The 134672-nt window shown below is 38.2% G+C and overlaps 3 protein-coding genes across 8 annotated transcripts; all 3 read right to left on the reverse strand.

The window, feature by feature from the left end:
* Positions 1-26958: 26958 nt before the first annotated feature.
* On the reverse strand, positions 26959-59406 carry LOC113641776 (protein phosphatase 1 regulatory subunit 12B). Of its 3 annotated transcripts, none has more exons than XM_027144759.2 (8): positions 59251-59406; positions 59018-59123; positions 55720-55733; positions 55511-55631; positions 46177-46281; positions 44552-44602; positions 42647-42697; positions 28437-28588 (listed from the first exon to the last, which is right to left on the reverse strand). In XM_027144759.2, the coding sequence occupies exons 2-8, from the start codon at positions 59117-59119 to the stop codon at positions 28502-28504; spliced, it is 531 nt and encodes a 176-aa protein (XP_027000560.1). In that variant the 5' UTR covers positions 59120-59123; positions 59251-59406; the 3' UTR covers positions 28437-28501. The 3 variants fall into 3 exon arrangements, with proteins under 3 accessions (XP_027000561.1, XP_027000560.1, XP_027000558.1); XM_027144757.2 differs by having other exon boundaries at positions 59231-59360; XM_027144760.2 differs by lacking the exon at positions 46177-46281 and having other exon boundaries at positions 26959-28588; positions 59231-59370.
* A 3976-nt stretch (positions 59407-63382) lies between these two features.
* spo11 (SPO11 initiator of meiotic double stranded breaks) lies at positions 63383-107759 on the reverse strand. Of its 3 annotated transcripts, XM_027144751.2 has the most exons (13): positions 107378-107755; positions 107157-107270; positions 104934-105022; positions 97659-97725; positions 96956-97064; positions 92885-92965; positions 87694-87730; positions 87506-87615; positions 84944-85043; positions 84582-84619; positions 69457-69533; positions 65169-65280; positions 63383-63920 (listed from the first exon to the last, which is right to left on the reverse strand). In XM_027144751.2, the coding sequence occupies exons 1-13, from the start codon at positions 107476-107478 to the stop codon at positions 63801-63803; spliced, it is 1155 nt and encodes a 384-aa protein (XP_027000552.1). In that variant the 5' UTR covers positions 107479-107755; the 3' UTR covers positions 63383-63800. The 3 variants fall into 3 exon arrangements, with proteins under 3 accessions (XP_027000552.1, XP_047663541.1, XP_027000553.1); XM_047807585.1 differs by lacking the exons at positions 84582-84619; positions 84944-85043 and having other exon boundaries at positions 107378-107759; XM_027144752.2 differs by lacking the exons at positions 87506-87615; positions 87694-87730.
* Positions 107760-122437: 14678 nt separating this feature from the next.
* LOC113642004 (aquaporin-4) lies at positions 122438-129201 on the reverse strand. 2 transcript variants are annotated; one of them, XM_047806835.1, is made up of 7 exons: positions 129010-129201; positions 128592-128699; positions 125294-125488; positions 125022-125183; positions 123396-123560; positions 122999-123079; positions 122438-122884 (listed from the first exon to the last, which is right to left on the reverse strand). In XM_047806835.1, the coding sequence occupies exons 1-7, from the start codon at positions 129073-129075 to the stop codon at positions 122669-122671; spliced, it is 993 nt and encodes a 330-aa protein (XP_047662791.1). In that variant the 5' UTR covers positions 129076-129201; the 3' UTR covers positions 122438-122668. The 2 variants fall into 2 exon arrangements, with proteins under 2 accessions (XP_047662791.1, XP_027001054.2); XM_027145253.2 differs by lacking the exon at positions 129010-129201 and having other exon boundaries at positions 128592-128810.
* Between the last annotated feature and the right edge of the window lie 5471 nt (positions 129202-134672).

Raw genomic sequence — 134672 nt, forward strand, 5'->3', positions numbered from 1 at the left:
TTGTCAGATGTGTGCTTATATAAGGTATATATTTCCACTAAGGTTTCATGAGAAAGCATGAAAGAAAGGCGCTGAGACTGCGGCAAACGGCTTTTCAGCTCCTGAGAAGCACTTTTGTACATGCATGCAGAGATTCACGCAAAACAAATGCTGATACCTAAGATTGCATGAAATTGATCCTACGACACACAAATCATCAGACTTTCGAGTGTAAATCATATTTTTATCAACATAATATGAATATAAAACTTTAATCGGAATTGTTATATCCTTTAGCAAAAAATAATGTAAAAAAGCTTTTTCCCCGAGTTTTCTGACATAAACACACTGTGTCCTATCATGTTTCTTGGAAACAAAGTGAAACAGCCCATTTCAAGCTTGTCAGATGTGTGCTTATATGAGGTATATATTTCCACTAAGGTTTCATGAGAAAGCATGACAGAAAGGCGCTGAGACTGCGGCAAACGGCTTTTCAGCTCCTGAGAAGCACTTTTGTACATGCATGCAGAGATTCACGCAAAACACATGCTGATACCTAAGATTGCATGAAAATGATCCTACGACACACAAATCATCAGATTTTCGAGTGTAAATCATATTTTTATCAGCATAATATGAACTTTTATATCCTTTAGCAAAAAATAATGTAAAAAAGCTTTTTCCCCGAGTTTTCTGTCATAAACACACTGTGTCCTATCATGTTTCTTGGAAACAAAGTGAAACAGCCCATTTCAAGCTTGTCAGATGTGTGCTTATATAAGGTATATATTTCCACTAAGGTTTCATGAGAAAGCATGAAAGAAAGGCGCTGAGACTGCAGCAAACGGCTTTTCAGCTCCTGAGAAGCACTTTTGTACATGCATGCAGAGATTCACGCAAAACAAATGCTGATACCTAAGATTGCATGAAAATGATCCTACGACACACAAATCATCAGATTTTCGAGTGTAAATCATATTTTTATCAACATAATATGAATATAAAACTTTAATCGGAATTGTTATATCCTTTAGCAAAAAATAATGTAAAAAAGCTTTTTCCCCGAGTTCTCTGACATAAACACACTGTGTCCTATCATGTTTCATGGAACAAGGTGAAACAGGCTATTTCAAGCTTGTCAGAAGTGCGCTTATATAAGGTTTCACGAGAAAGCATGAAAGAAAGGCGCTAGAGCGCTGAGACTGCGGCAAACGGCTTTTCAGCGCCTGAGAAGCACTTTTGTACATGCATGCAGAGATTCACGCAAAACAAATGCTGATACCTAAGATTGCATGAAATTGATCCTACGACACACAAATCATCAGATTTTCGAGTGTAAATCATATTTTTATCAACATAATATGAATATAAAACTTTAATCGGAATTGTTATATCCTTTAGCAAAAAATAATGTAAAAAAGCTTTTTCCCCGAGTTTTCTGACATAAACACACTGTGTCCTATCATGTTTCTTGGAAACAAAGTGAAACAGCCCATTTCAAGCTTGTCAGATGTGTGCTTATATGAGGTATATATTTCCACTAAGGTTTCATGAGAAAGCATGACAGAAAGGCGCTGAGACTGCGGCAAACGGCTTTTCAGCTCCGCAGAAGCACTTTTGTACATGCATGCAGGGATTCACTCAAAACACATGGTGATACCTAAGATTGCATGAAAATGATCATACCACACAAATCATCAGATTTTCGAGTGTATATCAAATTTTTATCAACTTTTTGGCCTATAATATGACCTATTACATTACATAGTTTTTTAGCATAAAATAATGTAAAAAAGGTTTTTTCCGAGCATTCTGACATAAACACACGGTGTCCTATCAAATTTCATCGAAACAATGTGAAAGAGCCCATTTCAAGCTTGTCAGATGTGTGCTTATATTAGGTTTCACGAAAAAGCATTAAAGAAAGGCGCTAGAGCACTGAGACTGCGGCAAACGGCTTTTCAGCTCCGCAGAAGCACTTTTGTACATGCATGCAGGGATTCACTAAAAACACATGCTGATACCTAAGATTGCATGAAAATGATCCTACGACACACAAATCATCAGACTTTCGAGTGTAAATCATATTTTTATCAACATAATATGAATATAAAACTTTAATCGGAATTGTTATATCCTTTAGCAAAAAATAATGTAAAAAAGCTTTTTCCCCGAGTTTTCTGACATAAACACACTGTGTCCTATCATGTTTCTTGGAAACAAAGTGAAACAGCCCATTTCAAGCTTGTCAGATGTGTGCTTATATGAGGTATATATTTCCACTAAGGTTTCATGAGAAAGCATGACAGAAAGGCGCTGAGACTGCGGCAAACGGCTTTTCAGCTCCTGAGAAGCACTTTTGTACATGCATGCAGAGATTCACGCAAAACACATGCTGATACCTAAGATTGCATGAAAATGATCCTACGACACACAAATCATCAGATTTTCGAGTGTAAATCATATTTTTATCAACATAATATGAATATAAAACTTTAATCGGAATTGTTATATCCTTTAGCAAAAAATAATGTAAAAAAGCTTTTTCCCCGAGTTCTCTGACATAAACACACTGTGTCCTATCATGTTTCATGGAACAAGGTGAAACAGGCTATTTCAAGCTTGTCAGAAGTGCGCTTATATAAGGTTTCACGAGAAAGCATGAAAGAAAGGCGCTAGAGCGCTGAGACTGCGGCAAACGGCTTTTCAGCGCCTGAGAAGCACTTTTGTACATGCATGCAGGGATTCACTCAAAACACATGCTGATACCTAAGATTGCATGAAAATGATCCTACGACACACAAATCATCAGATTTTCGAGTGTAAATCATATTTTTATCAGCATAATATGAACTTTTATATCCTTTAGCAAAAAATAATGTAAAAAAGCTTTTTCCCCGAGTTTTCTGTCATAAACACACTGTGTCCTATCATGTTTCTTGGAAACAAAGTGAAACAGCCCATTTCAAGCTTGTCAGATGTGTGCTTATATAAGGTATATATTTCCACTAAGGTTTCATGAGAAAGCATGAAAGAAAGGCGCTGAGACTGCGGCAAACGGCTTTTCAGCTCCTGAGAAGCACTTTTGTACATGCATGCAGAGATTCACGCAAAACAAATGCTGATACCTAAGATTGCATGAAATTGATCCTACGACACACAAATCATCAGATTTTCGAGTGTAAATCATATTTTTATCAACATAATATGAATATAAAACTTTAATCGGAATTGTTATATCCTTTAGCAAAAAATAATGTAAAAAAGCTTTTTCCCCGAGTTCTCTGACATAAACACACTGTGTCCTATCATGTTTCTTGGAAACAAAGTGAAACAGCCCATTTCAAGCTTGTCAGATGTGTGCTTATATAAGGTTTCACGAGAAAGCATGAAAGAAAGGCGCTAGAGCGCTGAGACTGCGGCAAACGGCTTTTCAGCGCCTGAGAAGCACTTTTGTACATGCATGCAGGGATTCACTCAAAACACATGCTGATACCTAAGATTGCATGAAAATGATCCTACGACACACAAATCATGAGATTTTCGAGTGTAAATCATATTTTTATCAGCATAATATGAACTTTTATATCCTTTAGCAAAAAATAATGTAAAAAAGCTTTTTCCCCGAGTTTTCTGACATAAACACACTGTGTCCGATCATGTTTCTTGGAAACAAAGTGAAACAGCCCATTTCAAGCTTGTCAGATGTGTGCTTATATGAGGTATATATTTCCACTAAGGTTTCATGAGAAAGCATGACAGAAAGGCGCTGATACTGCGGCAAACGGCTTTTCAGCTCCTGAGAAGCACTTTTGTACATGCATGCAGAGATTAACGCAAAACACATGCTGATACCTAAGATTGCATGAAAATGATCCTACGACACACAAATCATCAGATTTTCGAGTGTAAATCATATTTTTATCAACATAATATGAATATAAAACTTTAATCGGAATTGTTATATCCTTTAGCAAAAAATAATGTAAAAAAGCTTTTTCCCCGAGTTCTCTGACATAAACACACTGTGTCCTATCATGTTTCATGGAACAAGGTGAAACAGGCTATTTCAAGCTTGTCAGAAGTGCGCTTATATAAGGTTTCACGAGAAAGCATGAAAGAAAGGCGCTAGAGCGCTGAGACTGCGGCAAACGGCTTTTCAGCGCCTGAGAAGCACTTTTGTACATGCATGCAGGGATTCACTCAAAACACATGCTGATACCTAAGATTGCATGAAATTGATCCTACGACACACAAATCATCAGATTTTCGAGTGTAAATCATATTTTTATCAACATAATATGAATATAAAACTTTAATCGGAATTGTTATATCCTTTAGCAAAAAATAATGTAAAAAAGCTTTTTCGCCGAGTTTTCTGACATAAACACACTGTGTCCTATCATGTTTCTTGGAAACAAAGTGAAACAGCCCATTTCAAGCTTGTCAGATGTGTGCTTATATAAGGTATATATTTCCACTAAGGTTTCATGAGAAAGCATGAAAGAAAGGCGCTGAGACTGCGGCAAACGGCTTTTCAGCTCCTGAGAAGCACTTTTGTACATGCATGCAGGGATTCACACAAAACACATGCTGATACCTAAGATTGCATGAAAATGATCCTACGACACACAAATCATCAAATTTTCGAGCGTAAATCATATTTTTATCAACATAATATGAATATAAAACTTTAAAATAAACTTTTATATCCTTTAGCAAAAAATAATGTAAAAAAGCTTTTTCCCCGAGTTTTCTGACATAAACACACTGTGTCCTATCATGTTTCATGGAAACAATGTGAAACAGGCCATTTCAAGCTTGTCAGATGTGCGCTTATATAAGGATTCACGGGAAAGCATGAAAGAAAGGTGCTAGAGCGCTGAGACTGCGGCAAACGGCTTTTCAGCTCCTGAGAAGCACTTTTGTACATGCATGCAGAGATTCACGCAAAACAAATGCTGATACCTAAGATTGCATGAAATTGATCCTACGACACACAAATCATCAGATTTTCGAGTGTAAATCATATTTTTATCAACATAATATGAATATAAAACTTTAATCGGAATTGTTATATCCTTTAGCAAAAAATAATGTAAAAAAGCTTTTTCCCCGAGTTTTCTGACATAAACACACTGTGTCCTATCATGTTTCTTGGAAACAAAGTGAAACAGCCCATTTCAAGCTTGTCAGATGTGTGCTTATATGAGGTATATATTTCCACTAAGGTTTCATGAGAAAGCATGACAGAAAGGCGCTGAGACTGCGGCAAACGGCTTTTCAGCTCCTGAGAAGCACTTTTGTACATGCATGCAGAGATTCACGCAAAACACATGCTGATACCTAAGATTGCATGAAAATGATCCTACGACACACAAATCATCAGATTTTCGAGTGTAAATCATATTTTTATCAGCATAATATGAACTTTTATATCCTTTAGCAAAAAATAATGTAAAAAAGCTTTTTCCCCGAGTTTTCTGTCATAAACACACTGTGTCCTATCATGTTTCTTGGAAACAAAGTGAAACAGCCCATTTCAAGCTTGTCAGATGTGTGCTTATATAAGGTATATATTTCCACTAAGGTTTCATGAGAAAGCATGAAAGAAAGGCGCTGAGACTGCGGCAAACGGCTTTTCAGCTCCTGAGAAGCACTTTTGTACATGCATGCAGAGATTCACGCAAAACAAATGCTGATACCTAAGATTGCATGAAATTGATCCTACGACACACAAATCATCAGACTTTCGAGTGTAAATCATATTTTTATCAACATAATATGAATATAAAACTTTAATCGGAATTGTTATATCCTTTAGCAAAAAATAATGTAAAAAAGCTTTTTCCCCGAGTTTTCTGACATAAACACACTGTGTCCTATCATGTTTCTTGGAAACAAAGTGAAACAGCCCATTTCAAGCTTGTCAGATGTGTGCTTATATGAGGTATATATTTCCACTAAGGTTTCATGAGAAAGCATGACAGAAAGGCGCTGAGACTGCGGCAAACGGCTTTTCAGCTCCTGAGAAGCACTTTTGTACATGCATGCAGAGATTCACGCAAAACACATGCTGATACCTAAGATTGCATGAAAATGATCCTACGACACACAAATCATCAGATTTTCGAGTGTAAATCATATTTTTATCAACATAATATGAATATAAAACTTTAATCGGAATTGTTATATCCTTTAGCAAAAAATAATGTAAAAAAGCTTTTTCCCCCGAGTTCTCTGACATAAACACACTGTGTCCTATCATGTTTCATGGAACAAGGTGAAACAGGCTATTTCAAGCTTGTCAGAAGTGCGCTTATATAAGGTTTCACGAGAAAGCATGAAAGAAAGGCGCTAGAGCGCTGAGACTGCGGCAAACGGCTTTTCAGCGCCTGAGAAGCACTTTTGTACATGCATGCAGGGATTCACTCAAAACACATGCTGATACCTAAGATTGCATGAAAATGATCCTACGACACACAAATCATCAGATTTTCGAGTGTAAATCATATTTTTATCAGCATAATATGAACTTTTATATCCTTTAGCAAAAAATAATGTAAAAAAGCTTTTTCCCCGAGTTTTCTGTCATAAACACACTGTGTCCTATCATGTTTCTTGGAAACAAAGTGAAACAGCCCATTTCAAGCTTGTCAGATGTGTGCTTATATAAGGTATATATTTCCACTAAGGTTTCATGAGAAAGCATGAAAGAAAGGCGCTGAGACTGCGGCAAACGGCTTTTCAGCTCCTGAGAAGCACTTTTGTACATGCATGCAGAGATTCACGCAAAACAAATGCTGATACCTAAGATTGCATGAAATTGATCCTACGACACACAAATCATCAGATTTTCGAGTGTAAATCATATTTTTATCAACATAATATGAATATAAAACTTTAATCGGAATTGTTATATCCTTTAGCAAAAAATAATGTAAAAAAGCTTTTTCCCCGAGTTTTCTGACATAAACACACTGTGTCCTATCATGTTTCTTGGAAACAAAGTGAAACAGCCCATTTCAAGCTTGTCAGATGTGTGCTTATATGAGGTATATATTTCCACTAAGGTTTCATGAAGAAAGCATGACAGAAAGGCGCTGAGACTGCGGCAAACGGCTTTTCAGCTCCTGAGAAGCACTTTTGTACATGCATGCAGAGATTCACGCAAAACACATGCTGATACCTAAGATTGCATGAAAATGATCCTACGACACACAAATCATCAGATTTTCGAGTGTAAATCATATTTTTATCAGCATAATATGAACTTTTATATCCTTTAGCAAAAAATAATGTAAAAAAGCTTTTTCCCCGAGTTTTCTGTCATAAACACACTGTGTCCTATCATGTTTCTTGGAAACAAAGTGAAACAGCCCATTTCAAGCTTGTCAGATGTGTGCTTATATAAGGTATATATTTCCACTAAGGTTTCATGAGAAAGCATGAAAGAAAGGCGCTGAGACTGCGGCAAACGGCTTTTCAGCTCCTGAGAAGCACTTTTGTACATGCATGCAGAGATTCACGCAAAACAAATGCTGATACCTAAGATTGCATGAAATTGATCCTACGACACACAAATCATCAGACTTTCGAGTGTAAATCATATTTTTATCAACATAATATGAATATAAAACTTTAATCGGAATTGTTATATCCTTTAGCAAAAAATAATGTAAAAAAGCTTTTTCCCCGAGTTTTCTGACATAAACACACTGTGTCCTATCATGTTTCTTGGAAACAAAGTGAAACAGCCCATTTCAAGCTTGTCAGATGTGTGCTTATATGAGGTATATATTTCCACTAAGGTTTCATGAGAAAGCATGACAGAAAGGCGCTGAGACTGCGGCAAACGGCTTTTCAGCTCCTGAGAAGCACTTTTGTACATGCATGCAGAGATTCACGCAAAACACATGCTGATACCTAAGATTGCATGAAAATGATCCTACGACACACAAATCATCAGATTTTCGAGTGTAAATCATATTTTTATCAACATAATATGAATATAAAACTTTAATCGGAATTGTTATATCCTTTAGCAAAAAATAATGTAAAAAAGCTTTTTCCCCGAGTTCTCTGACATAAACACACTGTGTCCTATCATGTTTCATGGAACAAGGTGAAACAGGCTATTTCAAGCTTGTCAGAAGTGCGCTTATATAAGGTTTCACGAGAAAGCATGAAAGAAAGGCGCTAGAGCGCTGAGACTGCGGCAAACGGCTTTTCAGCGCCTGAGAAGCACTTTTGTACATGCATGCAGGGATTCACTCAAAACACATGCTGATACCTAAGATTGCATGAAAATGATCCTACGACACACAAATCATCAGATTTTCGAGTGTAAATCATATTTTTATCAGCATAATATGAACTTTTATATCCTTTAGCAAAAAATAATGTAAAAAAGCTTTTTCCCCGAGTTTTCTGTCATAAACACACTGTGTCCTATCATGTTTCTTGGAAACAAAGTGAAACAGCCCATTTCAAGCTTGTCAGATGTGTGCTTATATAAGGTATATATTTCCACTAAGGTTTCATGAGAAAGCATGAAAGAAAGGCGCTGAGACTGCGGCAAACGGCTTTTCAGCTCCTGAGAAGCACTTTTGTACATGCATGCAGAGATTCACGCAAAACAAATGCTGATACCTAAGATTGCATGAAATTGATCCTACGACACACAAATCATCAGATTTTCGAGTGTAAATCATATTTTTATCAACATAATATGAATATAAAACTTTAATCGGAATTGTTATATCCTTTAGCAAAAAATAATGTAAAAAAGCTTTTTCGCCGAGTTTTCTGACATAAACACACTGTGTCCTATCATGTTTCTTGGAAACAAAGTGAAACAGCCCATTTCAAGCTTGTCAGATGTGTGCTTATATAAGGTATATATTTCCACTAAGGTTTCATGAGAAAGCATGAAAGAAAGGCGCTGAGACTGCGGCAAACGGCTTTTCAGCTCCTGAGAAGCACTTTTGTACATGCATGCAGGGATTCACACAAAACACATGCTGATACCTAAGATTGCATGAAAATGATCCTACGACACACAAATCATCAAATTTTCGAGCGTAAATCATATTTTTATCAACATAATATGAATATAAAACTTTAAAATAAACTTTTATATCCTTTAGCAAAAAATAATGTAAAAAAGCTTTTTTCCCGAGTTTTCTGACATAAACACACTGTGTCCTATCATGTTTCATGGAAACAATGTGAAACAGGCCATTTCAAGCTTGTCAGATGTGCGCTTATATAAGGATTCACGGGAAAGCATGAAAGAAAGGTGCTAGAGCGCTGAGACTGCGGCAAACGGCTTTTCAGCTCCTGAGAAGCACTTTTGTACATGCATGCAGAGATTCACGCAAAACAAATGCTGATACCTAAGATTGCATGAAATTGATCCTACGACACACAAATCATCAGATTTTCGAGTGTAAATCATATTTTTATCAACATAATATGAATATAAAACTTTAATCGGAATTGTTATATCCTTTAGCAAAAAATAATGTAAAAAAGCTTTTTCCCCGAGTTTTCTGACATAAACACACTGTGTCCGATCATGTTTCTTGGAAACAAAGTGAAACAGCCCATTTCAAGCTTGTCAGATGTGTGCTTATATGAGGTATATATTTCCACTAAGGTTTCATGAGAAAGCATGACAGAAAGGCGCTGATACTGCGGCAAACGGCTTTTCAGCTCCTGAGAAGCACTTTTGTACATGCATGCAGAGATTAACGCAAAACACATGCTGATACCTAAGATTGCATGAAAATGATCCTACGACACACAAATCATCAGATTTTCGAGTGTAAATCATATTTTTATCAACATAATATGAATATAAAACTTTAATCGGAATTGTTATATCCTTTAGCAAAAAATAATGTAAAAAAGCTTTTTCCCCGAGTTCTCTGACATAAACACACTGTGTCCTATCATGTTTCATGGAACAAGGTGAAACAGGCTATTTCAAGCTTGTCAGAAGTGCGCTTATATAAGGTTTCACGAGAAAGCATGAAAGAAAGGCGCTAGAGCGCTGAGACTGCGGCAAACGGCTTTTCAGCGCCTGAGAAGCACTTTTGTACATGCATGCAGGGATTCACTCAAAACACATGCTGATACCTAAGATTGCATGAAATTGATCCTACGACACACAAATCATCAGATTTTCGAGTGTAAATCATATTTTTATCAACATAATATGAATATAAAACTTTAATCGGAATTGTTATATCCTTTAGCAAAAAATAATGTAAAAAAGCTTTTTCGCCGAGTTTTCTGACATAAACACACTGTGTCCTATCATGTTTCTTGGAAACAAAGTGAAACAGCCCATTTCAAGCTTGTCAGATGTGTGCTTATATAAGGTATATATTTCCACTAAGGTTTCATGAGAAAGCATGAAAGAAAGGCGCTGAGACTGCGGCAAACGGCTTTTCAGCTCCTGAGAAGCACTTTTGTACATGCATGCAGGGATTCACACAAAACACATGCTGATACCTAAGATTGCATGAAAATGATCCTACGACACACAAATCAATCAAATTTTCGAGCGTAAATCATATTTTTATCAACATAATATGAATATAAAACTTTAAAATAAACTTTTATATCCTTTAGCAAAAAATAATGTAAAAAAGCTTTTTCCCCGAGTTTTCTGACATAAACACACTGTGTCCTATCATGTTTCATGGAAACAATGTGAAACAGGCCATTTCAAGCTTGTCAGATGTGCGCTTATATAAGGATTCACGGGAAAGCATGAAAGAAAGGTGCTAGAGCGCTGAGACTGCGGCAAACGGCTTTTCAGCTCCTGAGAAGCACTTTTGTACATGCATGCAGAGATTCACGCAAAACAAATGCTGATACCTAAGATTGCATGAAATTGATCCTACGACACACAAATCATCAGATTTTCGAGTGTAAATCATATTTTTATCAACATAATATGAATATAAAACTTTAATCGGAATTGTTATATCCTTTAGCAAAAAATAATGTAAAAAAGCTTTTTCCCCGAGTTTTCTGACATAAACACACTGTGTCCTATCATGTTTCTTGGAAACAAAGTGAAACAGCCCATTTCAAGCTTGTCAGATGTGTGCTTATATGAGGTATATATTTCCACTAAGGTTTCATGAGAAAGCATGACAGAAAGGCGCTGAGACTGCGGCAAACGGCTTTTCAGCTCCTGAGAAGCACTTTTGTACATGCATGCAGAGATTCACGCAAAACACATGCTGATACCTAAGATTGCATGAAAATGATCCTACGACACACAAATCATCAGATTTTCGAGTGTAAATCATATTTTTATCAACATAATATGAATATAAAACTTTAATCGGAATTGTTATATCCTTTAGCAAAAAATAATGTAAAAAAGCTTTTTCCCCGAGTTCTCTGACATAAACACACTGTGTCCTATCATGTTTCATGGAACAAGGTGAAACAGGCTATTTCAAGCTTGTCAGAAGTGCGCTTATATAAGGTTTCACGAGAAAGCATGAAAGAAAGGCGCTAGAGCGCTGAGACTGCGGCAAACGGCTTTTCAGCGCCTGAGAAGCACTTTTGTACATGCATGCAGGGATTCACTCAAAACACATGCTGATACCTAAGATTGCATGAAAATGATCCTACGACACACAAATCATCAGATTTTCGAGTGTAAATCATATTTTTATCAGCATAATATGAACTTTTATATCCTTTAGCAAAAAATAATGTAAAAAAGCTTTTTCCCCGAGTTTTCTGTCATAAACACACTGTGTCCTATCATGTTTCTTGGAAACAAAGTGAAACAGCCCATTTCAAGCTTGTCAGATGTGTGCTTATATAAGGTATATATTTCCACTAAGGTTTCATGAGAAAGCATGAAAGAAAGGCGCTGAGACTGCGGCAAACGGCTTTTCAGCTCCTGAGAAGCACTTTTGTACATGCATGCAGAGATTCACGCAAAACAAATGCTGATACCTAAGATTGCATGAAATTGATCCTACGACACACAAATCATCAGACTTTCGAGTGTAAATCATATTTTTATCAACATAATATGAATATAAAACTTTAATCGGAATTGTTATATCCTTTAGCAAAAAATAATGTAAAAAAGCTTTTTCCCCGAGTTTTCTGACATAAACACACTGTGTCCTATCATGTTTCTTGGAAACAAAGTGAAACAGCCCATTTCAAGCTTGTCAGATGTGTGCTTATATGAGGTATATATTTCCACTAAGGTTTCATGAGAAAGCATGACAGAAAGGCGCTGAGACTGCGGCAAACGGCTTTTCAGCTCCTGAGAAGCACTTTTGTACATGCATGCAGAGATTCACGCAAAACACATGCTGATACCTAAGATTGCATGAAAATGATCCTACGACACACAAATCATCAGATTTTCGAGTGTAAATCATATTTTTATCAGCATAATATGAACTTTTATATCCTTTAGCAAAAAATAATGTAAAAAAGCTTTTTCCCCGAGTTTTCTGTCATAAACACACTGTGTCCTATCATGTTTCTTGGAAACAAAGTGAAACAGCCCATTTCAAGCTTGTCAGATGTGTGCTTATATAAGGTATATATTTCCACTAAGGTTTCATGAGAAAGCATGAAAGAAAGGCGCTGAGACTGCAGCAAACGGCTTTTCAGCTCCTGAGAAGCACTTTTGTACATGCATGCAGAGATTCACGCAAAACAAATGCTGATACCTAAGATTGCATGAAAATGATCCTACGACACACAAATCATCAGATTTTCGAGTGTAAATCATATTTTTATCAACATAATATGAATATAAAACTTTAATCGGAATTGTTATATCCTTTAGCAAAAAATAATGTAAAAAAGCTTTTTCCCCGAGTTCTCTGACATAAACACACTGTGTCCTATCATGTTTCATGGAACAAGGTGAAACAGGCTATTTCAAGCTTGTCAGAAGTGCGCTTATATAAGGTTTCACGAGAAAGCATGAAAGAAAGGCGCTAGAGCGCTGAGACTGCGGCAAACGGCTTTTCAGCGCCTGAGAAGCACTTTTGTACATGCATGCAGAGATTCACGCAAAACAAATGCTGATACCTAAGATTGCATGAAATTGATCCTACGACACACAAATCATCAGATTTTCGAGTGTAAATCATATTTTTATCAACATAATATGAATATAAAACTTTAATCGGAATTGTTATATCCTTTAGCAAAAAATAATGTAAAAAAGCTTTTTCCCCGAGTTTTCTGACATAAACACACTGTGTCCTATCATGTTTCTTGGAAACAAAGTGAAACAGCCCATTTCAAGCTTGTCAGATGTGTGCTTATATGAGGTATATATTTCCACTAAGGTTTCATGAGAAAGCATGACAGAAAGGCGCTGAGACTGCGGCAAACGGCTTTTCAGCTCCTGAGAAGCACTTTTGTACATGCATGCAGAGATTCACGCAAAACACATGCTGATACCTAAGATTGCATGAAAATGATCCTACGACACACAAATCATCAGATTTTCGAGTGTAAATCATATTTTTATCAGCATAATATGAACTTTTATATCCTTTAGCAAAAAATAATGTAAAAAAGCTTTTTCCCCGAGTTTTCTGACATAAACACACTGTGTCCTATCATGTTTCTTGGAAACAAAGTGAAACAGCCCATTTCAAGCTTGTCAGATGTGTGCTTATATAAGGTATATATTTCCACTAAGGTTTCATGAGAAAGCATGAAAGAAAGGCGCTGAGACTGCGGCAAACGGCTTTTCAGCTCCTGAGAAGCACTTTTGTAGGGATGCAGGGATTCACACAAAACACATGCTGATACCTAAGATTGCATGAAAATGATCCTACGACACACAAATCATCAGATTTTCGAGTGTAAATCATATTTTTATCAACATAATATGAATATAAAACTTTAATCGGAATTGTTATATCCTTTAGCAAAAAATAATGTAAAAAAGCTTTTTCCCCGAGTTTTCTGACATAAACACACTGTGTCCTATCATGTTTCTTGGAAACAAAGTGAAACAGCCCATTTCAAGCTTGTCAGATGTGTGCTTATATGAGGTATATATTTCCACTAAGGTTTCATGAGAAAGCATGACAGAAAGGCGCTGAGACTGCGGCAAACGGCTTTTCAGCTCCTGAGAAGCACTTTTGTACATGCATGCAGAGATTCACGCAAAACACATGCTGATACCTAAGATTGCATGAAAATGATCCTACGACACACAAATCATCAGATTTTCGAGTGTAAATCATATTTTTATCAGCATAATATGAACTTTTATATCCTTTAGCAAAAAATAATGTAAAAAAGCTTTTTCCCCGAGTTTTCTGACATAAACACACTGTGTCCTATCATGTTTCTTGGAAACAAAGTGAAACAGCCCATTTCAAGCTTGTCAGATGTGTGCTTATATAAGGTATATATTTCCACTAAGGTTTCATGAGAAAGCATGAAAGAAAGGCGCTGAGACTGCGGCAAACGGCTTTTCAGCTCCTGAGAAGCACTTTTGTAGGGATGCAGGGATTCACACAAAACACATGCTGATACCTAAGATTGCATGAAAATGATCCTACGACACACAAATCATCAGATTTTCGAGTGTAAATCATATTTTTATCAACATAATATGAATATAAAACTTTAATCGGAATTGTTATATCCTTTAGCAAAAAATAATGTAAAAAAGCTTTTTCCCCGAGTTCTCTGACATAAACACACTGTGTCCTATCATGTTTCATGGAACAAGGTGAAACAGGCTATTTCAAGCTTGTCAGAAGTGCGCTTATATAAGGTTTCACGAGAAAGCATGAAAGAAAGGCGCTAGAGCGCTGAGACTGCGGCAAACGGCTTTTCAGCGCCTGAGAAGCACTTTTGTACATGCATGCAGGGATTCACTCAAAACACATGCTGATACCTAAGATTGCATGAAAATGATCCTACGACACACAAATCATCAGATTTTCGAGTGTAAATCATATTTTTATCAGCATAATATGAACTTTTATATCCTTTAGCAAAAAATAATGTAAAAAAGCTTTTTCCCCGAGTTTTCTGTCATAAACACACTGTGTCCTATCATGTTTCTTGGAAACAAAGTGAAACAGCCCATTTCAAGCTTGTCAGATGTGTGCTTATATAAGGTATATATTTCCACTAAGGTTTCATGAGAAAGCATGAAAGAAAGGCGCTGAGACTGCGGCAAACGGCTTTTCAGCTCCTGAGAAGCACTTTTGTACATGCATGCAGAGATTCACGCAAAACAAATGCTGATACCTAAGATTGCATGAAATTGATCCTACGACACACAAATCATCAGACTTTCGAGTGTAAATCATATTTTTATCAACATAATATGAATATAAAACTTTAATCGGAATTGTTATATCCTTTAGCAAAAAATAATGTAAAAAAGCTTTTTCCCCGAGTTTTCTGACATAAACACACTGTGTCCTATCATGTTTCTTGGAAACAAAGTGAAACAGCCCATTTCAAGCTTGTCAGATGTGTGCTTATATGAGGTATATATTTCCACTAAGGTTTCATGAGAAAGCATGACAGAAAGGCGCTGAGACTGCGGCAAACGGCTTTTCAGCTCCTGAGAAGCACTTTTGTACATGCATGCAGAGATTCACGCAAAACACATGCTGATACCTAAGATTGCATGAAAATGATCCTACGACACACAAATCATCAGATTTTCGAGTGTAAATCATATTTTTATCAGCATAATATGAACTTTTATATCCTTTAGCAAAAAATAATGTAAAAAAGCTTTTTCCCCGAGTTTTCTGTCATAAACACACTGTGTCCTATCATGTTTCTTGGAAACAAAGTGAAACAGCCCATTTCAAGCTTGTCAGATGTGTGCTTATATAAGGTATATATTTCCACTAAGGTTTCATGAGAAAGCATGAAAGAAAGGCGCTGAGACTGCAGCAAACGGCTTTTCAGCTCCTGAGAAGCACTTTTGTACATGCATGCAGAGATTCACGCAAAACAAATGCTGATACCTAAGATTGCATGAAAATGATCCTACGACACACAAATCATCAGATTTTCGAGTGTAAATCATATTTTTATCAACATAATATGAATATAAAACTTTAATCGGAATTGTTATATCCTTTAGCAAAAAATAATGTAAAAAAGCTTTTTCCCCGAGTTCTCTGACATAAACACACTGTGTCCTATCATGTTTCATGGAACAAGGTGAAACAGGCTATTTCAAGCTTGTCAGAAGTGCGCTTATATAAGGTTTCACGAGAAAGCATGAAAGAAAGGCGCTAGAGCGCTGAGACTGCGGCAAACGGCTTTTCAGCGCCTGAGAAGCACTTTTGTACATGCATGCAGAGATTCACGCAAAACAAATGCTGATACCTAAGATTGCATGAAATTGATCCTACGACACACAAATCATCAGATTTTCGAGTGTAAATCATATTTTTATCAACATAATATGAATATAAAACTTTAATCGGAATTGTTATATCCTTTAGCAAAAAATAATGTAAAAAAGCTTTTTCCCCGAGTTTTCTGACATAAACACACTGTGTCCTATCATGTTTCTTGGAAACAAAGTGAAACAGCCCATTTCAAGCTTGTCAGATGTGTGCTTATATGAGGTATATATTTCCACTAAGGTTTCATGAGAAAGCATGACAGAAAGGCGCTGAGACTGCGGCAAACGGCTTTTCAGCTCCTGAGAAGCACTTTTGTACATGCATGCAGAGATTCACGCAAAACACATGCTGATACCTAAGATTGCATGAAAATGATCCTACGACACACAAATCATCAGATTTTCGAGTGTAAATCATATTTTTATCAGCATAATATGAACTTTTATATCCTTTAGCAAAAAATAATGTAAAAAAGCTTTTTCCCCGAGTTTTCTGACATAAACACACTGTGTCCTATCATGTTTCTTGGAAACAAAGTGAAACAGCCCATTTCAAGCTTGTCAGATGTGTGCTTATATAAGGTATATATTTCCACTAAGGTTTCATGAGAAAGCATGAAAGAAAGGCGCTGAGACTGCGGCAAACGGCTTTTCAGCTCCTGAGAAGCACTTTTGTAGGGATGCAGGGATTCACACAAAACACATGCTGATACCTAAGATTGCATGAAAATGATCCTACGACACACAAATCATCAGATTTTCGAGTGTAAATCATATTTTTATCAACATAATATGAATATAAAACTTTAATCGGAATTGTTATATCCTTTAGCAAAAAATAATGTAAAAAAGCTTTTTCCCCGAGTTTTCTGACATAAACACACTGTGTCCTATCATGTTTCTTGGAAACAAAGTGAAACAGCCCATTTCAAGCTTGTCAGATGTGTGCTTATATGAGGTATATATTTCCACTAAGGTTTCATGAGAAAGCATGACAGAAAGGCGCTGAGACTGCGGCAAACGGCTTTTCAGCTCCTGAGAAGCACTTTTGTACATGCATGCAGAGATTCACGCAAAACACATGCTGATACCTAAGATTGCATGAAAATGATCCTACGACACACAAATCATCAGATTTTCGAGTGTAAATCATATTTTTATCAGCATAATATGAACTTTTATATCCTTTAGCAAAAAATAATGTAAAAAAGCTTTTTCCCCGAGTTTTCTGACATAAACACACTGTGTCCTATCATGTTTCTTGGAAACAAAGTGAAACAGCCCATTTCAAGCTTGTCAGATGTGTGCTTATATAAGGTATATATTTCCACTAAGGTTTCATGAGAAAGCATGAAAGAAAGGCGCTGAGACTGCGGCAAACGGCTTTTCAGCTCCTGAGAAGCACTTTTGTAGGGATGCAGGGATTCACACAAAACACATGCTGATACCTAAGATTGCATGAAAATGATCCTACGACACACAAATCATCAGATTTTCGAGTGTAAATCATATTTTTATCAACATAATATGAATATAAAACTTTAATCGGAATTGTTATATCCTTTAGCAAAAAATAATGTAAAAAAGCTTTTTCCCCGAGTTCTCTGACATAAACACACTGTGTCCTATCATGTTTCATGGAACAAGGTGAAACAGGCTATTTCAAGCTTGTCAGAAGTGCGCTTATATAAGGTTTCACGAGAAAGCATGAAAGAAAGGCGCTAGAGCGCTGAGACTGCGGCAAACGGCTTTTCAGCGCCTGAGAAGCACTTTTGTACATGCATGCAGGGATTCACTCAAAACACATGCTGATACCTAAGATTGCATGAAAATGATCCTACGACACACAAATCATCAGATTTTCGAGTGTAAATCATATTTTTATCAGCATAATATGAACTTTTATATCCTTTAGCAAAAAATAATGTAAAAAAGCTTTTTCCCCGAGTTTTCTGTCATAAACACACTGTGTCCTATCATGTTTCTTGGAAACAAAGTGAAACAGCCCATTTCAAGCTTGTCAGATGTGTGCTTATATAAGGTATATATTTCCACTAAGGTTTCATGAGAAAGCATGAAAGAAAGGCGCTGAGACTGCGGCAAACGGCTTTTCAGCTCCTGAGAAGCACTTTTGTAGGGATGCAGGGATTCACACAAAACACATGCTTATACCTAAGATTGCATGAAAATGATCCTACGACACACAAATCATCAAATTTTCGAGCGTAAATCATATTTTTATCAACATAATATGAATATAAAACTTTAAAATAAACTTTTATATCCTTTAGCAAAAAATAATGTAAAAAAGCTTTTTCCCCGAGTTTTCTGACATAAACAGACTGTGTCCTATCATGTTTCATGGAAACAAAGTGAAACAGCCCATTTCAAGCTTGTCAGATGTGTGCTTATATAAGGTATATATTTCCACTAAGGCGTGAGACTGCGGCAAACGGCTTTTCAGCTCCTGAGAAGCACTTTTGTAGGGATGCAGGGATTCACACAAAACACATGCTGATACCTATATAAAATAATGTAAAAAAGCTTTTCCCCCGAGTTTTCTGACATAAACACACTGTGTCCTATCATGTTTCATGGAAACAAGGTGAAACAGGCCATTTCAAGCTTGTCAGACGTGCGCTTATATAAGGTTTCACGAGAAAGCATGAAAGAAAGGCGCTAGAGCGCTGAGACTGCGGCAAACGGCTTTTCAGCGCCTGAGAAGCAGTTTTGTACATGCATGCAGGGATTCACTCAAAACACATGCTGTTCTGCCTTTGTTAGAGGCTGTGTGTAATTTGTGATGGATAGTTGAATTTTTATCTCTCTTTCTTTTTTCTTTGTGGTTGTTTGATGTTCAATGTGCTTATTTGCAGTTTTACTCGGTTCATTGACCTGTAACTACAAGCTATCATTAAAGGAGCAAGGCGCTCATTTCCTGGCTCTTGAACAGAGTTTGGCTTGCTGTTTATTTATATTAACGCTTGATAGTAAAACATATAAAGAGAACAGTACAGTAAAAAAACCGTAGTAGAAACAGAAAAGTCATGGATCAACAGACACCAGAAGGATATACAGATGCAAGCATGGCAACTGATGCAAGCAGTGTTATTGAAAAAGGCACCTTCAGAGGTCAGATCAAAATGCACATCATCCAGCTCTCAATCTTCAGTCGTTTGCGCTGCCGTTAAAGCTAGAGCCTCAGCAGAAGCTGCTCGTGCTAAGATGGCATTTGCACAAAAACAACTAGAAATGAGAAAAGTAAAAGCCAGGCTGGAACAGGAAAGAGCTATGGTGGAAGCAAATCTTGAAGCATTGGAAATGGAAAAAGAAGCTGCTGCTGCTATAGCAGAAGCTGATACGTTGGAATCAGCTGCAGCAGCGATGGAAAGTGATGATAGTCGTAGTAGAAAGATCACACTCTCATCAAACGTGATTTCAAGACGAACAAGGGAATATGTGGAACATCAGACCCTAGTGAGCTCTGAGTTTACCACTTTACCTCTGAATTTGTCATCCTGTTTAAAAGAATCGACTCCAAATTTGATCAAAAGGTCTCAGAACGTGAGCGCTGAAGGTGACAGCGACCCTAATGCAGTTCAAGAATGGAGTCAAATAAGTGATCGTGAACGTCTGCAGAACACAAGACGTCCAGATTATCAATACGCTCTATCTCAATCCATTCCAAATGCAGCATCTCTAGGCCAAAATCGTGATCCACATGAGTGTACGGTTTATTCAGATGTGCAGCATTCCTCTCAAAGCCAAGCAACGCCCTTGTTGGACTTTGCAAGATTCTTAGCACGTAGAGAACTAGTTGCAACAGGGCTTACCAAGTTTGCTGACAATCCAGAAAACTTTAGGGCTTGGGAAAAGAATACGAGCCGTTTATGTTACAGATCCTCAAGCTGCTCTTCAGGTGTCTTGGATGAGACTTCAAGAATGTTACGCTACACCAGAGGTAATTGAAAGTGCCTTATTTAAGCGATTGGACAACTTTCCACGTTTATCTCCAAAAGGTAATGTGAAACTCAGGGAGCTTGCAGATTTGCTCACAGAAATACTTGTCGCAAAAGGAGATGCATATTTACCTGGACTGGTTTATGTTGATATCTTGGTATTTTGTCGTGGTATTAATCCTATTGTAGATAAGTTGCCAGCAAATTTACAAGAAAAGTGGTTATATGCAGGTTCACGATTCAAAGATAAAAACCGGTTCAGTTTCCCCCATTCTCATTCTTTACCCATTTCATTTGTAGTGAAGCTAAAGCTAGACCCTAGTTTCAAGCTCTCGACTAGTGCCCATACTGTCATTAAAAATGAAAGACCCCTGTATAGACATGGTGATAGCAGAGTCCCTGTTTCAGTGCATAAAACAGATGTATACACAGAACCTGGAGAAGACTCTACAAATGTGAAGGAGACAAGTAAGAGAGACCTGACAAAGAGCTGCCCTCTCCATAACAAACCCCATCCTCTGGCAAAATGTAGAGCCTTTAGAAAAATGATGTTGACTGAGCGCAGGAATCTTCTAAAGGAACACAGATGTTGTTTCAGTTGTTGCTCTCCAAGTCATATGGCCAGAGACTGTCTTGTGAGCTTAATGTGTAGACTGCGATTCCGATAAACATTGTACTGCCATGCATCCTGATCTAGCTCTGCCTTTCTCCACACCTGCAAAGCAAGAACTGCATACAACAGGACAAAGTTACAACAGAGGTAACTTCAAGGTGTAGAAAAGTTTGTGGAGAAAATGCGATCCTGTGCGAAAATTTGTCTGGTGCGTGTATTTCCTCATGAGCAACGGGAACAAGCAATCCTGATGTATGTCATAATTGATGACCAGAGCAACCGCTCGTTGGCTAAAGGAGAGTTCTTTCAGCTTTTCGGTATCCAAGGTAACCCCTTTCCTTATTTACTAAGAACATGTGCTGGCTTCACAGAAATGTCTGGAAGAAAAGCAGTAGGCTTCCAAATAGAGACACTGGACGGTAAGACATGTCTTGAGCTCCCACCACTGATTGAGTGTAACGAGATAATGAGCAGCAGAACCGAAATTCCCACACCAGAGGTGGCTCTCATCCCAAAGCTGGACCCCAATGCTCAGATCCTGATATTGCTAGGCAGAGACATGATTCGTGTACACAAAGTGAGACAACAAATCAATGGACCTCAAAAAGCACCCTTTGCACAACGGCTGGACTTAGGCTGGGTGATTATAGGTGATGTTTGCATCGACAAAGCCCATATGTCAACGGTGAATGTTTTTAAAACTAACATCTTGGAAAATGGACGCCCCTCTCTTTTTACTCCACGCCACGTCAAAGTAAAAGAGAAATTGTGTTATAGCGGGGAGAACAAGTCTGTTGGTTTTCTTCATTCATTCAGTCACGTAACTCATCACGTCCAAGCTGAGGACAAACTTGGACTCAATGTGTTTGAGAGAACCAAAAACGGTGATAGACCAGCCATGTCCTTTGAGGATGAAAACTTCATGGAGATTATGCAAACAGAGTTTCACCAAGACAAAGAGAAAAACTGGATTGCTCCTTGCCATTCAGGTCACCCCGTCCATTACTCGCAAATAACCATGACCAAGCATTGTCTCGCCTCAGCTCTTTGTGATGGACATTGGAAAGAAATCCTGTGATGAAGGAACAGTTTTCTACCTTCATGGAAAAACTTCCAGAACCATCATGCAGAAAGGGCACCACTTGTCCATAAAGATGAAGAATGTTGGTACTTACCCAGCTTCGGAGTATACCATCCGCAAAAACCGGGACAGATACGGGTTGTATTTGATTCCAGCGCTCACCACCAGCTTTGTTACTCGAATTGACAGAAGCCTCTTCTCAGAAAGGTGTCATCGCTTTTCTACATGGGAGTCTTTGTTAAAAGCTGTTTCCTTCTTTATTCATCAAGTGCGTTTTTACACGTCCAGTTCCATACAGCTCATACATGCAAGGGATGGCATCAGTGCAACAAAGGACGCACACCCGAAGAGCAGATAGCAGCAAAAAGACTAATACTTTTACATGTCCAGAAAGATGCGTATCCAGAAGAGTATGCTGCTCTGCAGAGGAACGAACCAGTTCCACATTTAAGTGTGCTGCGGAATCTCGACCCCTACATCAATGATGGTCTTTTGAGGGTTGGAGGACGTTTGAGGCATGCTTCTTTTGAGGCCGAAGTAAAGAATCCAGTCATCCTCTCTAAACAAAGCCACATCACCAAACTGCTTGTGAGTTACTACCACTCCAAAGTGCACCATCAAGGACGACAATTCACAGAAGGAGCAATTAGATCGGCTGGCTTGTGGATTGCAGGAGCAAAAAGGTTGATAAACTCCACCCTTCACTTTTGTGTGACATGCCGCAGACTCAGAGGAAAGTTGGAAGTCCAAAAGATGGCGGACCTTCCACCTGAGCGGCTTCGTATGGCTCCTCCATTCACGTACGTAGGGTTAGATGTTTTCGGTCCATGGACAGTGGTCACTCGACGCACCAGGGGCAATACTCATTACATATACGAGCAGTCTACATTGAGGTCATAGAATCTATGACCTCTGCCAGTTGCATCAATGCTTTGCGAAGGTTTTTTTGCGGTCAGAGGACCAGCTAAGCAGCTCAGATCAGACCGAGGAACCATCTTTATTGGAGCTAGCCAAGAACTAGGCATGCAGCCAACAAAAGAGCATGAGACCAGTCTTCTGAAATATCTTCATGAGAGTGGCTGTACGTGGGAATTCAATCCTCCACATGCCTCTCATATGGGAGGAGCGTGGGAACGCATGATCGGCATAACCCGTAATACGATGTAATGCTAGATGGTATGCTATTGCAGGAAAAACATACTCACTTGACTCATGAGGTACTTTGTACCTTGTTGGCAGATGTATCAGCAATCATAAATGCTAGACCTCTGGTTCCTGTTTCATCAGATCCTAATGCTCCATGCGTGCTCACTCCGGCAATGCTTTTAACTCAGAAACCAGGAGTATTTGCCCCAAATGAGAATTACACTGGAAAAGACCTGCTGAAATGCCAATGGAAACGAGTCCAAGCGCTAGCTAACGAGTTCTGGAGCCGATGGCGAAAAGAATACATTAGTCCAACCTCGACGCAAGTGGCATGAGGCTCACAGGAACATGCGAGTTGGCGATGTGCTGTTGAAGCAAACTCAGTTGCCAAGGAATGACTGGCCTTTAGGCTTAATCACATCTGTCTTCCCGAGCAGTGATGGGAAAGGTTCGCAAAGTAGAAGTCAAGACATCCGAAAATAGTAACATGAAAACATTCTTAAGGCCTATTTCTGAAGTGGTCTTACTGCTAGCCAAAGATGACTAAGCAGAAACAATGATGGAACTGTTACAGTGGCATTAATAATGCCAAGCGGGGAGTGTTCTGCCTCTGATAGAGGCTGTGTGTAATTTGTGATGGATATTTGAATTTATATTTCTTTTTTTTTTTCTTTTGTGGTTGTTGGATGTTCAATGTGCTTTTCGTGTTCTATTCACCTCTGCCTGCCGCTTGTCTGTAATATGTATAGGAGGACTTTCATTTTGACGCGTCTCTGCGAGTGCGGCATGTTTGGTAACCAGGTAGCAACGAGCATGGTGTAGTGTACGCTGGGTGTATGTTTGTGTTGCATCCGCATTGATCCTTCTTCAACATGTTACAGAAGCACCGGTTGTGAGTTTATCTTGAATGGTTTCTCTATTGCACATAATATTAAAGTGTATGTTTACATTAATCACTTTATGATCGGAGATGTTTGCTGTTGCTGATTTTTGCTGGCGTGCTGCATTGGCAACTCATTTAATTTGAGATAGCTGCTGTGTAGATTCTGTTCGCTCCACTGTTGAGTATAATGCTATTTTGCATTTTAATAAGTTTATTTCTCTCATTTATTTGCAGTTTTACTCGGTTCATTGACCTGTGAGTTTGCCTGTAACTACAAGCTATCATTAAAGGAGCAAGGCGCTCATTTCCTGGCTCTTGAACAGAGTTTGGCTTGCTGTTTATTTATATTAACGCTTGATAGCAAAACATATAAAGAGAACAGTACACACGAGTTTCACGAAAGAAAGGCGCTAGAGCGCTGAGACTGCGGCAAACGGCTTTTCAGCTCCTGAGAAGCACTTTTTGTACATGCATGCAGGGATTCACTCAAAACACATGCTGATAAGGAGATTGCATGAAATCTAGGAGATTGCATGAAAATGATCCTACCACACACAAATCATCAGATTTTCGAGTGTAAATCATATTTTTATCAACATATTGGCCTTTAATATGAACTATTATATTTTATATCATTTAGCATAAAATAATGTAAAACAGCTTTTTTCCTGAGATTTCTGACATAAACACACTTGAATGCAAACAAGTGGTGAGAGTCCGGGTGCACTGGAACACTAAAAAATGCTTAACAAAGATCAATTACTGTATATTATTTTGTTCCCTCTGGAGTATTTGATAAAGTTTGTGGATCCGGGACCACTGGGGTCACAGCCACCACTATTTGACTGGTCTTATAACATGTACCAATATCCATTTATCTGAGTTTGGCTTTCTGATCGGAAAAATCAGTGTGGCACTGACTTTTTCTGGGGGTTAAAACTCCTGCTTCCACTAGCCCTTTAATAGTTGGTCCTATCCCTTCCTCTGCTTGTTTAGACTGATACTGTCTCTGATAAAGTAATGGTGCCTTGGGTCTAACCTGTATTTTTGCTAATCCAGCTGACTTAACTAGTCCTACATCTGTTGCATGTTTAGTCCACAGTTACTCTGGGACTTGACTTAGTGCTTCGTCTACTTCTTTCTCTGTTGAATTTATGTTTGCTGACTTACTAACATGGTTGTGTATGATTACATGATAACATGATTGTCCCCTAAGCTATCCTTAAAATCTCTATCTTCTGACATATGTACTCTAGGGTCTTTAGCCATGTTCCACTTCAATACTAGCTGATTGCGTAGAATTTCAGCTAATGGGATCCATGTAAACAAAACAAAAAAAATAAAATAAAAAACATCTTGTTCATTCTCATCCAGGTCTGAGGCGTTTTCTCAGTGTTTTGTTTGTAGTAATTATAAAGTTATCAGTTAAGTCTAACTAACAGTCTTCATTGACCAAAAGTCTAAGTGTGGGGATTTTGCGATGTGTCCACTTGGAGGCGGGCTCTGAGTTCCGACATTTATTCTTATCTCAAATCAAGGACATTTTTGGTGGCTATAGGTCAGTATTATTCTTTATGTGGTATTCCTCAGGGGTCTATTTTGGCATCACTACTTTTCAACCTATACATGCTCCCACTTGGAAATAATTTCCTTCATCTTAACAATATATTATAAATACATATTGATAAAAACTTCTATAACTTCTATATATATAATAACTTCTATTCTATTCTATTGATTACTTCTAATCGGGATTAATCCTTTTGTATCAGTCTTTGCCAATCCTCAATAGCACATCTGCAGATGACCCAGAAAGCAGCCACAAGGCTGTAAACTGGTACACATTCCCTTTAGAATGCAGTTATATATTCGTTTAATTGACTTTAAAGAATTAATGAGACAGGCACCTGCTTACATTACAGGCCTAATTTTTTCATACTCAGTACCCAGGTTAAGAAGACCTTGGGGACAAGCTGTCCTACATGTCCCTAGATCTCACCTTAAATTAAAAGGGCATATAGCATTTGCAGTAGTTGTTCCTCACCTATGGATTCAGCTCCCTCCAGACCTCAAAAATGCTATTTCTGTTTGTTTTTAAATCTAGGGTAAAAACAAAATTTTATTCGCTGGCTTTCCCAGCCTCATTTCCTGGCATTATGGTTTATTGTTTAACTATATCTTCTTTTACATCTTTGTTTTGTTATACTCATAGATGGATAATGTAATTTTAGTATGTGTTGTAATTGTATTTGTTTTGTACAGCACTTTGGTCAATTTGAGTTTAATTTGCGTTGCTCTATAAAAAAATACTTATTTACTTTCTACATCTAAAGAAAAAAGGATATGAATGTGACCTAATAAAGGGCTTGATTTGAGAACATGGGGGATTTTCATATGCTTGCTCATCCACACACGAGAGAACCAAATATTGTGAAATGTAAAAAGACTGGTTCCATACAATCTGGAATGGACTGGGATAGATTATATATAGTTATATATTATATATAGTTATAACACCAGTTAAGTGCTTCCAGTTTAAAATTAGTAGATTAAAACATTAAATAAGCATAGGGTTAGTAACCTAATGCCCACCAAATATCTAAAGAATCACAACAGCATCATTCATGTTCTGAATATAGTAAACTAGATTTGATCTGGGTATCAAACAGCAAAATGACTGAGAATACATGCAAAAAGGCTTTCATGAATAGGAGATGATCAAACAGGGCTTTATAGAACATTAGAATAGCTTTCAATTGTGTCATTCAGGTTACAATTAATAGCACATTTTAAACAAAACAAAAAAAAAAGGGTCTTGCTTTATTGTCCAAAAAAATGGGAGTCTTCATGGATTAAATTCAGACCCAAATGCAGGGATCACTAAAAATACATGGTTTATTACACAAAAACTGGAAAACACTTGGAATAAGAAGAAAAAAAAACACGAACCTTGACAGACAAGTAAAAAAGTCTGGGTGTGATCCAGACATCAATCTCAAATCTGTTAGTGATAATTAACTGAAACCTACATTTTAAAAGATAGAAATTTAAAATAAAGTCTGAACACTTAGCTTTTAGAGGAAATTAGTCTTATTGCATTAGACCCTTGTTTTCATAAATTTATTTTATAAGATCTTGCCCTTTTTCATCTCCTTACTGTGCTGGACAAATGAGGAGTGTTTTATCCCCACATGGCCTCAGGTGGAATCACTCACGTTCACTAAACCACACTTTCACTTCGACACATTTTAACTCCAACCCATCTGAACTGAGTTGGAGTTAAAATGTGCCAAAGGCTAGACATTATTGTCATTTTACTCATGCTCAGATCAGATCAGATGCTGATCTTGTTTCACTAAAGATGATCTCAACTGATGATCTGTTTCTTTCTTTATTAATTGCTTTATTTCAAAGTAAAGAATTATTTCAAAAATTAAATCGAGTATATTTTTCAGACAGACTCAAAGGATACATGACAATACGTCTCATGCAAAATATACAGAAAAAATGTGTATCAGTCAAAATCATTAACCTCTTAAATGCAATATTTCAAAGGACAAAATAACATTACACATTTATTAGAAGAATATTAATTATATAGTTCTTTGTTATCTTTAATCAGGAAATATTCCATCATATTTATTAATGTGAATACTAATTGTATTAAACACATTGTACCAAGTGTTCTATGAGATGCAAAGGTTAGGTGCATTTATATAATTGTGGCACATAAATTGTATATTCAAAAGAGAGCAAGGAGAATGGCATTGGCTTGCATAACATTTAAGTGTGGTTTTTAAAGGTATTGCCACAAGAGAGGTAACAGTGGCACTTAGAAACATTCCTCTTATTACATCTGCCAAAAAGATTTATAATCAACTTTAATCGCATGGAAGATGAGTAAATGGATGTTGTGGTAATGTCTGTGTTTAGGGGTTGCCAGACTGTGGGGGCTTTTATGCAGTAGTTTTCCTACAGGCTCACTTCAAATTCCACACTCATAAATAGACTACTTTTTATGGAAGCAATTACCTAATCCCTGTGCCTAGTCTTTTTAAAACCAAGGAAAAAAGTATTTTTAGTTTTTATAAAAACTTTTTAAAATTGATATTTTCACTTGCTTAGTTTTTGGTTATTTGCTGTTGTGGTTAAACAATTTATATCTACATATCTACATGTAAGCCATATGTAAGTGAAATGGTACCTTGATTCCACATTACAATATGTTCTGCCAACCCATAATGTATTAAAATAAGTTAGTTAAGGAGCAGTTGCTTATCTTGTGCAACAAGGCAGTTCATTTATGTCTTTATCTTTGTAACAGCAACCATCAAAAGGCAATTTAGACAAAGAAATAAGAGAGCATAATTTATTGAGTGGCTGGCCATTAATGCTCAGAAACCTATTGAGCTCATTTTTCTCATTTGGAAAGCTTGCTGATCACTCTGATTAAAGCCCCATTCTCATCCTTTAGATGCTGGTTATCTGACTTCAGCTCTGCCAAAACCTAAGAAAATAAAGAAATTTATTAAAGTACAGAAATAAAAATTGTCAAAAAATATGAATAAGATGGCTTTATTGACAGTATCAGTTATACAACCGCTAAGGTCAGTAAAAAGAAATGCAAAGACAAATCACTGTACCTCTAAAGGCACCTCATGACTTCAATTCAAATAAAAAGTTTTATTTCAAAGTCACCTTATGAATTGTGTAATGCACACTGCAGGCACTGCTTTACGAAGATGTAGGTATTGCTAAAAATGCTTTAAAAGTTCCTGTAAGCACCACCAAAGAAACAAATAACCTAAGATGACCACAAAAAACAGATTTCAATTGTGAGGATAATTGTATAAAACAATCTTTTCTGGTAATGTTGCAGACTTTCTGTACAGAGCACATTGTTCTTTCTCTCTCTCTCTCTCTCTCTCTCTCTCTCTCTCTCTCTCTCTCTCTCTCTCACAAACCATACCCCACAAAACACACTCTTGTCCTCTTTTACTCCAGCCCTCCTTGTCACATGTCCTTCTGATCCTAACATTTTTTTACATCACCGATTTGTTTATATGTCAGAGTGTCCTTTTAATCTTTTAGGGAGGGATCTCATGAGCAGGCTACACATTTCTATTAACTTCTCTGGCTCTAAACTTGTCGTTTCTGTTCCTAAGTCTGCTCCACTGTCACATTTATCTGATATGACGTTTAACAAAATCACCATCCCCATCTTTTGCTTTACTAGACACACTACCGCACTCATTGTGGGCTAATCATAAGAATGACTTGAGTCTCGTGCAGTGTACACCCTACGAGGCTAAGGTAAAACATTTAGACCCCGTGTTTGTTGAACAATATCCTTTGTCTGAAGCTAAATTGCAGGGCATGGATGGAGTTTTACAATCTCTTCTACAACAGGGAGTAGTCAAACCATGTGTAAGTTCATACAACACTCCTGTCAATTTGGTCCCTAAACCGGATGGTTACTGGCGCTTCACACAAGATTTGAGGAAAACAAATGACATCATCCCTGTGGCACCTGTTGTGCCAGATGTGGCCTCAATTCTCACCTCAATTCCATGTGATCATACTTTATTTTCTGTTATTGACTTATTTTCTGGCTTTTTCAATGTTCCTGTCGAAGAGCAGACACAGCCTCTCTTTCCCTTCACATACAGGGGGCGGCAGTATACGTGGATACGCCTACCACAAGGGTATATTGATTCTCCTGCAGTGTTTTCTGCCGTTGTAAGGGATGCATTATGTGATCTTGTTCTCCCCACTGTTTCTATTGTCTTACAGTATGCAGATGACCTCTTAGTCTCCGCAGCCTCTGAATAACTCTGGGAACAAGCCTCCCTCTGCCTCCTGCTAATTGACTCCCTCTGCCTCCTTGCGTCTGCTAATTGACTCCTGAAATGCTCGAAGCGTATGAGGCTCTGTGGATGGAACTATGCGAAGAGTTCCATCTCTATGCCTGCGAGCATGAGGGCACTGCCTCTGCTGTCTTGGCCCAGGAGCATGGGGGGCATGAGGCCATGCGCATTCCTGTCTAAAACAATTGATACTGCTGCCCAGGGCTTACCAGCATGTCTCCGGGCTGTGGATGCCTGTGCTGTGATGATACAAGATGCTGAGAAAATTGTCCTGTCTCATCCCCTTATCTTACATTCACCACATCAGGTAAAACCAGTCCTTCAGAACTTATAGACTCAACACATGATGGCACAAAGAAGGTCAGGTTATGAAACTATTTTCTGTTCAACCAGTAATCTAGAAATTAAAGCCACCTTCTAATTAGATACGTTAGGTCACGCTCTTGCACGTCTAATTACAACTCAGGATGCCACACTGCACGACACATCGCATAATTGCTGTGCTGAAATCATTCACTCTACTGGCATTCGCCCTGATTTAGAATCCACTCCATTAAATACAGGCGATTCAATATTTGTTGATGGCTCTTGTTCAAAGCCACATGATGGTCACTTTCTCTGTGGGTATTCTGTGTGTGCTCTGCCTCATGTTGTTGTTGTTGTTGAAGCTTATTCTTTACCCTTTTATGTCTGCACAGGCAGCTGAACTTTTTGCTCTAACTCGCACGTGTATTCTCTCTGAGGGTAAGGATGTATCAATTTACACTGATTCACGTTATGCTTTTGGCGTCGCCCATGATTTCAGACGAATTTGGCAAACACGTGGTTTGTGCTCTGCAGAGGGAAACTTATTTCCCACCTTTCACTGGTGCAGGTCGTGCGCGAGTTTCACGGTGTTGTACATCACGCCCGAAGAGGGGTATGGGAAGAGATGAATAAACTCTTTTGTGTAGCTAATTTAAAAAGGTACAGTAGACTCAATCCTATCTATATGGCTGACCTGTGCTCAAAATAATCTTACTAAAAGCACAGCTAAACAGGAAAATCTTCAATACAACTGCACCATTTTCTGAATGACGAATTTTACACATATGCCAACACAGGGGCCTTTCAAACATCTCTTGGTGAACGTAGATAAGTTCTTAAGGTGGGTAGAGGCTTTCCCCTGTCAGCGAGAAAATTCCAAGGTTGTTACATGTATTCTGGCCAAAGAAATCTTGCCGAGGTATGGTGTCCCACATGCTATTTACTTCTAAAATAACACAAGATCTGTGTAAGTACCAGTTTCGGTCATGGTGCTTTCATATTACTTATCATCCCCAATCTTCAGGGATAGTGGAAAGAACTAATCGAACAATTAAGTATAAGTTGACTAAGGCTATGCAGGCGACGGGTAGCAAAAATTGGGTTGATTTGTTACCCTACTGTTCTATCAGAAATGATTGACACTATCAAAACATTATGAACAAATTTCACTATACCTGTCATTTTTAAGGCACCGACCCATCCCTTTTAAGTGGGAGATATGGTCCTAATTAAATCATTAAAACCTAAACCATTGGGCGAAAGTAAATATGATGGGCCAGCAGAAATAGTCACGACTACGTGCACAGGTGTACTAACTGATCTTTTTCCACAGTGGATCCATGCTAGCAGGGTGAAGAGATGTCCTTCTGGGGCCGACTCTGCTGTGAATGTATAAAAGTGTACTCTGTGTGACACCATTTTCTTTATGTTACAGAGATACAGCCTTTTAACCCTTCAATGAGTTTTCTAGAAGGTGCTTTCAATCTCCTGGCTTCTCCCATCAACACTCCATGACGCTCAGCAGTGACCCCATGGACCCTTCTGTGCCGGTTCTTCGGACATCATTAAAGCTGCAGGTGGTGACAGGAAAGGCTGCAGAGAACTGAACGACCACCTCTAGTTGAGCAGAGGACACACAACCAGTGACCAGTATGGTTGTCATCCTCCTCATCTTGATCATCTGCCTTGGGACAGCATTACCCATCCAAGCGCATCCTCATGACAATGAATTCTGAGAAGTGACTGAGGGTCTGGCCCAGGCCAGCCAACATACTAAAAATACATGATTACTCGTTTATCACTGCTTCCAGAGAAAGATAGATAATCATACGAGTTGTTTATCCATTATAAGTTTGAGCCCCCCCCCCCCCACACACACACACACACTCTTGTCCCTACCATAATTAGTCTTACAACAGATGGCCCTGCCATAATCATTCTTTGTGTTACCAGCCATGGGAACTAAGGGAAGTATAGGTTCACTTCCTTGATAAGATCTGACTTTATTGGAGTAACTGAGAGGTCACCTAAACACAGATGCACACACATACCAACACACGCACCCACTACACCCTCCCTCCTCTTGTACGACTATATATTCCTGCTTTTCCTAATAAACTTTGGAACTTCTCTTTGAAAGACTGACACTTGTGTGTTTCATTGAGATTTCCCCAAGTGCTTGTGGAGAACGGAAATCAAGCAGAGGTTCGAGAGGCTGAATTTAAGCACCATGAGCAGCATCTGCACCATGAGCAGATGAAAGAATGGGTATCCTGTCCAGGTGGATGAGAATTCCTTACATAAACATATACAGATTTCAATATATAGTACTTCTTTCCCCAAAAAGTAAACCAACATTTAGAAACAAGGTGGGAAAAAAATAAGAACACCTAAACCCAAACACGATAGCCATGATTTTTTCAAAAAAGATTTCCAAAACTGCTTTCTTGTCATCAGAGCACACGGGGATGCATGATACCAGACTACGTGCAGTTTTGTTACATTGTCTCGGTACAGATGGCCAGAGACTTTTCTATACACTGCCAAAAGGAGGTATGACTTGCGATGAGGCCATGGCGGCTCTTGATGCTCATTTCACACCAAGAGATAACGTTGTTGCTGCACAGCATAAATTCAGAAAAAATGACATTTGGCAAAGGTATGTAAATCTGCATCTGTCAAAGAAGTGAAAAACGTTATGAAGCCTGAACTGACTGTGCCTGAACTGACTGCTCATCAGTCTGCTGCCAAGTAGAGTTGGATCCACCGCAAGGGAAGAAAATACCAGGTGAATTAATTGTTGATACAGGATTGAGTGTTTCCATTCTGCCAGAGTCATTATTCATGAAACATTTTGCAAATTGTAAATTGAAGGAACCTCAAGAGAGGTTAGATACTTACTCATGTGAACTCTTACCAACCTTAGGTTGTTTCACTGCTTCTGTGTCACATGGTGGCTACTGCAAATTTCTATGTGGTCAAAATGGGATCACCACTGTTGGGCATGGACCTAATTAAAGCCCTAAACTGTCACATTGTGGAAGACAGGATTGTGACGCCATCAGCCTCTGCAGTTTCTCCCATGTTTGAAGTATGTGATACAGCAGCCAGCTCCATAGGGTGTGTCAAAGGATACGTGCACAAGGTATAAGGGAGGTGGTTTCCAAGGAAATTGATTGCTTACTGAAGGATGGAATAATTGAAAAGATTAATGCTTCGCTTTGGGTGTCACCAATCATTGAAACCAGAAAGGAGTTTGGAGAAATCCTATTATGCGTGGATTTGAGAGACCCTAATCGGGTTGAAATTACAGACGGCTACCCACTGCCTCATATGAAGAATCTTTTCAGTGCTCAAAGGTGCTACAGAGTGCATACCATCAGCTACCTTCACATTAGGAAAGTCAAAACTTGACCGCATTTATTAATCATGATGAATTATTTAGATTCAGGAAGGGCTCCCTCGGGTTGGCTTCGGCACCTGCCGCTTTTCAAAAAATGATGAGAACAGTACTTGAGGGTTTACCAGGAGTACAGAATTACTTAGATGATCTTATTGTGTACGGCCAAGAAAAAGCCTCTCATGACGCTACAGGAAGTCATGGCTCAGCAACACTGATCTAAAACCTAATTTAGAGAAAAGCAAATTAGGCTAGAGCAGAATTCCGTATCTAGGTCATGATGTTTCGTAAGAGTGACTCCATCCTAAGCCAGACTCAGTTGAATCCATTACGGTCCAACTTATGTCTTGGTTTAATAAGTTCATCCCAAACTATGCAATGGTACTGCTGACTGCATGATATCCTCAGATCATCTCAGAATGGATTTACATGGACAGACGCAGTAGAAGCAAGTTTTCGAGAGCTAAAGCAGCTGTTAGTCCACAGCCCAGTTCTGGCTTTGTTCAACCCATCTTTACCAACGGTTGTGTCCACCGATGCTTCAGATTATGGTATTGGAGGTATCCTCACTCAACTGCTCCCAGATACGTCAGGGCGTCCAATAGCTTTCGCGCCTTGTACATGGATGCCAGATGAAAGAAAATACAATAAAGTTTAGAAAGAAGCATTGGCATGCGTCTGGAGAGTAGAACGTTGGAGAACTTACCTTTGGGGCCAGAGGTTTGTGCTGAGGACAGATCAAGTTCTGACCACATTACTGGTCACCAGAGGGATGAACAGAGCGGGAATGAGGATAGCTCAATAGTCAGCCAAACTCCTCTGTTTTAATTACAATCTGGAGTACAGACCAGGTAAATAAAATTTTGTAGCTGATTGTTTATCATGCCTTCCAGTACCTGATTCAGATGTTGGCCAGGGAGACGGATTAGGCCTTATTGCAGAGATTTCGAAGGACCTTTCAAGACCTTTCTATGAAGGAGACATGTGAATATTGTCCTGAGTTGTCCAAGCTGAGTTGTCCAAGCTTGGTGTCATGAACTAAACAACAGCTAAGAGAATTGTACTGGTGGCCTCGTATGGACTATGAGGTACATTCCATTGTTGCTTCTTGTTCTGCCTGCCAGTCCTGTGAAAAAAACGCACAAACATGCCCAGTTCCATTGCAGTCAGAAAGTTGCAATTGACATTGTAGGAACCTTTGAGAGAGCCACACATGATTGTCGTTTTGCTATTATGATGGTGGATTATTATAGCAAGTGGCCAGAGGTTGTGTTCACCTCAAATGTTACAACAGATACAATTACAAAGTTTCTGGCATTTGTGTTTGTGTGGGAAGGTAACCCACTCACCTTAGTCAGTGATAATGGTCCTCAGATGACATCTACAGCATTCACTGAAAGAGGAATCAAACACATTCGTAGCAGTGTTTATTGGCCTCAAGTGAATGGTGCTGTGGAGAGATGGAATCGTATTCTAAAGGACTGTATCCAAGTAGCCTAAATGCAACAATGTCCCTGGAAGCAAGCGGCCACAGATTTCCTCAAAAATTACAGAGCGACGCCACACGCAATGACAAGAACATCACCATTCGAACTGTTAAGAGGGACGAAGAAGAACACACTGTCTGCCACAACTGCTTATGGAGAGGAATAACGGAGGTGCATACATGACCGTGTGCAGCGAGTTCAGCAAAAGATTATACAAGAGTATACAGATCAGAAACGTGGAACAAAAACAGCAATCTTCAAGTGTGGAGACCGTGTACGTGTACGGAAACCAAGCTTGTACCACAGGCTCAAAGGAAATTCACTGTTCCTTTGTCAGTAGATGAGAAACTGGGACAAACTGGGAAAAAAAATGGAACGCTGCTCATTTATTGCTGGTTTCAGAAAACACTTAAACTGTGCTAGAGGATTAGAACATGGGTTAGACAGCCACCCGGATGGTTAAAAGACTATGTAACAGAGTAAAGGGGAACAAATTGAAATCAATTGTTGAATGTGTTGATCAATTTGATGTTACCTATTCCCAGAAGTTCATTTATTGCCTAAAAAAAGACTTCAATGAATTCAATCATTCAATGAATTCAAAAAAATGAATTCAGTCTGATGATTCCCACAAACACATTGTTCAGCTAACCTAGAGTTTCTCATGGTTAAATGCAGACCGTTTTATCTACCGTGGGAGTTCACTTCCACCATTATAACTGCAGCTTACATTCCCCCCGATGCTGATGCTAAGCTTGCTATGAAAGAACTTTATGCGGCCATCAGTAAACAGCCGCACCGATAGCGCGCATGCGCAAAATATCATGATATCGGGCCGGGTTTAGGTGACGTCTGGAGCTGAGCGACTGCAAGCGGCAGTGGCGTTGTAGCTTTGGTAGAGAGAAGGTGTGTATCGCTCTTCTCTCTGTTCACCGGTACTTTCTCATGTTTAACGGCGCTTGGTGTACGTGTATATTGTGTTTGCTCAAATGTAACCCACAAATTAGCAAAAATGAGCACGAAACAGACGTCATTAGAAAGTTAGAAACTCTGCCGGTGTTCTGGATTAAAGTCATGGCAGAATACCCTGAGATTGCCACCACAGACAGCACTTAAATCCCTATTGCCATTTCCGACATGCTATCTGCATGAAACGGGGTTTTCTGCACTGACGGCAACCGAAAAAAAAACCAATGGAATATACTGAACATAAGCAACAATTTCGGGTGTCATTGTCTCCTATTACCCCAGATGGAACCGTCTCGTTGCAAAGAAACAAGCTCAGGGTTCTCATTGATTTAGCGTTGCATTTAGTTAAAAAGGCATGTTTAAATACAATTAAATAAAAATAATAAATTTTAATTTAATTGTATAGCCGCCACCCCTCCACCCCCCACTCCCAGCGGGCCGCGGTAAAGTGATCAAACATTGACCGGTCCGCGGCGAAAAAAAGGTTGGGGACCACTGCCTTAGGGTATTATACACTGTAATGAATATAATGATTTTTTTATTTGTTATAATGTGAGGGTACTTGTTTCTAGTAAGGACCATAAAACTGTTGATTGGTGCAACAGGGGAGAAGAATTACCCAGAAGAACTGGGAGGATGGGCCTAAGTGTAGGGTGCAGACTCAATTTTTTATGTTCTAATCACTCAGTAAATGTATTATTACTAGAATCCTGTGCTTGCATGTTAAATGCAGGTATTTTGAACCAACCATGCTACCTTCTGCAAAATTGGAAAAAAAAACTTACATTGTGTTTATTCATTTATTTACTTATTTTTTCTTTTGAAAGAGAGTGACCTCAAAAGTAGAATGTTTTTTTCTCTCAAAAGAAGGAACATTAAAAGTCAAGAGCTTGCCTACATTGACAAGGTGAAGCCAGCTTGGTGCAGAGGAAATGCTCTATTTCTCAGATTGACCAATAACAGCTGGCACAATAATGCACAGTGAATTGCAAGTTGCAGTGTATGGGCCTGACTAGCCACAAATTGGTCAGAATGTCCCCTGCTGAGTGTGCCAATAATTGGCACTTGAGGGTGGAGCAATTGAAGAAGGTGGCCTGAATTGCACTTTCTTTACATGTGGATTGCTGGCTCGTGTGCATCATTTCTTAGAAAAAGATGTCACCAGGAGACACTGTTCTGTGGAGAAACCTGAGGAAGGGCCTTAACCCACAATTGTTCTTTGTATCCAAAATGGCCGTGTGGCAGTAGTACGCAGCGGCCACTCCGGATCCAATACGGTGCTATTTATGTTTTTTAAGGTTTTATTTAAGTTTTTAGCCTGGCTATTGATAGGACATGGACAGCGGTGTTCATACATACAACCACCAGGAATTAATAGAGTACAGAAATCGTGCAACAACCAACCTGCACGATGATGTACTGGATAGGCTTCGTGACCTTGGCTTGCTGCGGAAACCAGGCCTCGAGTCCTCGGTGTCGCCTGATACCGGAGACCAGGAGAGGGGATGCCGAAAGCGATGCGCAAGGAAGCGGAAGCACGGTAAGCGGGCAAGTGTCTGTGCTAGGCTAAAAACAAACCCTAGCCGGCCGGCACTCCCGTCCATTCTACTAGCCAACGTTTGATCCCTGGACAATAAACTGGACTACATCCGACTCAAACGCTCTACACTGCGAGAGATTAGAAACTGCTACATGTTTGTTTTCACAGAGACGTGGCTCAGCGACAGAGTTGTGGACACCACCATTCAGCTGGATGTGCGGTAAGACTCACAGTGGTGGTGTGTGTGTTTATATCAACACGGAATGTTACAAGAACTCTGTGCTTATTTCTACTTACTACTCATCGTCAGTAGAGTTTGTGACTGTTGGATGCATGCCATTTTATTTACCATGGGAATTTAGTACTGTTTACATTGTCGGAGTTTACATTCCTCCTAGCGCTAATGCTAAAGAGGCATCATCGCCATAGATTTCAACCATGCAAATCTCAAGTCAGTGCTCCCTAAATTCCATCAACATGTGGACTTTGCTACGAGAGGTGAAAACACACTGGATCTTGTATCCACAATCATTCCCGGCACGTACCGTGCGGAGCCTTGCCCACACCTCGGCTGCTCAGACCACATCTCTGTTATGCTAATTTCAGCATACAGACCACTCATCAGATGCTCAAAACCGGTTCTGAAGCAGGTGAAAACCTGGCCAGCAGGAGCCACCTCTGCTCTTCGGGACTGCTTTGAGTGTACTGACTGGAACATCTTCAGTGAGGCTGCAATCAACGGCGACTCCGTCAACTTGGAGGAGTACCGGTCAACAGTCACCAGTTACATCGGCAAGTGCATTGATGACATGACTGTCTCCAAGACCTTCACCTCACACTCCAACCAGAAGCCGTGAATAACTGCTATCGTGCGTGCGCTGCTGTGGACTAGAGACCTAGCCTTCAGAACAGGGGACAGGGCAGCCCTAAGAACAGCAAGGACCAAACTGTCCCGAGCCATCAGAGAGGCAAAGCCCAGACATGCACATGCCCAGACAATCCACAGCCACTTCCAGGACAGTGGAGATACCAACAACCTGTCTCTCAATGTTGTAAAACTAAAGAAATGGTTGTTGACTTCAGAAGAGCACAGAGCGACCACTCTCCGCTGAACATCAACGGATCATCGGTAGAGATCGTCAAGACAGGAGAACCTCACCTGGTCACGCAACACCAGCTCCATCACCAAGAAAGCCCAGCAGCGTCTCTACTTCCTACGAAGGCTGAGAAAGGCACATCTCCCTCCCCCCATCCTGACGATGTTTTACAGAGCGAACATTGAGAGCATTCTGAGCAGCTGCATCACTGTCTGGTTTGGGAACATTGAGAAATGTACCATCTTGGATCGCAAGCCATCAGATTCTCAATAACTGACTGAATTGTACTGAGCACAACATACACACGCACACCATCTGTATGGACTGCACAGACCTACACCAAATACACACACTTCTAATATACATACATCAACTTGTTTACATACTGCTTACATTCATCAAACAGTTTACAGTTGAAACCAGATATTTACATACACTTCAGAAAAGGACACAAAAACTTTTATTTATTTACTGTCATACATTAAATCAGAGTAAACATTTTCTGTTTTAAATCAATAAATATTAACAAGGGAGAATTTTTATGTATTTTTATTATCACTTTCATCAAAGTCATACACTAAGTTTATCATAAAAAAAAAAAACTCCAGATGATTCCGTTCTGAGCCTTCTGATAAGTTCATTGATTCCATTTGAGTTAATTGGTGGCGCACCTGTGGATGCATATAAAGGCATACCTTAAACACAGAGCCTCTTTCTTTGACATCATGGGAAAATCAAGAGAAATCCACCAAGACATCAGAAAAAGAATTGTTGACCTCCACAAGTGTGGCTCATCCTTAGGTGCAATTTCCAGTTGCCTGAAGGTCCCACCTTCATCCGTTCAGACAATAATACGCAAGTATAAAAAACATGGGAATGTAACACCATCATACCGCTCAGGAAGGAGACAGATTCTGAGTCCCACAGAGGAACGTTTTTTGGTGCGAAATGTGCAAATCAACCCCAGGACAACAGCAAAAGATCTTGTGAAGATGCTGGCTGAAACTGGTAAGACAGTATTATTATCAACAGTAAAACAAATATTGTACCGCCATGAGCTGAACGATTACGCTGGGAGGAGAAAGCCATTACTTCAAAACCACCATAAAAAAGCCAGACTACAGTTTGAACTGCACATGGGGGAAAAAATCTTAATTTCTGGAGATATGTCTTGTGGTCTGACGAAACAAAAATTTAACTGTTTGGCCATAATGATAAACGGTATATTTGGAGGAAAAAGGGCGAAGCTTTGAAGCCTCAGAACACCATCCAAACTGTCAAGTATGGGGGTGGTAGTATAATGTTGTGGGGCTGCTTTGCTGCAGAAGGGACTGGTGCACATTACAAAGTAGATGGCATCATGAAAAAAGAAAATGATGTGGATATATTAAAGCAACATCTGAAGACATCAGCCAGGAAGATAAAGCTTGGGCACAAATTGGTCTTTCAAATGGACAATGACCCCAAGCATACCTCCAAATTAGTTACAAAGTGGCTTAAGGACAACAAAGTCAAGGTATTGGAATTGAATTTGTGGGCGGCACTGAAAAGGCGAGCGCAAGCAAGAAGGCCTACAAACCTGATCCAGTTACACCAGTTCTGTCAAGAGGAGTGGGCCAAAATTCCAGCAAACTATTGTAGAAAGCTTGGAGACCCAAAACGTTTGGCCCAAGTGAAACAGTTTCGGTGCAATTCCAACAAATAATAAGGAAGTGTATACAGTATACTTCTGACTTTGATGAAAGTAAATAAAAATACATAAAAATTCTCCCTCACTTGATTCTGACATTTAACAAATGCAAAAAATATGTTAATATTTAATGATTTAAAACAGAAAAGGTTTACTCTGATTTAATGTATGACAGTAAAGAAATAAAAGTTTGTGTTTTTTTCTGAAGTGTATGTAAATATCTGGTTTCAACTGTACATGCTGTTTTGCACACTTTTTTTTTTTTTTTTTTTACTTTTTTGCTCTTTGCACACACTAACATTTCGTTCGTTTTTGCACATACTGTGCAATATTTCAGTCATTTTGTCACATACTGTACAATATCTCAGTTGTTTGCTCACAATCCTTTTTACACAATCCTATACATTATCTCAGGGACCCTGCTGCTAAGAAACTGTGTTCATTCTAGTATTACTGCATGCAATATTGTCTGAACATACAGTATTTACACTGGTCGGCACTGTTTCTGTTTTGTCTTTTGTGTATTGTCTTTTTTGTATTGTCTTGTAACTTTTCGTCTGCACTGTCTTTTGTTTTGCACTGTCTACACCAGGTTTCACAGTTGCACTTTATGTGGCTAGGACTACTTACTCAGTCCTTAGCCCTGTCTTTGTTTTATGTAGCACCATGATCCTGGAGAAACGTTGTCTCATTTCACTATGTACTGCAACAGCTATATATGGTTGAAATGACAATAAAAGCTTTTTGACTTGAATTGCTCATTTCTTAAAAATTGGATAAAATATAAGTTGCCCAGGATTAGACAAATGCCATAAATGTAAATGTCTTCAGGAAGCTGTGTCAATTTTGTTATCTGTCTTATCTATTTTGTGGCGTCTCTTCCTGATATGGAAAGCAAATTAATTTAAAATATGTGTTCTTCCCCAGATCTTCCAGAGGTGACACTTTTTGAGTTGTTTGCTTGGTAGTGGAGCAAATTTAATCAGCTATAGAGGGAGCATAGTGAGAGGTATTTCTTTTAAGAAGCTCCACTCTTGCCTAGCTTTATTTTCATGAAATTGAAAGAAGCGGAGCATGAGACAGGGAATCCTCTTTGAAGGTCACAGTTTGGACTCAAATGCTCGCTGCATGTAGAAGTGTGCACATAATTATGTGCATATTACACAAACTGAGAATATTTGTTTTCATTTTAAATGGGTTGATTTAAAAGTATAAATGGCAAGCTTTTTACAGACATATTTCTTGTGTCAGCAACAATGATATGCTACAATGACACACTACATAAAAATTTAAAGAGGTGGAGGCAGCAGAAAGCACATCCTGTTGTGCTTCTAGCTTGAAATGCCCTTCTTGAAAAGCTTCAATGAAACAGAGTACTTCGTTGAAGAATCTTGTTAAAACCTCGGGTCCCACATGTGGAGCTTGTTGTGAAATCAGTATACTTCTCACAAACACCTTCTTCAGAGGCTGAATCTGAGGGCTGCAGGCACTTTTAAGCACTGCAGCCCTTAGTTTCGGCCTCTGAAAAGATTCTAACCCTAAAGTGGCTCTTATGTCAGCCTTGTTCTCTTTCAAAGAGTAGAAAATTTGCAGGCCCTATCAGAATCCTCCTCCTGCCTATAGTTCATGATTGAGAAGTTTGAGTTATACTATATAGGTTCTCACCTTACATGCCTGCTCTCTGTCCCATGAATCTTTGTAACAGGGAAGGCTATGCCTGCTGTGCTCAGGTTAGGCCAACTCTGGCCTGTAGTGTAAGCACTCAACCCTTTGGGGCCACAGTCAAATTTGAGCACCAGATTTTGCACAGAACTGAAGCATTTAGAGGTTCATGAAATGAATATACAGGCAGATAGTCAGATGAAAATACTAACTACTTTATTATTATTATTATTATTATTATTATTATTATTATTATTATTATTATTATTATGATTAACACTACATAATGTTTTTATGGTCCAAGCACCCAGATTTGGTGAGTTATATATAAACAGATGGGTTTCAAGAATGACTTTCAATTTCACTCATTATTTGTATGTTTTAACCAGTGGTATAATTCTTAGATTGTAGGATATAAGGCCTAGATGAACAGATGTGCAGCAGGGTGGCATTGTTGCTGCAAAATTTGAAGAAGAAATACAAAGTGGTATTAGGAAGTATCCTAACTTCCTGTTTGGCAAACATCAAATTGTGGTATACCTCTTACCTTAATATCTTCTTCCATCTCAGTCACCCTCTTCTCAAGCACCTGCTTTCCCTACAAAAGAAAGAAAGAAAGAAAGAAAGAAAGAAATATGTATGTCCATGTGAGGTTCCAAACAAATTCCAAACACCCCAAAGACAGTTACAGTAAATACAGTTGTGCTCAAACGTTTGCATACCTTGGGAGAATTACTTAATTTATTATTTATTTATTTATTTATTAAAAAAACAAAACAAAAAAAAAACATTTCACAAATTTTATTTTTTTTAATATGGCTCAGGTTAATATGTAAGGCATAAGAATGGCACAATCATCAAACAAAACATTACAAAAAAATAAGAAAGTAATCCCTGTTCAAAGGTTGCATACCTTTAGATCTTATCATGTATTTCCTTCTTTAGCATCAGTGATGGCATGCAGTCTTTTTTAATAATTGTGCATGATGTCCTTAATTCTCTCAGGTAGTATAGCTGACTACTCTTCTTGGCAAAATGCCTCCAGTTCCTGTAAATATTTTGGTTGTCTTGCACAGATTGCATATTTCAAATCTCCCCATAGTGGTTCAATGAAATCGACCCTCCAATCTTGCCTTGTGCTTTGAATCATTATCATGTTCGAACATCCAAGAGGTTCCCACGCGCAGTTTTCATGCTGTAGGATGCAAATTGTCTGCCAGAATTTTCTGATAACATGCTACATTCATATTGACATCAATTTTTTACTAACTTCCCTGTGCCACTTGAGCTCCCAGAGCCCAAACACATAAGAGATCCACCACCATGCTAATATTGTGGGGATGGTCAAGTTTTCACCGTATGCCTTGTTGACTGTTTTTCAAACATAGCGTTTATGGTTGTGATTATAACGTTAATTTTGGTCTCATCACTCCAAATGACTCCAGGCTTGTCTAGGTACTGTCTGGCATACTGAAGATGGCCACAGTAAGGGCTTTATCCTTGCAACTCGACCATGCAGGTAATTTGTGTTCAAGTACCTCCTTACTGTGCTTCTTGAGACAAAAACAACATTTTTCCAGAGCAGCCTGTATTTTCTCAAAGTTGTTTATAGGGTTTTCTTCATGTCCCAAACAATTCTACTGACAGTAGTTTTTGGACTTCCTAAGCATGACTTAATATTAACAGAACCACTTATTTTTAAGAAGAAGAAGTTTGAACAGTACTGAATTGCATTTTCAAATGTTGAGATATATTTTTATACCCTTTTCTGCTTCACAAAGTTCACTTACCTTATTATGCAGGTCCATTGGCAGTTATTTTGTCTTCCACATAGTCAGTATCCAGCCAGGTCATTGAAATAGAACTCAGTGCACTACTTACAATAAGTCATAGGTGTGGAAACTTCCCTTTAATAGCCATTTAAACCTGTGTGTTTATAATGTGACCAAACATTCAAAGTTATATAAAATTTTGATCAGGGTTGTTTAGGTGATTTAAATTATCATTAGGTTTTATAAAGGTCAAACAAATAATTGATAATTAATCACTTGTGACCACTATCCTTAAATCAGAAAAAAAGGTCTTTTGCATTATAAGTCATATTTTCCAATTAAATGGTAATATTTATTTCAGGCTATGCAAATGTTTGAGCACAACTGTACCTTTGCTATATTTTTAAATATGACTGTATTTAATATTCAATAAAACCTAACAAGATTTAATTAAATCATTAAACATCCATTCATCATTAAAAAACTATTTAGGATCAATATTTAATACAAAAATTATTACTAAAAATGTTATTGTATTTGGTATTACATAATAAAAAATTTAATATTGTTTGCCTGAACACATTTGAAAAAACAAAACAAAAAACAAAACCCCCCCAAAATATAGAATTTTTTATAATCAAATACAAAATATTCTGACAATTTATATTGATATAAAATACCATTTTTTCTGAATCAAATACAGTGGGCCTCTGAGATGTTCTCTCCTGCTTCTGAAACAGAAGGAAAACATGGAGAATAAATATGAGATAATTACTGTTTCCTTTTGCTTATGTACGTATGTGTCAAAAAACCTGTAAAAATGGATTTAAAGTATGTTAAGTGATGTATGTAAACTCACTTTACATATGTAAAATGTAAAAAGAGCAAACAGAAGAAAAATTTAAATCAAATCAATATTTGGTGTCACCACGCTTCGAACCAACATCAGTTCTTACACTTGCACAAAGTCAGGTCAGGTGTATGATTAACCAATTATAGCAAGCAGGTACTAACGATCATAAATTTCAGTCATTAACTGAAACCAAAACAGCTGTGTAGGAGGTTTAAAACTGGGTAAGGAATGTCCAAATTCTGCTGTTAAAGTGAGGATGTAGAAGACACTTTTTTTGTCACAGATCATACACTACTGCAAGACTAAGCAGAGCAACAAGACACAAGGTAGTGAATCAGCAAGGTTTCTTCCAGACAAAGATTTCAATGCAGATTGGGGATTTAAGATATGCTGTTCAAGCTATTTTGCAGTGTTCGGTCAAGGAAACAATTCAGCAGCATTAAAATCCGTATCATGCTTGCTTCCCTTTGACATCGGAAGATGTCCAGCAGTGGCATCAGCACAGAACTGGTAGAAACCAGCAGGACCCTGGTACACCCACCTACTGCACAGAGAAGTCTGAGCAGAAGTGGTCTTCATGGAAGAATTACATCCAAAATCCATACCTGGAAACAAAGCTAAATGACTCAATTAGGCACAAAAATATAGGAACTGGGTGCTTGCTGCTGGAGGGTTGTACAAAATGTGTCTGCAAGCAACAGTGAAGCATTGTGGAGGTTTCTTGCAAGTTTAGGGTTGAATTGCTACAAATGGATTTGGAAATTTGGTCAGGATTAATAGTGTCCTCAATGCTGATGTCACGGTTAGTCACAGGCAAATGCGGATCCATTTGCAGTTACTCCTTTAATAAGCAAAAAACAGGAAACCAACAACAAACAAGCAGGCAAAAACAGATCAGAACACTGAGCAGGACAGGGAACAGGAACAGAGACATAAACAGACAGCACAGCGCATACTAACAACGACTCACAACCGGGAAGTGAACAAAACAGAGTACATATAGTGAACGAGAACCAATCACAAGACGGAGACAAACAAAGACTAAGACAAAACACCTGGGGAAGAGAATGAGTGCAATTAAATGTCCATGGTAACAAATAGGTGGGCGGGGTCAACAATTAACAGCAGGCAGAAACAAAGGAGAACACAGACAGACTCATTACAGCTGAGTAATACAGTTAATTATCCATCATGCAATACCATCAAGAATGTGTCTAATTGGCCCCAAAATTATTCTGCAGCTGGACATTGACCCCAAGCATACTGCCAATTTCATTAAAAACTATATATATATAAAATAAATATATATAAATATATATAAATATATAGTGTGAAATTAAACAATGCGGAATAGAATATGAAATAGAACATTAAGGCTATCATAAAGCTAGAAGTTCTCAACTTCTGAAGTTTATAGCCAGTTCCTCTGTCTTTGAATTGGTGTTGTCTTACCTCTGTGACTTTCTCTAGTTGCAAGCGGAATTTAGCCAAATCTTGCTTGCTATCTTCTAGAGAAGTCTTGAGCCTCTCATTTTCTCCTTGTGCCTCCTCATACAGCTATCAAAAATAAAAACAAGCATTGAGTCCAGTTATATATCTTCAACAACAAAATGATTTGTTGTATTGTGCATCATCAAAAATAAAGCTGGTAGTGACAGACATTTCTAAGTCTCAAAATTTATTTAAAGCGTAGCGGAGACTCGAGACTGCCTCAGTTGAAGAGACTTCCCTATTGAAGTTGAATTATTACTTACCCTCAAGACCAAGCATCCATGAAACTGAGTGCTTTTCTAGAGTTTACATTTCACAAAACAAAAAACACTGTGTACATATCAATATTAAATACAGAAAGGCTGCTTCTGTAATTGATAGACTTCGTACATGCTAGACATGCTGTGCTTTGATCAACTGCCAACATAAACAATTATGGGATCACAAGCTGCAGTTCCAAATTTAAAATAAATTTAGTAGTCAATTCAATTCAATTTATTTGTATAGCGCTTTTAACAATTTCACATTGTCTCAAAGCAGCTTTACAGAAGTATGGAAACAGAAGAGAGAGAGAGAGAAAAAGAAATACATATATAATAATAAAAAGAAGAAAAAAATTAGGATAAAATCAAAATCTCAATTAATTGAACATTTTAACTCGATTACGAATAATGCACAATTATTTTATTTATTTATTTATTTTGCCCTCATAGTTCACTGACAAGTTTTGTTTTGTAAATATACTCACATATTACAAGTGAGAGATTTTTGAATGAAGGGTGCATTACTTGATTTTAAAATAATTGAAGGAAACAGACACTATCTACTATCTATGATTATTTATTGAACATCAATGTTGAACAACTGAAATTAAAGCACACATTGCCTAAAACGAATAGTAAATAAATAACTTGCACTTTTGGAAACAAAATAAATTATTTTCAATGTTTTTCATATTAAAAGTAGAAAATAAGTAGTATCTCTTCTAAATAAAATAACTCTCATATATCCTGTAAATAATATTTTAAATAGTGCATTTCTTGCATCTTCTGTAAACAAATATTTTAATGTGCAATGTATCAATGTAAACAACAGATTGTTGTAATGAAAATAGAACTCTCTTAAACACTGTTGCAGGAGGTGATCTTATTGATCTTGAATTTACTCTAAGTTCTTACTAAGAAACACGAGCATGTTAACTTTTTCAGGTTTCAGGCAGGACCTGAGACCTGAACTGAAAACCCGCTCTGAAGGGGAGCTAGTAGCTGGTATGCAGAGATACTTTTTTGCCACCTTACTTAGAGTGGGAAAGTGTACATGATGCATCCTCCACCAGTCCAGTGGATTTGCCTCACTATCTAGCATAGGGGAGAACAAATAGCTGTTCATCTCTTCTAGCGATTGCTGAAGTGACAGAGTGGGTGTAGCTGAAGGTGTTGCCTCACTCCCTTTAAAATAGCTTCATAATGACCTCTTTTGCTTTATTGCTACTGTTGATGAAGTTGTTGGTTCTGCAGTCTCTGTAATCTGACTTTCTCTGCAGACTTCAGCTTCTGACATCTCTGACAATGGTGGGGACATTGTCAGCAGAAATGTAGGTAGCTTTAAATCTGGGATCAACAAAACTGGCTGTGTCCAGTAGCTCTTCTGTGATAGGATCTGAGTACTTCTCCTTAAGGTACCTGAGGATGCTGGTTTTGATAGTTTTGGTCAGCTCCACATCATCTTTCTCCTCAGCAAGCACAAGTGAATTGAGGATGTGCAGTACAGGCTTTACAAATGAAATGGTCACATACTCTTCCCCTGATAGGGCATCTGTGAACTCCATCAAAGGGGAAAGAGCCTTGCTGACAGCCTCTAAGACATCCAGATCAGCCCACGATTCAACAAGGTGCCTGGATTTTTTTGTCTTCAGAAAGGACCTGTGTAATAGCTTTCCTTTGTTCGAGGACTCTTGCAATCATCATTTGCATCGATCCCCATCTGGTAACGCATGCTGTTTTTAGCTTGTGTTGTGGCAGGTTCAGTTATTGTTGCACCTTCATTAATGCCTTCTTTTTTTTTCCAGCTATAGGAAAAAGCACTGACTATGTTTTTGCACACCCTCACACCCTCACCCCAATGTCACACATTGATCTTTCAATCCATTTTCTGAAACACACAAAATTAATATTTTTTTATTATTATTGACAATATTTTATTTATACCTGAAGCTTTAAAAGTACCAAAATTAATGAGCCTCTTATATTTCTTAAATAATATCAGATTAACAACACATTTTTACAACACAATGATTTTTACTTTATGATGTAGTGTTCTGTTACATTGTAATGTGAACGTAACATTGTAACTGTAATATCAAGCATATTGTAACATTTATAAAGGTGCTTTATGAAAAATTTAGCGTAGCCAGAATATAGTAAACGCCAGATATGCCCAATTACACAACATCCCAATGCTATTATATTTAATTAAGCTGACGTGTACTTACCAATTGCAAGGTGTAGTCGGTGTCCAAAACACTGCTGCCGTATCCATCTATTAAGCGCAGCAGCTTTGACAACATTAGCACCGTTGTCTGTTGTAATGGCTGAAAGTTTTTCTTCCGCGAGGTCCCATTCAGAAATCATAACTTTCAGACCTTGCGTAATCATATCTGCCGTGTGATCGGCTGGAAAATATGCCGTCTCAAGGCATCTCTGGCGCAGCTTCCAATTGTCGTCAATGTAGTGCAAAGTAAGGCTCAAGAATGGGTCCATCGTCCTACTTGACCAGAGATCAGATGTGGCTGCAAAGTGTTGAACATTTTTCAGTTCAGCAGCTACATTTTTACAACATGTCTTGTACATGTCTGGCAGCGCAGTTTTAGAAAAATGTGATCGCGATGGCACAGTGTATCTTCTGTCGAGAGTTTTAACGAGGTGTTTAAACCCGCTTCGCTCCACTGTAGCCAAGGGAGTCATATCCTTTGTGATGTAATAACAAATAGTGTCAGTTATTTCTTTCCATTTGCTTGAACTCTTCTCATACAGTGTGGCATTTGTGAATGCATTTGTTATCGACATCTGCTTTGCGGAGGCACTTGTTGCTGGGCGCTTGTCAGTCTCTTTTTGTTTTTTTTGAGCCATGCACTATTCATATTCAGTAACGTGATTGCGCTCCAAATGTTGAAAAAAATTGGTGGTGTCGAAACTGAAACTGTTTTTCTACAGTGTCTACATCTGACTTCATTTTGTTCGATGTCATCCTTACTGAAGCCAAAATGTGTCCAAACGACGGAGACTGCATTTTTCTTTGGTACAAGCTGCTCTTGTTGCTCAGTTGTCTGAGTGTTTAAGCTCTCCATGCTCGACATGTCGGCGGAATAACCTAACGTAATGTGGGGTCACGTGACTCCACACGCGGTAGTGTTTTTAATGGGAAATTCATTGAAATAATCGACCTGGAAAAATTTGATCGATTATAGGTTCTGAATGTCGATTTCGATTACTTTTCGATTAATTGCCCACCACTCCACAGTCTGCAAACCTGGGTAACTTGCGAGGGTGGTAAGCCGACAGCATCCAGACATCCCAGTTCACCAAACGCTCTATGCCCATAAACCCTCCAGATCTGCTCCTTTACCTAAGTAAAGCTATTCATAAAAAGCTAGACTAAACAAATGTGTTTTATGTCTGAACTTAAATACTGAGACTGTGTCTGAGTCCCCCCGAACACTAATTGGATTTCTGTTCCATAACTGTGGGGCTCTGTGAGAAAAAGCTTTGCGCCTGCTCTAGCCTTTTGTACTTGAAGTACTACCAAATAGCCTGCACCTTTTGATTGATTTAGGCATGACAGATCATAAAAAAAAAAAGATCTCCCAGGTACTGTGGCACAAGACCATTAAGTGCCATTATATGTTAAATGTTAAGACCATTATATGTTAATAATAGTATTTTATAATCAACACAAAACTTGTCTGGAAGCCAATGAAATGAGGATAAGATACGGGTGATATGTTCATATCGTCTAGTTCTAGTTAGGACTCTAGCTGCTGCGTTCTGGGCTATCTGTAGCTCGCTTATGCTCCTACTGGTACATCCAGACATTAAAGCGTTACAATAATCCAAACTAGAGGTAACAAATGCACAAACTAGTGTTTCTGCATCATGTAATGACATCATATTTCTTATCTTAGCAATATTTCTGAGATGAAAGAAGGCTACCCTTGTGGTATTATTTATGTGAGCTTCAAATGAGAGACCTGTAATAATCACACCAAGGTCTTTTACTGCTGCACATAATGTAATAGAATGACCATCCAGAGTTACTCTGTAAGCAGAGAGCTTACTTCTGGCTGCCTGTGGACCTAGTAAAAGCACTTCTGTCTTGTCAGAGTTATGCAGGAGGAATTTAGTAAGCATCCACTGTCTAATCTCCATCTGACATAGCTGAAACATATAGCTGTGTGTCATCAGCATAAAAGTGAAAGTCAATACCATGTTAACGAATAACTGCACCAAGGGGTAGCATATATAGCGAGAAAAGCAAGGGGCCTAAAACACAACCTTGTGGAACACCAAACATTACCTTAGTTTGTTTATAGTAATCAACATTTAGATCTACGAACTGATATTAATCTGTCAAATAAGACCCGATCCAGGAAAGGGCTCACCCAACTGCTGAGCTACAACATTTTCTTGGATCTTGGAGATAAAGGGGAGGTTTGATATTGGCCTATAGTTGGACAGCTGGGTTGGGTCAAGGTCAGGTTTTTAAATCAAAGTTTTGTTAACTGCTAGCTTAAAAGATTTCAGCGCATAGCCAGTGCTAAGGGAAGAATTTATTATCTTTAGAATAGGTTGGATATCTACTGGTAGTATCTGTTTAAAGAAACACGTGGTTAAAGGATCCAATATGCAGATTGATAATTTTGAAGAAGAAATCAGTTAAAATAAGTCAGTCTCTTAAAGGGGATTAAAACAGTCTAAATACTGATCAAAAACAGAAATATTATCTACGGCATTATCTATCAATTTGTTATATAATATTGGTATAATGGTCTGAATTTTCTGCCTGATGTTATCAATTTTTCCATTGAAATAATTCATGAAGTTGTTACTGCTACAAATAGATGGTCTGCACTTTTTATTCCTAGTTAATTTTGCTACAGTATTAAATAAAAATTTAGGATTATTTTTGTTATCTTCAACAAGGCTGAAGAAATACACCGATCTAGCAGCACTAAGAGATTTTTTTTTAGCTATGAAGGCTTTCCTTCCATGCTAATTCAAATACTGATAATTTAGTTTGATGCCATTTACATTCCAATTTCCTAGCAGATTGTTTTAAATTTTGTGCGTTGTCTTTGTACCAGGGTGTGAGTTTTTTCTCTCTAATTATGTCAAGGATGCAGGGATAAGAACAGACTTAAATGCAGGATAGCGTAAAAATACACAGACTTATTAACTTAAAAACACAAAACAGGGACAAAGAACGACACAAGACGCAACAAAGGACGAGACCAAGGATGACAAATACATCGACATGGCTGAATACACATGACAATTAACATGAGGAACATGTGTGCAGAGGCGGAAGGAAGAGACAAGGGCAGGGCAGACAAGTGAACACAGAACATAAACAAACGCACATGGCCTATATTGCCATTGGTATTATTTGATCATATTTTACCTATGAAACTTTCTTTTATCATAAGATATAGATATAAACATTGTGCAACAAACATGTTTTTCCAGATCAGAATCCACTGAATTCTTTGTTTGGGAGTGTTGTTCTATGTTCATTATTTAATGTAATAATTTATATGCTACATATTATTACATAATTTATTACAACATATTAAGACATCCTATACAATTATGTGCTGTAATTGGTGGCTTTCCTGCAGGACACTATGGATGATGATGTATTATTTCTATTTTTAGGTGATTAAAGCAACATGTTTACAGAAGCATTTGTGGGATGTGTAAGAAAATTGGTAGGTGATACGGTCCACAAAACCATCATCAGAATGTTTCTCAAACAGAAGCCATAGCTGGATACAACAATCCAGAATAATCTGAAATATCCAGTCTATGGGACGGCACGGAAGTCAAAATGACCACTAGGGGATGAGCCAGAAACAAGCTTCATTGCAGCTTTAAAGCATTAAATCCTCTAAACACACGAAAAAACGTATTTTTCTAGTAAAGCTTATACTCTCAAGATTTTTTTAAGCCCACACACAAAGCATAATATGATTCATAGCCGGCATACTATTTGAAACAAAATTTGTAGTAAACTGACCTAGGTGGCGCTACACATTTTCCAAAACAAATATTTCACAAAAATCCCCAAAGGTCAAAGGAACTGGAATCTGTAAGCCTTTTAATCCAAAACGCAAATATTCCGTTTGTGATCCGAAAACTGGAAACAGTAGTGCGCCACCATCTTGTTTTCCGGCTCTAACTTCTCATTGGGGGTGTCGCTACTCGATCTGTACCAGCAACACGATCGGTTCCGCGCATGTGCGAAATGACGTCACTTCCTGTCATCGCCGATGACAGTTTCGGATATTAACGCTATCCTTACCGTTGTCATAGCACTTTATTTGCAAGTCATTATTTGCAACTCTTATTTGTCTGCCTTTCAATAGTTTACATTTACAAAAACAGGACAAAACTGATTTATTCAACTGATTTATTCATAAATTAATTTGTTCCCTCCCAAACTCACTCGCGGAAAATAAAAAAAAAACTGCCCTCAAAAGGGTCATGTGTGATGAATTCTCTGAGGCAAAGGATGACTTTATGTTTATTTTTCAATGTCAAGAGGACATGGAAACATTTTTGTCCTACAGCATTGATAAAAAAAGGCTTAAAGGTCAATGCCATGTTCAGTGAGTGAGTGAGTGTGAGGGAGGGAGGGAGGGAGGGAGGGAGGGAACAAATTAATTTATGCTTAAATTATGACATATGTTACACACAAGTTTGATTTTACTACATTTTCTCATACGTTTTATTTTGTGTCACATATTAACCTTAAAAAATGTATACATTATTTTAGTGATTGCTTAGGACAACAATACCATAAAAACAAGTTAGAGTAAGCAAACTTGCACACAAAACAGACATTAAACGAGCAATACAAATAAAGTGCTATGACAACGGTAAGGATAGCGTTAATATCCGAAACTGCGGTCGGCGATGACAGGAAGTGACGTCATTTCGCACATGCGCGGAACCGATCGTGTTGCTGTACGGATCGAGTAGCGACAGGGGGTTTCAAAAATTTACAAAAGCATATAGCCCAGGGCCTAACGAATCAAACAAGCCCTCACTTGAGCCAATCGGCGCTTGTATTGGAGAGATAGACGGCTGAGAAGCCAATGATGTCATGACATAATTTTTGGGAACCCTCCTTTGACTGACAATTGCTCCTTCCAATAGCAATGAAATGGTCCTCTACAGCTCTTTAGCCAATAAGGAGACGATTCCAACGGTATGCAACATGCCATGTCTCCGAAGCCTCAGTCTGCGCAAAAAAGTTGCGCAAAGGATTTATTGCGCAATCCTCGACTTTTTCACACTCTCACAGCTCAGGGTGTCAGGTTACAGGCCTTTTTTCACAGCAGACTTGTAGATAGAGAGGCTCTGTTTGTTTTAGGCATTTTAAACTGAACATGCAGTCTTTTAATTAAAAGTTATACAGTAAACAAGAACACATGACCGGACGGACATGAAAGTAGAAAAATATTTTTATTGAAGCCATTTTTGGGTCTTTTGACTTGATGTTTTTTGGTGAAAGCCAAGACATGTGGCTATGACCCTCAGTTGTTATTTGGTTCCTAACATTTTCCAGAGAAATACGATTAATCAGTTTATCAGGTAAACAACTCAGGCGGAAATCAAAACCTTCCATTCTAGCCTCTGTAACTTTGTGCCGGTAAGGCCTAGAATCAATCTGACACATGTATCTGAAACTAGAGAATCTCTTCTTTCCAAGACCAGGTGTTAAAGTATGTGGGAGCTGTACCACTTTTTGTTGGGTAGGTCATGTAGGCAAAAAACCTGCAAAAAAAAGTTCCTGAACAGGTTTGCCTAAAATCACCATATCACCAAGAATAAGACAAGTACTAGTCTGCATCTTATGACATGTGCAGAGCAGTGAATGTGACAAAGTTACACTGCAGAAGAAAACTTAAGTAACAGGTACACTATGAGGTTGTGGAAGGGACTGAGAATAATTACAGAACAGTACTCCAAAACAGTAAATGCTGAACTCTTCTGTGGCAGATAAACTAAACACAAAAGTGATAAAATGACGTGACGTGAAGTGACGTGACGTGACATACGGCTAAGTATGGTGACCCATACTCAGAATTCGTTTTCTGCATTTAACCCATCCAAAGTGCACACACAGCAGTGAACACACACACACCGTGAACATATACCCGGAACAGTGGGCAGCCATTTATGCTGCGGCGCCCGGGGAGCAGTTGGGGGGTTCGGTGCCTTGCTCAAGGGCACCTCAGTCGTGGTCGGCCCGAGACTCGAACCCACAACCTTCGGATTACGAGTCAGACTCTCAGATACTTTCAAATACTCAAATACTCTCAAATACTGTCCAGATAGCAATAATGTTATGAAACAGCAGTGACTTTTAGAATCCAGTCTACACAAACAGGTACATTCAAAAGATCCTGATGAACAGCAGGTGGTGCAAGAATAATACTAGAACAAACAGTCTCTTCCATGTAACCCAGTCATACTTCAGCCATCTTAATAATGTAAGAAATTGACAGTACAAAAGGATAGTCACAGTTTCAACAGTGACTATAAAACGCTATTCTCCATAGCAGTGAATACAGATATTTCTCTGGAAGACAAACTAAAGACTTTTTACATTTGCATCAGCACTAATGGCAATAGCAGTGCTAACAATGCTAACTTTGCTATAAGCAGCAAGCATGCAGAGAGTGTTAGAGTGGGAAATGTGTTCATCTTCTTTTTTTTACAACACAAGGTTTTCAGAAAATTTAACACCCGGAAGGCAGCAGGACCAATTGGCATTTCATGTTTAATTTGAATTTCATATCAAACTTTGTGGCAACAGTTTGGGAAAGGCCATTTTTTTGGCTACGTAGTGTATTTATTTATTGTCATCTCAAAGTTGTAACACTACTAACTGTGGAAATTTTGCTATACATAAACAGTATAAATTATAGGTCTGAGCTTGTTAAGAGAGTTCTTATAATCTTCCACAAGCTGTTCATTAAACACACAAGCTGTTCATTACTGTACTGAGTGACCTTCTTGTAGTCCTTGCTGGCAAAGTCAGTAGTCTTGTTTAGAAAATCCAGTTCCCGACGTGTGTAGAAGCTGGTATTACCAAGTGTTTCTGAAGCACTTTCCACTTCGCTGGTGTCACCCCTATAATAGAACGAGGGCAAATGGTATATTGTGGGTTTTTCTTTTCAAACTATGTAAAATAGTTGCAAGTATATTCTTCAGTACATACCTAGATCTGCCATGCTGCAATAAAATTAGGTAGATGTGTTAAAGGTTACAGTAATTTCAACATGGATGTAACATTAACATAAATAAAGAAATAAATAAATCATAATTGAACATGTTATCACTTAATAATAAACTTTTAAATAAAAATCAAATATATATAACCAATAGAATATAGTTAAAAAAAATTTTACATTTACTCAATGCAAACTTTTCATTTCTAATATATAGATGTAATTAATTGTTCTTACAGAAGAGCTGAAGGTTTTATTTGAGATGTCACTATTTTTAATTCAGTTCCATTTATTTCTATAGAGCCTTTAACAATTTACATTGTCACAAAGTATAGAAAAAGAAACGATTGAAAAATGTAAAAGTAAATTGCTATTTATCGCTAACATTTATCCCTTATGAGCAAGGAAGAGGTGTGCGATGGTGGCAAGGAAAATCTCACTCAGATGATATGAGAAAGAAACCTTGGGTTCAGAAGGGAACCCATCCTCATTTGGGTGACAGTGGACAGTGAATAATGTACAGTAAATGTAAATGATGTCCTATGATGGTTTATAGTCTATTAGAATTGTGCCTTAGGAGCTCCTGAGAAACTAATAATCTAATTCTTTCCAGCTGAAGTCTTAAAAGCTTTACTGATAAAGACCCAAGCACAACGCTGACTGATGTGATGACAGTTCAATAACGCTTCGAAAATCTCCAAGAGATTCTATTTACAACAATGACATAGGATTAAGGTCTGTCCATGCAGATTTATCCCAGCAGAGTGCACCACCAAGTGACAAGATTCCAACCAGGGACAGGGAGTGAGGCTGGATCAGGTACATTCGGAAAGAAGAGGCTCTTTACTCAGAACACAGTGAGCTCAGGAGTGGCATGTATAGCTCATGTCTGAGTTTCACTGGAGTAGTCATGGTGGATCATAAAAAGCCAGAAGATCAGGTACTGTTTCATTCAGTGCTTATAAGTCAGTAATAGTATTTAATAATCAATGCAACAATGCTGAGACCCAGGCATTGTTCCAGTTCCATGCCATGCCCATGTATAATGCCCTGTTATATCCCCAAACACTGTTCCAGTCCCAGGCTGTTCCTTTTAGTGAAAAAAAAAATGGAAATATAAAAATAAATAATAGATTCTTTTGCAATTTCATCAGAAAAATAGATGAGATCACTGACTAATTTATAGCACACGCAATTTTTAAGAATCCCGTTCTGGAGAGGCTGACAATTATTGCCTACACAGACTATTCCCAATAACCATGGTGCTCCCATGTTTACAATAACCAGACCTTTATTTGTACTCAGTTCTTTGTTCATGTGTTTGGTTCTCTCTTTAATAAGCCTGGAAGTATCAGTTCCTCTTCACAAGATACATGTCCAGTTTCTTCCAATTATAGTGACATTACTATGCCCGTCTGCTGTGCTTTCCACTTTTGGATATTGGAATGTTTTCTCATTCTTGGATCTCGTTTAATGTTTTGCCCCAATTGAACTTTGTTGGATTTTGACCCCTGCATTTGGATTATGGTTTGGACTCTTACTGTGTTTGTCTAGATGTTACATTAACTGTAAAATGATTTTGTTTTTTGACTGTTCTTATTTTTGTGGTGTTTTTTTTTGGTTTTGTGTGTCCCTGCCTTTTTTGTATTTGCATACATATTCGGACTGTTAAATTTTTTGTGAACATGGCCATTTATATAGTTATTCTAATCATCTTGCAGCAAAAAAAAAAAAAAAAAAATCATGCAGATACAGGAGAAAAATGTGATCCCTGAATCGGTAAATATCATATATCATATCATATCATATCATATCATATCATATCATATCATATCATATCATATCATATATTGTTTGCTCCGTGAATTTGTTTTGGATTCTTCTGCCTGTTCTCTCACCACGTCTTTGCCTGTTGATTTTGTATTGTTTCCTTTGTTTATTAAACCCTGCATGTCGATTTCATTCCACCTACCTCTGACCCATCATTACACCAATACATAGTGGAAAACAGAAATGACAATTCAGGATACCTATAGTATCCATAACAATACAGTTGCAGATTTCTGAGTACCATCTCAAGTGCATCAATTTGGGGAAAAAAAATCACTGAAAAAATGTCAACTGCTGCTAGGTTTGGAACTTGAAACACCTCGAAAAGAGGAAAATGGCTAGATTAGTTTGAACTGCCAGGAAGTATATAATGACTCATATAATCACTACACAAAACAGTGAGCTCAGGGAATGAAGCACTGTACTACCTGGTTAATTAACTGAAGAAGAGCAGAATAAAACTGTTACAGTAATGCACACACATCAAACTCAAATATACATTTTGTAGATCAAATTCACAAAAAACCCATATAAAAATACTATTAATCACTAGACCTGACTACATTTAATATCCTTTTCCTGTTCTGTTCATGTATTTCCTACATCCAGAATTTGCACATTATCCTGCAGGATCTGCTATTCACACAGGATCTCACAGAAAGATTCGCATGACCTTAAACCAAAAATGGTGCAGTAGTATGCACTGCAACAACACCATTAGGCTGGTTGGTCTGGTCTCTCCTTCCTGAGAAGAGGAAAGGACTACTGCACTAAGTTTCATGTCCATAAAACATATGGATTGGTCTGAATGTCCATCAATTTTTTTCAATTTACAACTTTTTGAAAGCACATGAGCATTCAAAAAGATTGAGATCCAGTACTTACTGGATTGATTTAATTATCAAAACTGTAGGAGTGGCTACACACAGTATATCAGGTAGTATAATAATAAAATCAGAGAACAGTCTATATTGCAAGACATAATAAATAATGTAGCAATTACACTAAACTGCGGAAAAAGTTAACAAATTATAAAATGGATAATTGCACATTGTGAACTAACTTAATTTTCAAAAATATAATAACAAAGTTTAAAAATATAATTTCATTTAACAAAAATAACAATATTTTATAACAATAAAATACCCCACAACATTGAATCAGCAGTTTATTCTATTATTTAATAAATATTATCAAATAATTTTATTAATAGTCTATTTAAACATGTTTACTTTATGTTCATTTTTTTAACTTAAAAAGTTAAATTACATCTGTACAAAACCAGTCGCAAGAGAAGTTGCAAATTTTGATGAATATGTGGTGACTACATGAATATAGTCATACAGTATAATGATTACATATAATATATTATAAATAATATTTATATTAATACCTAACTCATTATTTATACATTTCTGGTGAAAGCTAAAAAATTAAACATGCACAACTGGTTCTTACTCTAAAGCTTTTGTTGCCAGAGAATGGAGCGATGGTTGGTGACTCCAAAATAGATTTTCTGGTATGAGAAGATGGGTCTTTGTTGCGCACGTAGGATGACATCTCTCTAAAACCAGGAAAAGGAAAATCAGTTACTCACAGAGAAAACTGTTGCTAAAATCCTCATGAGAGAAAAAAAGAGGGGTTATTTAACAGAAATCTGGATAGTCGTACAGTAGAATTGTTGCCTCTACCTTGCCTGTGTCTGAACTGTCCAACATTCAGTTATCCTTCCTTGTCACTGAGCAATGGGCATTATCTTCACTCCCATTTTTCAGTTTACTGCTCTCTCTCTCTCTCTCTCTCTCTCTCTCTCTCTCTCTCTCTCACACACACACACACACACACACACACACACACACACACACACACACACACACACACACACACACACACACACACACACACACACACACACACACATCTCTAAAAAAGGACAGGAATCTATCTGTTAGCTTCTTAAATAAGAAGGCTCTCTCCTTGACATTGGCAGCTTACAGTAAAATGAAGATCAAAAACTAAACAAACTACCACACTGTCCTCTTTTGGTATCTCTGTACACATTACGCAGTCAGCTCTCTTCCCCTTCTGGAATTCTGCCAGTCTGCTTTATTTTTATGCAGACATTTTAGGCTAGGAATTTGCTGCAACGTTATACAGAGTAGAAAAACAGAACAGAAGACTGTAGATAAAGAAAACTAATATTTTATGAGCACACCCAATTTAAAATAAAGGAAGCTATTTTACAATATTCTGTGTAGACTAAACTATCATACAACTGTAATGTATTAATAAAGTAATTTACAGTTACATATACAGTATATCCAGAGAGAGACCTAACACTCATGCAGCTTATATGTAGGCATTCTTGAGCAAGGATAGACGAAAATGGGAGAAAGTTAGGTTCGAAGAAAAAGAAAGAAAATAAAGACAAAAGAGCAGTCAAGTTGACATTCTAATGTGGGAGCAAAGCAAACCCCACCTGCTTATCTATGCCCAATAAGAATTCAACAAAACAAGAACTCAAAACTTAGCAGTAAACACACTTTTTTGAAAGTCACTAAGTAAAATTAAAGTCACAAAGCAAAATTATGACTAATCTGCCACACACTAATCTATTTTTACTTGTCCAGACCCTTGTTGCTCCCCCTAGATTAGTATTCTGTTGTGTAAACAACAGGTGGGGCACATATTAGTCTGCTAGATGGCTCCAATGCAATGCCAGAGGACAATACTCTTCAAATTATTGCTTACACTTTCATGGGTAGGCCAAAGTCTGCTTCACACCTTTCGGTTATTGGGACTTTCACTTAGAACAACCTTTTGTTTAAAAACAAATCAAACATCATCAAAAATTCATCGTTTAGTTTGTGGACAGTTCTAATACTACAATCTAAAACAAACTCCAATGTTACAGTTTACAAGATACCCAAAAATGGCCTCCCTATGATCGTTTCAGTTCAGGTTGTCCAAATAGCATGTTTAACAATGAACATTGTCTTGAAGCTGTTTTACAGGGGGAAAAAAATAGAGAATTAAAATAACCTTTAAAATGAAATTAATATTTATCCATAATGACCAAGGCTGAGGCAATGGTGGCAAGAAAAAGCTCCCGTAGATGATATGAGGAAGAAACCTTGAGAGAACCAGGCTAAATAATAATAATAATGTCCTTTGTCCAGCTGTATATAATTAAGTGGAGTTCCAAGAGCTCCTAAGCAACTTATATGTATTTGTATGTCTGAGTTCATAATAAATTCAAAACTAATTTCTTCCCACAAAGGCCTTCAAATGTTTAATGCTGGAAACCCAAGCACAGAATTAACCACAGCAATGACACTTCAACCAGAGGTAGAGCATCAGGATGGATCAGGCAGGTCTAGAGAGATGAAACTGTTACACTGGGAGTTGCATGTGTAACTCGACAGAGAGAGAGATAGAAAATATTAGGTACAGTATGCTTGTGATAACATAATGAAGTGCAGGCAGAGTCTCAAACCTGAGTGAAAATGCAAATGAATTGTCAGGCTGCCACAAGATGTCACACAGACACAAATGCAGAAAGAGGAAGCAGGTGGAGGTTAACAATATTTTACTGAATTTGAAAGTCTTAAACAGTGACAGTGTTACTGTATAAATGCAACATCAACAGATGTAACCAATCCCCTCTAGAGAGAGGGATATAAAGACCCCCTGGAGACCTGGAAGTGGAAGTGGAGAATGGAGCATGGTTGGGCTGTTTGGGTAGTGGCAATCACCTAACTGATTTCTGGTTGATCTCTGTGCACAGCTATTTTTTTTGCCTGTGACCTTTTTTTGTTTCTTTTTCCTTCCAAGGACAACTACAGTACCTGCAGCAGAGGCTACACTGGACTGGAGAGTCTGCAGACAGGGAAGTATGTCACGTGACATACATAATAGACACACATAGAGGTTTAGGACTGTTTACTTCATTAATTAAGGAGAATGTGGCATGTGGCAAAATGTATTTTTGTTTTGGTAGTTAGCATAGTGTGACATTTCACTTTTGTTTTCATCCCTTTCTTTTTTTCACAGTCAGATTAGAATAAAAGGGTGGATGTAATTAGCAGGGTGTGTTCCTGGCTGGTTTTTGCTTTTTGTATATACTATATTATAAATAAATATACAAGTATATACTATATTGTAAATAAATCACAAGGTTTGGAAACTGAGTCTTAGTTGTCACTCGAATCAGAATGCCAACAGTGCTTGTCAGAATCAATCTCAGGGAAACCTAAAATATGTTTTTGCTTATATCCCTCTTACTCCTTTAGGACAACTTTTAGGGATGTAACAGTCATATAAGTCCAATGACTGAGAAAAAGGCAACACTGGTACTAATTCAAAGGTCACTTAAGTAGTTAAACAAAACACAAAACTCCCTCCACCAATAATAATGCCACCTGGTGTTCTAGAGGGTACCTCTGGGTTATGCCAAGACAGCAATGAAAAAGCAAACAATTTGATCTATAATGGCGTAGATAGTATTTCTGTTGTTGATCAGTACTTATACTGTTTTACTCCACTTCAAGAAACTGGCTTAATTTCACTGATTTCTTCTTCAAAATGACCAACCTGCATACTGGATCCCTCACCCACTTGTTTCTTTAAACAGATACTTCCAGTAGTTCCCCAACCCATTCTAAAAATAATCAATTCTTCTCTTAGCACTGGCAATGTGCCAAAATCTTTTAAGATAGCGGTTATCAAGCCTGTCATTAAAAAAAACCTTACTATATAAAAATACCAATATAAAACCTCCCCTTTATCTCCAAGATCCTAGAAAAGGTTGTAGCACAGCAGTTATGCTCATACCTACATAGGAATAATATTCAGCAAATGTATCAGCCAGGATTTAGGCCTCATCATAGCACAGAGACAGCACTGGGTAAACTGGCCTCTGATCAGGGCTGTGTCTCCTGGCTGGTGTTGCTTGATCTTAGTGTTGCTTTTGACACAAATGGCCATACTATTTTACTTGATAGGCTAAAAAAATAATTATGTTAACGGATACCATTATTTGTAGACATGGTATTAGCTTCCATTGTTACACTGATAACACACAGTTTCAGTAAAGTCCGATGAGAGGCACCAGCATAAGATGACTGAAGAATGTTTAAAGGACAGTGGATGCTTACTAAGTTCCTCCTGCTCATTTCTGACAGAATATCCTAGGACCACATACATCCAAAAGAAAGCTGTGAGGAATTAAAAGCTTCAGACAAGGAATCTATTTGCGGATGTTTAATAACAAATCAAAATTAAACAAATTCAAAACAGCAAGCATTAGAACAGAGGCTGGAAATATTACTTCATGATTTCCTACCTGTAGGTTGGAATATTGTAATGCCTTACTGTCTGGATGTTCCAGTAGGGTCATTATCAAGCTAGTCAAGAATTAGTTAGTCATTGCGTCATTGCAAATAAGGAATTTATAATAAATCCATAATAAACTTATGACTTACAACTACCTTATGAATATCTACAATTGTTTAAAGGACTTAATTTAATCAAATTCTCTGGTGTCACCCAGATTGCATTTGATTATATTATTAATTACTATCCTGTGCCACTCAGATGTGGATGGGTTCCATATTGAGTTTGCTTTAAATTGTTTAATACAGCAGAAATGTATATATTATTCCACAGCAGTGTTGATCAATAAAGGACCAGCTTACATTCCAACCAAACAGGATCCAAACCTGTTTTTGATTTTTATTCTTTGATCAACTAATGTATAAGAGATAAAGACAATGCCACTTGTTAGGGATTGGTCAGAGATGTACAGTACACAGGAGACAGGAATTATGTTCTGATTCTGGACATTTATTCATGTGATTGACATTTATGAACCAGTTCACTCTCAACATGGAAAGTCCAACTTATGTACAGAGCAACAGAAAGGGGGAGAGATTAACAGGCCTAGTCAGACATTATGTCACCTCTCTGAATGCAAGAGCATGATTTGGTAAGAATTTATATGCATCTCTAGATGCATATAAATTCTTACCAAATCATGCTCTTGCATTCAGGGTACAGTTAGTCACAAAGAGCATACCAAACAATACAGATTAAATCAGAATCATGGCAAATTGCAACACATGTCCAAGCACTATTCTTATTTTTAGTAATCTAGGAGGAAACAACAAAAATTATGAATTAAGAAAGATAATTATCACAGGACTGTATTCTACAGTGTAGTTAAATGTGCAGCTGTGTGGACTCATATCCAGCCCCCATAAGACAATTTATTGTGTAGGTACACCTTAGTGAGGAAATGAGGAGCAATAGAGACAAGGGACTGGATCTCAGCTTTTTGCTTCCATCGCAGCATAAGCTCCATCTACCAGACACAGAAGAATATGAAGAATGAAGAATACATCACTAATTACTAAGTTTGCACTGCTAATTACTATGCTTCTATTTATATATTTAACTACAAATGTGGTACACTTTATGTGTTAATAGTTTCGCATCATAATCTGGACAATTAATAAATTTTGTTATACCTGTCAGTCATTGTTATTGCCTTCCAGAATGGTTGGCACCTTTCATAAAATTATTAAAAATGGTTGTATATAATAACCACTACATAAATTTAAAATACACATTTAAGATTATATAATTATTAATATCAATTCATTTTAAATTGAATGTAGAACAAATTTGTAAATAACTAAAATGTGCCACAAGTACAGACAACCGTAAAAAAAGTTTAATAAATGGAAGAAATTTTCCAATCTGATTTTATTTTTTTCTTTGCTCTCAGTACCCAGTAGCTCTGTTATTGTCTTTAACAATTTCCTATTTCCTTAGGGTATAAATTGCACATATACTTTTGTCATCCACTGCCATGGGGGGAAAAAAACAAGAAATCTTCAACAATGAAGAAACAGGTGCTTGTTGAGTTTTATAAAAATCATCTTAAGCAATTGGGTAACTACATTAAGATGTTCATATATGTTCATATCATATAAAAAGTACTTCCTCTTCTTCAGTCCACATTTTCAATCCCCCAATATTTTAAGGCTAAAAGGCAAGTGTTTATGTTTAATGGTGGTTGTCTAAAGCCAATACAATATGCCAACATTAGAGTAATTAACTACTTGCAGGTGTAGGGCATCAAGGAATTCAACTTAAGTTAAGATTAAAGTTTACATCCTCTCTTTGTATGCCATTCATATATTTTTTGTTTCCCCCTCTTTCAGGCCCAGCCCAATGCAAATTATCATGTACCTGCTTCTCGTTTGCAATTTGAAAATAATTCATACATGCCTTGCACCATCTCGTGCTTTGGGATTAGTTGAATATACCCTTTCAGATGTTCCAAATGTTGCTATGAGATCTGACTGGTCTTGTGACCCTGTGCTTTGTCCCTTTTTTTCTCAAAACAACACAGTTATAATAATATTGTTTATAAATGTGCATAATAATATAAGTTTAACTGCCTTCAATCAACTGCAGATCCAGATTCACTATGTGAACCTATGTAAACAGGTGGCTAAGCAATGATTTAACTTGAATACTTCCTAAAAATATATTCAGTTCAATTAAATTTATTTGTATAGTGTATGTGTATGACTTGTTTTACCTCCCTCTCCCATGCAGGATGGCAAGAGATGTATGGTCTTTTCTTCATATGGTTGAGTTTTCTTTCATCTGCGACTGTTAATGATATTAAAACATCCTGTGGCAGTCTAAGGCTGGAGACACACACACACACACACACACACACACACACACACACACACACACACACACACACACACACACACAAACACACACACAAAATTACATTAAATAATCATTAAATGTTTCAGCTTTATTAGCAAATATATGAGATAAACAGGAATTTAGTAAATTTAGTCGATAATTAAGAAATCCCAATAGAGTTCAGCCGGAAACCTTTATTTTTACCCACATTGATATGCAGGCCTTAAATTAACATTTGAGTTTTGACTCCAAAAGTTAATAAATATGGAGAAACAGTAAAATGCATTAGTCACCCACAAAGCTACAGAGATTGGGTGATATATTCAGGTAAAACAGTGCATAGTGCCTCCAGGTATCTGCCCCATGGTACTTATTTTTAGTTATTTTACTGCTTAAAAATCAATCACTTCCCGTAATTTTGACTGTTAAATGAATGGTAGACTTTATTATTATTTTTAAAATGAAAAGTGCAACAAATAATGAAATACATTTTATTTCTCTAGAGCGTTAAAATAGCTGAAACTCTCATTTTAACATTCTTAAATTTGGTCAGCAAAGAGAGAAATAATAATTAGAGAATGACGTTCCCTGGAGGCATTGTAGTGAGAATTAACAACAACAAAAAAAATTAAAGTAATAAAAGTTACTTATATACTTTTTGAGTATGCTTTTTAATATATATATATATATATATATATATATATATATATATATATATATATATATATATATATATATACAGTGCCTTGCGAAAGTATTCGGCCCACTTGAACTTTGCAAACTTTTGCCACATTTCAGGCTTCAAACATAAAGATATAAAACTGTAATTTTTTGTGAATAATCAACAACAAGTGGGACACAATCATGAAGTGGAATGAAATTTATTGGATTTTTCTAACTTTTTTAACAAATCAAAAACTGAAAAATTGGGCGTGCAAAATTATTCAGCCCCTTTACTTTCAGTGTAGCAAACTCTCTCCAGAAGTTCAGTGAGGATCTCTGAATGATCCAATGTTGACCTAAATGACTAATGATGATAAATAGAATCCACCTGTGTGTAATCAAGTCTCCGTGTAAATGCACTTGCACTGTGATAGTCTCAGAGGTCCGTTTAAAGCGCAGAGAGCATCATGAAGAACAAGGAACACACCAGGCAGGTCCGAGATACTGTTGTGAAGAAGTTTAAAGCCGGATTTGGATACAAAAAGATTTCCCAAGCTTTAAACATCCCAAGGAGCACTGTGCAAGCGATAATATTGAAATGGAAGGAGTATCAGACCACTGCAAATCTACCAAGAATATATATATATATATAAATATATAAGCAGACATTCATGCAAGGAAATACAAATTTTAAAAATGACGTCTAGACTGATTTAATTGTAATTATAACTATACTTGATTATTTGAGTAACACAAAAGCATAATAAATATTATTATGCTTGTAATAAACATGATAAACTTAATAATTGTAATATACATATTTCCCTATGATTGCTGTAAAATAAAAGCATCCCTCACCCGTTCCCTTCTAAAAAAGTCTCAATCAAAATGTAAAATGAAGCATTTTTTCTTAAGCTTATTAGGTTTCTGCTTCTGTGGTAGTCAAGGCCTGGAAAATGGAGGTGAATCCCCCCTAAGTGATATATGGGGGATTTTTTTATTTCGGGGGTGGGGGTGGGGGTGTAAGTGTGTGGGCGAGGGTCATCAAATTATCTATGCATGTGGTAACTCCTAATTTACTCCTTATTAAGAGTTAGTAAGGTAGTTATTAAGTTAGGGTATTGGGTACAATTGAAGTGAAAATGAAAGTGAAAGTGAAGTGACATACGGCTAAGTATGGTGAACCATACTCAGAATTCGTTCTCTGCATTTGACCCATCCAAAGTGCACACACACAGCAGTGAACACACACACACCATGAACACACACCCGGAGCAGTGGGCAGCCATTTATGCTGCGGCGCCCGGGGAGCAGTTGGGGCTTTCGGTGCCTTGCTCAAGGGCACCTAAGCTGTGGCCGGCTCGAGACTCGAACCCACAACCTTATTATTACGAGTCAGACTCTCTAACCATTAGGCCACAACATGTAGAATAAGGTAAAGCAGAATAAGGCATTAACATGTGCTTAATAAGTACTAATAAATAGCCAATATTCTATTAATATTCATGCTAATAAGCAACTAGTTAAATGACCCTAAAATAAAGTGTTACTGTGCATGTTATGGAAGAATGCATGTACAGTCGTCGCCAAAAGTTTTGAGAATTACATAAATATTAGTTTTCACAAAGTTTGCTGCTAAACTGCTTTTAGATCTTTGTTTCAGTTGTTTCTGTAATGTGCTGAAATATAATTACAAGCACTTCATACGTTTCAAAGGCTTTTATCGACAATTACATGACATTTATGCAAAGAGTCAGTATTTGCAGTGTTGGCCGTTCTTTTTCAGGACCTCTGCAATTCGACTGGGCATGCTCTCAATCAACTTCTGGGCCAAATCCTGACTGATAGCAACCCATTCTTTCATAAACACTTCTTGGAGTTTGTCAGAATTAGTGGGTTTTTGTTTGTCCACCCGCCTCTTGAGAATTGACCACAAGTTCTCAATGGGATTAAGATCTGGGGAGTTTCCAGGCCATGGACCCAAAATTTCAACGTTCTGGTCCCCGAGCCACTTAGTTATCACTTTTGCCTTATGGCACGGTGCTCCATCGTGCTGGAAAATGCATTGTTCTTCACCAAACTGTTGTTGGATTGTTGGAAGAAGTTGCTGTTGGAGGGTGTTTTGGTACCATTCTTTATTCATGGCTGTGTTTTTGGGCAGAATTGTGAGCGAGCCCACTCCCTTGGATGAGAAGCAACCCCACACATGAATGGTCTCAGGATGCTTGACTGTTGGCATGACACAAGACTGATGGTAGCGCTCACCTTTTCTTCTCCTGACAAGCCTTTTTCCAGATGCCCCAAACAATCTGAAAGGGGCTTCATCGGAGAATATGACTTTGCCCCAGTCCTCAGCAGTCCATTCACGATACTTTCTGCAGAAGATCAATCTGTCCCTGATGGTTTTTTTTGGAGAGAAGTGGCTTCTTTGCTGCCCTTCTTGACACCAGGTCATCTTCCAAAAGTCTTCGCCTCACTGTGCGTGCAGATGCGCTCACACGTGCCTGCTGCCATTCCTGAGCAAGTTCTGTACTGGTGACACTCCGATCCCGCAGCTGAATCCTCTTTAGGAGATGATCCTGGCGCTTGCTGGACTTTCTTGGACTCCCTGAAGCCTTCTTTACAAGAATTGAACCTCTTTCCTTGAAGTTCTTGATGATCCTATAAATTGTTGATTTAGGTGCAATCTTAGTAGCCACAATATCCTTGCCTGTGAAGCCATTTTTATGCAACGCAATGATGGCTGCACGCGTTTCTTTGCAGGTCACCATGGTTAACAATGGAAGAACAATGATTTCAAGCATCACCCTCCTTTTAACATGTCAAGTCTGCCATTCTAACCCAATCAGCCTGACATAATGATCTCCAGCCTTGTGCTCGTCAACATTCTCACCTGAGTTAACAAGATGATTACTGAAATGATCTCAGCAGGTCCTTTAATAACGATGAAATGCAATGAAATGCAGTGGAAAGGTTTTTTTTGGGATTAAGTTAATTTTCATGGCAAAGAAGGACTATGCAATTCATCTGATCACTCTTCATAACATTCTGGAGTATATGCAAATTGCTATTATAAAAACTTAAGCAGCAACTTTTCCAATTTTCAATATTTATGTAATTCTCAAAACTTTTGGCCACGACTGTACATGCAGGGGGTATGGCCTCAATGGCCCTCCAGTAAGCAGTGTGCTGTGTGCAAGTGACCGAGGAATGCAGGGTACAGATTAAATTGCATTAAATCTTGTTGTTTTAAACAAAATTATGCTGCATTAATTTTTTTAACTACATTTAAGTTCCTTGTTATAGGCAATTCTGCATTTTTTTTTAATTCCCAGTTTATTTACATATATTCCCGTTAATCCCCATATATTCCCGTTAATTCCCATGGAAAGTTTCCAGCCTTGAAAATTCCCGGAATTTTGCAACCCTACATATCACACTACCATAGATTAACTGTGGTTTGAAAAGGAAACAACAAAAACCATGAAGCACATTTTTCAAACCTCTCAATGTCTGAAGGCAACAGGCCCAGCCAGAGCATGGAAGAGACAGCCAGAGTGGGTGCTTCAAATGCCATTGACTGGAAATAAAAAATGATAAGAATCTTTAGTAAAGTAAAGTATTGTAAAGTTTTAAATAGTTCACTGCAAAAAAGAAAAGAAATGCAAACTGTGACATAAAAGGAATTGGTCATAAAGAATTCCTTTTGCAATATTTTAAAATGTCAAACAAATTAGGATGAATTCAATAATAACTGAATCTGATGAGCATTTTTATATCAGTCAACAACTGTATACAGTCAACAGTCACCAGAAGCTTCATAGCATTCATAGCAAATGCACTTTTCAATCCATACTTGTCTTTAATTTATGGAGATAAAGGGAGGGTAATTTTGGGCTAACGGCATTTCTCGATCTTAGTTTTTTTCAGAGCGACTACTGGACACAGAGGAAGGTGTGCACGAAGCCTTCTCCAAAGTGCTGTTGACCAGCCACTGCGGAGACACACACGATAGTACCATGCACCTGAATGAGAAGCTTAGCCTGCTGGGACTGAACACCTCTCTCTCTGCAACTGGATCCTGGACTTCCTGACTGGGAGACCTCAGTCAGTCCGAATCGGGAACAGCATCTCCAGCACCCCCACACTGACCACTGGAGACCCTCATAGCTTCGTGCTCAGCCCACTGCTGTTCACCTTTCCGACTCATGACTGTGCACAGATCGAACCATATTATCAAGTTCACTGATGATATGACCGTGGTGGTTCTCATTCCATGCGGATAAATGTGGATAAAAATAAAGAGATGATTGTTGACTTCAGAAGAGCAGAGAACGGCCACTTTCCACTGAACATCAGCGGATCATCTGTAGAGATCGTCAAAAGCACCAAATTTCTTGGTGTTCATCTAGCAGAGAACTTCACCTGGTCACTCAAAACGAGCTCCATCACCAAGAAAGTTCGTTGGTGACACTTGCAACAGCTAACTGCCAACAAGAAAGATGGTTGTTGACTTCAGAAGAGCACAGAGCGACCACTGTCCACTGAACATCGACAGGTCATATTTTTATCTTTCTCTAGCAACAGTGTATATACCCTCAGGGCCCTACAAAAATTTTCCCGTTGGTTAATTTTGATAAAGCGTTAATTGTAGAAGACTTTCATGCTGACAATACAAATGATGCATTAGGACTCACAGTTATGGACCTACTAAACTCATTTGGGCTTAAAGAAAACATCACTAGAGCAACTCATCATCTTAATCATACACGCGATTTAATATCACACGGAATAGATGTCACTGATATAGATATCAAAACTCAAAGCAATGACATCACAGACCATTACCTCATACTGAACACACTACACTACCCATACTGAACACATGTAGCAGGCTAACCGTGTCTCACCATGTTGTCGACTTGGTAGAACTATTATTCCGACCACTAAAGACAGATTCATGAATAATGCCTGATCTGTTTCAACTTCTTATTGTACCCTTAAACACAAACAATCTAGATGTAATGACTAACAGCATAGGCACTATCTTCACTAGCACATTAGACACTGTTGCCCCATCCATTAAAGAAGGTTAGAGACAACTACAGTGCTTTACAAGTACAGAACAGAAATAGTTAGATAAGCTTATTACTACAGCTAAATCAACAACTGGTTTACTAGATCCCATTCCAACTAAATTACTGAAAGAAATGTTACATAAAGCTGGCAAGCCTTTCCTTAATATTATTAACTCCTCGCTATCTTTAGGTTACGTCCCTAAATCTTTTAAGTTGACAGTTATTAGGCCCCTTATTAAGAAACCTAATTTAGCTCCTAATGAACTATCAAATTACAAAAAACTATTTAAAAAACTATTTCACACCTTTTGTTAATGTCTAAAATACTAGAACAGGTTGTGTCTACTCAACTTTGCTCCTTCTTACAGGAGAACAACATTTTTGAAGAGTTTCAGTCAGGATTTAGGCCCATCATAGCACAGAAACTGCACTTAAAGTTACAAATTACTTGTTCTTAGACCAAGATTGCATGTCACTATTAGTTCTACTTGACCTTAGTGCTGTATTCGACACTATAGATCACAACATTCTCCTAGGTCGCTTACAAAACTACACAGGTATTCAGGGACAGGCTTTAATTTGGTTTAGATCCTACCTATCTATCATTTTGTAGAATTAAATGGTAAATCCTCTAGTTTATTGCCAGTTAATTATGGGGTCCCTCAAGGACTTCTAGGACCTCTGCTTTTCTCGATTTACATGCTTCCCTTAGTGAACATCATTAGAAGGCATGGGATTAGTTTCCACTGTTATGCTGACAATCCCCAGTTATATATCTCATCAAAACCAGATGAAATAGCTGAATTGTCAAATTAACTGAGTGCATTAAAGAGACAAAAGTTTGGATGACCTGTAATTTTCTGTTGTTAAACTGTTAAACTGATGAGACAGAAATCCTACTTAGCGGGCCATTTAGAGGGATGTACTATTACTTCTAGCTCAACAGTGAAAGACCTGGATGTTATATTAGACAGCAACTTGTCTCTTAAAAATCATATTTCCCATATTACAAAAACCGCCTTCTTCTACCTTAGAAATATTACCTAAAAAACATCCTATCTTTATCTGATGCTGAGAAGCTAAGCTAGTTCATGCATTCATGACATCAAGCATCGCGTTAGTTCTGGCAGGCCACATCATCAAGCGTGCATCAGCTGTTAACCCTCTGGAGTCGATAAACGCGTATAGGCATTTTGTGGCATAATCTCCTGTTAAGGCCGAAAAGAACTTAAATTACACTTTCAGTTTCGATCGTACAGATAAGAGCAATACATCAATTGAATCTGTAAAGGGTCTGGTGGCAGTCCTCGCCTCGCCTTCCCGGAGAAGTTCAACGGAGATCCCGGGAGGTGTAAGGGATTTCTTATGCAATGCTCGCTCTTCGTGACACAACAGCCCGCTATATATCCGACCAAGGCGAGCCACGTTGCCCTCGTGTGCACGCTCCTCACCGGCAAGGCGCTGGATTGGGCCACCACGATATGGAAAGAAGACGGAGCCACCTTCCTGACCTTCGAGCACTTCCTCGCACAAATCTGCACTGTCTTTGATCACTCCACTACCAGTGAGAGAGAGGAGGAGCGTCTACTGAAAATCTCGCAGGGCGATCGCACCGCCGCCGAGTATGCACTGGCATTCCACACCCTCGCCGCGGCAGCAGGCTGGGAGGAACGGCCGCTGAAGCTGCTATACCGCTATAAGGGCTTGAACCCGGAACCGCAAGTGGAGCTCGTCTGCCGCGATGAAGGGAAATACCTGGCCGAGTCTATGGACCTCTCCATTGGAATTGACAACCTTATGTGCACCCGACGAAACCCCGCACGCTCTGTTCGCTCCGAGAGCCACCAGCCCATGCAGCTTGATTTTACGCACGTAAGCGTAACACCTCTCCCTTCCTCAATCACAGAACTGTACTCAGATTAATGTACACCTTGAGGTGCGAGGAACAAAACTTAGCTTGGCTGCGCTCATCGACTCAGGTGCAGCCGGGAACTTTTTGTCGGAGGAATTTGTACGGACCCATGACGTACCGGTAACCCATTGTGCGCCCCCTGTGGCCGTGGAGGGTATTGACGGCCAGCCGCTTGGAGAAGGGTGCATCATGCGTATGACAAGGGACCTCAGCCTACAAGTAGGGGACCTCAGCCTACAAGTAGGGGCCCATCATCACGAGCAGATCCGCTTCCACATCATCCACTCTCCCCGACACGCCCTCATTCTTGGACTACCATGGCTCAAGCTCCACAACCCAGTCATCTCCTGGACTGAGCTACGAATTTTGAGCTGGGACAGCGCATGCACTCAGCACCAGCGCCCCACAGAGAGTCCACTCCAGCTTAACACCACGACGACCGACCTACCTGGCCTCCCGAGTGAGTACCAGGACCTTGCAGAAGCATTCAGCAAAACCAAAGCAACCGAACTGCCACCACATCGCGCCTGTGACTGCGCCATCGAGCTCCACCCGGGTGCCACACCACCCATAGGGAGAATCTTCCCTCTGTCACAACCAGAGTCGGCGGCCATGAACCAGTATATCGAGGAGGAGTTGGAGAAGGGGTTCATCTGGCCCTCCGTGTCCCCGGCGTTGTCCGTTTTTTTCTTCGTGAAAAAGAAGGACGGGGGCCTACGGCCATGTATCGACTACAGAGCCTTAAACGACCTCACAGTGAAGTTCCGGTACCCTCTTCCGCTTGTCCCATCAGCCCTGGAACAACTCCGCCGAGCACGGAACTTCACCAAGCTAGATCTCCGTAGCACCTACAACCTCATCCGCATTAGAGAGGGAGACGAATGGAAAACCGCCTTCTCGACCCAGTCCGGCCACTACGAGTATTTGGTCATGCCGTTTGGCCTTTCTAACAGTCCGGCGGTGTTCCAGTCGTTCATCAACGACATGTTCCGTGACATGCTAGACCGTTGGGTGATCGTCTATATCGACGACATCCTTATCTACTCTGAAAAAATGAAGGAGCATGTTCAGCACGTGAGGGCAGTGCTGGAGCGGCTGATCCAGCACCGCCTATACGCCAAGGCAGAGAAGTGTGAGTTTCACAGAACCTTGACGGCATTCCTGGGCTACGTCATTTCGGCCGAGGGGGTGGCCATGGACGACGTGAAGGTACAGGCGGTACTACAATGGCCGCGACCACAGACTCTGGACTAGACAGACACAGACTCATTAAGGAACTGCAACGCTTCCTGGGGTTCGCGAACTTTTACCGTCGCTTTATCCACGGATTCAGCACTATCGCAGCACCGCTCACGTCCATGACCAAGAAAGCTCCAGCCCGTCTCACCTGGTCACCGGAGGCGCTTACGGCGTTCCAACACCTGAAGAAGAGCTTCACCTCGGCACCCATCCTTCACCACCCCGATCCGAACCGACCGTTTATAGTGGAGGTGGATGCCTCCAACACAGGAGTTGGAGCCGTCTTGTCTCAGCGCCAGGGGCCGGCCAACAAAATGTTCCCATGCGCGTACTTCTCCCGCAAGTTATCTCCCACGGAGCGCAATTACGACATGGGAGACCGTGAGCTGTTAGCCATGAAAGCAGCATTTGAGGAGTGGAGGCACTGGCTGGAGGGTGTGCAACATCCGTTCACAGTCTTGACCGACCACAGAAACCTGGAATATCTCCGTGCTGCCAAGCGCATGAACCCCCGTCAGACAAGATGGGCTATGTTCTTCACGCGCTTTCAGTTCTCTGTGACCTACCGTCCAGGAAGCAAGAATGCTAAAGCTGATGCACTGTCACGTGTGCACCGAGAGGTAGACCAGGACGTACTGCCTGAACCCATCATCCCCTACCGAGTGTCCTCCAGAAAGGATCTATGTGCCTGAGAACTTGCGCACCACTCTTCTACAGCTCCTACACGCCAGTCCTAGCTCCGGCCACCCCGGCATCACAGGGACAATCCACCTGGCCCAAAACCAGTTCTGGTGGCCGTCATTGTCCACGGACGTACGGATTTTGTGCGGAGCTGCGGGATCTGCAACACTTCAAAGGTCCCTCACCAACTTCCCACAGGGCTGCTGCAGTCTCTACCAATTCCACAACGGCCCTGGTCTCACATCGCTCTAGACTTCATCACCGACCTGCCCCGATCCAATAATTACACGGTCATTCTCACCATCACCAACCAATTCTCGAAAGCCTGCCGCCTGGTTCTGCTACCCAAGCTTCCTACAGCATTTGAGACAGCTGTAGCATCTGGTACCGGTCATTTTAGATTTCATGTCCCAGGCACCCTAAATTTCAACATCTACTCCTCAATTAACCGACGACCACTCAGTTTTACGATTTTATTGAGGGCTACACCCACAACTGGCTCCAGAATGTCTGGAGCCTACACAAAGACCAGATAACCCCATGCGGCTTCTCCGATTGAACTCATAGGGCCCTAAACCAGAACACACACACACACACATACACACAAAGAGACATTCCTTTTACTAATAAAACCCGAAGATAAGGTACTCTAAGGTTCTTATTCTTATAACCCTTTTTGTAATGTGTCCTTCTTTTAAGGCTTGCCTGATTTAAAATTATTTGCTCCTTAATTTCCTGACAAGGGTGTATTTTATTCATGCGTCAGAAAACAACATTGTATTTAACATCCGTTACACTCTACTTACTGATCATGGCATGTTAATGTATACCTGTTCTAATGCTGTATGCCCCTTTAAGGTCTGATGTCAGAATGTATATGAAGCTATCATTTTCTTTTTACTTCCCTAATGAAAGTGCATCTTGTTTTATGTTTCATTTTTGTTTCTTTGCCTTTATAAGAACACAATATCGTATTAACATCAGTTACCCTTCGATTACTGATCTGTGTATATAATGTACCGCTGCCTTTATACCGTCATTACCCTTCATGTTTAGTATCCAAATGACCACAAAATTATCAGTTACTCGTTTTTTAAACAACGGTGTATTTTATTTGAGCACGAAAGGCGCCATACCGTCTTAATACACCCTGGATCAAACTTTAAAGCCATCTAAAAGTTTGATAGCTAAACCACGCCCACAGACACCTGAAACAAAGGGAGTTTTTTTAGCCCTAACTGACTTTTCAGAGATTTCTCTGTTGCATCTGGACTCTTGTGCAGTAAGCCAATGCAAGTAACCATTTCCGTTACCAACCAATTTAGATGCGTAATTTTAAGTAGGAATCTTTCATTGAATCATAAGGTGAATTTAAGTTTCTGTGACGATTTCCCAGTAAGGGTGTGATTAATTTTTGACTCTAAGCTTGCCATTCCTTTCCTTCCTTTCTCTAGTTTCTTCTTTCCAGTCTCTTCCTCCCTTCCCCCAATTTTAATTTCTTTTGTTTTATTTTAGTTTCATCTTCGTTTTCCCTATTTCTTTTGTTTTTTTTGTGTAGTTTTATGTTGTGTTTGTCTCATTCATTAAATGTCATATTTTTGTGCCAAATAAGTGATTGTCTCTGAGTATCGCTCACAAATTGAGGTACCTGCAACATCTGGTCTGAACTACATGCTCTATTAAGTTAATTTAATTTAAATTACGGTATAAAGTAAAAGGGAAGCGAATCTTTCTTGGCCGGGAAGATACCGCCTCCATAGACTTAATAAAGGTTACACGGCCTGTTCGCCGGACGAACAGACCAAATAAGTGTAACGTTAATTCCATTACCGTTAATTTCAACTTAGGTTAAAATATTTAGAAGTCACTATAACACATTATAGTTACTTATAAATATTTACCTTGCTTCGTGAGCCAAAATCGCTACACAGCAGAGACGCTGTGCGATTCTGTCTTCCGTTACTAAAGACTGCCTGAAGACGTTGTTTCGGACCGAGGTCCCCAGTTCACTTCTCAAGTCTGGTCCACTTTCTTCAAACGACTGAACGTCAACGTCAGCCTCACCTCGGGGTATCACCCACAGGCGAACGGACAGACGGAGTGGTTAAACCAGGAGATCATCCGCTTCCTCCGCTCATACTGCCAAAACAATCAGACGGAGTGACAAAACTCCCTCATCAAACCCGCCACCGGCCTGACTCCCTTTCAGTGTGTCCTGGGCTTCCAGCCTCCCCTCTTCCCATGGTCCGACACGGCCACCGACCTACCGGCCGTCGAAGACTGGTTCAGCCGGAGCGAGGAAACATGGAGTATGGCGCATCGCCAACTACACCAGGCCGTAAGGAGACAGAAAAGCCAGGCCGACAGACACCGCAGGGCACATCCGGAATATCAACCCATCAGTGGGTCTGGCTCTCGACCTGTGACATCCGCCTCCGCCTACCCTGTCGCAAACTGAGCCCCAGGTTCGTGGGGCCGTTTCGGATCATCAGGCAAATCAACCCGGTCTCTTACCGCCTCGCACAACCTACCGCATCTCGCCGACCTTTCATGTCTCGCTGCTTAAACCTGCTGTTGGGCCTAGAGAGAACCCAGAACATCCCACTGACCCGCCGGATCCGCCTCCACTTTTAATTGATGGCGAAGAGGCTTACCAAGTCCGCGACCTGCTGAAATCCAGATGCTGAGGAGGTCACCTGGAATACCTAGTTGACTGGGAGGGCTACGGTCCGGAGGAACGCTCATGGGTGAAGGTGGGGGACATCCTGGACCCCTCGCTCACAACCGAATTCCACCAGCAATGCTCCCCGTTCTCGAGGACGACCCCGGCGTCGCACGTGCCCTCGCGTCGGGAGCCGCTCGCGGGGGGCTCTGTCACAGTCAGCGCACCACCCACGCCCACCGAACACCAACACCGAGAAGCCTCTCCAGAATACTAGCTCTCCCAGACTACACCTCCCAGAATCCACCACTGACTCTGATTGCTCCACCACCTGTTCCTAATCAACCACTTCCTATAAAGACTGAACATGAACTTGACACCAGTGCAAAGTCTTGATCTGTTCCGGCAATCATTCTGAGCAATTCATGTGTTTTCTCTGTTCTGGTTTCGGTTTCTGCTTCTGTGTTTTCGTTTTGTGATTGTTTGCTGCCTGCCCTGACCTTCTGCCTGTCTTACCGTTTCTGATTTCTGCCTGCTCTCTGATATAGTGTTTACTTGCGCTGTCCTTGCCTGTACGACTACGAGTTTGTCTTTATTAAAAGCTGCAAATGGATCATCCACCTTACGACTCTCTGTTACATTATGCCTAATTATAGATAATGTGTCTTAGAAAATTAAAATCAATATATTGTTTTCTGTGAGCGAGTAAACAAGATGATTTTCACATAATTTTGAAGTAAAAACTCTAGGCTACAAGATCCAGTTCTCAAATGTATGTTCTGTATGTGTTTTATGGCCTTGTTCAAGTGATGTAAAATGTTTCATTTTTCACTAACCACGCATAAACATTGTCTTCTCAAAAACACAATCATATACATAAATTCTGCTCACATCTTATTGTAGGCCAGTTTGTGCTGATTACAGTGATATTAGACTTTAGCCATTTACAGTATATATTTATAAGCAACTGAAATAAGTACAAATGTCAGGGTATGACAAAACTTCTCCAGGCCCTAAAAATACCCTTAGACTTCAGAGGGTTAATCAGCTGTCCACGACGCGCACCAATACAGTTATGACACCCATATTACCTGACCATTTAAATTCCCATTCATTGAGCCGCTTTCAAGCGTGTCGCAGCTGCTGCGATTTAAACTTGGCGGCTATTCGAGTTTAAACCGCAAGCTATCTCCTTTTGCTTTCGCGACATGGAACTATAAGTGGTCGTGATTATTATTAATATACTCGCGGCGAAAGGAAAGTTTGAATATGCTTTAAACTTACGGTAATCGATATGGCGCATATGTTCGTGTATAATGGTGTATTTGTCGAGCCGTAAGTGACCTTCAGTCTGTTCTACAGTCTGTCATGCTACGCTACGTTATGTTATGCTATGCTAGGTATGTTATTTTATATTACGCCATGTTATAAGATAAGGTATACCTTTATTTGTTCCACAATGGGGCAGTTTCTCTGTTACCACAGCAAATAGAAAGAAATATTGCACACAGGCACATTAAAAAAAACAAAAAACTGCATGTGTTGCCAAAATCCTCGTCAATGTTATTGGAGTTAAACAGTAATCCAGCGTGTAATTACGGCGACTGGTTCACAGGAGCAGCTTCGATTGTAAATTATGCTATGCTTTGACGTCATGTCCCGTTACATATGCTAGGTTATGCTATGCCTTGCTATGCTATGTCATGCTAGGCTATGTCATGCTAGGCTACGCTACGTCATGCCACGTTATGCTATGTTTTTCTATGCATGTTATGATGGGTCATTCCATGCTATGCTTTGTTAAGTTATGCTAGGTAATGCTATGCCTCGATATGCCTTGCTATGCTAGGTTATGCTATGCTACGCCATGTCCCGTTATGTTATGCTAGGTTATGCTATGCTAGGTTATGCTATGCCTTGCTAGGCTATATGTTATGTTATGCTAGGTTATGCTACGCCTCGCTAGGCTATGTTACGTTATGTCATGTTAGGCTATGTTATGTTATGCCTTGCTAGGCTATGTTGTGTTACGCTATGCCTCGCTAGGCTGTTATGTTACATTATGTTATGCTATGCCTGCTAGGCGTTACATTACGTCCTGTTATGCTATGCCTTGCTAGGCTTGTTATGCTATGTTATGTTAGGCTATGTTATATCACGTCCTGTTAGGCTATGTTATGTTACGTTATGCTATGCCTTGCTAGGCGTTATGTTACATTATGTTATGCTATGTCTTGCTAGGCTATGTTATCTTACGTTATGTTACGTATGTTAGGCTATGTTATGTCATGTTACGCTATGTCATGCTAGGTCATGTTATCCTCTCCCCGATTTTTCCTGTCTTATGCTTCGGCTGACATGCTACCCAGTTCATTAAAACAGTTGAAAAGTGGCATGGCTGGGCAAAGCAGACATCGCACATGCCTTCAAAAAAAAAAAAAAAAAGAGCACCAAAAGGGTTGGTATTCACTACTCTTAATAATAATTTTGATGCCTCCTATGACCTCAATCCAATCCTGCGGCCCCTCACCAGAGCTTCAGGAGACAGAGCAGAGAACACAAACCCATCACCATCGACAAGACACCTGCAGAGTGGGCGAGCAGCTTTTAAGTTCTCTGTGTTAACATCAGCTCTTCTTCCCAAGATGGCTAGGAAGATAGGAATGAGCCCCAGCATCCCCAGAACATTCTACACCTGCACTATACAGAGCATAGACGGGCTGCATCAGTGCCTGGTTTGGAAACAGCACCGGTGGCAACTGTAAAGCTCTGAAAAGGGTTGCGCGTACTGCCAGCCACATCGTTGGAGGTGAGCTTCCCTCCCTCCAGGTCATCTGAACCAGGCGTAGTATAAGGAAAGCCCGGAGGATCATCAATAACTCCAGCCACCTGTCCCACAGACTGCTTCTGCTTCGCATCCGATCCCACACTAACCGACAGCGATAGCTTTTCCCTCAGGCTATTAGTCTAATTAACAGTCAAAACTAATACAACCTACAGCATACTTCCACAATATGGTATGCCACACACCGCACTTTAACTTCAACAATTCTATCTTATCATGATCTGTCATTCCTCGACGTGTGCAAGATCAAGCTTCGCGAGCAACCAGAGTCTTCTACAGGGCGCATGCTTCCCCTACATGTTATCACTATAGTTTGGTGGATATTCAACATGCTTGTTGATATATTGCTGCTGTAGGGGCATATTACTGTATGCTTCCCCCTCTACGCTGCACACTTGGCCTCAACTTACTACAGCAACATGCTCGTTGCAAATATGCCACCATCTGCTCTACCCAGGGTGATGCTTCCCCTGATTATTGACTAGCCCCGGATGTACTAGAGTCTTCTACAGGTCCCATGCTTCCCCTACCTGTTATCGCTAGCTTAGCGTATATACAACATGCTTGTTGCATATTGCAGCCGCAGGGGAGTATTATGCCTCCCCCTTTACGCTGCACACTTGGCCTCAACTTCTACAGCAACAAGCTTGTCGCAAATATGCCACCATCTGCTCAGCCCAGGGTGATGCTTCCCCCGATTGCTGATTAGCCTCGGATGTACTCGCTTTCAAAAGCGTGTTCATATACCAAGCTACACGAGCAACCAGAGTCTTCTACAGGGTGCATGCTTCCCCTACCTGTTCCCACTATAGTCTAGTGTATATACAACATGCTCGTCGTTATATCGCTGACGCAGGGGTGTATTATGCCTCCCCCTTTACGATTCAAAAGACTGCAGCAACATGCTCGTTGCAATATGCGGCCATATGCTCAGCCCAGGGTGACCTTCCCTTGATCGTCGATTAGCTGGATGTACTAGCTTTCATATTGCAACATTGTTTTTTTTTCTCTGGATGTTGAATTCAAGCTGCATGAGAGACCAGAGTTTCTACAGGATGCATTTTCCCCTACCCGTTCTCACTATTATTTAGTGGATATACAACATGCTTGTTTATATCGCTGCCGCAGGGGTGCATTATGCTTCCCCCTTTGCTTTAACTGACTACAGCAACGTGCTCATTGCAGATATGCCTACATTTGCTCAGCCCAGGATGACTCTCCTCCGATCTTTGATCAGTTTACGACATCCATATTACCCGGCCATTTAAATTCCCATTGGTTGAGCTGCTTTCTAGTCACTGCTGCTGCGACCTGTGTTCATTGTACAGGTTTATGTCTTAAATCTCCACATATTTTCTCTCTCTCTGTCTCTCTATTATTATTTAATCATTTATCTATCCATTTATTAATTTATTATTTTACAAAAAAAAAAATATATAGGGGGTGTATTCTATTTTCTAGTTGCTGCTCTCCCCGCTTAGTCCATGCATGCGTATGGACGGGCGCGCGGATTCCTGCCCAGAACAGAACCATTCCGCCAACACTAACTGTATGCTATCATCTAATAAATTCTCATTTGACAAAGTGGTCCTGACAGAACTCTAGACTGGTCTATTGTAATGCATTACTAGGTGGTTGTCCTACATTTTAATAAATAGGCTACAGTTAGTCCAAAATGCAGCTGCCAGAGTTCTTACCAAGACAAGAAAATATGTTCATATAACCCCAATCCTATCATCTTTACACTGGCTAACTGTTAAGTTCAGAATTGATTACAAAGTGCTGCTACTTACATACAAGTCTCAATGGTTTGGCTCCCAATTATCTAACTAGTCTTCTAACATGTTTACAATCCTTCGTGCTCTCTGAAATCACAAAACCAAGGAGTTCTGGTAGTTCCCAGAATATCTAAGTCTACTAAAGGTGGTAGAGCATTTTTGTATTTAGCTCCCAAACTTTGGAATAGTCTTCCTGATAGGGTTTGGGGCTCAGACACACTTTCCACACTTTAGTCAGGTGTACACACAATACTTCCCATTATCTTGCTCTAATACATCTGACAAAATGCACATTATCTAGTGCTTGCTAATATTATATTACAGCAGCTACGTTCATTCTGCTCCACTGCTTCTCTCTTTCTACCCATCCCGAGGCATTCAGAAATTGTCTTCCGTGCCATGAAGATTTTGGACCTCCACTGAGATGAGGCAGACACTGTGAGGATTCTGAGGCATCTAGAGATTTACCAGCTCCAGTTAGACTTTGCTATATTAAAGAGTAGGTGCCAACTACATGTGGTCTTTGAGGACAACAATCTCCTCATCAATACAACATTTATTACACTGTATATTTACATTTACATTTACGGCATTTAGCAGACACCCTTATCCAGAGTGACTTACAACTGAGCAACTGAGGGTTAAGGGCCTTGCTCAGGGGCCCAGCAGTGGCAGCTTGGTGGACCTGGGGTTCGAACCCATGACCTTCCGATCCAAGACCTTAACCACTGAGCTACCACATCCCCACATCCAAACACATTCAAATATATATCTAATATTAATATTGAATTTTGTATTATATTAATCTTTATATTATTCACTATAATAACATTTTGTTCTATGTTTATGTTCTTTAAAGCTGCTTTGAGACGATGTCGATTGTAAAAAGTGCTATACAAATAAATTGAACTGAATTGAATCTGTCTAGATCGTCAAGAGCACCAAATTTTTTCAGTGTTCATCTAGAGGAGAAGTTCACCTTGTCACTTAACACCAGCTCCATTACCTAGAAATCCCAGCAGCATCTCTACTTCTTACAAAAGCTGAGGAAAGCCCATCTCCCTACTCCCATCCTGGCTACATTTTACAGAGGGACCATTGAGAGCATCCTGAGCAGCTGTCTTGTTTGGGAACTGCACCATCATGGATCACAAGATCGTGTTCACCAGCTTGGATCATTTGAGTCGGTCTTCCCTCCAATAGGGATATTTGCAAAGCCTGTTGCATCCGCAAAGCCAACAACAATGTGGATAACCCCAAACACCCCTCACACACACTCTTCACCCTCCTGCCGTATAGAAATTTATGCCAAACATGCTGAGATCCGGTCAGAAGCTGTGGCATCTGAGGGTGGGAAAGAGAAGATAAGTTGTGTATCATCAGCATAGCAGTGGTAAGAGAAACCATGTGAGGAAATAACTTCACCAAGAAAGTGAGTATACAGGGAGAAAAGAAGAGGACCAAGTACTGAGCTCTGTGGGAAGCCAGTGGAGAGTCTGCGTGGAGCAGATGTCACTCCCCTCACACAATGGCAGTTGTAAAAATGTACCAGTCTGACAAGCTAAGGGAGCTTGTCTGTGGTGAGGGCCTCAATTTAGCCTTCCATGCAACAAAGCAGATGACCCACATCATCATTCCATGGCTGCATTGGTCAACACAGAGAGGCAATCTGATGAAGATAATAAAAAAGGACATAACCTTTTGCCACAGAGAGGCAATCTGATGGAGATAATAAAAATGTACATAAACTGTCTTGAAATCTCGGAATTCATTTAAGGAATTCATTTAAGGTCTGTTCTTCCCTCAGCAAGGGCTATCTGCTAAGGTAGGAAAACAGATAGGTTGTGCCTATCATCACATAGGCATCTTGTCCAAGCAAAGGAGACCTCTTACAGTGTGTCATCACAAGACTCTTTCAAAGGAAGCCTCCCTCTAAGACGATTGGTGTTACCCATAGCATCAGACATGACACAGCGTCAAGGTCCCTCAAAAGTGAATTACACTAGGTTAGGTACCTAACCTGGTTCCCTAAGAGGGGAATGAGATGCTTTCCATACTCCAGGCATCCATGCACTCTTCCTTTAGGCAAGTCTGGAGTAATGTGTTGTAGATGCCCTTTTATGCCACACTTCACTTTGTCACGTCAAGCTTTGTCAAGCCAATAAATTGGCAGGATTTCACACAGCACTTCAGACACAACTTCCACAAAGAAGCGTCCCAGAGCATCAGCCATAACGCAGCATCTCACTCTCTTCTCAGGTAGTAGTTTTACATGATTGCAAATAAACAGAAGTCATACTTAAGAGAACATAAAATATAGAACATATATCATAGAACATATGAAAATAAGCTATTGTTTATGATGTCACATCACAAGACACTGCTTAAACTTGTGAAAGTAATACAATCTGCAATAAGTAAGACCATACTTACAATTGATCCATACTTATAGATGCACATGATTTCAATCCCTGGATGGGGAGGAAAGAGGAAATAGAGACTGCATTTCTGCATTCTTTAGTTAATATTATACTATTACTAACCATACTTATAAACACTTATAAGCCCCATAAACACTACAGGACATTGCATATGCATTCATTAATGCCAAAAGGCATATCAAGTTGCACAACGTATCATGATGTGTTTACATGACTAACATAGTTCATAATAAAAATATTCGCTCATACTGAAGAGCAGAAAGAACAAACACAGCAAACAGCATTGCATGTTAAACTTCTGTCATTGTTGATTCAATTAGACCTGTAACATAGACCTGACACATGATAACATACCGTGTGGGTCAGCATCCACCAATGCAAATACAGGGATGTGCAGTGTATCCCACAGTTTCTTCACCATTAGCCTGCTGTTGACATCTGGTACACCTTTTCCCTAACATTCACAGAGTATAACAAAAAAGTATTTGAAAACTCATTACTAAATGTTATGAGTCATTCTAAAGAACTGTTTTGGGGAATATAAACTGTTATGTTGTTTAATAATGTTTTTATAATGATGCTGTTATTTTTGCTATTTATATTAGTTGCTTAATGTGTAAAGCATAAGGAACAGCAGGTATGAACTATTTACTGTGTAGCAGTGGCCACTGCACCGCCACACAAACCAAGGAAATCACACTCTTCGCCATAAAAATCATGCAGGGAGAGGAAAGCAGTGGTGCAGCACCCTGCACAGCACCCTGGACAACACCACTGAGGAGCAGAGGAAAGCAGCACCAAGGGCAGAGTGCTGATTCAGAGTGCAAGTTGGGGCAGTGAAATTCCTGCCAAAAGACGGTGGCCAATCAGGAGCGTTGCTGTGGCACTCACCCTCCAGCAAGAGAACATTGAGAAGAGCTAGGCTGCGGAGACCCCAGCCCAGCGACAGGATATCACAGAGCTCGTGGACCAGTTTGGGGACATCATTTCGTCTGTGCCAGGACTCACCCAGCTGGTCCAACATGAGATCAAATCCCCTCCAGGAATGGTGGTACAGCAACGTCCCTATCGGGTCCCAGAGGCCCGCCGCCACAAGAATTGTGGCTGAAATGTAAGACAGTTTGTGCAAATAAAAGTGTGCAAAAACAGCATATAAACAGGTTGATGGATGTAAACAGCATGTAAACCGGTTGATGGATGTATATTGGAAGAGTGTTTATTTGGTGTAGATCTTTGCAATACATACAGTTGATGTGCGTGTGTGTGTTGTGCTCAGAGCAGTTCAGATTCAGTTATTAAGGCGTCTGATGGCTTGTGGGATGAAACTGTTACACAGTCTGGTCGTGAGGGCCTGAATGCTCCGGTACCTTTTTCCAGATGGCAGGAGGGTGAAAAGTGTTTGTGAGGGGTGTGTGGGGTCATCCACAATGCTGTTGGCTTTGCGGATGCAGCACGTGGTGCAAGTGTTCATGATAGAGGGAAGAGAGACCCCAATGTTCTTCTCAGCTGTCCTCACTATCCTCTGCAGGGTCCAAGATGGTGCAGTTCCCAAACCAGACAGTGATGCAGCTGCTCAGAATTCTCTCAATAATCCCTCTGTAAAAAGTAGTCAGGATGGGGGGAGGAAGATGTGCCTTTCTCAGCCTTCGTAAGAAGTAGAGATGCTGCTGCGCTTTCTTGGTGATGAAGCTGGTGTTGAGTGACCAGGTGAAGTTCTCCGCTAGATGAACACCAAGAAATTTGGTGCCCTTGAGGATCTCTACAGATGATCCGTTGATGTTCAGCAAAAAATGGACATTCTCTGCTCTTCTGGAGTCAACAACCAACTCTTAAGTTTTATCCACATGGGATGAGACCCACCACGTTCGTGTCATCAGCAAACTTGATAATATGGTTCGATCTGTGCATTGCTGCACTTTCGTGAGTCAGCAAGGTGAACAGCAGTGGACTGAGCATGCAGCCTTGAGGGTCTCCAGTGCTCAGTGTGGTGGTGCTGGAGATGCTGTTCCCGATTTGGACTGACTGAGGTCTCCCAGTCAGGAAGTCCAGGATCCAGTTGCAGAGGGAGGTGTTCAGTCCCAGCAGGCTCAGCTTACCAATCAGGTGCTGAGGGATGATTGTGTTGAATGCTGAACTAAAGTATATGAACAGCATTCGTACATACAGTAAGTGTCTTTATTTTCCAGGTGGGTGAGGGCTAAATGGAGGGCTGTGGCAATCATCTGTGGAGCGGTTTGGACGATACGTGAACTGTAGGCGGTCAAGTGAGGGTGGTAGCTTGGTCTTGATGTGCCTCATGACAAGCCTCTCGAAGCATCTCATAATGATGGGTGTGAGTGCAACGGGACGACGCTTCGACCTTGAACTGCCACTACTGCTGAAAGGAAATTTCTTAATAATTCACATTGGTGATTTTCTGTTACTCGTATCTCCGGACTCTGTGCTATTTTTCCATGTTCTGCTCCCAAAGATCTTACAATTGGCTAATGAGGATATACAAACCTATGCCCAGCCTATGTTTAATGAATTTTCATTATTTTGTAACCTATGACAAAAGTGTTTCCATCACACTATAAAAGAGGTACACCTCCTCTGACTGCAGGCTCTCTCCTGCTTAATTTTTTTTTTTTAATAAATAATTGCCATTTTTTCCAAGAGTGGTGATACAATGGCAGCCTACAGGAGTTCAAACCAAAAAGCCAACCCAAGATGGATCTAGCCTGAGATAGAAGAGACTGTTCCCATGATAGGCTATGGTGAAATGTGAGCCTGAGCAGGATAAAGTATAAACTAAAAAATACCAAGCCAGCAGATACTGCCTATTATTAGAAGATGATCTATAATCTATTATCATCTCTCATGATCTATTTCTGTTCTTTCTCAATAAATGATTTCTCCAAAAGAAGTGATTCTTACCGTTATGATGATACAAGGATAGTATTGGGTGCAAAATGCATCATCCAAAAGTGTCTGGAAAGTTGCATCTTTTTCAATGACAAGAACAAATTTTGCAGAGGACACAATATCTTAATACTTTTAAGGAGAAAATGCCTTCAAAGTATAGAAATTATGGTAATGACTTTTTAAGTAAACAAAAAGGATACTCATGATCCCACTGACACAAGAGGACACAGGCACTGCCTAGTGATACACATATTATTAAATCATAAATATAATCATTATATAATCATCATAATATCATTAATAGTTTTGAGAATTTAAAGATACATTAATCTATGCAAAAAATGTAATAACAGCAAAACATATAGATCTTTAACAAGTATTGTCAGACAGAGGTATCTAACATGATTTATTATATAAAGCATAACACAAAACTAGCAAAAACTGGGGAAAAACTTGTGGGAAAGAAAACGAACGAAAACACAAAAGAAACAGGACAAAGACAAAACAATGGCAATTCAATGCAAGGCATTGCACCTGGGAAAAAAAGGGAAGACAATTAGAGACATAAGGGACAGTTGTGCAGAGGTGGGAAGGAATTAACACTAAGGCAGGGCAGACAGGTGAATACAAACATAAACAAAAACACATGGCACAAGACACAACTGCCTGTTTCAACAGGTAAAATATCTGGCTGTGATCTTGACAAGTATACTGATTTTGTCAACAGATGACAAAATTCTTTGTCAGACAATCAACTAAATTCAGAATGCAATACATCACACCAGTCCACATCACAAAGAAATTGTGTAAAGAACTGTAAAGAATTTGCTGGCCTACAGTAAATTATAAATAAAAATAATAAAAGTAATACATTTAAATTTAAAAAGTCTGTGCAAATATGAGTGTTAAGGTGCGTTGTGCACATTGTGTAGTATGGTTCAGAACAGTAAAGAATGCCAGCATTGACTTTTCCCTATCGAGTGGAATTAAAGATGTGGAATTAAAGATCACATGTCATGGGGAGGAACGACCTCCTTAGTCTTTCTGTGGAGCAGGGCCAAGCTGCGTCGTTGCCTGTAGATGATGCTGTGCAGTGGATGCAAGGGAATTTTTATGATTTACAGGAGTCTGTTCACTCTGCCACAGACGACAGGCTATCCAGCTCTGTGCCCAAAACAGGTTGTCCAGACGTGAGGCATCCTTCTTAATGCTGCCTCCGCAGCACACTGCATAAGAGGGCACTCTCCATAACAGTCTTACAGATGTTGAAGAACGGCAGCCGTTTGGGGAGGTACAAGCGACCTCCTACAGGTGAGAGAGCGATCAGTACAACATGTAGATAATGGCATCCTCCACTCCTCCTTCATGCTGTTATTCTGTAACTTCTACTCCAGCTTCCTCTTGCACTCCTTCACCTCATTGAGCTGGACTTACTTAAGATCCTGATGATCATTATTACACAGTTCTTAACAAACAACAACCTCAGAAGTGCAGTCAACAACCTCCTCTATGTTCCCACTGTGCGATTCCTGCAGTACATTCCAGTCTGTAGTAACAAAGCAGTCTCTCAGACCCGGCTCTGCCTCAGGAGATCACTTCCTGAATGAGTGTGTGGTTGTGGGTAGCCTCCTCACTCTTGCTTTGTAGTGAACCAGAATAAGGTTGTGGTCTGCTTTCTCCAGGTCAGACGGCAGCGTGGTGCTGTATGCATCCTTTACAGTCGCATACAGTAAATCAATAGTCCTATTTCCTCTGGTGTTACAGTCCACATACTGAGAGAAAGCAGATAAATTTGTGTCCAGAGTAGGGTTGGGCGATATGGCCCAAAAACTGTATCACAATATCAGTGTTTCATATCGGTCGATATCGATATATATTGAACTTTATGACCCATTTAAAATAAGGACCAGGAGAAAAATATATTACATTTAAACATTTTTATTTTAAGCTTAACCTTCCTCTTATCATAAACCCTTCAGTTATTAAGACAGAAATGTCAACCAGGAAAACTCAAATAAATAAAATGTAAACATAAGTCTAAAGTCACAATGAACACTTAACAATTATCTCTTAATATTTAAGGTGCAAAATGAAAGAAAATTAAGAAATGCTTAATAAAATGTAATAAAATAGTGCAAAGTGTTAAATATAAACATAGAGAAACCTGAGAATTTAGTGCAAGTTTAGTGCTAGTAAGTTCACTAGCTGTTCACCTTCTGGTGAAAAAGTGTTTTAAAATATGTGCAGTGTTTTTTAAACATAAATAAAACTGAGGTAGATTGAGATACATCTGTAATATAAAAAACAAACCTGATACAGTACAGTAACATTGTTTGAAATATAAAACCTGCAGAAATATGAAAATGTAACTCAATTTATTCTTACTCTAATCATACTTGAAGTTGAACTATTCAAGTATATTTTTGTAGACTTATAATTAAGGCTGTACTATAGCTATCGAATATTTTAGTAATCGCGTATTCTACCAAAAATTTCATCGATTAATCGAGTAATCGGTTTAAATGTATTTTTGCTTAATTAAAGAGCAATATTAAACCTACAAGAGAAAATAAGATGGGTCTCTTAAAATGAATAACTAATTGGTTTCCTTTTTTAGAAAAATTAACTTTTATTTTCTAAACTAAGGCACACAATAAAATAAATAGTAATAATAATAATACAAAAATACTGCCTTTAAGTCATGCAACTTTCAGAACTAAAATATTCAAAATCTACAGCTCAGCCATAAGAAACTTTTACTGTCTAATTTGGAATGCTTTGTGGTATTTAAGAGGCAAAAAACATGGACCATGCATGGTTTCACACCGAGTGCTTTAAGCATATATACAGTATATATTAATCAGAATATAAAAGTCTCTATCTCTCTGTCTCTCTCTCTCTCTCTCTCTCAACGTATGTGCTTTAAAAGTCTTTAAAGGAGCATGTGATTGCAAAGAAAAAAGGTATCAATATGCTCAGAATATAGGTTAGCCCTGCGCTGTGAATAAATGTTTCCTGCTGCTGAAAACAGACGCTCTAATAGTGTCCCAAAACTTTTTAGTTTTCTCTTGTTTGTTTCTACTCTTTGCTCATTGACATTGTTATCGCGCCCTTCCATTTTGCAGCCCGCACAAGCACGCGCAAAAGTCTGCTAATTCCTCTTTTATTTACAATTTCCTCGCTCCCTGTGCGCTCATTTTCTGCTTATCAGTCACTGGTTACTGAAGTGGAATCCCACTTCTGTTTTCTTCCGACGAAGAATAAAAAATATCGAACGTCTTATCGAGCACATTTTATATCGCTATCGATCGCGTGTCTATCACAATACATATCGTTATCATTTTATCACCCAGCCCTAGTCCAGAGTCACAGGATTAAAGTCCCCAGAGATTAACACAAGAACCAGGGGCAAGTAGTTGTTTCCTTGAATAAACAAGTTTTAACATGTAACAATCTATATCCAAACAATAGATAGTAATGCAAGAAAGCATAAAAAGAGCACAAAAAATATAAAAGAAAACACAGAAATTACAAAAATGCACAAAAAAGAACAAACCACACATGTAGCTGCTGAAAAGGCAGCCACTCACGGCATTGCCAGAAGCTAATTTCTCATTAGAACACAAGTAATATAATGAGTCCAGCAGGGTACTAAAGAGCTTCCCTACTGTAGAGAAATTTGTACTTCTTTCTTCATGTTCTGCCATTCAGTTTATGAAGTGATGTAATCCATACCACAGTGTGCTTAATCACACAGTTCAACTTATCAAAAATGAAGTTTTATTTACTGATTTTCTTTATTAGTTTTTGCACCCCTAATGGTTAGAGAGTCTGACTCGTAACCCGAAAGTTGTGGGTTCGAGTCTCGGGCCGGCCACAACTGAGGTGCCCCTGAGCAAGGCACCGAATCCCCCCAATTGCTCCCCGGGCGCCGCAGTATAAATGGCTGCCCACTGCTTCGGGTGTGTGTTTATGGTGTGTGTTTTCACTGCTGTGTTTGTGCACTTTGGATGGGTTAAATGCAGAGAACAAATTCTGGGTCACCATACTTAGCCGTATGTCACGTCACTTACAAAGAAAACTAGCACTTTCCCTGGGTGGGCTCAGTAAATAAAATCTGTTTTCTGGTATATGGAAGATTACCATCCCCACAGGAACTTGCCTATACTTGTCTACACAAAAACTTCTGATCACTTGTACATTTGCTCATTTCTCACCCGACAATTCGTTACTGCACTAATGGACTGTTACACAAAACTATGCTCATTTGCACACTTGCTCTTTTTTTTGTATTGCTGCTCACGTTTGCCTTACCATTGTATTGTACCATTGTACCACCTGATTTCTGTTTATAGTAACAGCAATATATTATATTATATTCATAGTATATATCCTCCGTATATTTTTGTTTATAGTAATAACAAAATATTTTGTTTATAGCACATACCCTTCTGTAAATTTCAGTTTATAGAAATAGCCATCTGTATATTATGTTCATAGCACATATATATTCATCTGTATACTATATTCATACACATCTGTAAATTACTGTTTACAGGAATTGCCATATATTTTGTTACAGCACATATCCTTCTGTAAATTTCAGTAAATCTGTATATTATGTTCACAGTACACACACATCTGTAAAATACTTCCATATTACCACTTCATTTAACTTATTTAACTCTTGTAAACACTATATCCTGCACTTGCTACTATTGCACTCTGGTTAGACCTAAACTGCATTTCGTTGCCTTGTACTTGTACATGTGTAATGACAATAAAGTTGAATCAATTTAATCTAATCTAATCTATAGGCATATTTACAAACACAAGTGCAGAGATTAAGCAAGCAAACAAGGTGATGCATGTGTAATTGCTTCTTCAGAAATACGCATGTTGTTAGGAGAATAAGTTGTAAGGCTAGTGAGTTAGATGCTAGAGAGCTATTTGTGAACAAACAATCTGCAACTAACTGGTAATATCAGGTATGGCTGGGACTATTCCCTGCCCGAACATCAGGGGGACATTCTGGCAGGCTTTGTTTATTTGTGCCATGTGCCTTTGTTGTATGTGTGATAGCCCGGCACACCTGTTCCTTGTGTTTCAATGAATGTCACCCCATTTATACTGGTTGACTGGTACAATGAACCTAGTGTTTCTTTGCCTTTGTTTTTTTTTTTTTTGTCAGAGAAAGCGGGTGTCTTAACAGATAAAATACAGACCCAAGTGCAGGGATAACGTAAAAGGGTTTTTTTTAGTCAATAAATTACAAAGGGCCAGAAACACAATAAAACCAGAAACACAAACAGGAACACAAGCACACTTCCTTCTCCGTGTGTGGACGATACACTAACATCACAATAGAGCTTAGCAGTGTTGCTGACTTACAGTTGAACTACAATCCACCCTTGTCCCATCCTCCTCCATGTAACACAGATCGCCAGAGATTAATCCTTTAGTAGTGGCACACTGTAAATGGAACACACACACACACCAACCAATTATTAGCTACAGGGAAATAAAATGACTATCTTGGTTTTATAGTACAAAGGGTTCAATGAATTTGAATTTGTATTTGAACAGAAATATAATAACATTTTTATAAACGTTTGAGAAAAAAGAAGAAAAAGAAAAATTCTAAGAACTGGTCAAACAGCGGATGTATAATCCCCAATAACCCTATAAATGTAAAACAGCATCAGTGATGGGGGTGGGAGGACCAGTTCATCAATCTTCATCAATGACCAGTTCCTTCATTAATTATTACATATTATTGTACCCTATGAAACAGAGATGGGAGTCACACATGTGCAAGTCACAAGTAAGTCTTAACCTTCAAGTCTCAAGCAAGTCCGAGTCAAGTGAGAGTGAGTCAAGTCAAGTCAAGTCACTGCTTTATCTCAAGCAGTTCAAGTCAAGTCGTAGCTTGAGTCAAGCAAGTCACTGGCAAGTGATACAGAGGTTTGATAATTTAACTAAATGTATATATTAAACAAAGTTAAATCTACAGTATTTATGGACTATGAGAGTTTTATTTGCAACAAAAAATTATTATATGCATTTATTTTTAAAAGGTGTCCACATACAGGTGAGTTGTAAATACAATAAATATCTAAAATGAATAAAAATCAAAACTACAAAGCCTAAGATGTAAATGTAATGTAAATATGGCCAACATAAAAGCATGAAAAGTTTCAATATACCTCAAACATGGAAGAAGACCATGGAAAAGTATTTATATAAAAAGGTACAATGCAACCAAATGGTATTTTTTGAACTGGCATTCCCTTTTAATGGGACATGAACACGTCCTTAAAATAGATCCTTCCTTATTAAGAATAACAACAATCACGTCAATAAAAAAATACGTAAATTATTGAATCACACAAACCTTGAAGTGAATTAACTATCTGAGAGAGAGTTCTTTGTTTTGATGAACACGGAGGAAGATATTTTAAGGAATGTTTGTAACTAAACCCCTTTCACTTCCATATTAGGAAAAAAGAATACTATGGAAGTGAATGGGGCTCATGAAAGGTTTGGTTACAAACATTCCTTAAAATATCTTCCTCCCTATTCATCAAAACAAAGAAATTTTTACAGGTGTCAGGACTCAGCCCGGCCTTTGGCCACATGCATTTGTTTGTGTTCTGTGTTCACGTGTCTGCCCCGCCCTTGTCTCTTCCTCCCTGCCTCTGCACACCTGTCCCTCATGTGTCTGATTAATTAGTATTAGTATTTAGTTAAGCCTTTAGGAATCCTTTGTTTTGTTTTGTCTTGGTGTCTTTTGGTTGTCATGTCTCGAGTCGGTGTCCATGTTTCATGTTTTTTAAGTTATTAAAACCTGTTTTTCTTTTAAGCTATTCCTGCATTTGGGTCTTTTATCCCCGTGCTCATGACAGAAGGATTCCGCCAAACCAAGACTCAGCAGGGTAGCATTAACCTGGACCTGGATTTTTTTTTTTGGTGACATCGGTCCGCATTTTTCTGGTGAGGGACACTGCTTCACTTCCGGTTTCCCCGCGGGGGCGCCGCCTCACTTCCTGTTTGCGGGCCATGTCACCAGCCCGAGTTTTGTTTTGTTTTTTCGGTGTCCTGTGACATCACCCCGCACCTGTCCAGTGGGGGGCGTCGCTTCACTTCCGGTTTCCGTGGAGGACGCCGCCCCACTTCCTGTCCACGGGGGGTGTTGCAGGCCCGTGTTTTGAGACATAGATTTTTCCCCCCGCCCTCCCTGCTCTTCCTGGCTTCCGAGAGGTGGGTCTAGCTTGGCTTGGGTCTAGCTCGGGTTGCGCTTGGCCCTCCTGTTCGGCTGTGGACATCGCTCTGCCCACCTGCTCGGCTGTGGGCGTCGCTTGGCCCACCTGCTCGGCTGTGGATGTCACTCGCCCCCCCCTGCCAAGGCATACATTAAACTAAATAGTAATAATAATACAAAAATACTGCCTTTAAATCATGCAACTTAACTTTCAGAACTAAAATCTACAGATCAGCCATAACAAACCTTTACTGTCTAATTTGGAATGCTTTGTGGTAATTAAGAGGCAAAGCCTTAAGGCCATGCATGGTGTCACACCGAGTGCTTTAAGCATACAGTATATATATTTTAATCAGGATATAAAAGTCTCTATCTCTCTCTCTCTCTCTCTCTCTCTCTCTCTCTCTCTCTCAACCTGTGTTCTTTAAAAGTCTTTAAAGGAGCATTTGTTTGCAACGAAAACAAATATCAACATGCTCAGAATTTGAAGAAATGTTTCCTGCTGCTGAAAACAGACACTCTAATAGTGTCCCAAAACTTGGACATTTTCTGTCGTTTTCCCCCGTTTGTTTCTTCTCTTTGCTCATTGACATTGCCCTACCATTTTGCAGCCCGCACTAGCACGCGCCGTCAAATCAAAAGACCGCTTAAAACATAAAAGCGTCTCCTTCCGCTTTTACATAAGCGCGTTGTCACACACACTCGCGTGCGCGCGCTCACACACACACACACACACACACACACACACAAAATAATTGCGCAATAACGCGACGTGAGCTTTAAAATGAATTAAAAGAGGCTTCGAGGCAGATAAATTTGCCTCGAACAATTTTTGTAATCGAGTTACTTGAGGATTTTTTTCAGCCCTAGTTATAATATCCAAACTGCCGCCATACTGGCGAGCTGATGTTTCCTCTTTTGTTTAAAATTTCCTCGCTCGCTGTGGCGCTCATTTTCTGCTTATCAGTCACCGGTTACTGAAGAGGACTCCAGCACCAGCACGAGACAACGATATGGTGCAACCAAACTTGATACTGTTAGAGTGTCACTCCAGTGTCAAGTTGCATTTAAATGCAGACAAAGGCAAGAACTCACTCAAACCAGATTAGTCTGGTACCTTTTAAGGTTGATATCAGAAAGGCTGTAGTGTGGTTCAAGAACTACCCTGAAGATATAACCCAGTGTTTATAGATGGGCAAAAAAGTCATTATTTAATGGAGATCCCCCAAGGTTAAATTTTAGTCCCTGTTTATTTTCTATTTTCATAAATATCACTGGAAATGATATGCTGACAGCTATAGTACATCTTTATTCAGATGATACTGCTGAAAATTCTACTGCAAAATCTCAGACAGTGTAGCTATTCATACTTTAGGAGAGGACTACACTGAAAACTGTCTGGAACAACTTGGACTTCAGTGTCTGAACACTAGGGGGACGTTTTGTATTGTGCCCTATGCTTTTGTTTTATGTAAAACCTGTTTGCCCCGCCCTGTCCTTCATCCGTTCTGCTTCTGCAACACCTGTTCCTTGTGTTTCAATGACTGTTCTCCTTATTTATACCAGTTGTCTTGTGTCTGTTTTTTGCTGAGTCCTTGTCTCTTGGTTTGCTGTCTTTTGGGTTGTTGTTTCTGTTTCTCTGTTCCTAGTGTTTCCAGCCTTTTGCTATTCCCCCTAAGAAACCCCTTTTTTATGTTATCCCTGAATATGGGTCCCTGACAATAATACAATGTGTTTAGAAGCTGAAGGTTTGTTGGGTTTTTTAATCATAATAGGGACTTCTTTAATATAGCAGTTAGAAAAACCATTAGTCAAGATACATTCTTAATTTTTTTTAATAACTGAGGTATTATTTATATGCATGCTGCTTCCACTATACTTTACTGACAAGACTCTGTCATAGCTGTCTGTTTTCTAATTACAATTATAACTAACATATAACAATTTGTTGGTAGTACACACGTTTATTATTTGGTCTCTTGGCCCTCATTATGTTTAAAGAGCCAGCAGCATTGGTATATTTTATGTATACAGAATCATTAATCAGTAAAATTCTGCAAGATGCCAATATTTCAGAAAGTAAGAAAGAAACTGAAAACAGAAAGTAGTTTCCTGAATTATCCTGAAAGTGTTATAAATCCAGACCAATAAGGTTTGGAAACATTCTAACTTAGAGTGTGCATGTGTGCTAGGAAATGTACCACATGTAGGCTCCTCCGAGGAACTTTGAGCAGGCATGATACATCATCAACAATGGCATCCAAAGTCTTCTGTGATCCAAATAACTGGGGGTCATTATAAAATATTTCCCTGTTTTCCACAAGATAAATAAAAAAAAGTCACTTAAAAAATAATTGTATAATTCAATCACAATATGAATTATTGAACAAACAATCCTTTTTGCGAGTGCACAAATATTTCTGTGATCGCATCAACATGCTGCATGTAGATAGACACTAGATGATTAATGATTATAATACTGATTGATTGTATTGACTGAACAATAATAATGCCATTGTTTGCATGATCCAGATGATTCATCTATAATAGCTTTGGTTCTGTTGACCATATGTTCCTGTTAGGCAGAGTGTGATATTGGAATGGGTGTTAAGGCTGTAGGGTGGTTCAAGAACTACCCAGAACACAGTTTGTGAACCCCAAGGTTCAATTTTAGTCGTATTATTTATATGCATACTGCTTCCTCTATACTGTATAATAGCTCTTAATGATTTAGAATCCGTTCTAAATCATTACATCTAGTACACACAGTGCCCTTTATGATTTGGTCCCAGCAGATATTTTTCTTTGAACATATGAACATGCTACTCATAAATGTAAACTAGATGATAATAATAATAATAATTGTTTATTATAATTATTATGATGAAATCAGAACATACATACCTTTTGGTTACATATGAATCACTTAGGATAAGTTTGTATATTGTTGACAGGGCCTTCACAATCAGTGCTGAGAGCAGAGAAATACCTATTTAGTTATTATATAACATGCTTTATTTGCAAGATTCTTAATAAATATTAGGGGTGAAACAATTCTTAAATCTTTATGTGCATTTTGTGAAAGAGGTTTTGAAAGATTGGATTTTTTACTTTACTAGTTAATTTAAAAAAAAAAAGCAGTAGTTCAAATGTTATGGGAGAGGCTCGATACAGAGTGAGAGTGAGAGTAAGTACTGAGCAGCAGAGCCAGAAAGTGACACAGACACGAGGGCTTCATGGGTGGTAAGCATCAACTTCCTCTCCACAGTCTGCAAACCTTGTGAGGGTGGTAAGGTGACAGCATAAGGACATCCCAGTTCACTAAACACTGAATAGCACATCTGTCTTGTCAGAGTTAAGCAGGAAGCATGCAACCACTGTCTGATGTCCTTCACACAATCTTTAATCTTATTAAGCTGGTGATTCACAATCCCGATCAGAGTCCAGTAACAGGTCATTTACAACTTTAACCAGTGCTGTCTCTGTGCTATGATGAGGCCTAAAGCCAGATTGATACATTTCGTGAATATTATTCCTATGTAGGTATGAGCATAACTGCTATGCTAAAACTTTTTCTAGGATCTTGAAGATAAAGTGGATGTTTGTTATTGACCTATAGTTGAACAGCTGACTTGGGTCGATGTCAGGTTTTTTAATCAAAGGTTTGCTAACCGCCAGGGTTTCCCGTAGCGCTTTTCAGTTCGGGCGGCCCGCCTAAGCTGGGAAACCCTTCTGCCTTATCTAGGTAGTCCAAAAAAAAAAAAAATTCCGCTGCACAAAAGGCCATCAACTGCATCTTGGAGAATAGCGCAGACGTGCTTCACACCGCGAGCGTGCACGTGTGCCACACGGCCGAAATGAGAGAAAGACGTGGTCTGTCACTGTCTAGAGTGTTGGAAAAAAATCTTAGTAGAAATAATTAAAATATTATTCCTTACAATACTATAACCAAAGTAAAGTATTAGGCCTTGCAAAATATTACAATTGCTGTCATAAACATATGTAGGTGATGTTGTAGGCCAAAGATGTTTATTGCAACCAGATTCGGGGCTGTTAGGCCTAGTCAGTCTGAGCACATTTGTAATAACAACTTGTTATGTAGAAGGGAAAATACCATTGTTCCCAGACCTTAGCTCATAAATTGTTATGGAAAATGAAGAACACCATGGTTCTCAGACCTTGGTCCATAGCAATAACATGTTATGTAGAATGAAAAAAACAGTGATCCACAGACCTAGGCCCTGAGAACTAAAGGAAGGAAAATCCATATATGGGCATGTGGTGCTCATAAACTTATTGTGCAGACTGAAGAAGGCCCAGGTGTTTAGTCTGAGGTCATGAAAAATAAGGGGAGGAAAATCCATAAATGGGCATATGGGTGAAAGGTAATGGGAAATAAGGGGAAATTGGGTCAGTGTATTTAGAAAACATAGGAGATGATTCCGGTAAATAAGGTGATATGGCACCTGGGCTCCTAGGAGCGCCAGGGTATATATTGAGAAGATATCTGAGGTTTTTTGGTTCTTCGGGGGCGAAGGTGTGTGTGCGTAGAGGCGCACGCGCGCGGGCGCATGCCCGTGTCCGCGGGTCAAGGTGGGTGTTTTTATTTTCGCAAGGACGTCGCGAGAGTTCTTGTTTTTCTTGATTGATTTTGCATGACATGCTCTTTTTGGGGGTTTTCATTTGTTACTTTGAATTTGGCAATTTGTTACTTTGAATTTGGCAAATTATAATTTGTTGGCTGATTGACCACAATAAAGAAGTTTGCTCATTCTCATCCAGGTCTGAGGAGTTTTCTCAGTATTTTTGTAGTAATTATAGAGTTAACAGTGAAATCTAACTAAAGGCCTAAGAGAAGAGATCACCCTGTGATGTGTCGGCTTGGAGACCGGCTCTGAGTTCCGACAAGAGCAGGGGTGTCAAACTAAAAGTCACAGTGGGCCAAAATATAAAACTGAGATACAGTCATGGGCCAAACTGAATATTTATTGAAAAATTAACTGCAACTGATATGTAATGTTCAACCTTTTTCATATGGAAACAAACTTTAGTTCTGCTTGAACACAGGATTTGGAACAACCAGAGCTTGATATTACAAACACATAAGAAATTAAATTTGAAATAAAAGACACATCAGTGGTGTTCATTTCTTATTTAAATAAAATAAATTATGCCTCTCACTGTATCATTTTAAGTTCCTTTTCGAAGTGGATCTTTTTCAAAACCAACAACAAAAGAACCAAAAATAATAATTTCAGTAATAATTTCATTCAATGAATTCAATATTAACAGTTCTTGCCTTGGAGTAGAAAAAGTGCGTAAAGAAAACATATACTGTATTCAAACTAAGTTTATACTTAAACTTCTCATAATGTTTCGTTTCATAGTGTCTTCTTATGTTATATTCTTTCGTTACAGACACGTTAGCTCCGCACACAAGACAAACAGGTCTGTATTTTATATTCGTGAACAGATAATCTGCCTCCCACCTGTCTTGAAAGCTCCTATTGTCCATTTTTCTTTTGTCCATTTTTGTGGAGGGTGGAATTAACTTGCCCGATGTGACTGTAGCATGGTTTTTAACGACTGTCAACATAGAATGAGGGGCGCTTGCTGTTCGTGACTATGCGTCAATACAGTGGCAAGGCATTCTGGGATTTGTAGTATTAGCGGAGCATGCGACTAGCCAGCTGTAATACAAATATAATTACACCGCGGGCCAAATTCGGCCCGTGGGCCTGAGTTTGACACCTCTGGTCTAGAGGATAACACATGAAACGCGTGTTAACTCCATTAAGATAATGTAATTACTAGTGGGAAATAATCAGATTTTACAATCCTTTTTGGGGGAAGACGTTCATCGGGCATTTGGATAGCCATCAAGGTAGATAATTATTTTAAATGATCTAAATTCTTTAAATACTACAATAATCTGTCAACTGTTCGCTCGAAGCATCTGAAATTACCATGATAGGTGTAATGTTTTCTTATCAAGGCTTGTTGCGTTTACAGGTGGTTGTCTTATAGCTATAGGTTTGAAAAATACAACCTAAAATTGCGGCATTCTTCGTACGATGAAACAGACCTACCTCACCATCTGTACCGCCTCCACCACCCCCACAGCGCCCACCTCCATCGCCGGATCCCCGCAATCCTCTAAACACTGACGTAGTGGGTGGAACCAAGAGTGGGCTATGGACCCTAAATATTCAGGGTGGCTGTACCACGCAGAACACAGCATTATTCCTAGAGAAGTTTTGCAGACTGTGCAGGATGCACCGACAAAGGGCTTTACATGGCCCCTCTCAAAGGCCTTTCATAGAGGTACCCTGCACTAACTACAGGTGTGATGCCTAGGACTCACACTTGAGCTCAACCAATCACATTTCATGTGTTGGAATTGCAGCCCAATCAAGCCGAAGTAAGTGTTTGAGTTGTTCAGGAATAACAAACTAGGGTGATTTAATTATTAAAATTAAACTAACAGTGACAGCTTATTGAATGTTTGTTTATTAGGTCTGACCATCAGTGAGGCCTTTCAGCCCATTTTAAATATGGAGCATGAGGCCATAATTGGCTTTAAATGACTTTACTGGCTGGTAAAGCATGAAATTGCGCACCATACAAATTACTCGGCATTGCTGGAGTTGGCAAACCTCCTAGGCTGCGAATATTTTGCCAAATTGAAGGTAAGAATTTTATTTCATTAGTGTACTTTTGCTGTCATGGATTTGTAATAAAATACACTATAATTTAAGAATACATTTTCCTAGATTGATCAAAGGACCAACTACAGGTCCCACAGGATTGTGGACGAAATGTTACAGATTCTGGGTGAAGTGGTTGAGGAGCCCATTTTAGAAGCCATTAGAACTTCAAAGGCTTGGAAATTGATGAGTCCACAGACATCTCTGTCACAGACTCTCTTTCATGTAAGCGAGTACCATACATGAAAACTTAAATAATATAAAATAATCGAAACTTCATTCACTCTTTGTGTATAGATCAAGACAGACTTGCGGAACAAGCTGCAGGGTGACAACCTGACAGCCTGCATGAAAATAATCATCAGTGGTCACTTGTTAATGAGTGCAACTACCAAAAGGCCCTTGAAGGATACCAAGGATAGGTTGTAGCAATGCTATATGTCAGCTCTGCCATAAGCAGTGACGGATCAACATGTTGTTTTGCACTTGTATAGTTGTTGTTTGTATACTGTTTGTTAAAATTGTTTGTTTTTAAGGCAAATTTTCAATGTTGTTTTGCACTTTCATATTTATTGTTATATATTATTTAAATTTTGTTGTTAAATTTAAATGTAGTGTTAAATAAATAATTGGTAAATGTAGCACAGAGTATGTAGTCTATCTCACAAAGAAACGCATGCCAATTTTCTGCGGGAAACCCTGCTAACCGCTAAACAGTCTGAATACTAATCAAAAACCCGAAATATTATCTATGGCATTATCTATCAATTTGTTTGGTATTAAATTAATTGTCAGAATTTTATTTTTTTCCAACAGTGTTTTTATTCCTAGTTAATTTTGCTACAGTATTAAATAAAAAAATATTCAATTAGGCTGGAGAAATACACTGATCTAGCAGCACTAAAGCCCCGTTCACACTGAAGGTAAAAGTGGCCCAAAATTGATTTTTTTTGGGGTCAAGTAACCAGGTCAGACTTCTTCAGGAGTAGTGTGAACACTCAAATCTAGCCCAGATCTGATTTTTTTCAAATCAGATTCAGACCACTTCCATATGTGGTCCTGAATTAGACCCAAATCTAATTTTTTCCAATGTGGCAGCAGTGTGAACAACCAAGGCAGATTTGATGTGACTTTTACGTCAATCGACATCGACATTCGTCATAATTATGCGCTGGCGAGTACGCACACAAACATGACTACGCCTACAAAATGGATCAAATAATCAAAAGTTGCCCTCGACATCCCAAAATTTTCAAAACATTGCGTCTCTGTGCTGCCATTACACAAACATTTAGAAAGAAAAGCGAAAATGCTTACTTCCTCCATAACCGTGCCAACTTTAGCGCAACGGCTTGCTGCGTGTTATTGTTCGTTTGCGCATGTGGGTCAGTTCGAAACAGCAAACAGTTGACACTGTTATCTGATATAGGCCACATTTTTAGGTAATGTGAACAGCCAAACAAAAAATCAGATCTGAGCAAAATATCCGAATTGAGCATTAAGACTTGCAGTGTGAACGTGGCCTAAGATATTTTTTGTAGCTATGTAGGCTTTACTTCCATGCTAATTAAAATATTTGTTTTCAATATAAAATATATGTTAAAATATAAATGTTTTCAAGTTTCAAGTTGTACCAGGGTTTCTCTTTTATTACTTTACTTTTAAGTTGAGCTACAATATCTAGTGTGTAGCAAAATATTGACTCTAAATAGTCAGCCGCCTGATCAAGTCTGGTGGGGTCAGATGACTTGTTGCTACATATGTTGTGTTAAAGTGAAGAACTCTGAATGAGCTTATCATCATCAATATTATCATCACCGCCTGCCCTGGCTTGGCTGATGTATCAAACTATAACCACGTGGACAAGCTTTATTTAATGCGACAGACTCGTTTTTTTTGTTTTTTTTTTTACCAAAGTTTGTTTGAGGAGAAAACTAAACTTCTGATCAGTAATCATTTCATTAGCAATAAAAGCTTTATATGCAAGAGATCTTATATTTAACAGTTATAGCTTCAGATCAAAGGTGCTGTCTGTGCATTCACTATGATCTAATTTTATGCTAATAAGGTTACTAAAACAAATCTTCTGAGTGTTTATAGATTCTGGATTAGCTCAGGAAACAGACACAGTCTTTAAATTGTGAACCCTGGGTGGTGATTCAGTGCAGCTATCAGACATTTTGATTAGCATGCTTGTCTGATCCCTGGCCCTGGATTGTCACTGATTAACTAGGACTTAAACTATGTGCTATGTTGCAAGAAATAAGAGCAGCACTTTCCCAAGTGGGATGGACACCGTCCCTTCCTAACAAGCCAGCCTTGCCCTCAAAAGTGCTCTAATTAACTATGAAGCCCACATTGTTTTCTGTGCACCACCTGGACATCCAGCAGCTTAGAAACCATAACCTACTGTAAGCTACATTGACACGTCGTATTTAAATGGGGCCAGAGCATACTACAGCATCAGACATCGACTTTGCTAATTTACACACCTCTACAATATTACTCTTATTAATCTCTGACTATAAAAGGCATATACCATTTAATCCTACATGGAAAACTACCTTTGAGTACCTATGCTTGCCTAAGACCCTATTATTACCTGCTATGTCACCCTGACTTCCGGAATACACCTAACTAGTGTTACTAGAGCCCCGAAGGGCCTAGCTAATTTTACATGCCTTATGATGGAGTCTCCTATAACCAGAACTCTTTCAGGTTTCTCAGCAGGTGCTTCACTGAGAAGAGCAAACCTCTTAGACATGTGAAGTGGAGAGTAGTGCTCCCGTGGGCAAGTCTTAGCGTTAGCTTTGGCTTTGCCACTATGCCGCTGAGTCATCACCCATTTGCCCCGCTGTTAATGCTAAGTTGGAAGGTTACAATCTCCACCTAAGGCATCCAGATTTTCCCCTACAGAAACTAAACTAATATAAAGCTGAGAACTTCTCCATCAGAGAGCTAACTAACATACACTTATCACAAGTAAAATTAACACTAATGATGGAGGAAGAATGGCTAAACATCCTGCATCTCAACACACTGGAAAAGCTTAAAGTTTACCAAACTTAATGACAGGCCAAGACAGGCAAACGATTCAAACACAGGAAGTGATGTCAAACGCAGGAAAGTGATGTCAAATACAAAAGAATTGGCAAATTTTATATTGTTGTTATTTATGTCTGTACTTTTGTAGGTAACAAATTGTGATACCCAATTTCTTGTGTGTGCAAAAAAAAATTTGGACAATAAGCCTGACGCTAATATATCAGTTGAAAATGACCGTTTTAGTGTTGCACCATGCACTCCTCCATGAACTGCAGTTGTGTTCTTTCATTCTTGCAAGAGTCTGATCGCCAGTTTTAACAGAGAATGACATCCATGTCCACTCTTTATTGAAGCCAATGACAGTGAATCAGCAACAGTGACAAGAAAGATATAAAGTCATAAACATTATCAGATTGGATTCTCTCACCAAATTTGATTACAGATGAAGGGCAGTCACTCCGCAGAGTTGAAATTGTGCCACCAGTTTGCATATACAGACCAACTGATTTGTTAAACCTGAGGAGTAAGACAAAAAAGGGGTATTAGATAATTGTTTCCAGTACTGCTGTCCCTGAAAAAAATCCATTAAACAATTCTGTATTAATATAATTATATATAAATATTTTAAGACATCATGTTTTAAGATTACATCATCAGACAGGCATTGTTGATTTGTTAAAGCAATATAAATGACATATATTACAGCATAACCTTGCTCTTTTAATATTGTTAACTTGTTGCTCCAAAAAAATGGGCTTTATATATAATTGGAGTATTTTTTAGGGCAAGGCTGGTCTGTTAAGGTGTTTCAGTAACCATGCCATTCAGGACAGTGCTGAAGCATAGCTTGTGGTCTTTGAACCAACCACTCAGTCTGTGGCAATTCAAAGCCAAGGTGAGGAAGCTGATGTGCAGGATTAAACGACAGTCTGATATGATATGAGGACTGAGTGATTCTACCTACATGTGTCTTCCCTCTGGAAGTGTACAGTTCTTGGAGGGTGGAAAGGTGGGATATTAATAAAGCTTTCTTGTCCTAACTCTCTGTTGTCATTTTTTTCTATCAGAGCTGACCCAAACTGTCATAGAATTACACAGTACAGTACAGCTCTGTTAGCAGTTCCAGTGGCAGATTGAACTTCCACAGCTAGTGAAAGAAGAACAACCTGTGCTGGGCTTTATTCAAAATTTAGTCATTGTTGTGTTTCCCACTTCAGGTCCTGTAAAATGGTAAAGCCCAGGAATATAAAATAATGTGAACAGACATTGTTATTTTATTTGGGTAGGTTTCTGTAAAAAAAAATAACTGTGATTATAATTTTTTATATTTCATTGCTGTATATTTTTGATGGCAGAATAAAATAAGTTGTTCTTAGCAGTGGTTAGCTTAAGATGTTGTTGAAATGGTGACTACTACAGCAAAAATTACAACAGAACTTAATATCCACCTTAAAGACCCTGTTAACACAAAAACATTCCACAGAGAACAATAAAGCCAACATCTATACTAAACCATTAGCACTGTATTACTAAACCATTTATCACCCATGCAAAAATGCAAAAAAAAAAAAAGACAGCTGAAGACAAAAAAGTGATATGGTCTGATTAATCATAATTTACATTATTCCAACACTAGGTTGAGTTAATATATGAAGAGCACCCAAGGAAGCATACTTAGACTGTCTGGTTTCAATTGTCAAACATCGGGTGGATCTGTGATTTAGTTGGTCCAACCTCTCTGAAGCCAAAGATATTCTGCTAGATAAATGGTACAACATTCTAATTGAAAATGTTCAAAAGTTGTATGAATCTATTCTAAGAGGGTTGGAAGCTGTATTAAATGCAAATAGTGGTCCTTTTGAATAAAGGGATATTACATATTTCATCAGTGATCACATTATTCTGCCATATACAAATTGCAGTGAAATGAATGCCTGGCCCTACTTCTGTATAGACTGTCAACTGATGTAACTTAGCTCCTCCTTAGACTCAGTTTTAGACATCAGACTTTGGAAGCATTTTAGCATTTTACTGATTATAACAAAATAAATTTAAAACAGAATAAAATAAAAAAGTTACTGAGAAGCATCCTTAATGATTTTAATAAGTTCTGATAAGTGCATCTGATAAGTGCTGCTCATGATATTTTGCTTTTGTAGCTTTTCTGATAATAATCAAATATTTCTAATTAATAATTAATGTCACATAATTCAAATTTAAGGCACAAAAAAGTAAAGAAATCTCATGAAGTAAGATCATTTATATCTTGAAAAAGTAAATGCAAAAAGAGTAACCAAGTAATGACAGAGAAGGAAGCTGTGAATGGGGTGATGATGCACTGAACGAGTCTGATAACATAAAATCTAAAAATGTGTGTCTTTATTATTAATTATTTGTAAGAAATCGTAAGTCCTACTTAAATCGCCCTTTTTAATCCTATTTTTAAGGGTGTGCATCACTTTGGTCAACGTCGGTTGGGTAAAATGTGCTCTAGAATTAATAAATAAATTTGAAACTTCATACTTAAAATATGCCTAGTAAATGGCATCAAGTATATTTCATATCTGTGTAGGTTTTTTTGTTTGTTTGTTTGGTTGTATAGACAGTTAACATCATACTTCATAGCATCGTATTTTACATTTAGCCTTACCTCACGTTGGACCACCGAGAACGGCTTTTGAAAACGAACACCGGTGCTTCTTCCTTCGATAAACTGCTAACTATCGTTTGGGTAACTTCTTCTATTCGTGATACAACTTCTAGACTGGTCATAGTGGAAAATACCATTGCTTATTAAATTTGATCCCACATACACATAGATTTTGAATATCATTACTCAACTAATTTGTTACTAACAAACTTTCACATCACCTTACGATATCACTGAAGCTGGTTACGGTTCCCTCAGCAACTTCAAGATTTTGCAACAGCTCAGCTCGCAGTATGTCTACCTGAGTAAACTGCATAGACATGTCTTTATCAGACAGAAAACGAAATCTTAACTGATAAAGCAACTATACAAATTTCCTTGCTAGCGACAGCTAACACAAAACACCATGAAGCTGTAGACACATTAGCGAATCTACCCTAAATTGACTAGCTGCACAAAATTGGCGGAGCGTGTGTTCGCGACAGCGGCGCAAGTGTTGTGCAGAATTCCCACTCTTTGTAAAATCCGACTCCCCCTATCTTGTACACACGACGCACTCAGGTGGTGTTTCATTTTTTGTGCATTTGTTTGCTCCGAGTCTTTGGTGGTGAGTTTCCTATGGGAAAGAAACAGGTAGCTACCATTATACAGCCTTTCATAAGTTCACCAACATCTAACACACTGAAACAAATATTTGTAATTGACATTCTTAAGTATGTATCAGAAATCATAAAGAAATTAAAGGAATTATCATTTTTTCTTGGCGTTCTAATCAAAAAGTGCTATTTACTCCTCACTCAATGGAGCAATTGAAAGAGGTGAGAAAATCTAAATGAATGGTAGTAGTAGGTAGTATTTGAGGTTTTCTTATCAAACACTGAAATATTAATGTAGTAGATTTAATTTACAATTAAGATTTAATTAATTGTGTACATAAATGTACATTCATTATGTTTTTTCTCTGAAAAGTGGTGTTACTGGATAGTTATTTACTTATTTATTCTGGAAAATTGTCCGTAGTGTGTGATTGCGTGAGTGAATGAGAGTGTGTGCCCTGCGATGGGTTGGCACTTCCAGGGTGTATCCTGCCTTGATGCCCGATGATGCCTGAGATAGGCACAGGCTTCCCGTGACCCGAGACGTTCGGACATGCGGTAGAAAAGGAATGAATGAATGAATGAATGAATGTAATGTACATGTTTAAATTTGGCACGTTTAACACTTGATGCCCATCCTGACCTCTCTATTTATCCGGGCTTGGGACAGGCACAGAAATCACTGGCTTGCAAACCCTGTGGTTAGATACTTGTCTGTTTATGTTTAACATATTCACTAAAAAAAAATAAAAGGTTATTAATTTTGTATAGTTTGCTGTTTTTATAATTAGTTAATAATTAGTAGTAATTGATTATTAAGACATTATTTTAGAACCTGGGTACTTGTTTAAAAGCCATCATATTCATTACGTGTTACTGAACATTATAGTTTCACACTTTCCTCACAATATACTTTTGTTAAAGTATATTAGGACACATATACCGAGGGCAGTACAAAATTCTTGTCAGACTATAAAAATGGAGGCAAAGTTCAGAGTTATAATTGGCCAGCAAACTGAGGAATTGGTCCTTCTGTCTGGACTCCCACCTACTGTTGAGCAGCTTGGAAAGGCTATAAAAGAGACTTTTTTTATTGCAAAGTTCAGCCTGCAATGTTTAGACACAGATTTTGAGGATTGCATACTTACTTCACTCATAATATAAGCAAACAAATTAAAGACAAAGAAAATATAAAGGTGTGCCCTACGATGGGTTGGCACTCCATCCAGGGTGTATCCTGAATTGATGCCCAATGACGCCTGAGATAGGCACAGGCTCCCCGTGACCCGAGAAGTTCAGATAAGCGGTAGAAAATGAATGAATGAATGAATGAATGAATGAAAATATAAAGGTTGTTGAGACCACCCCTGTTGTTCTCAACCTTTTTCCAGTGGATTGAAATTTCTCAACATTTAAGCAACTATGATGCTGTTTCTACTGCAGAGTCTACAGCATCTTTTACAGACTTATTTTGTCCCCACAGAGTGCCCTGAATGATGGAAGCCATAGCCAAAAGAGTTTCTTATTCCATATTTTGCATATGAAAGAGATATGCATTGAAAGAGCTACTGCAGCTTACAAGAAAAATGGAACTTTGGGCATGGAAAAGTTGGCTGAATCAATATTTTCATACACTGCCTCAGCAACATCACTTATCTGTGCACTTTATCTGTGGATAAATCAAGTGCACAGATAAGTGATGTTGCTGAGGCACTTGTCAAGAAATACCCTTGTCTCAAGGAACCTGGCTCCTTTGCTGGTTACGATGGACTATGCTCGTCACAACCTATGTGAGTTATAATTCTATTCTAATTATATAATTACATTCTGTATTAAAGGTTTAGGTTTTCCCACAAAAAAAAAAAATTAACATGTATTTGTCACGAAGAGACACGGTGAGACAAAGGCGAGTGAGGATCCAAATGCAGTTTTAAGTTTTACTAAATCAAAACAAGAAATAAACAACAAATAGGCAGGCAAAAACAGGGAACAGGAACAGAGACATAACTAGACAACATACTACACCAACAATGACTAACACCAGGGAAGTGAACGAACAGAGTAGATATAGTGAACAAGAACCAATAACAAAGCAGAGACAATCAGAGACAAAGACAACACACCTGGAGGAAAGATTGAGTACAATTAGTGTCCATGGTAACCAAGAAGTGGGCGGAGCAAACAATTAACAGGGCAAGGCAGCAGACAGAAAGGAAAACACAGACAGACTCATTACAGTATTAGCAAGGGATCTTCAAAAAATGTTCATGTGGACCCCTGACAATTTTTTTCCAGACAGGCTTGAACAATTTTCTTTTATTTTCTTGTATTGCCAGAACAGTTGATGGATAACTTTCTTTGTTCTGGTTTATAAATATGCTCAGAGAATGTATAATGTATAGAATGTATAGTATAATTTATTTTATAATTGTATGTATTGATGTGTTCTTCCTTATTTGTCTTTCAGGTCCAGGATGAGATTCATCAAATCACAGAAGACTATCTGCACACTTCATAGCTGATGGCGCTTTTCCATGCAAAGGGAGGAAACAACCCTAGCATCAAAATGAAGTGTCGAGCATTGAGACCTGTCACTACAAATTTCTGTGCAAAGGTAGTGTTTTTCAGCACTTCTCCCTGCATTTCCCAGTTCATGACTCTTACTTCTGTTTTCAGTGACGTCACTTGGTGACGACTTTACAGTATTAGCAAGGGATTTATTATCCAGTATTATCCATCTTGGATTTTTACTTCTGGGGCGGCGGCCATTTTAAGTGATCAGGCACTATATAAGCACACTGTCGAATAGAGATGGCAAATTAAAGCTTTCGTGAACGAGCAAGCTTTCAACACATTTGTATCAGAAAATGGTTCATTACTCGAAGTTTTTCAAATCAAAGTTGGACGAGGACCTCTGCTGGTAAAAGTGAGAGAGAGCACTGTATCACAAAATGGTACAGACAACAAACAGATGGTCAAAAAATAAAGAGCAGACAGCAAGTCAAACTGAGCAGAAAATGTGATGAGCAGAGCAGAGTTCAAGTAACAACAGAGCAGTCAATGTGGCAAACAAGTAAAAAAAAAAACACAATCCAAACAGCAAGAGAAAACCAGATAAACAGAACAAGGTCATACACACAAACTTACAGAACCAATGAATGGCTTGGTATGCAATGAATTGACAAGAGGTCTCACTGATGTTCAGCATGGAAGTGCTGTTTAAAAATTCAAGTGTATGTTTATGTATAATAATAATAATAATAATAATAATAATAATAATAATAATAATAATAATAATAATGTGTTCTTTAACCAGGAAGTCACACTTGACCGACACCCTAGACATCCAGCATCTGTGTGTAAATATCTAAATATCATTACAAACTACAAGACATCAGCCCCCTGCTCTGTAGAGAATAACTCAGCCCAGCCTCCAAAGAAAGATAGAAAGAAAGTACAACAGAAAGTCCTCATGTTATTCTAAACTTGTATGATTTGAAGAAAAAAATTTAGTAAAATTCAGTTTTTGTCAATATAATATGGGAGAATAGTGAGGCTTTGGACCACATTATTCATATTTGACATGTATGGATATGAACAGATTAGACATTATTCAAAACATTATTTTGTGTTTTTATTTTTGGGATTACTATTCTAACCCAAACTACTACACTACATTGGTCTTTGAATTGTAAACATACAAACAAAAACTCTACTTCACTCTGCAAATTAGAATTTTGTTTTGTCTTATTTTTGTAATCTTGTATTACTTATTGCTAGACATGTGTACTTACTATGTTTAACTACTGAAAATAATAATACTGAGTATACCAAGCTATTTAAATGTACATACAAAAATGTAATGGCATACACACATCAGTTTGCGATATTCTACATCTAGTTACATCAGAAATGTATCAGACAGTGAATGTGTACATATATCATTTTTTTTAATGAACGAGTTGTCAGGTATGGACAGATTTTGTTTTTCCATGTTAGGCTGTATGAACTGCAGCTCCTCACCTGTTCTTTAAACCAAACTTGGAAATCCCATCAAGGGAAGTTAAGATAAAAAATTGTAATAGCATGCAGGTGGCTCAATATTGCAAATAACAATAATCTGCCCAACAATCAGCATTGTCCCTTCTTTCTTTTGTGCTGGTTTTACCAATTGACTCCCACGGACATGTTAATGACATTAAGATTATATGTCATTAAAAAATAAAAAATTTAATGAATGGGCTAAATAAAGAACTGCTGCATACTGCAAAGGAATTGACCTGTGCAGTAAGTAAGTAATGTGAATATGAATATGAATATGAATATGAATATGAATATGAATATGAATAATATTATGAACTAGATTTGTAAAGTTCGTCGTGACAAACTTTGATGTTGGCTTTGATGGTGCAAGTATTCGCAAAGGCTGGTGCTTTTTGGAGGCGAGTGGACAGAAAGATTGTGAAAGCTACTGGACCGCTAGGGTGCCAATACGTTTGGAGGCAAGCGGACATGAGCATGTGACGTAATCCGAAAACCCGTGAGACAGTTCCCCTCATTGTGCTGAGTGTTTTGATATGTCACATGTCCATGTTGTGCAAATTTTTAATTCTCACGTGACGTTGCATGACGTGGCCAGAATACACGTGAGGCAGTTCCCCTCATTGTGCTGAGTGTTTTGATATATGACATGTCCATGTTGTGCAAATTTTTAAATTTCATGTGACGTCACGTGACGTGAGCAGAATACCCGTGGGGCAGTTCCCCTCATTGTGATGAGTGTTTTGATATGTCACATGTCCATGTTTTGCAAATCTTTGATTTTGCTTGTTTTGGGGGTGGGGCTACATGTGACGTCATGTGGTGTCGGGTGCCAATACTTTTGGCAAAAAGTGGCTACCAAGAGTTTCGACATTTCATGTCAATACTGACATGAAATTTCGACATTTCATGTCAATAACGTCGGAACTACGGAATAAAAATTTCATGTCAATACTGCAGTCATTATGGGATTCTACTTATTATTATACTGCATAGAACAGTACATGCAATTCTTAATGTTGAATGTATTGCGTGTGTGAGAGCTTAGAGGACTTTTTGGAATTCCCCATTCAAGTCTATGGGATGTTTGATCGTCGCCTAACGGAAAACCGAGAATTCCGTCGGAACCCCGAAATAAAAATTTCATCCGGAGTAATTTCCTAAACTTCAGACCAGGGTCTACGACATATCGGAGTTTGGTGCATGTGGCTCGAAAGCCCTAGGCGGCTTTTTTTTAAATAAATTTTTGTCTAATAATAATAATAATAATATAAATAATAATAATAATAAACTTATAATGGAAATCAGAATGTTGACTTCTACAAAGCCAACATAACTAGATTTGTAAAGTTCGTCGCGACAAACTTTGATGTTGGCTTTGACGGTGCAAGTATTCGCAAAGGCCTGTGCATTTTGGAGGCGAGTGGACAGAAAGATTGTGAAAGCTACTGGACCGCTAGGGTGCCAATACTTTTGGAGGTGAGTGGACATTAGCATGTGACGTGATCCGAATACCCGTGAGGCAGTTCCCCTCATTGTGCTGAGTGTTTTGATATGTCACATGTCCATGTTGTGCAAATTTTAAATTATCACGTGATCTCACATAAAGTCACGTGACGTCATGTGACGTGACCATAATACCCGTGGGGCAGTTCCCCTCAATGTGCTGAGTGTTTTGATATGTCACATGTCCATGTTGTGCAAATTTTAAATTTTCACGTGACCTCACGTGTCATCACGTGACGTCAGAGTACCCGTGGGGCAGTTCCCCTCATTGTGCTGAGTGTTTTAATATGTCACATGTCCATGTTGGGCAAATTTTTGATTTCGCTTGTTTTGGGGGCGGGGCTACGCGTGACGTCACGTGACGTGACCAGAATACCTGTGGGGCAGTTCCCCTCAATGTGGGCGGGGCTACACGTGACGTCACGTGGTGTCGAGTGACGTCACCAGAATACCCGTGGGGTGCCAATACTTTTGGCAAAAAGTAGCTACTGAGGGTTTGGACATTTCATGTCAATATTGCAGTCATTATGGGATTCTACTTATTATTATACTGCATAGAACAGTACATGCAATTCTTAATGTTGAATGTATTGCGTGTGTGAGAGCTTAGAGGACTTTTTGGAATTCCCTATTCAAGTCTATGGGATGTTCGATCGCCGACTACTGGAAAACCGAGAATTCCGTCGGAACCCCGACATAAAAATTTCGTCCGGAGTAAGGTCCTAAAGAACCTGTCCGAGTTCGGTGTAAATCGCTCGAAAACTTGCCGAGTTATGAACCTCAAAAGCTTATAATGGAAGTCTATGGGGAAAAAGGCCACTTTGAGTTTCCGTACCGGGAATGCTGTAATTCCGATCGCTTAGAAAAATAGAAGCAACAAACTTCAGACCAGGGTCTACGACATATCCGAATTTGGTGCATGTGGCTCGAACGCCCTAGGCCGCATTTTTTTAAATACAAAGCCAACATAATAATAATAATAATAATAATAATAATAATAATAATAATAATAATAATAATAATAATAATAATCTTATAACGGAAATCAGAATGTTGGCTTCTACAAAGCCAACATATCTAGAATGGTACATTTCCTGAAGAAAATGTGAATGGTGCTTGCACGTGGCAAGTTCTCCTCATCATGCTGAGTGTTTTGATATATGACATGTCCATGTTGTGCGAACTTTTTGATTTTGCTTATTTTGTGGGCGGGGCTACACGTGACGTCAGTTCCCCTCATCTTGCTGAGTGTTTTGATATATGACATGTCCATGTTGTGCAAATTTTTTTTGATTTCGCTTGAATTTTAGGAATTTCCCATTCATTTCTATGGGACTTTTTTTGGCCGCTTTTTCGTCCGCTGTGCGAAGATCGCTGGTCGGATCACTTATAAAATACATAGAACACCTCTCCTCAATGAGCTGGTTGATTTGACACCTCATTTATGGGTCTAGGACAAAAGCTGCGGGACAGGTTACGCGCCGAAAAAGTGTCCGGAAGAAGAAGAAGAAGAAGAAGAAGAAGAAGAAGAAGTATGCAAGAGAATAATAATGTTATTAATAATATTAATAATAATAAGTATGCAAGAGAATAAGAATGTGTTTTGCAAGCACATTAATAAGTATGCAAGAGAATAAGAATGTGCTTTGCAAGCACATTAATAATAATAATAATAATAATAATAATAATAATAATAATAATAATAATAATAATAATAATAAGTATGCAAGAGAATAAGAATGTACTTTGCAAGCACATTTATAATAATAAGTATGCAAGAGAATAAGAATGTGCTTTGCAGGCACATTAATAATAAGTATGCAAGAGAATAAGAATGTGCTTTGCAAGCACAATAATAATAATAATAATAATAATAATAATAATAATAATAATAATAAGTATGCAAGAGAATAAGAATGTGCTTTGCAAGCACATTAATAATAATAATAATAATAATAATAAGTATGCAAGAGAATAAGAATGTGCTTTGCAAGCACATTGATAATAATAATAATAATAATAATAATAATAATAATAATAATAATAATAATAATAAATATGCAGAATAACAATAATGATGCTTTGTGAAAATTAGAGTCTTGGAGATATGCAAGGCGCTGGTTTCAGGTACAGACAAGCATGTGATAACGGACTCTCTGGATGTGGCGCTTCGTCTTGGTAGTCTAAAAACTTTGGATAAAGGCAGAACAGCTAATCCAAGACCGGTTATCATGAGGTTCATATCTCGTACTGCCAGAGATTTTATCTGGAAGAATTCCAAAAACAACGAGTACCTAACTACTAAAGGGCTACGCTTCAAAGAGGACTTGACTGCATTGAACAGAGAAACACGGAATCATCTTTGGCCGGCTGTTGAGAAAGCAAGGAAGGAGGGCAAGAATGCACACTTCAGCGGAGCAAAGGCGTTTGTGAATGGGAAAGAAATTTGTTTTGAAGAAGAAAACAGATAAACTAGCAATGATGTAACTAATGTATGAGGTAGACAGTAAAGGCTTAACTTTACTGTTCGGATGTTAGTGTTGATATTATGTTATAATAATATGAAACATGTTATGTTCTATTAAGATGTTTGCAACTATTATAGTTTATTAATATAGAATATTTGTGGGAATCCCACATGTGGGAAAGTTTAAAGTTTATTTATACTTTATTTACTCTTGTGGTTGATCTTAGTAATTATTTGTTCTTTCTATGTCACTTTCTGTTTTTTCTATCAATGCCAGAGGTATTCATGATCAGTTAAAAAGAAAAGCTTTGTTTTTATATTGCAAAGGAAAAAATGCAGATTTTTGTTTAATCCAGGAGACACATGCATGTTCTTTACATGCTAAATTTTGGAAAATTCAATAGGGAAAAGAAATTTGGTTATCATTCTGTAGTAATCGATAGGCAGGGGTCGCTATTTTACAAGATAGATTTACCGGGCAGATATTAGAGTTTGAAAAGGATGATTGTGGAAAATGGATACTACTTGTTATAGTAAAGGACAACAAGTTTTTTATTTTGGTTAACTGTTATGCCACCAACAACAAAGCCAACAATAATATACTTTTTTCACATATTGAGTCTAGAATTCAGTATTTTATTGTCATATATCCTTTTGCCAAAATTGTGTGGGGAGGGGATTTTAATACCGTGTTTGATGAAACACTTGATAGATGGCCTCGTAAAAGATATCCTGGCCCTGGTAGTGAACTGGTCAATGTGTGTTCTAGATTGGGTATTATAGATGTATGGCGATATAAAAATCCAAACAGGGAGGAGTATACATGGAGTAATAAGGATGCATCACTGTGCTCACGTATTGATTATTGGTTAGTGTCTAACAATATAATTAATAATGTGAAAAATACTAAATATTTTTTTGGCCTTGAGAAGAGAAACAGTGAATTTGCCTTAGTCTCAAAATTAATGATCAACAATGTAATTTTAGATAATCATTTAGTTATTTCAAAGTATGTAGCCCAGTTTTATAGTAATTTGTATTCCTCCACCTTGACCACTTCCAGTACTGATAGTTTTTTAATAAAATTTATGAGTGACATCAAAAAAATAGATCAGGATTTTTTGTACAGTACTTGTGTGATGTAGAAATTAATATTGAGGAGTTGAGAGAGTGTATTAACCTGCTAAAAAGCAATAAATCACCAGGCAACGACGGACTAACAGGGGAGTTCTACAGGACTTTTTCTAAGGAACTTTCACCATTTTTATTATCAGTTTTTATAGAAGCAATAAATAAAGGTGAATTGCCAGCTTCATTAAAACAAGGCATCATAACATTGATTACCAAACCTAACAAAGATAAGTTGCTTATCGATAATTGGAGACCAATTAGTTTGCTCAATAATGACAGCAAATTGTTTGCGATGATTTTTGCAAGAAGATTGAAATAAGGTTTAAACAAACTCATAGATGAAGAACTGGTTTTATGCAAGGCTGTCATATTAGGAATAATATTAGGCTGGTCTTGGATATGATTTATTATAATCACCTTATAAATGGTGACAGTTTTATTTTATTTATTGACTTCTATAAAGCTTTTGATACTGTAAATCATGATTTTATTTTCAAAGTTATTAAATTGTTGGGTTTTGGTGATTTGTTTTTAAGTTAAACATTATATAACGGATATAATAGCTTGGTTAAACTTGCTGGTTGAACTTCACAAAGGTTTGATATCAATTGTGTAATTAGACAAGGATGCCCTCTTTCTCCCTTTTTATTTTTGTTAGTCAGTCAAGTTTTGGCAGTACATATCAAGAAAAGTCAATTTAATGGTATCGGTGCTTTAGGTGTAGAATTTAAACTGTCAGTTTGCTGATGACACAGCTATTTTTAAAAAAAATGAAATTGAGGTTCCACTTATAATTAGAATTATTGAGGAATTCTCTGATGCATCAGGTCTTAAAATTAATTTAGATAAATCTGCATTTTTTCCCTTAAAAGCTTGCTCACTTACACATATAGAAGGTATTCCAATTAAACAACAGCTAACTTATCTGGGTATAGTCATTAGCAAAAATGATAAACAAAGAAGCCAGTTAAATTTTGAACCAATTATTGAAAAAACGAAAAAGAAATTTAACTTGTGGTTAATGAGAGATTTAACAATTTTTGGGAGGGTGTTGTTGTCCAAGGCAGAAGGTATTTCCAGATCTGTATATACTTCTTCATCATTACATGTGCCCTCTACTGTGATGAAAGATCTGGATAAGATATTGTATGACTTTATCTGGAGGAAAAAAGATTAGATGGTTAATAGATTTTATGAAAAATAAAGATAGTGTTTGGAATGTATTTCCTAATTATATATTTAACTCTATTGGGGGCATAACATTTTTGTTGATAAAATTCCGGTTAAACTGGCTCCATAGGCAGGCCCTGTTAGCATGGAATTTGATCTATAAACACAATTTTTCACCACACAGTTATTGCATTTGGAATAATAATGACATATTATTTAAAAACAAATCACTTTTTTTTAATCAAAACTGGATTAATGAAGGGATTATTTTGGTAAAGCAGCTGTTAAATTCTGACGGGTATTTGTTGTCTTACACAGAGTTTCTTGAAAAATTCCAACTACCAGTTAAACAGGGAGATTTTGCTATTGGTTTTGATGCAATTCCAAAGTGTGTTGTATTTCTTTGAAAGAATTCGAGTTCTTTGCAAATTGATATAGATGACTTTTGTGGTAGTTTATACATCGGCAATGTTAATATCTTGAAACAAAAGTGTAACAATAATATTATAAGAAATGCCCTCTGTTTTGTTTCTTTCCCTGCAGCAAGGTTTTTTTGGTCTTCCTTATTTGGTCATATATACTGGGACAAAACATGGAAAATACTGAACAAGTTTTGTGTCAACAATAAAATTAAGGAGGTCTCTTACAAAATTCTACATAGGATTTATCCTGTTAAACATGTTTTGGAAAGATTTAAGCTTAATATTTCTTATGCTTGCGAATTTTGTGGTCAGGAAAAGGAAAAAATTTTGCACCTGTTTTATCATTGTATCTACTCAAGACTTTTCTGGAAGGATATGGAAATTTATATTAGTAGAAAATTGGGTTGTGTGGTAGAAATTGGTGTATGTGATGTGTTTTTTTATTTTGAGGGAGATAATTTGGAAAATAATGAACAATATATTATACAACTATTCATTGTATTAGGAAAGTACCATATACACAAAACAAAGTGGGCCCTTTGTAAACCAAATCTGTCCCATTTTGATTCCGCTGAACCTTATTGGCTATAACTTGAAAACAATAGCTAACTTATCTGGGTATAATCATTTGGATATAAAATTTTATCTTGGTATAGTCATTGTTGATTTCAAGTTATACAGTAATCTTCTGGAGAAAGTAAAAAAACAAAAAAGCTCAGAAAACATGTGATATTTTAAAAGAATTCAAGTTTTTGTAACTTTTTCCTTTCTTTTCCTTTCTTTTCTGGTAGCCAATGTGACTGATATCTCTTGTTGTATGGCATTGAACAAAAAAATGTGTATTTATGTTTGTCTTTTTGCAATAATAAAAATAAATAAATAAATAAATAAATAAATAAATAAATAAATAAATAAAATCAGTTGCTTGGCGGTCTTTTTGGCGCAAATTTGAAATTAACTAACTAAGGTAAAAGAAGATATGAAACGAAAGCAGACTCAAACTACACTCTTTGAGTGTTTTCGGAAGCCTGCGCGGCGAAACCTGTTGCCAGATTGGGCGGTTCCCCCCCAATTGGGCTCCTTTTGGTCACGTCAGACCGGAAAAAAATGCATTGGGCGGGTCTTTAAAATTTGGACTGGTTTTTGATGCAACAGGCGGGTTTTTATTTTTGACTATAAACAGTATTCTTTATTATTTTTTAATGAAAACTAACAATAAAATAAATTTTATAATGTAGGATGACTTTTAAATTAGGTATGGTTAGCCTATAAGGTTCAGGGGAATCCTGTCCAATCAGACTTCAAGCTTGATTGGTCGGTTGTTGTAGGCTAATTCGTTATATCGTCAAAACTGCATTATCATCATCAGTGATCATCATTCATCATCATCATCATGCCAAAGTGGGGTAAATATAAAAAGTCCTACAGAAAGGAATGGGAGAGCGACCCGTCTTTAAAAACATGGATTACACCTGTGGTAGGCGATGATACAAAGGCATTTTGTAAATACTGTCAATCAGAAATCAGAGCACAGTTAAATGATTTGAAAGAGCGTGCTAATACAAAGAAACACAAATCGCGCTGTGCACCGCCGTGAAAAGCGTCGTGAAATTAGAATCGCTGCCTACATTTCTTGTCACAGTTCAATAAATGCGGTATCATTCAGTCATTATTTTATTTAAAATGAAAAGAAGGAAAAAAACGAGAATTCATGTTGATTCGCCCAGTGGTCTATAAGTTAAATAATAATAATTATTTTAATAATAATAATAATAATAATAATAATAATAATAATAATAATATAAAAAATGAATTAGTTGGTAATTAAGCACAAATTTGTAAGCAGCCTACTAATACAAAAAGAAAAGTATAATGAAATGATTTGAGAATTGGAAAAGAACTGTAGTTCTGACAATAGTAGCACAAGAACAATAAAAAATGTTGTCCCCTTCTGAGGTTTCCGATGTAGACCTTGTGTTTTATTAAAATGATCATTTATATTAAAAAAAAAAAAAAGATGCACTGGATATACTTGGGGCGAGCCTGGTGCTCTCCAATGTGCGATTTGTTAGTCTGGTTGTTTAATAAGAAAAAAAAATTGTGTGTTTTATTCCATAAGTTTTAATAACAGTATGTATTGGGCTGGTATTTTTTGAAATGGGCGGGTTTTAAGCTGGAGTTGGGCTGGAAATCTTTACTCCAATCTGGCAACACTACCTGCGCCTAAAGCTACAGCATCTTCGGATGACATTTCACCCACAGCCCGAGTACAAATGTATTTGGAAAGCTTTGTAAACTACCAGTTCATCCAGTTCATAATATTCTGCAATGAAAGAGTTTTGGTGATAGAACTGAACAAATGTTTATTGTTCACTCTTAAATGTACATTGAAAATTGACAGCTGATAAAACATGTACTCCAGGTCCCATATCCATATAACATTTAAGGCTAAATGTAGCTCTTAAAGGTATAGTTCACCCAAAAATGAAAATTGTGTTATTTCCTCACCCTCAATTTGTTCCAAAACTGTATGAGTTTCTTTCTTCTGTTTAACACAAAAGATGATATTTTGAAACATGTTGGTAATCAGACAGTTGGCAGCACCCACTGACTTTCACAGTAGTAAAAAATATAGACTATGAAAGTCAATGGGTGCTGGGGGGGGGGGGGTCACAGTATACTACAAAAAAATAGACTACACCACTGCGGAGAACAAATACTTCGTTACTGTACTTAAGTAGAAATTTCACGTATCTGTACTTTACTTCGCTATTTAAATTTATGTCAACTTTCACTTTTACTCCACTACATCTCCTAGATAAAATGTATACTTTTACTCCGATATATTTCCACTAAGCAGCTTCGTTACTCGTTACTACAAAATAAAGTCAGAAGAAATGTGTGCGACTGCAATAAGGGAGGTTTGGCGAATCACTGCTCCTAAATTGCATTACGCACGTCCGCACGCTCTACGGAAAAGCACAGGCACGCGCAGCGCGCAGACGGAGCTGGAGGCATTTATCTATAACGTTAATCGGCGGACAGCCGCAAAGACGGCAACCAAAAGCAGTGAAATTTCACTATTCTTATTACCGGAGTTGATAGCACAAACAAAATATTAATGCCAACAATCCATTTAATACTAAATAAAAATAACATTTATTGATTTGGTCTTTGTCTTGTGAATATATTTTTTTTTATTAATGACTGCATTCATTGGACACACTGTTTGTAGAGAATGCACACATGCATGAACTGATTTGATTCAAAACTGGCATCATTGCATCATGCATAAAATTTTGGTGTCCACTTTTGGCATTTTAAATAATACCATAATTTTTGGCTTACTATGTAGTCATATAATATATAATGTAAAACTCTTCTTGTTTTAAATTTTCACTGAGGGCTAAGCCCCCCTAAAGATGAAATCCTAAAACCGCCCCTGCCTACCAAAAATCACTGAAAACTTTTTACTTTTACTTCCAATACTTAAATACATTAAATATCAGAAATTTACTTTTGATACTTAAATACAGTATATATCAGATACTTTAAGACTTTTATTTGAGTAATATTCTAAAGGAAGTCTTTTTCTAGTACGACACTTGTACTTTTACTCAAGTATTGCTTTCTAGTACTTTATACAACACTGCTCACAACAACAGCAATTCAACATTCCACACTTCCATATAGTGTCATTCAGTAATCTTCAATTTTTCTTGCATGTAGTATAAAGTCTAGCCAAAACTTTCAAAATATTCTTGCCAACTTTTCTTCATTTTCTTCCTGGAACAGGCTTTCTTTGAAATAGCGTCAGGATGTAAATGTTCCACAGCAGAAAAGGGCCTTTTAAGATTGAGGTTTTATCTCTGAGGTTTGCGAACTGCTGTTGTTTCCTGTTAAAAATTTCATGTTTGGGATTTTAATAAAGAAAGAAACAGGCACAAATTTGGGGAAAAGGAATAGGTTTATGTGTAGTTTCATGTGCAAACACAGATCCAATCAAGGTCCACGCCTTTACTGTCCACATACCAAAAATCCCATAGGAGGTTTTCATTAACATGTTTTATATGCTCAAGTAAGTCTTTTTTTCACAATAAATACTTTTACATCAATGTAGGTAATACAGTATAATGTAAATAATATATAGCATATAGTTGATATAGTAAAAACTAAACTTCAGCTGTGGTCAAGTTTGTCACTTTGCTTGGCCCTCCCAGCTGTCTGTGTGATGGTCGACAAAGATGAATGGGACACGCTGGCTGTCTCTAATATCTCAATGTCCTTACAGGTGAGACAGGACACTAACTTCTGCCTTGAGGCACTTGAAGCGAAAAAGAATTCATGAGCCATGGCAGCGAACACAGCACCCAACACTGGCCCAATCCAGTATACCTTAAATATGCAAGAAATGAATTATGCTTGATTACTAATGTATCAAAGGTATTTAGCATTACTAAATTTACAAGTTATTTACACTTGCACATTAGGCAATAAAAGATAACTCACCCAGTGGTGTTCCCAGTATCCAACTATAATTGCAGGTCCAAGAGACCTAGCAGGGTTCATGCTGCCTCCAGAAATTCTACCCTATGACCACATAAAGGAAATTCATGTAAACACATTGAGAGAAACAATGATGTTTTGGAGCAAATGTATTAACTTCTCAAAGACGATTTTTAAATGTCATCCACAGCCATTCATATACAGTACAAAACTTTTTAAACTTTCTGTTGACACATTTCACTCATTCTATTATTGTTTCTAATATTTCAACTGTCAATCTTCTTATTGAGGAGACTTTTTTATTGTGCATCCTGCATTGTGTCAAATGTTGAATACCATTAAATTAGAAATTATTGTATTAAAACTAGTATTGCCATTGTTAATATTAACACATACTCACTGCAGTGAAAATTCCTGCACTAAGGGAGCAGCCAATTGCCAAATTTCCAGGTTCACATTCCTCGCTCTTTCTCTGATCCTCCACTGAGAAGATGGTAAAGACCAGTTGAAAGGTTACAAGTATCTCCATCCCCAGAGCCTGCCCTGCATTACCCTCCATTGGTACCTATGGTGTGTCAAAGTGTTTCAAGAGGAAAACAGAAAATATTTCATGTATTTAAAAATTCAAGCCTGTTGAAACAGTTTTTTAATTTCTGAACAAGAATTGTTCCAATATTTTTGTAGACCAGCTTCTATTCCAGATCTAAAGACTTTAATTGTAGCACATCTTTTAATATATATACTCCAGGATTCAGGAAAGGCCTAGACTTTTCCCTGACTGGACACTATGGGGATATTCTGGCAGTTTTTGTTTTTGTCTTGTACCATGTGCCTTTGTTTTTGTTTTGTGTATCACGTGTTGCCCGCCCTATCCTTCCATATAGTGTCATTCAGTAATCTTCAATTTTTCTTGCATGTAGTATAAAGTCTAGCCAAAACTTTCAAAATATTCTTGCCAACTTTTCTTCATTTTCTTCCTGGAACAGGCTTTCTTTGAAATAGCATCAGGATGTAAATGTTCCACAGCAGAAAAGGGCCTTTTAAGATTGAGGTTTATCTCTGAGGTTTGCGAACTGCTGTTGTTTCCTGTTAAAAATTTCATGTTTGGGATTTTAATAAAGAAAGAAACAGGCACAAATTTGGGGAAAAGGAATAGGTTTATGTGTAGTTTCATGTGCAAACACAGATCCAATCAAGGTCCACGCCTTTACTGTCCACATACCAAAAATCCCATAGGAGGTTTTCATTAACATGTTTTATATGCGCAAGTAAGTCTTTTTTCACAATAAATACTTTTACATCAATGTAGGTAATACAGTATAATGTAAATAATATATAGCATATAGTTGATATAGTAAAAACTAAACTTCAGCTGTGGTCAAGTTTGTCACTTTGCTTGGCCCTCCCAGCTGTCTGTGTGATAGTCGACAAAGATGAATGGGACACGCTGGCTGTCTCTAATAATTAATCAGTTCCCGCCTTTGTACACCTGTTCCTTGTGTCTCTGTGATTGTTCTCCTTATTTATACCAGTTGTAGTGTGTCTGTTTTTGGCTCAGACCTTGTCTCTTGTTTGTTGTCTTTTGTTTGTTGTCTGTGGTTAGGTGTTGTTTCTGTTTCCATGTTCATAGTGTTTGTAGCCTTTGCTGTTTTCCCTCATTATAACCCTTTTATGTTATCCCTGCACTTTGGTCTGCATTTTTTCACTGAAGACACCCTTTCCCTGACACTGCATCCCTGTAGAATGCAAGACCGTTGCCACAAGGTTGGAGGCACAAAATAATATAGGATGTCTTTTTATGCTGAAGTATTTACAATCAACAATTACTGTAACCTGTATAGAGATCTGAGCTAAACCAAAACTTTATCAAAAGTTACACATTGTGCCATAATTTGTGATTACTGGCACTGATGATCTATGTTTTGAATGAAGTGCTCCAGCATGATATCATGGCCTGACTAATAATTTTGCACATTATTTTGGCACCACATGGTACTTTTGATTTATAAACCTTTATCCTCATTACCTTGTTGACATAGATTTTAGCTGTGGATTTTAAGGGTAGGACCATGTAGAGAATCCCAGCTCCTACAGTGGCTCCTAAACACTGTGCAAATACATAGACCACGGCTTTTAAAGCGTCCAGTTTCCGTGTAGCTAATAAGGCCAAAGTTAATGCAGGGTTCACCTAAAGCCATAATGAAGAAATTAGTTAAAAGGGGTCAGGCATGCTTACTTCGTGTCATAAAAACTCTACTAAAATATAATAGATGTTATATAAAAACTTGAATTTCTTACCTGTGCCCCACTGATCTTTCTAAAGCAATGTCCTAGACCAACCGCTACCATACCTGCTGCCAGTGCTGGGTACAAAGGTCCAGAAGAGACACCCTCATGCCCTGATAGTGAAGAGCCTAATACAACTGATACAAAGACTAGAGAGCCCATCATCTCTGCCAGTATGCCCCTCCAAAACTTTGGGTTTCTCACCTCCTTATTCACCAGTATTTGGGTGGCAGGCAGAGTAATGTAAACAAGGGGGTTAGTGTAATGGTAACACCTCTTATGAATAGTATGGTAATACATAAATCATTATTATGATGTTGATGATGATGATAAAGACTTTTATTGCAAATAACGTGCATTATAAGACGATCTAATCTACAGTGTTGTGAAAGTGTTTGCCCCTTCCTGAATTTTTTATTTTTTTTTTGCACGTTTGTCACACTTATGTTTCAGATCATCAGACTAATTTAAATATTAGTCAAAGATAACACAAGTAAACACAACATGCATTTTTTAAATTAAGGTTTTTATTATTAAGGGAAAACAAAATCCAAACCTACATGGCTCTGTATGAAAAATTGCTTGCCCTTTAAACCTAATAACTGGTTGGGCCACCCTTAGCAGAAAGAACTGCAATCAAGCGTTTGCGATAATTTTCAATGAGTCTGTTACAGCGCTGTGGAGGAATTTTGGTCCACTCATCTTTGCAGAATTGTTTTAATTCAGCCACATTGTGGGGTTTTCGAGCATGAACAGCCTTTTTGAGGTCATGCCACAGCATCTCAATAGGATTCAGGTCAGGACTTTGACTAGGCCACTCCAAAGTCTTCATTTTTTTTTTCAACCATTCAGAGGTGGACTTGCTGGTGTGTTCTGGAGCATTGTCCTGCTACAGAACCCAAGTTTGCTTCAGCTTGAGGTCACGAATTCCATTTATTACAGCAAGTCTTCCAGGTCCTGAAGCACAAAACAGCCCCAGGCCATCACACTACTACCACAATATTTTACTATTGGTATGCTGTTCTTTTTCTGAAATGCAGTGTTACTTTTATGCCAGATGTAATGGGGACACACCTTCCAAAAAGTTCAACTTTTGTCTCGTCAGTCCACAGAGTATTTTCCCAAAAGTCTTGGGGATTATCAAGATCCAAGATGGTGCCACAAATGGCAGCCTCAGTGCTTAGCTCCGCAGTGTTTCCCACTCTTCAAGACCTGTACTCCTCCAGAGTGTGCAAAAGAGCAAAGAAAATCACCCTGGACCCCTCACATCCAGCCCACTCCCTCTTTGAACTGTTGCCATCTGGTCGGCGCTACAGAGCCCTGAGCTCCAGAACGACCAGACATAGGAACAATTTCTTCCCTCAAGCAATCCACCTGATGAACAATTAACACCATGGAACACACAACACATAATATTTGCACTATGTACACCTCAATTGCACATTTCATACTTGCACTCTGTACATACATGCATACATATTGTCTGAATGTTTATGTTTACTTCAACTGCACATTTCACAATTGCACATGTGTACATACAAATTGTGTATATTGTATACTATTTGCATATGTATATTTCATGCTTATTTAAACTGCACATTTCACACCTGTAAATGTGTACATACAATTTCATTAATACTACATATGTCATTCTGTTACACTGTGGAGATTATGTCACTAAAACAAATTCCTCGCATGTGAAAACATGCCTGGCAATAAAGCTGATTCTGATTCTGAAGATGTTTTCTGGGAAAACTGAGACGAGCTTTTATGTTTTTTGCTCAGCGGTGGTTTTTGTCTTGGAACTCCATGAAGTCTCTTTCTTATGGTGGAGTCATGAACACTGACCTTAAATGAAGCAAGTGAGTTTGGATGTGGTTGTGGGGTCTTTTTTTTAACATCTTGGATGAGTCGTCGGTAATTTTGGTCAGCCGGCCAGTCGTGGGAAGGTTTACCACTGTTCCAATCTCTATGTTTCTGCCATTTGTGGATAATGGCTCTCACTGTGGTTCGCTGGAGTCCCAAAGCTTTAGAAATGGCTTTATAACCTTTTCCAGACTGATAGATTTCAATTACTTTCTTTCTCATTTGTTCCTGAATTTCTTTTGATCTTGGAATGATGTGTACCTTTGTATTTTGTTTTCCCTTAATAACCTTCATTTAAAAACTGCATGTTGTTAAGTGTTATCTTAAATAGTAATATTTAAATTTGTTTGATGATCTGAAACAAAGTCTGACAAATGTGCAAAAAAAAAAAAAATCAGGAAGGGGGAACACTTTTTCACACCACTGTTATTAAATGCAGAAAACATTTTTTGTAATAACATATCTTTTATAAATTTAATATAATTTCATATCATATGCATAGATCATAATACTGTTTTATATCATATGCATAGATCATACAATTCACAACTGTTGCTCTGGGCTGCAAAGCCCATATTTTTTCAGGATAACCTGTGTACAAGAATGTCAGGTCATATAGTCTGATTTTAAAGAGACTGTAATCCACTGACTAATTACAGTACTGACAGGGAGATAACTGTATATACAATATGATAAACCAAATTAAGATTGTTTGAATTACATTTTCTAATTTGTTAATTTGGTTGCTATGATGTAGGCATATACATGGCAGCATGTAAGCATGCCATAGCTACTCCAGGTCTAACTAAATGTACTAAATGCTGCTTCCCATCTGTTCACTTTTTCAAGTACTAAACACCTGAAAATTCACAGATGAAATTCTTATTAACAGAAAAAATTGTCCTTGAGTAGATCAGATGTATGTAACATTCTGTTGGCAATTTTAAAGCAATAAATAAATAAAAACTAAAGCTGAATATATGCTCCTAACAGTGTCGTCATGCCAGAGATAAAGGTATAAAATGACTTTTGTCTTTGACATCGTAACACCTTTGATTTTTACTTTGCATGGATTATAAACTGTACTGTATCTTGGGCAAACCAAAATGTAGTTAGCTGTTTAATTTTTATACCAGTGGGTACCACATTCAATGAGTATGATAAAAAGGCAGCATTTATTTTGGAAATAAAGCATAACCAATATCTTTTCAGTAGGTTAATGTAAGCTGTACATATACAATAAGAAAATAAATAAAAATAATAATAAATAGATAGATAAATAGTTACATACATGAATAAATTAATTAAATGAAATAAATAAATAAATTAAAACAATGTTATTAGATTTTAAGTGTTTCCTTGGTAAATCAGATCACACATCAACATATTTAATAAAATATTAGATGGCTTCTCTGACAGTATTTTATCCTGAAATTGGCCTTACCTCCTGTAGAGTCATTCTGAACCCAGGGTTTGTTTTACTGTCTCTGTATTCAGAAAGATACAGACGAAGAGTGTGTAGGCAAAAAAATGGCTCCATCCTTAAGTCTGTCTGAATGCAAAGACCACACCCCATTTCTATCAGTGCCAAAACACTATCATCATTTCTATATCTGCAACTACAGAACATCCACCATCAAAGAACAAACAAGCATGAGCTAAAAATACTGTTTATTCTGGCAGATTAAAACAAGTTAAAAAAAGAGAGTATAAAGCATAAAATGACAAAATAATAGTATTAAACTTAAGCATGCTTAAAATGTTTGCATAGACAACATAAACAGATGTGCAAAAATGATGAATGAGTATGCTATGCTTGATATAAATTTAATGTGAGAATTCTACTGAGACTATTTGCATACCATAAATACACTCTCCCCTCCTTTCCTTTCATCATTCCACTTGTGTAGTCTGATCATTACTGCCATGGTGACGGCCTCCTTGGAGTGATTTGGTTGCTATGACGGCTTTTGTGAGGCTTTGGTACTGAAAGGCTTAGTTTAGTCAGATTTTATAGGCATGTCACATTACATATACTTATTATTCAATTCAGTGGCCCATAGACAAGTATAATATAACAAATAATATTTCAACATCAAAATTATCATTTGGTGTTAATCTTAAAAATGCTATTAGAAAAAAATTGATCATTATTATTATTTATTTTGGAATTATTCCAAAGTATTTTTCCTGGCTTATGAGACAATAAATCATAAAGAAAATTGAATAAAATTGAAATAAAAATAAAAAGATCTCCTCTTTAACCTAAGAAAAATCATAATAATAATAAAAAGCTACACTGAGACTGAGTCTTGAACACTAATTGGTAGGCTGTTCCATAACTTTGGTGCTTTGTAAGAAAAGGTTCTGCCCCTTGCTGTATCCTTTAGTAGTTAATTGAGGTACTAGCTTAAAACCTTGATCAAAGTAGGCATGTGTGGTCATAAAAAAACTGGAGCTTGTTTATGCTCCTACTAGAACATACAGAGAGTAAACCATTACAATAATCTCATCTAAAGGTAACAAAAGCATGAACTAGTGTCTATGCATCATGTAGTGACATCTCATTTCTTATCTTATCAATATTGCTGAGATGAAAGAAAGCTACCCTAGTGATATTATCTACATGAGCTTCAAATGAGAAACTGGAGTCAGTAATCACACCAAGTTTTTTTTTTTTTTTACTGCTGCACATGATGAAACAAAAAGACCATCCAGCGTTAGATAGCCAGCCAGCCAGCCAGCCAGCCAGACAAATAGATAGATACTGTAGATACTTTATTAATACCCACTGGGGAAATTGGTTAATATAAAGGTGTCTTCAGCATAACAGTGGAAGCTAATACCATGTTTACAAATAATTGCACCAACGGTTAGCATATATATGGAGCAAAGTAGTGTGCCTAAAATAGAAACTTGGGGAACTTCAAACATAACCTTAGTATGTTTATAGTAGTCACCATTTAGATCTATGAACTAACACTCAGTCAAATAAGACATGAGCCAGGAGATAGCTGACCCTATAACACCAAAAACACTTTCTAAATTATCAAGTAGGATAGCATGGTCAATGGTGTCAAAAGTTGCACTAAGATCAAGTTACACCAGCAAGGGGACAAAACATTGCTCTGAGGCCAGTTACCACTTTATACCACAGTCATCTGCTGTTTTTTGCACAACTCCATATATAATCCAAAGGACCTGCTGCTAAGAACCTGCTGCTGTTCATTCTTTTACTGCACAAAATACTGTTTGAACATTCAGTATTTACACCGGTCGGTCGGCGCTGTTTCTGTTACTGTTTATTGTCTTTTGTGTATTGCATTTTTTGTACTTTTTGTATTGTCTTGTAACTTAATGTCTGCACTGTTTTTTGTCCTGCACTGTCTTTTGTCCTGCACTGTCTTGCTTGTCTTGTCCTGCACTGTTTGCACCAGGTTGCACAGTTGCACTTTATGTGGCTAAGACTACTTACATGTCCTTAGCCCTGTCTTTGTTTTATGTAGCACCTTGATCCTGGAGAAACGTTGTCTCATTTCACTGTGTACTGCAACAGCTATATATGGTTGAAATGACAATAAAAAGCTTCTTGACTCTTGACTTCTCTTGACTTTAACCAGTTCTGTCTCTGTGCTATGATGAGACCTAATTCCTGATTGATACATTTCATGAATGTTATGCCTCCTTTGTAGTAGTGCTGCACGATTAATCATATCGCAATAGCAATCGCGAAATCAAGCCTATGCGATTATATGACGCAAAATGCTGCAATTTTATGAAATAAATAATAAATAAATGCATGTGTGGACATGACAACCCATTCTCTCTGAAATCTGTTTGTCTATTTCATACACTACACCGCTATCCGCCAATAAAAAAAAAAAGACCAGTGAGTTTCAGTTTAGGCAGTGGCACGTGTGGCACGTATGGTTATTTGACTTTTTCCGGTGTGCAGCGCGGAACGGGTGAAGATGGATGCCGAGCAGACAGACACTGAACTGGTGGCCAGAAAAAATGCTACCTCTGTTATATGTAGTGTTAATTTTGTCACACGAGACAAAATATGTTCGTCAACAACCTTTTTTTTCATGACTAAGACGAGACGATGACAAGACTGCACCACTGTCCAAAAACGCTGACTAAGACTAAATTAACATGCATTATTGTTGACGAAAGACGAGACGAAAATGTTTTGTATAAAATAAAAACTAAGATAAAATCTCTCTTCATTTTCGTCTACAATTGTCTCTGTTTGTTCATCAGCTGTTACGCCTTTAAAATATTCAGAACGAGATCGCGGCTTCGCGCTGTTGCTCAAGTTACAGGTGTGTCCATGGCAACGCTCTGTTTTACATTTCAACGGTGTGTTATAGTTAGCAGCGGTCTGTTATCAAGAAATAAAATAGTGTGTGCGTAGAAAAAATTCGTCCACACGACGCTCAAAACAAACAAACAAAAAAAAAAACCTGAGAGCAAGTCCACCGTCTAGGTGGCTTTTTGTGTTAAATGATATTTCCTGTCGCCGCGCAGGCGCTTTTATTGTACATGACAGCTTATGTCCCGATGACCGGTCTTTGCATTACGATTAAAAGCAGTATCAATAAAGTAAAAAATGTGATGTGCAGTCAAGTTCGAGTGTATGCACTGTTTAAACCAGGGGTCGGCATCCTTAAACACTCAAAGAGCCATTTGGACCTGTTTCCCACAGAAAAAAACCCATTTGACATCTAAAATGAAGAGAACACTGCATATATCGTTTTTTACCTTTATGGAAAGTAGGCCTATAGAAAAACTAGTGTGTTGCATTTATGAAATCACCGAACTGCTACCGAGTAAACGAAATTTTATTTCTGCAGGCAAACAAAAATATTTTGAACAGTTTTAACTAACCTTAAGTAAAAAGACGCTGTGTTGAAGGTTACTTTCAAATAAAATGTTCAATGTCTAATTGAGTCCTCTTCGGCTCTCAAGTTTTGAAGACAGGCAAGCGTGACATCTCCAACCCCCACGCAACCCCAACTTTTTTCATTGGTTGTTGGGTTAAATCTTTCCCAGATATTGCTATTTCTGATTGGCTATTGTGTAGCCTCTTTTTTGATTGGCTGATAAGTGTCAGGCTCGACTAATAACTTCAGGGGAGACGCGCTTGATACCTGCGCGGTTCCAGACAGCGGTGCGGACTGATACATTTTGGGCGCTGCAGCTTATTAAATATATGATAAACAGTCAAAAAGTTTTTCTTAATGAGAAATACGATGTGTGACGGGAGAGCGTGATAAAAGACCCACATGCGTGACTATCACTCTCAATGCGTGACACCTGACAGTCCTGCATGACATCAAAATTTTAACTTGCCGGCTGCAGCAAAGCAACAATGCGTCTGCTTCTGTGTGTCGGATTTCACAAGTCGGCAGTTATGACGCATATTTTGAGCGACAAAAAAACAAAACAAACATGGTTTATTTTAATGTTACAAGAGCATCATAATCTTAGAATTTAGAATTACTTGTTTTTTTTTTAAAACTAATTAACTAACTAACTAAAATAAAATAAATTTAAATAAAATTTTTATTTTCCAAATCTACAGGGAGCCACAGCAGAGGGATGAAAGAGCCACTTGTGGCTCCGGAGCACCGGGTTCCCGACCCCTGGTTTAAACGAATGTTCTCAACTTCAGATTTTTGACAAGTTCTATAGCCTTGATATTGTTTCTTATTCAAAAGTGGTGACAGAAAAAACTTTACCCCCAACCTGAAACCTCTTCCCCTATCACAAGCACATCGTAATCAAAATTAATAATTAGGCTTAAAAGCAAATGTATATGTAAGGGAATCAAGTTTAACAATTACATGTAATATTGCTCCAAATATTATCAATAATGGTGTGCAATACCATGTTTAACTTGCATTTAAGTTGGTAATTTACTTTGTGTGTGTGTGTAAATATATATATATATATATATATATATATATATATATATATATATATATATATATATATATATATATAATGAATGTGTTATTTTATATTTTAATTTGAAAACGTTTTGCATTTGTTTGTTGTTGTTGCTAGTTTGAGTTTAGAAATACAAATTTCAGCATTATCAGTAATCTGGGTGTGCATTTTCCTTGAGAACCAAGCAAGTTGACTCATGATACCATTTGTTTATTATATCGCAATCGCATATCGCAATCGCAATATTGACCTGAATAATCGCAATATGATTATGATATATGATAATTTTCCCCAAATCGTGCAGCCCTACTATGTAGCTTTAGCATGACTGTTGTGCTACAACATTCTACGATCTTGGAGATAAAGGAGGTTTGATATTGGCCTATAGTTGGGCAGCTGACACGAGTCAAGGTCAGATTTTTTAATCAGGGAGTTGATATCTCCTAGTTTAAACATTTTGACACATAGCCGGAGCTAAAGGAAAATTTATTATTTTTAGAATGGGTTCAGTAGCTACTGGCATTATATGTTTAAAGAAACATGTAGGTAAGGGATAAAGTATGCAGGTTGAAATTCTAAGGAAGAAATCAGTGAAATGAAACATTCAGTCTGTTGAAGTGGAGGAAAACAGTCTAAATGATGATCAAAAACAGTAATATTATTATCTATCATTTATCAAATTGTTTGCTTTTCATTTATATAATTCATAAAGTAATTGCTGTTGCATACTGATGGTGTGCACTTTTCTACAGTGGATTTATTCCTAGTTAATTTAGCTATTAAATAAAAACTTGAGTCACTGTTCAAAATTATTTTTGTTATCTTCAGTTAGGACCAAGAAATTTTCTGTAGCTGGGAAGACTTTTGGTCCATGCTAATTGAAATACTGATAATTTGGTTTGACACCAATTATGTTCTAATTTCCTTGTTGATTGTTTTAAGGTTCATCTGTGGTCACTGTTCCAGGATGCTATTTTTTCTCTTTATTTTTTTCCTTTTAAGTGGAGATACAATATCAATGATAATTCTGGGAAACTAATGGTAAATCTCTCTGGAGTAGAGTGTTGCACGTTTTACATGGTGACGTCAAATTTCATATATTGTGACCAAAATGCAATTTAAATGAAATAAGATTCTCATTGTGGAATTGTGACTATGTTTAATCTGAAGGTTAATAAGATCAAGAGTGTGACTTCAGTTATGAGTGGGTCCTATTATAATCTTCTAAATTATCAAAATGTCTCCCACAATTAATTCTTTTTCTAAAGAAACAACTAAGTTTGAAATGAAATTTGCAAACTCACAGATGAATTCAGAATATGGCCCCGGAGATCTGTAAACAGTTAGTGACTATTACTAGACTTAATTTTTGGGGGCAGCATTTGGCAGTTAGTATATAGAACTTCAAATTTGTTGAATTTATATTTATATTTTTCTGTGGTGCCTAGCTTATAATCATGAATAACTGTGACACCTCATCCCCTGCCTATTAGGTGCTTTATATGCAAAAGATTTTGTATTTAACAGTCCTAGCTTCAGATCCAAGCCACTGGCTGTGCATTTCACTATT

This window comes from Tachysurus fulvidraco, chromosome 23 (assembly GCF_022655615.1).
Source record: "Tachysurus fulvidraco isolate hzauxx_2018 chromosome 23, HZAU_PFXX_2.0, whole genome shotgun sequence".
Classification (NCBI taxonomy): domain Eukaryota; kingdom Metazoa; phylum Chordata; class Actinopteri; order Siluriformes; family Bagridae; genus Tachysurus; species Tachysurus fulvidraco.

Coding starts and splice junctions, on each gene's coding strand:
- LOC113641776 (XM_027144757.2), bottom strand. CDS start 59,277: ATGTTGGACAGTTCAGACACAGGCAAGGTAGAGGCAACAATTCTACT. Junction 46,282..55,510: donor CCAGCAAGGACTACAAGAAG/GTCACTCAGTAC, acceptor TATTTTTGATAG/CTGTATGAGGAGGCACAAGG. Junction 42,698..44,551: donor TATTTGATTCAGAAAAAATG/GTATTTTATATC, acceptor TTTCTTTTGTAG/GGAAAGCAGGTGCTTGAGAA.
- spo11 (XM_027144751.2), bottom strand. CDS start 107,478: ATGTCTATGCAGTTTACTCAGGTAGACATACTGCGAGCTGAGCTGTTG. Junction 97,065..97,658: donor GATTCATATGTAACCAAAAG/GTATGTATGTTC, acceptor TGTGGAAAACAG/GGAAATATTTTATAATGACC. Junction 84,620..84,943: donor GGTGGATGCTGACCCACACG/GTATGTTATCAT, acceptor CTCCCCATCCAG/GGATTGAAATCATGTGCATC.
- LOC113642004 (XM_027145253.2), bottom strand. CDS start 128,777: ATGTTCTGTAGTTGCAGATATAGAAATGATGATAGTGTTTTGGCACTG. Junction 125,184..125,293: donor GAAAGATCAGTGGGGCACAG/GTAAGAAATTCA, acceptor TTATGGCTTTAG/GTGAACCCTGCATTAACTTT. Junction 122,885..122,998: donor GATACTGGGAACACCACTGG/GTGAGTTATCTT, acceptor TGCATATTTAAG/GTATACTGGATTGGGCCAGT.